A 118,919-nucleotide genomic window follows, 5' to 3' on the forward strand; every position below is an offset into this window, starting at 1 on the left:
ATAACATTATGAGTCCCTTAAAAAATAAATATATTATAAATTCATAATTCAATTGTCCAAATAAATAATCCTTGAATGTTTATATTCCAGATTTTTTTGTCAGAAGATAGATTTCTCTAAAGATATATTTATTCATGTTTGGTTTTAAATTTAGGATCTCATTTGGTATGTACCAATCCATTAAAATGGTGCTAAAGATTGACTTAAATAGTTAAATATTTAATTTTTCCAGGTATTTCTTGTGTTAAGATAAATATGCAGTAATCAAGATTGTTTTTAGATGACTATTTTTGACTACAAGAAAAAAAAACTTAACCACTATTCTAAAATTATTTCCCTTGAAATAGTTTTCTCTATTGTGTGATAATCACAGCTTTTTGCTCTGCAACGTTACCCAAAATATCACATTTACGTTACTCATTTGTAAGCATTAAATTGTAAATATTGTTAGTTTTTTATTTAGTGGATAGTTAATTTTGTTTTTGGTGCAATACATATCGCTTTTTCTCAATATAAAATGTAAGTAAGTGATATTTATTTTTATTTAGAATAATGTAAGCTAGTGGTGTTTTTTATAAAACATTGCGAGTGAATCAAATTTGTTACAAGACTTGAATTTTTAATTGAACTTTAACGCTGGTAGTTTTTTAATCTTTTACTTTTTTACACTGTTTTAATGATACAACGTTTAAGTTTCAAACTTCTAGTGATATAAGCTGCTTTCCTCTGTAAATCTTTGTGCCAATGTAATTGCATTTTAAATTCTGACAACCTTAGAGAATTTTTTATCATGAAAAAGTGAGCTTGTGAGAATCTTTTTCTGTTAAGGCATCGTTAATTAATTACTGAAGTCAATTTTATTGTTTAGAAAAGAATTTTATTAGAACGTTTAGTGTAAATCAAGGTTGTGATAATATAAGCTTAGCCTGTTCATTTTTTAAGTGAAAAATCGTTTAGAATCAGGTTTTAATAGATTATTACTTTTCCATTCTTCTTTATAGCTACTATGATTTTCCAAAAATGTTCATCTTGATTTACTTTAGGACTACTGAACAGACCATTCTATTGTCAGTAAATTAAGTACCCTCTATTTATGGTGCCAAAAGTAGCTTAATGTAGGAAAGCATAAATGTCGAAGTTAATGTCTGGTATCACTTGTTACTCAAGTTCAATAGCAGAATGAAATGTTTGTAAGACAAATATAGTATTTTACAGCCTTTATATGTTTTTTCTTAAACCCATGACATCATTACCGGTACTTAGAATTATATGGAAACTAAATATTGTATTGTTGAGAAACAACTTAGATTGTAAGTGGTGGCTAAACAAGGACGCCAGAAAAAATTTAAATGAAATCTCTATATACACTGTTTGAAATCAGAAAGAAATCATAGGCCTTTTATAACCCGTAAAAGTTTGGTACAAATACTTCGACGATTTTATGACAACTTGAACAAATATTCAACTCGCAAACATGTTGACACACTTTTACGTTGGGTTTACTAAAATTATGATTCATAATTAAAAAATAAAGAGAAAAACAAAGTCTTGCTCATAAAAATTATTAAATATATTAACCTACAGGTAGTTAAAAATTGTATGTAGGCCTACATTGAATTTTCATTATTATTTTATATTTATCTTGCCTTATACACTACTCAATCAATTAATGATTTAGCAACAAAGAGATAATCAAAACTCAATTCACATTCTAACATTTATTGTATAACAAAACTTCCACATAAGTTCTACCTTTAGACTAGAAAGTACATCAAGGGGCTCCTCACTGGAATCATGAGTAAGTGTAGGGAAGGAGGAAGTGAACGATAATGGGAAGGACGTAAAGAGTGGGGAAATGGTAACTACTGAGTGAATGAGTGGGGAGGTTATGAGAAGGGGGAAAGAGGGGATGAGTGACAGGGGAGAAGTGTTAGAGATAGAACTTCTGATTGAGGGGAAAATAAAATGGGGAAATGTACAAGTGGGGAAGGAGTATTTGGTATGTTCAATAATAAGGGGGAATTCCCTCTTTGAGAAAAAAAAAGAGGATAGAGCAACGGAGGGAAAGAAGTTTTTGAGATAGAGATTAATATGAGATATATTTCCATAAAGGAAGAAATCCCAAAAGAATTACTTTAAGAAAAATAATCTACGAGGAAAAGAAGATTAAAGGTGGGATAGAGTGACAGAGAATAAGGAGTGTGAGATAAAGTTTAAGAAGGGAGGGGATCTCTCTGAGGAAAAGAAAATTAAAGAGAGGATAGAGTGACAGAAAAAAAGGAGTGTTTGATACAGATTAAGGAGAGAGAAATCTCTGAAAAAGAGACAAATAAATGGAGGATAGAGCACCGAAGGAAAGGAGGGTTTGAAACATAGTTTAATGAAGGGAGAAAATCTCTGATAAGAGCAAAATAAAGAAGTAATAGAGCAACAGAGGGTGTTTGAAACAGAACCTCAAAAGCTAAAAACTTATTGGGTGAGGGACAATAAAGAAGGGAAATTTTAGATATAGTGTCTGGGTTGGGAGTGGGGGACACAAAGCGATTGAGTTACAGTAAGGAGGGAGTATCATAGATATAGTTTTGGAAGGGACAGATCTTGCAGAGAGAGGGGGAAGTCATCAACCCTCCGCGGGCTGTTCGGCATACTGCGACTGTTCATATTCCCCCACCATTCCGTCATCTGCAAACACGTTTACAGCCTTTACAAACTAACAATGGATTTATATTTTTAAGTAAAATGATTACCAATTATATCTGTTGTGTTTTTTATTCGGGAAGCAGATAAAACGATTCAACAAGTAAATTTCCTTGGAAATATTTCTCAAACAGTTTTTTTTATATTCTCTTTTCTTGTCTACTTTATAACCATGCACTACAAAGCCCCCCAAAATATGTTTTACAAATTATATGCTCTCAACTCTTCAATATTGCTATAAACCCCAAACTTAAACTGGTAAAATGTTTTACGTTATTAACTAAACAAGTAATTAACTGAGCATTTTCTAAAGAATTTCTTTCTGCATAACTGAATTAAAATCTTAGAAAATAAGAGGGCTGAAATTTAGAATAATGAAAGTTGTTTTGACCAGCACAAATAAGGTCTACGTTCTTCATTGTTGAGAGTCATTTATTTTTTATCAAAAACAGAAGAGCAGAAAGTCTTTGGTCATAACATTGGTCACTAAACCGTACTTCGACAGTTACAACGAGTTCTAATTAACATTAGTACTATTCAATAAGACATAAGTAAACGATGTGGCTACCAAAACATATTGAGTTTGTAAATGGTATTAATAAAATACGCTAAGGCAAGGAACACTGTATGTTTTTTCATGTAAATAGGTTTATGAAAATGCACATTCAAACAGTAAATAAATACAAAAATCGTAGTGAGATATGTGATAAGCAGTGTGAATTAATAACTTTCTATCAAATATGTGATACATTTTTTCTTTAATTTTGAAGCTTTAATAAAATAGAAATGAATTGGTGCACAGAAAGGGTATTTTTTTATGTATAATTTGGTTTGTATAAGGTTTTGCCTAAAAAAATGTTTAAATTCTAATAGTTTTGACCCAATATTGTATTTTTTTTTTAGGATCATGCAGCTAAAAAACACTACATGTGTAAACATTTTTTAAAATATCAGTGGGTTCAATGTTCACATAGAAAATAAAAAATGAGCGTTAGATTTTTTCTCTGGCTTTTGTGAATACACTGGATTATTACCTTATACCTAGCTGTATAAGTATTGTACCTAAAATGCAACAACTATTTTTTCTCTATGTAAGCAAACGATAACCAAAAGATGGAGAAAATAGTCATACTACCACTACACTGTTTTTGGGTGTGGTAGCATCTCTAAAATGCAAAGCAAAATGCATATAATTTTATTCAGTAACCTGTTTTAAATCAGTACAGTAAACCTTAGTCTGGGCTGGTTGGTGTATGTTTTAGGAGATTATTAAAGAAGCAATACAGACCACTCTACACACGTTCAATTCCGCTATTAAATTTGATGTGAACAAGCCAAAATGAATGTGTGTTTGCAAAAGTATGTTCAGACAATGTAAGTTCAATCATGAACTTTGATAAAAATGAGTGTGAGAGTTTTCAAATCAGGTGTTCTGGCAATGTTAACTGTCAGGCCAGAATGAATGAGAAATTCATTCTGGCCTGACAGTTAACATTGCCAGAACACCTGAGTCATTGTCATTGATAATACCCAACACCATAGACAAATCACCAACCACAAGTATACTTCTCATCCCATTGTGAATTTTGAAGCTCGTTTTTCGTGTCTAGTTCATGTCCGGTGACACTGAGCGTAAGTGTCTACAAAATGTTGTTTATATTAGTTTAGGGTTAATTTCATAATTTGTGCTTTACTGGTTAGTTAACTAGGGTACGAGTTATTGTTTATGATTTTATTATAGTTTTATTTGGCTAAACGAGGTTTTAAATGACTGAATAACAAGAAACAAATTGTAAACAAAACACAACCTCTCCAGTGCACCGGACAGAACTAATAATAAAATTGCCTTCAGCTGTTCCATAAGGATGAGAAATCTACTAAGGGAGTTTGATTTATCTATGCCAACTACCAAGGCTTACTGTACGTCAAGCAGCTGTTATCTATTTATTATTTCACAAAGAAACAAAAGAGGCAAAGCAGTTGTCTGCTAAATACCTCTCCACTCTTGCTGATCATAGTTTGGTACTTGCAGTTTACTATTTAGATAGTCTATATTACTTTGTAGGCTCGCCATCTCTTGCCTGTAATCACAATTTTCAATCAACAAGGAAATAACAATAACTGTCAATTTGGCTCAAGACTGTTCAAACTGGCTTCTATAACAAGTGAAAAGATTATTTTAAAAAGTGTCAACGATTTAATTGTGATGAGAGTTATTTGTAGATGGAGTAAATATGAGTTTTTTTTTTTTTTTTTTTTATAATCACCCAACGGTTCAAAGGTTAAGGCTACTATAGCTCAACTGAGCAGTGACACGGGAAAATGTTAACAAACAGAGAAATCCTGTGAGAACTGCCAAGACTAGTGCTTTGCAACATTGTTTCTATAAACCGTGAGAAAAAAACCTTTAGAATTTTAATATTGGCTTCCTGGAAGTGGCCGGATAAACCGAGGACCGGTAAAACCCATGCCGGATATCAGGGGCTCTACTGTACCACTTTACAGTTTCTTCAGGTCAACAGTTTCGTTAAAGACTATGAACGTGCAACATAATTAGGAGTTTCCTATAAGGAAGTTTTTCCCTGCTAGACACTGAAATTTCCTTGCTGAATTTGGCCACTTAAAAAACGCCTGTAATAGATCCTTGTGTGTGTCATAAAATTAGGGGTTTAAATTATTTCATAACCAACACCACAGTTAGTTTTCTTTAATTTTTATCGTCCAAGTTGGTAATCGAGTAAAAAAAGCATATGGATCTTATTTATATTAAAAAAGATAACAAGGACATGTAGAAAAGGAAAACAAGCCCCGTTACATTTACGAGGGTAGAGATATCAGAGGGGAAAATACGGAGCCGAAAAGCTGCATAGATTTTACCTCCATGATATAAATTTAATATTTATAGCCACTGGAAAGAAGCGGAATGAAAGTATAAATAACTCTCATCACAAGACAATGTCAGTAACATGAAACATTACTGGATTACTGATCGTCTCCGAGCCAGCCAGTACGCACAGTGTTGTCGCGGTGGTATACCTGCAGTTCAGGCTCGTAGCCCAGCGACGGCACAGCCAGTCCGTACTGTGTACACAGCAGGTGGAGCTCCTTACAGCTCTCCCACACCGACGCCAGACGACCTAGTAGCTTCTCGTTCTCCTCTCTCAAACTGTTGCGAGTCTCTCTGAAACCAATCTCGTTGCGAAACATTCGCGGATTTGTTAACCTAGCTTAATAGGCTGCAATCTTTTAGTTTTTTTCAATAATGCTTCAAATGTATTAAACCGTAAAAATAATTTTAATGTGAAAGAAAATAAATATTTATAAGTATAAACTCTTATCTTTTGAAATGTGCACAATAATTTGACAAATTCGGATGAAGGGCTTTGTGGCTTCAAACCTTCAACCGTTGAAACTGTACTTTAAGAAGCGTAATGGGATATCAAGACAAAACCTTTAAAATATATTCCAAAGTTAATAGATTTTACAATATAAAAATAAAACAATTGACGGTCAACAGTAATCTAAATTCAAAGAAATATTTTCCAAATACATAACTTACTAAGTATATTTTAAAACAAACTTCTTGATTAAAAAAAAATAATTAATGTAACTCAAATCACTTGAAAAGAGTTGAGACGGCTTACTTAAACCACAGACAATAGACCATTATTATTTCTTTTGTCTATGCTTAAACCCAATTTCCTGTTTTCTCTCATTTTCTCTTTAATATTCTTTTCTGGATTGACATTATAAGACACTAAATTGCAGTATTTTCATACCACTAGATTTTCAGATTTGTATACAATACACTATATTATGAGGTTTATGCTATGAAGGTCCCTTTAAAGAAAATATGTATTTGAGAATTTTAAACTTCTGTTTTTGTGCAAAGGGTTTCTTTTTCGTTATCGATTTTCTTATGACATCACAATATATCCTCAAAATACTACAGTATATTGTAGCTCTTAGCCTGCAGCTTTGCTATGTGATTTCTTCAATCTTATATATAAAACAAGTCTTGGTATAAAAAAGTATTTTTATGTATTAAAACAATAATCACATAAACACTTGTAAATTGATCTGCAAAATAGTGTTATATTAAATACTACACTATATTACTGCTGTTTTCCAGAGCTATAAAATTCTATTAGGTACTACTTTATTAAATACTAATTTTGAAAAAAGTCCAAGCAATAATAAGATTCTGTTCTTATTAATTTAATATCCATAAAAATGTCATTAAAACTTTGTTGAACCTCGGGTATCTTTGGAAATTTTAAAAATCCTGTCTTTTTGCAAATCTAGGCAATAAAAACAGAAAAATTGTAACTAAACTATACATCTAATCTGTGATTTTTTTACTCTATGTCGTAACACTTCAAGCCTAAAAAATTTTGTAACTATGTTTGAAGCTATGGACGCAGACAAATAAAAAACTACAGCTTTAATTTTATAATAAACTCTAGAAGTGCCACTGACCTTCCGAGACTTCTCCTTCTCGTTTGGTGATATTTTAACCGAAAGGTCAAGTTTTACTTGACGCCGCTTACGACTTTTCTCCTTCCCCTCATCGGCCCCTGATAAGAATGCTAAGTTCTTATCATGCACTTATATTAATGGCTGTCCTTTCTACCTTTTCATTTTTGTATTTCAAATGTTTAAAGTTGAGGTAGATCTATCTTGTTTAGACAAATGTAAATTAAATTATTAGATTGTGTCAAAGCTTTGATAATCTTTCAAACAATTTCTAAACTCTACACTTAAAACTTTGTTTTTATTTACAGTTTAAAATTTAATCAAAATTTGACTCAAGCAGACATTAAGCCCCAACAATGTGCTAGATATGACTCAAAATACCAACACATTTTTTGGCCGAACGATATGTTATTTTTATGCAAAATATCTAACTTTAAAATTCAAGAGATTTTCATCTGTAGATAAAGGGACCTCCCTACTCCCTAGTTAGTAGTTAGTAGTGAGGTCACCTCTTTAGTCCTGTATGTTATCATACTGGGTTCATTTACACTAGTATTTTACTTGTCATTTTTTATGTGAGAAATTGATGCCTGTTTTGATTTTCTATCCTTAAATGCCAATGAAATTAGAAAAAAAAACACTAATTGGTTTAAATCTTGAAATTATATGTCGAAAGATTTATACAATAGCTTCCAGTAGTAATTAAAAGTTTGTTATTGTAACTCCCCAAGTATTTCAAGCAAAGTATTTTAAAAGCCCCCCAAAATTAAATGCAATAAAAGCTACCTCCCAAATAGAAACTCACATCTGAAAAATTCACTGCAGATAGGACAGCCATAAAACAATCAAATTTTGATGATTCAGCAGATTAAATTATCTAAAAAGTATCCTAACACTATTCTAAGCATGCAAGACCTTACTTGTGCCTCATCGATGTGTCCTCTAGTTTCTCAGTCAAGGAATGACACTCGTCCTTTAGTTTGTCCACTAGTTGTGCCTGCGACTGAATCATACCCTCAAGCTCTGCGATATTTTGGACTGAAACGCACCACACACTGTGAGAGCCGCAGACGCTGGACAAGTTCGGACCAGTCTTCGCTACTTTGCTCCGACAAATGGTCTCATTGTGTCCAAGTACAAATATTTACTTATTGGCAAGTAAAGAATCGATAGATCGTGGATTTTACAATCTGCATCAAACATCTTAGATCTTACATCATTTTGCCTGTTGTTGAGTGATAAGGGTGTTCCCTTTGTTCCCATGTTAAGGTCGTTAAGTAGTCATACAAATGTGATTGTGATATGAAAACACCGATATTCCTGAGACTTTTTAAAATACTTTGTTTTCATTGTTGGTGCAATTTTACTTAATTTCTGCATAATAAAAAAAAATTGGTAATTCAAAGTGGATCCAGTTTGGATAGCGGAACTCTGATGTATTGATTTTAGAGATGGGTTGTTTTAGTGTTACTTGGACACAACTCGACATGTCTGCTCCTATAAAAACCACTAAAGCAGATAAAATGTAAAAATGCAACCACACTCCCTGGAAATACAATTTTTACTATTACAGTTTCAAATGTATATCTTTTATATATACTATTTGCGGTAACATTAAGTTAAAGGTTAAGAAGGCGAAGTAGGGGAAAAAGGGGATTTTGGATCACAGGTAACATGGCAAACCTGGAAAATAAAAACACATATACCAAAGTCGACTCAAGTCCTCAAACCCTCAAATGTAGATACTTCAATATTTCTTTGAATTTATTAATTTCCTGTTATAGTTTTGAATGTATTGCAAAAATAAAATGTTGTGTTTTGGATAGGACACAAAACTATTGGACAACCAAAATGCCAATAGGTGTTTTGGTTATGTAAAAAGGATTTTTTTTTTTTTTTTTTTTGAAGGGAGAGGAGGGAAAATGCTTTTACGCACACAGGTAGCCAGCCTGTAGTGTGAGACTCCTGAATCTATCGCAGACTACTCACTAAAAAACCCCCTCTACTCTGTTGGACACAGACCTGGAATTGTTTGTCACATTACTTCAAGTCAGGCCAACATGTTACCTAAGCCCTCAGGGCTCTCACCGTTTATGGCATTTGGATACTTTATGACCTACACCGCATCCCGGTCAAGGTCGAGCTTCTTGGCGCGGAGAATACCCTGGATGTAATGTGACACACAGGTCCAATTGTCCTCACCCTCCATCATCATCGGTATGACCGTGTCCACCGACAGCAGTCCTACTAACTGTTGAGCATCCAGGCGGGGCCTTTCCCAACGCTGGCAGTGGAAAAAGGTATGTTCCACATCATCGGGAATGCCTGGGCAGTATATGCAATCGGGTGACACGGCTTTGCCCATCCTGAACAGGTACGACCGGAAAAAGCCGTGACCCGTTAGAAATTGGGTGAGGTAGAAGTCCACCTCTCCGCACCGCCGATTAACCCAAGGTTGGACTTGCTTTATCAGTAGCCTGGTCCAGCGTCCCCGAGTCTCCTGTTCCCAGCTCTCTTGCCACAGCTGGTAGGTGCAGGTGCGTTCCTCTGTTCGTGCCTGGTCCTCCCCACGGCGCTGATAAATTGCTTTTCTCTCCGCCGCCAAAAGTTTGACAGGGATGACTCCAGCAACCACCAGGACGGCGGGTTCGGACACTGTTCGGTAGGCGGATGCAACTCTTAGTGCTGCCTGACGCTGCACTCGGGCAAGCCGCATCCTATATACCTCCTTATTTAGAGCGTCTGCCCACACCTCAGCACTGTACAAGAGTACGGACTGGACAGAAGACATTAACAGCCTTCTACGACTGGACCGAGGCCCTCCGACATTGGCCATCAACCGGCTAAGAGAGGAGACCACCCTAGCGGCCTTGTCCGCCGTACGGAAAATCTGATCCCGCCAGCTAAGCTTGCCGTCCACCATAATCCCAAGGTACTTGGCAGAACGACTGGTCTGGACTTCAACGGTGTCAATCCGTTTTTTTGTTAATATCACGATCTCATTTTTGCTCAAAGCAAGCGAGAGACCGTGGTCTGTCATCCATGCGTTTATAGTACGCATAACTCGGTTCAGCTTTAGCTGAGCCAGCTCAACGCTACGTGCAGCTATCAAAACTGCAAGGTCGTCCGCGTACCCAACCAAAACAGTTTCCTCAGGCATTTCAGACCTCAGGAGGCTGTCATACGCGACATTCCAGAGGTCCGGGCCGAGTATGGAACCTTGGGCAGCACCGGAAGTGACACTCATCGTCCGTGGGCCCTCTGTAGTGTCATACAAGAGGAGGCGGAACCGGAGATAATCCTCTATGATACGCATGAGGTATGCCGGGACGTGGAAGGTGTTCTCCAGAGCATCCAGCATATCGCACCACCTCGCCGAATTAAATGCGTTTCGCACATCGAGAGTGACGAGCAGCACAACCCTTCGAGAGTAGTGGTTAAAATCCTCAGCTCTCATCACGGCTTGCTTCACCTCTTCAACAGCGTCAACCGTAGATCGCCCCATCCTGAATACATACTGCCGAGGGGACAAGTCCCCCGCAGCGACCACGGCTGAATTCAGTCGGGAACGTATCAACTTCTCGAGGACTTTTCCAGCAGTATCCAACATACACAGAGGTCTGTAAGAGGATGGCAGGTCTGGGTCTCCCTTCCCCTTCCCAACAAGCACAAGCCTAGCTGTTTTCCAGCACGAAGGGAAAACTCCTTCGACTAGGCAGGCATTGTACATGCGCAAAAGGATCAAAGGGGTTAATAGTCAAAACCTTTTTGAGAACTTCGCCGGGTACCCCATCGGGTCCAGGAGCCTTATTGTTCTTCAGGGATAGGACGGCCGCCTCCACCTCTCCAAGACTGAAAAGTGGTACGTCATCCACCCTTCCGAAATCCCGCAGTGGGCGCAACGTGTGAGCCGGGAAAAGGGACTCGACTATCCTCTCCATAGTGGCCCCATCCATGACGGAAGGTGGAGAGCGGGTGCCAAGTTTCTTGGTTACCAGTTTGTAACCCAAGCCCCACGGATTGGAATCGATATCGTCCCTTAATGTCTCCCAGCAACTACGTTTACTCCGGTTGATGGCTCGACGAAGAGACCTCCTAGCCACTCTGTAAGCATCCGACTTACGACGTCTGTCTACAGGTTCTCTGGCCCTGGTAGCAAGTCTTCTGGCTCTCAATGCTGACCGACGCAATTCCGCAATCTCGGCAGTCCACCAGTACACAGGTCGCTTATTGAACCGGGATCTTCCGCGAGGCATAGACTCATCGCAAGCGGAGACGATTAGTCCCATCATGGATGTAACTAACACCTCTGCATGAGCCACGCTAGTTGCGGGGGGAACCACCGGTGTTCCTCGTAAGATGGCTTCATTGAATTTTGCCACGTCCAATTTTTTAATATTCCATCAAACGGGCACTTGACGAAACGGGGCTACTTGTCTCTGATGACCATCCAGGACATCAAAAATAATGTACTGGTGGTCACTGCCCGTGTAATCCTCCAGAACTCTCCAGGCTCTGATCCTTGGCAAAAGGGACTCAGATGCAAGGGTTATGTCTGGGATCGTTCCCCGCATCCCAGGGCGCCGGAAAGTTGGCGTGTTTCCTTCGTTGACGACAACGAGTCCGGCTCTGGCAGCAAAGTCCAGAATGTACTTGCCCCGGGAATTGGTGAGGGTCATTCCCCGCTCGACAGCCCTAGCATTAAAATCCCCACCCACGACGACGTGTCCTGTGGTATTGCGCACGCTCTCTTCCAGGCGGTCTATCTTCTCACAAAATTCACGGATGGCCTCGTTGGGAGTGAGGTAGACACTAAAGTAAGTGACATCCCGGCACCGAACCCAAACGAAACCTCGGCCCTTCGCGTGACCCCGTACTTGTACTTTCGCTGCATTACGCGCCCAGAATGCAGCAGTACCAAGACTATCAGGGAACCAAAAAGATGGGTCCCTATCACGGTACTGGTACTGTTAGCTGACTAAGAGCGCGTCGACATCGTGTTCTAGGGCAAGCTGACATAGAAGTGCGTCAGCCGACCTGGATCGCTCAAGATTGCACTGAAGGATTCTTGTGATTCTGATGGATGAAGAAGAGTCGCAAACATACAGGGTGAATTAATTAAGTTTCAAGACTGATTATTTCCCGTGTAGAGGAGCGCTTCCAGACCAGTCATATGGCTCTGGCTGGTCAGATAGGGATGTAAGTTAGTGACCGAACCCTCTCCGGTTGCTGGCGGGACGTTATAGAGTGAAAGCATCAAGCGCAAAGTTAACGTTTATTTTATGATCACGTCAAAACATCGTGAGAATGAAAATTCAGCATGTGAAGGAGCGTCGTTATTCCATCATATACCATGTCAAAACAGCATGGAAACACTTCAGTTGCTTCAACGGACCTTCAAAGAGGGTTTTCAATGTTTTCATGTGGCACAAGCGGTTTAGAAATTGCCGCTAAGACGTAGAAGACGATACTGGAAGGCCTGCAATGTCACGCAACCAAGAAAATCTGGTAAAATTGCAGAAGTATTGAACACTGACAGACACTTGAGCATTAGACTTATTGTGTATAGAATGAATTTCAACTACAGTATAGTGTTTAAAATGGTTTCTGAAGATTTCATGATGAAGGTGTGTCTTGTACCGAAAGTGCTCACAGACGATCAATAGCAGCGACTTGCGCATCCACCCAGATTTTGGCCCAAGACTACACGGCCACCCTAGGTAAATCAAAATGTGAAAGTATTTCGGTCCTGGGTCTTACCGTGAAACCTACGGTAATAGCTACTCCCCTAGAGTGAAATTCACTTAAAGGGTCTATAATGCTGAGCTGTGAAAACATCCACATAAAAAAGGGAAGGAGTTTTATGTGTAGATGAAGTTGAAAGAGGCTTTTTAGCAACAGAGACTGATGCTACTAAAATCAACAATTATGGTTATGTTGACAATGCATCATCACAGAAAAATATGTTTAAAACAAAATATGCCTAAACTGCATCGTCAAGATTAAGATTGAACTTTATTACGGTACTTACTTAAACCACAGACAAAAATAATTAAAAATTGACTGTCAGCCGTGCTGCAGTTACCATAGGTTCTGGCACACACCACTGGGAGCGCTATGTATTTGTTGCCATGTATAAAATATAGTCAGCCATGGTAACCGCAGCATGGCTGACAGTCTATATTTAATTCTTTTTGTCTATGCTTAAACTTAGGCTCATATTGATTGGCCAATTGAGAATGTGGTTGCATCTCAGAATTAAAATATTAATAAACAAAAACTAAGAAAACAAAACCTTTATGGAAAAAACATAGGCTACTAACAACTATGCAACATAGAAAATCAAGGAAATAACAACAAACACACAACACTCAATAGAAAATCTCAATTTTTATAGTACTGTAATTGTAATCTTACTGAGTAAAGTATTAAATCAACATATTATAATTTGAACTAAGGATATGGCGCTCAAAAAGATAATGTCAAAACTTTATGTTCCGGATGGGTGTGGTACACTAAATACAAGTTTCTTTAATAAAATATTAATTTAAAATTAAAATATTGATTGATTTTATACAATCATTGAAATTGTGAATGAACATAGTTTACAAACACATATCCCACAATTTTTTTTTAATTGTAGCACTAACCGTACTTTCATACATAGTTCAAAATCTAAAATGCTTTACATTTATCAGTTACCCATTTTTAATTTGGTAAAAAAAATCAAATTTAATAATTTACAATAGTAAAGAAATGAGCTCTTCATTATCTACTAAAATTCTCAAGTCATACTGCATTGCAAAATATGATATTTATTCAAGTGAATTGATCAAAACACTTATTGATAGTAATTTTATGATCATTTGGTGAATTTTCATGCAGCAGCTTTTTGTGTGTATTTATAACAAATTTACACTTACAGAGCACTTCAAAGCAAATTTACACGAAGCTTGTAATCTTTTTAAATTTATGGATGCAGTGCTCATTTGTCAGAATGAATTGTGAAACAATTACAGTATTTACAATGTTGTGCGAGTGATCTTCCAGTTATGAAAAAGGTGTGAATATAGCAACTATATGGGTGTTTATTCGGTTTTTACTTTTACAAATGAAATAATTCACAAACTAATGTTTAAATTAGAAATTGAAATGAGATTTAAATGTTTTTTTTTAGGTAATACATTAAACAAATAACTTTATTTCATGTAATTATGTAAGAAATTACTGGTTTATGATGATATTTTTACAGTATGATTTTAAATATTAAACATAGCGCACAACTAATCAGTAATGATATAAATAAATAATAAAGCTAAATAACTATAAGGTTGGTAAAATATATTCAAAGACGTTATAAAACAAGAACACTTACTTGTGCATGTGCACCATAATAAGATTTATTGAAATTTTAAACTCAGTGGCCAGATGTATTGAATTTCATGCAAATTATGTATAACCTTTGAGTATTAATACAACTTCAGTATTATTAGGCCTACTTCAGTATCCAATAGTCATGGTATAACATAGTTATTTTATTGTTTGTCCAAAAAACTACCCCTACCTGTAGTATTATTTGCATTTTTTTATCAGAAAATAAGCACCCATCTTTTAAAACAATTACTCTACCTGGAGATGAGATACCAGTTTAGTCTTCAAGTACTTGTAAAAATAATTTCCTGGCTAGGTTAACAATATACTACTAATCACGAATACTGTAGAATAAAACCAGGTATGGATCATAAACATAAACAAATGACATTGTTGGTCCGAATCCTATACTAACATTAACATGGTTTTGGCAGTTCCATTTAAGCAATGTTAAATAGGCTAATGTTTATTTTCAGGCCAAAAACGTCATCTGTTTATGTTTATGATCCATACCGGTTCTTATCAAGTATTCGTGGTACTAATGTAGTGAATAAATATTTTCATATCGATTGGAAAGTTTCTTAAATTTAAATGTTGGAAGGTTGTTAAAGAAGCCACAAATACAGTTGATGCTTTCAAACTTATTTAGCAGAACCATAAGTATCTGTTGTTTTATAATTTGTCAGTAACAAGCCAAACGTACATTTCGATCATTCAAACTACAGTATTTGATCCAAAATTAACCTACAAAATTTTAGGAGTAACTGATAAATGTAAAATCTGATTGCTTGTTAAACAAACTGAGGATTTCCTACTAAATAAGTTTTGACGTAAAAAAAAATAAATTAGAAAACAAAATCAAAATAAAGTAAAATGGTAATATTAACCAAACATAACAAGCAGGCTAATCTATTCTACAGGTATATGTACAAGAATCAAAAGGGTTTACCTCAAAGATAGTTCTGCAGAAGGATTGGCTCTTGAAGTCATGCACACAGAATGCTTCATCATGCATGATCTGATCATGCATGCACTTACCATGCTTGGCGTCCATGTCAAGAATCATTGATGTTAGCTCTTTCTCTCTCTTAGAATCCTTCAATATCTCATTTTCTCCACCATCATGAGTGAGTTTGGTCAAGTGTAGCTGCAAGCATAAAAATATATTTCGTATTTTGATACCTATAAGGTTTGTAACAAATTATCATAAAAAATTTGAATTTTCCAAATAAACTAGTAACATATATCCCTTGAGTTAATTTTAAATACTCACTTGACTGTTTTTTTTTGTTTTTGTTTTTTTTTTATCACTGCAAATAATTAATACAAGTACAGTACCTTCAAATATGTCTTAAAACCTAAATTGATAAAAATGCTGTAGTTACTAAAGAGCCTTACAGCATTGTCTTGGAGAATATATCGGCGGTTACAATACATTTGGATTTTTTTTTTTTTTTTTCTTAGAAGTCAATCAGCAAAAAGTCTACACAGATTTTACTAAGTTTTTTAGAAGTATGGTTTCTTCATCAAAAGAGCAACAGATTTCAGCCATCCTGCACACCATACAACGCAGCTCAGTAAGACACCATCCTATATCATCCGCAAGATCGTCAATGCACTGCCCCAAGACCTCAAATTTTTAGAAGGAATCAACATATTAATTGAACCTCGGCATATGAAAACTAAATCTTATATTTTTTCCTATAAATGACTCAGCTGCCAATGACAAAAATGGAGGTTCACATTGGAGCCTTTTATTATTGCTTGAAACAACAAATAACAACTGGTTCTACCTTGATTCAGCAGGTGAGTAGAACCTATATCATACAGAGCAGGTCATCAAGAAAATTGCACACACTTAAGTTTAAATGAACACTCAACCTTGAACAAAGTTACTGTCCCTCAACAAAGTAACCTCAAAACTATGAGAGGAAACACACTATAATGGGGACTGCAAGACTAACTGATGGAACTACCTGTTTACTCAACCAAAGAATTGTTTAATATCTTACAAAGATAGAAGACCAGAAAATACCTGTAAAGAAAGAGATCCAAACAAACATGACAATACCTATTGTATTTCTTGAAGAAAGTCATAATAAAGAAATGTTTCTTTTCTCAGGGGCCCTCTTCTACAGGGTCCCTCTTCTACAGGGTCCTTCCCTAAGAATGTTTCTCAGGGGCTACAAACACTGTTTCTTAACCGAGAGTAAAAATGTTTCATTGTCCTTTTACTCAATGAAGAAACTCAAAGAAAAACATTTGTGATATTTTGGTATGGATTGACCCAAACTTGTAAAAGGGTTAAAATGCAAAATTTAAAATATGCTAGAGTTTACCCTTAGGTTTATAGTTGTCCCTTAAGATTTACTTTGTTAAATTACATTTACAACAATGCACTATGTTATATAGTAAACTATTTTTATGACAAATGATATTGACGCAAAACTATTCGATCTAACCTCCTTCTCGAGAGAGGCGATCTGCTCGGTGAGCCGCAGGTTTTCCTTTCGCGCATGCAGCAAGTCAGCGTCCGCCCGGTCCAGTCGCTGCCGTAGACTGGTGACCTCCGCTTGCAGCCGCGCAGTCTCTTGTCGTGACGTCCGCTCAGCCCTCTCCACCGCCAGCCGCAGACTAGCTGCCTCCTGCGCGAGGCTGTCTCGGTCCGCGGACGACGCCAGCAGTTCACTCTGCAGTGCGCCTTGTGAAACAGTCGACACTCTTACTCTGCAAGCTATGTCGGAGTAACAAGACACAGTCGATTGGAGATGAACAAAAAATTTTAAATATAAACTAAATTGAAAGGGTAATCATAAAATTATAAAACAATTGTGATTGCAACATAATAGTTTGTGGGTGTATAATTTAGGTCTCTTAAAAAGTTTGGACAACACAAATTAAGATGGGAAACTATTTAAGAATAATTTGTTTGCTGAGATTGTCTGGACATGTAAGGTAATAAGAAGGGAAGATCAATATATGATAGAAATATGAAGGAAACCCCAGATAGAAGGCCAAAGGCGTGAGAGCCAATAAGCAAAGAAGATAAACAGGTTCAGAAGAAATGGAGACAGTTAAATAATAAACACACGTGACAGTAAACACCTCCATGAATAGAAAATGATAACGGCAGTAAAAGTTAGAACACAAAAAAAATTATAATAACGTGAAAAACATAGAGTTCTACTATAAAATAGTAGGCCTTCTCCTAAAGAGCATGAGATTAATCATTGTATGCGGTTCCAACTTGCACCTTTTACATATTTCTTCAATATTATTCAGACTATTTTTTTATGTAAAATATATGACAATTCTCATCAGGTACCTACTTCATCTTATAATTTTGTTTGTGAAAATAAATATTTGACTTTAACTCTTATCCATTGATTGCTTTAGAAAAATCATTTCCAAAAGATATTCATACAACTGTGATCTTTAAAAGTTGATTAAGGAGAAAAAAAACAACATCAACTTAAAAACAATTGTAAATTCAAAACTAATTTCGGTTAAAAAAAAATAAGTGTGTAAATCATAAGTTTAGTACTTCGGCAATAGTCTAAGACGTTTGAATTTTACACAAACCTCCTATTATTTCTCAATATGTAGGAGTCATATTTGATTGAAAAAAATGTGCATAAAATTAACAATTACTCACTGGTCTTTGTATTCAATTCTTTCTTGAGTTCATCAATTGTAGCGTTCCGTTGGACAAGCTCTCTTCTAAGTTCTGACTCTGTTCTTCTTTGTTTCTCCAAGTCAAGACTCAACTTTGTAGAGTTCTCCCATTGGGCAGACAAGTCCGCGCTCAGCTGTTCAGTTTGGTTCGTATATCGTCTTTCCACCTACAAACATTACTTTAATACATTGTTTGATGTTTGTATTTATTAAAGTATGTTCAGTTTAAAAACTATTGTACAGAAAGGAACATCTAAATTTTGGAATACATCATCCAATAGTTTGTATTCGAAACTGTACTAAAATTGTGAAACAAAATTCAACAATTTAAAGACTAGCTTATGTAGTTTTGCTAAAATCAGAAAAGATTGAGTTACCTCAGCCAATCGTCTATTGTGCTCTCCCAGACTTTCTCGCTGTTTCTCGTTCATTCGTTCTAATTCATTTTTCAGCCGGCGCATTTCCATTTCACACTAGAACAAAACTTGAATACATAGCATTTAGGTAACTTAAACTCATTACTATCTTTGTCATCTAAAAATGTTCAATTTTGAATTGCAAAGAATAAGTTTATTTTATTTTACATTTTGTATCTTAACTACAACATAGCTAAGATATTTATAGAGCTTACAGTAAAAGCATAATGATGGACAGTTAAAGCCAAGTTAAATAACATTTCAAAACAATTTCAATACTGTACTAACTGTGAGTTGTACAACTTACTGGTGGCAGCAATGTGTTAATATTTTAAACTACAAAGCTAACTTGACACTTCTACTTAATTGTTCTCAATCTTTGCACAAATATGTATTTAAATCAATAAACAATCCCAGGCAAACAAAGAGTTAAACCGCATTAAATATCTCTTGAACCAACTTGTATCTAACTATTATTTTTCATAGTAAATCTACAATATTTATTGGCACTCTGGTTTTCCTACCTGATTCTTCTCAAACTGCGCTTGGTCCACAGCGTCGAGACTTCTCTTGAGCTTCTGTGAAGTGTTTGCTTCCTTCTCTCGTAGTTGAGCCACGGTTCCGTGAAGTTTGTTGATCATATCATTCAACTCCTCCCTTTCCCTAAAAGTGTTGCAAATTGTTCATGAATAATATCTTCTTTAAAAACACTAAAAATGTTTAGTGTGTTTTAGTAAAATGCAGCTGTTCAATCCCCTGAGGGCTGAAACTGCAGTAATGTAATACTACACCAAGGATCACCTGACAGTTAGGTATTTAAACCATTTATTAATTAACTAAAGTGATTCGAAGGCTAACATCATAAAACCAAAAATGTGTTAACCTTAAATCTAAGCGACACAAATTAAACTCAACCAAACCGTTTTCATCCAAAATAAAACGGTATTGTACTTGCCAAAATATTTTATAACTTTTTAGTTTCCGAGATTTAATTGCATTACACCTTGAACAATATTTACTTTGTATAACTCCTATACAATGTTCATAAAACTTTTAAAAAACCCTTTTTTCAAAACTGTTTACTCTTGCCTGGAGCATAAAAATTCTTATCCTGAGAACATAAAAACCCTAAATAGTTTAATCTTACCAGCTGGAGTCATACTGTTTGAACAACTCACATTCTCAAACTTCTTCCATTTGCTAACTATCAAGCAATCAAACTAACCTCTGCAACGCTTCAATCTGTTTATACAGCTCTGATTCAGACGCCTGGGCTTGGGGAAGATAGGACATCAATGAAAGTCCTTGTTCTGACATCTTCTTCCGTAGAGTTTCTGCTTCTTCCACCGCCTTCTTGAGATCCATCTTTGTCTGTGTCAGTTGTGCCTCCAACTCACTAATACGAGACTCAAAAATAATACTTGGTCCCACCAACGGCTTCTTTCTACTTCGAGATTCCACCTGAAAGGAAAATTATACATTTGTCAAATTTTATTACATTCATTTATTCAAATGGTGGTTGTCGAGTATGAGGTTTGTCTTCATTGACTGGAAAGATATTTGAAAACTACTTTTATACCGGTAATCTCATTCCAGTTCATCCTATAATGTAATATTTTTAATATTGAAACAACATTAGATAGACATTTAACAGACATTTAGTAGGCCTACAACTTGTCCCCGTTAAAAAGCTACACGAGAACAAAATAGCACAATAACGAAATTGCTATTTGTGTATGTGAGCGCAAAGTATGTCATTTACACTAGAGAACTGTAGCGGCAATGTCTGTTTGTGCTCGTAATACACACAAGATTCCTATCACAGTTCCTACCACAGTTAACACACAGCTTAACATTTTAGTTGAGTACCTATAAAATGTCATTTTGGTTATGTTTGTTTTTTCTGTTGGAATGAATGGGACCTAGATCGTCACTATTACACCAAGTGTGAAATCAGCTGATTTAATGAGTGAGAATGAATAAATCAGAAATGAGCTATTTTGCTTACTGTTTACAAGTGTGGTAATGTGTTCATTTGTATGCAGTGGTAGGAAAAAATCATTGCAGACAAACAGTACAAGCCAGATCAGAGACAAGGTCAGCATTGAAGTGGCTACTAGGATATTTTTGCTAGATGTATTGGCAGAACATACTAGTTCAGTACTAGTACAATGGCTACTATTCAAGTTACTTTTAGGTAGGGTACTTCTTTCAATATCAGAGATGGTTTTAGGGCTTACAAGAATAAATCAACAATGGGAAGTTCTTAAATATTAAAATACCTTGTCCTCTGAACTAGCATCATCATCATCATCGTCGTCATCTTCAAAGCTGTCCAAAAAATATTGCAACATTCCGGCCTTTCGTTTCTCATGTAAACCCTCGTTTTCAGTTATTACTTCCTTCACTTTGCCCATTAAATTTGATAGCTCTTCCTACAAAATAGGTAATATTTACTATTTAAACTTTCAAAAGATTAATCAGCCTAGATGTGCGCTTCTAGAGCAATGTTGTTTGAAAATAAAATACCTAATTGAAATTATTAGGCCTATTTAGAAAAAAACTAACTTGTAAATTTAGTTTGATTATAGTCTAAGGACACATGAATGAAGAGTGAGTACCAATGAAATTGATTTTAAAGTTTGTTATCAAATTTTCATGTCATAAATAACCAGCAATTTCTGTAAACTTCTAAAAGACCTAGAAGGCAATAATAACAAAACGTTATCAAATTACAAAACTGCATGCTGAGATATTTGAGATATTTGTACTTTTTTTTATCAAACCTAATAAAATAGTAAAACCGCTTACCCGACAATATTGCGATTCTTTCTCCAATTGCTCTATATACTCCTCTTGGCGCTGGACAAAAGACATTAGCTCTGGAGTAGGCTGGGAATCTGCATCGGGTTTCTTGAGGACGATTGCAGGTCGTGGCGTTGACGGAATTATACTCCCATCTCCTGGCAGGAACGGGTGGTAGTGACCCTGTAGCATACAAATACGTTAAGCAATATATAAATCACAAGACATATCATAAACTATTTACACGAGCTTCCTATAAACATTAGTTAACTCATAATTACAGCCTGTTAATTAATCACATCATTTGAAATTTAGGCTAAATAGGTCTATGTCTATTAAGGTTAAGTAATTACTTACCAAAGAGTATTTTGAGAACCCTGTGGAAGGAGTATATGACTCAGCCAGAAGATATCTTAGCTTAGACACTGCCTCTCGATAGGCAAAATCTGTGTATCCTGCCCCCTTCTTGTGGAGTCCCTCCATTTTGCTTTTCCTGAAATAATATGTCTACGTTAAATAGCTTATGAAAATTAACTACAGCACAGAAGTGATGTGTAGTACAGTCTTGATGTCCAAATATATTTTCTATGATTTCACTTAGAATACAATATAGTGTATCAAGTTATTTCTTGAAAAGTTAGGGATCTGTATTTTTGAACACCATACTGACTTCAACTCGAGAAGAAACAGATTACTTGAGCTAAATGATATAGGTAATGATTTAATCTTTTCATTAAGTGTAATGAACAATTAGGTACTCCAATTCTTTGTAATGATAAATATCTAACATTGTGTAATAAATGTCACACGCAGACTATTCCAATAGATGAACTAACTAACTTGATATAGTATTATATATTACTCATTATGCTACCGCTAATGGTTAAATACCACTATGATAAAATACCTTTCGAAATTATTGTAAACTTTGATTAATTAATCTTAATCATCATCTCTAAGTTTTTCGGCTCACCATCGTTGAATGAAATTTTGGTATTGGTAGGTTTGGTTGGTTTATTTTAGAGGTTAGATCATTAGATTACACGTTACCATGGAAACAGGTTGGGTGGAGTGGAGACTTGGGAGACTGGAGTGGAGATGCCGTCGCGTCGTTTTGGGGAAAAAATTAAAATAACACACTCCTCTTTTTGTGAAGAAAAAACTTCAACTTCACAACGGTGGTTGAGTGAAAATCAAAAATACAGTATGGGTTAAAGTTAAAATCACTGAGCTATAATTCTATAATTCTAGAATTATAGCTCAGTGGTTAAAATAGTCTAAATCAAATGATAATCATTAAATTAAACATTTTGTCTTGTCTCATATTTGGGATACATTCCGAAAAGTTTATCTGGATTGGAGTGAAATAGATTCAATCTGCTCTACAACCATTTTGTCCGGCTTTGATTTTTCTTATCAGCTGTCTGCAAAATTCTGTTCAGCTGTTCACTGCGCTGCTTCCACTGAGCTAAGGCTGCTTCGCTTCAGTGTTTCTGCTAGCTTGTGAAATTGAAACGTGTGTTTTTGTTTGTTTTTGTTTATGTGATGGTAAACTAAATTCGTCCGTCACCGTCTCTAGCCGTCTACTGTTTGTTTATGTTAAAGAGTACAGACTTTATACCCGGTTGAGACATAATTTCGTAGTTGGTTTTATAATCTAACTAAGGCCTAAAAATTATGATCTGGTTTTATGCTCAGTTGAGTTTGTATTAATTTTTGAAAAGGTTGATATAAGTTTTGTACTGTTAACTGAGGTCTAACCTGTAACCCACAAGTTATTTTAAGGTTACCCCAATAACTGTAGTACTACAATGAAAATAAAAGGATTTAGTGACTTAAATATATCCATACCTTATGAGGAGTTTACACCCAATCATGCCCAGGAACTAATTGATCGTAAGTTTATATTCTCAAATTGTTGTAAAAGATTGTTCATGTCAGTTGCACTAGATAACCTGCAACTAGTCCGTCTATTCATATGCACCTTAACTAATATAATAATTCATCTTAACCATAGGAGTATCTATATCAAATTTTACCTGTATAACTTAAATTTGTCAAATTAGAAGTGAAATACACAGCGCATAGACCTAGTTAACTTTTATATTTTCCGTTAAGACACAGAAAACATACTACTATAACCCAGAATGCCAACCGCATGGTAAAAAGCATTAAGTGTTTTGAGAGAGCTTTGCCTGTCAATCGTAGGCAGCGCCACCAGCGTTGCTATGCTGAGTGCATGGCAACGCTGGTGGCGCTGCCTACGATTGATAGGCAAAGCTCTCTCAAAACACTTAATGCTTTTTACCACGCGGTTGGCATTCTGGGTTATAGTAATATGGTTTCTGTGGTTAAGATAAAGTAGTTCTTGTTGATCCTCATGGATATTGCGCTTACATAGTCGTAGTGCTTAAAGAAATAGAATACTCTGAACTGGACATACAGTAGATAGCCTACACGGATCATTACACTTCATTCTGCATTCATATTCACTCTAGTGATGTGCGATTGCGAGATGTTACAATCAAAACGTTTCGATTGTTTGAACCTCTCGAGACGTTTCGATTGTATTTTTGCTTAGTGAGAGGTTCTTACCGAGAGGTTTTATCGAGATGTTCGTGACAATTGTTTCGTTTCAGCACGGCTTCTCGTATCTCGCATTCGTCTTAGAGAACCGAGAGGCGAGAGGTTCTTACCGAGATGTTCCTGACGATTGTTTCGTTAAGTGCGGCATCGGCCGCATCGTCATTTATTATCATCTAATTTCTATTGTATGTGCCGGGGATTGACTCCCCAATAAGAGGTATATCTTACTTCAAACCAACAAAGGTTTATGGCTATATTACTTAATTACTTTTTCTACGGAATAGTGACTTAATACCACTCAATAAAAACTATTGACAAAACGATATAGCCTATTTTACAAAAAAATGTTTGTATTTAAATCAAAATGTTTATAATGAGACAGAAGGTTCTCATAGGCCTAAATGTTTTGTTAACAGTATTATTTACCATATTACCCATTACTTAAAAAAAATTTTTATTTCTGTTGCCATGACCGAGTGACATAAGTGCTTATTCATATGTCAGCAGTATATATGTTGTGCATAATAGTCTAGTATTCTATAAGAATCTAGAAAATCTAGAAAGAGAAACATCTCGATTGTACAAACCTCTCGCTAAGCAATCGAAACAATCTATAAGCGAAACATCTCGAGAAGGAACATTTCGATTGTTCAAACATCTCGCAATCGCGCATCACTAATTCACTCATAGGCCTATTTTGTTGTTAAAATTCACACCTAGGTGGCATCCCCAAACAATTGGTAATGGTGAAAGTGTATGGTACCCTAGAAGAGATCAACAAAAATGGTGATTAACAAGCTCCCTACATTAGGTACGGTACCTTTTTTGGCAGAACGTTGATATTCAACTCCTTCATTTGTTAGTATCGATCCAAAACTAGGTAACTTATTCGTAGTTCCAATTCTATCAATTTATAACAACTCTCTATAATCAGCAAAAATTTGATGCCTGACTCCATCATATTATCGATTGCTAACTTAAGTTAGGCTACGTAATTTTTTTTACCGGTACAATTATTTGAAAGTTTGGGGTTTGGTTATCGATCGAATCAATAGGCCTAGGCCTACTTAACAATTGTATTGTTCCATAGGCCTAACTTAATCCGATGGAGTCGGATATCAAAGTTTCACCATCATATAACATAATAAATCCTTATATATAATACATGAAGGCTGTAGTATATTATTAAAGTAAAGTAGCAAGAGGAATTTAAGTTTATGAATTGGCTACACTGACCACCGATGACGACAACAGCTGACGTCACAGCCCGACGTCGGAGACAAGCAGTCTAGTAAATGCATAACAGGTTAGTGGACGTAATTACGATACGTGTAGTTGTAATAATGGCGCAGTCGCCGGATTAAATATTGGTTTTGTCGCAGTAAAACTAGTGAAAGTTTTGTAAAGTGCGTTCTTTAAAACCGCAAAAGTGCGAAATGTGGAGTATCGGTAGAGTCTCGGAATTTAATCCCCACGAAGAGGACATCAGTTCGTATTTATTACGACTCAAGCATTACTTCAAGGCCAACGATGTCAAGTCGACGAATCATGTCTCCATCTTGATAACAGTGATTGGGCCTAAGATTTTGGCTGTGTTAATGGACTTAATATCCCCTAAGAAGATTGACGATGAAACATACGAAAGCCTAAGTAAAACATTGGAAGAACATTTTGCTCCTAAAAGGCTCGTTGTTGCGGAACGATATACGTTTTATAGTCGTTGTCAAAAACCGGCAGAGTCAATAGCGGAATTTATGGTCGCTATCAAACATTTAGCCAGTACTTGTAATTTCGGTACATTCTTAAATGATGCTTTGAGGGACAAACTAATATCAGGCATTAGTAATGATGGAATAAGGCAAAAGTTGCTTTCCGAAGAATTAGATTTGAGTAAAACTTTTGCTCAAGCGCTCATGCTAGAACAGGCTGAAAGGCAAACAGGCTTATTCGGGAATCATCCTGTGCAAGATATTTCCAAATTTAGTGTGAAAAAGTGTGCACGTGGTCCAGTGAAAAGTGGGAATCCTGTTGGGTACAAGTTAAAATCTTTTGAAGAGAAAAATAATGATAGCAAGATAAAGTGTTATCGTTGCACAAGTTGGGATCATAAGGCTCATATGTGTCCTTATAGTAATTATAGGTGTAATTTGTGTAGAAGAGTAGGCCATCTTAGCAAGGCGTGCAAATCTAAAGGCGAAACTGCCGCAAAAAGCCAGCTAAAAGGAAGGTATAAGGTGCATCAACTGGAAGATAAAGGGAAGCCTAGCCTAGACATAAATGAGGAAGTGGAAAATTTGTCTCTATATAATATTGGCTCATGCTCAAGTAACTCTGATTACAAGGTAAGGCTAGCTATAGAGAATGTGCCTGTAGTTATGGAAATTGACACTGGTTTGGCACTGTCAGTGTGTCCTCAGGAAATATTTGAGAAATATTTTTCTCACGTTCCATTGAGATCTGTAAATATTAAGTTGTTAACCTATTCTGGCAACGAAGTCATAGTAACTGGGCAAGCTCAAGTCAATGTTGACTACAAGGACCATTCTTATTGTTTGCCTATGATTGTGGTTAAAATAAATCGTACTAACCAACCAATACTCTTAGGAAGGAACTGGATTAAGCACATTGATTTAGATTGGAAATCAATTTTCTCATGTAATTTTGCTAGCGCAACCGCTACTGGTAGTCATAAACCCAAGCCTAATGAGGCAGCCAAAGATGGGGTTTCACCTACGGTAACCCAACCGGAAAGGTTTCTATAGAACCTAATGAGGTTAAGGCATTAAAACAAAAATATGTCTCTGTATTTAGAGGTGGTCCGGGGGAGATCAAAGATGTTGAGGCTAGGATAATCTTAAAAGAAAACTCTATCCCTAAGTTTTGTAAATATAGACCTGTTCCGTATGCTTTGCGTACTTCTGTTGAACAAGAGATTGATCGGATGATATCCGAAGGTATTGCCTACCCTGTTACAAGCTCACAGTGGGCTACCCCAATAGTAGTTATACAAAAGAAACAAGGCGTCCGCTTGTGCGGGGACTTTAAAGTTACTCTGAACCAGGTTATACAGTCAGAACATTATCCGTTGCCGCAGCCCGAAGATATATTTGCCTCGTTAGCAGGCTGTAAATGTTTTTCTGTGTTGGATTTGGAGGCGGCGTACCTCCAGCTTGCTGTTGCAGAGTCGCTTACCATATGGCTTGTCGTCAGCCCCGGCCCTCTTCCAGGCGGCGATGGACAAGATAATTGGAGGACTCCCAGGTACAGTGGCGTACCTAGATGATGTGTTGGTTGGTGGATCGTCTCGAGAGGAGGCTCTAACCAGATTGGAACATGTTCTGCAGCGACTTCAAAGCTATGGAGTTAAGGTAAACCAAAGCAAATGTAAATTTTTACAGCCTTCGGTTCAATATCCGGGATACTGTTTGACTTCAGAGGGAATTAGTCCCCAGGAAGGTATTTTGGAAGCGATCCGTGACGCTCCAGAACCAACGTGTAAGGAAGAGCTCAAGGCCTATGTAGGCCTAATCAACTATTATGGTAAATTCATTTGTAACCTGTCAGATAAAATAAGCTGTTTCTATGACCTACTTAGAAAGGACGAACCTTGGGTATGGTCTAAAAGGTGTTCAGAGGTTTTTCAGCAGAGTAAACAATGGGTGTTGTCTACTGATGTATTGGTTCACTATGACGTGCATAAACCTTTGATTTTGACATGTGATGCGAGCCCACGGGGTGTTGGAGCAGTACTTTCTCATCTCATTGACGGTGTGGAAAAACCAATTGCGTTTGCCTCAAAATCTTTGAGTGCAAGTGAAAAGAATTACTCTCAACTTCACAAAGAAGCGTTGGCGCTTGTGTTTGGAGTCAAAAAGTTCCATAAGTACATTTATGGTCGTTCAAACGTTGTGTTGCAGACAGATCATGCGCCTTTGGTTGCCATTTTTGGAAGTAAGCGAGGAGTGCCGTGTGTAGCTGCGGCTCGTCTTCAACGCTGGGCGTTGATTTTGTCAGCCTATAACTTCGAGGTGAAGTACAGGCGTGGGGTGGATCTCCCTCATGCTGATGCCCTTTCAAGATTGCCGCTGCCCAATGATGAGACTATGGAATTGGAGGCCAATCACCTCTCTCACGTGGAAAAGGTGGTGGAAGTATTTAGCTGCTACAAATTGGTGAGTGACGACACACCTATTACGGCTAAAGATATTGCTAGATTGACTGATAGGGATCCTGTGTTATCAAAAGTAAGGGACTTTATTTGGCACGGTTGGCGTTCGGCCGATGAACCTGAGTTAATTGCATATTTCAGAAGGAAGGATGAACTGTCGGTTGACAACAATTGTGTCGTTTGGGGAGCACGAGTAGTCGTGCCCGAAAAGCTTCGAAGTGCTGTAATCCGATTACTACATGACCAGCATCCAGGAATATCGCGTATGAAAATGTTAGCCAGGAGCTACGTCTGGTGGCCTGGTCTTGAGAAAAACATAGAGGAAACAGTGTCTACCTGCACTGTTTGTCAGTGCACTAGAAATGCTGCCGTTAAGGTGCCATTGTATCAATGGCCTAGAACTACCAACAGGTGGCAGAGAATTCATATTGACTATGCGGAAGATCCGCAAACTAGACAACAACTGTTAGTTATAGTTGACAGTTTTTCAAAATGGCTTGAAGTATTTCTTATGAAATCAACTACATCATTCAAAACCATTGAAAGATTACGAACCTTGTTTGCTGCTTATGGGTTGCCGGAAGAACTGGTAAGTGACAATGCACCTAATTTTACGAGTGCCGAGTTCAGGGAGTTCCTGAGTAGGAATGGTATAAAATTCACCTTGTCACCCCCCTATCACCCTGCGTCCAATGGCGCAGCCGAAAGATGTGTGCAAGAGGTAAAGAAAAATCTGCAGAGGCAAGTGATAGAAAGTCAATTGGAAGGTGTTACCTTACAGCATAAATTAGACAACTTCCTGTTTGTGTACCGGAACACACCCAGCACAGTAACTGGACTCTCACCAGCCGAGTTGTTTCTCCAATGGAAACCCAGAACAAAATTAACCCTACTTAAGCCTAATTTGTTCTCAGTGATTGATAAAAAGAAGGAACAGCAACGTTCAGCTGCAAACAGCATCCGAGGTGGTGCTAGACATTTTGGCAAAGGAGGTAAGGTGTGGGTGAAGACGGTCAGAGGGGAGCATGTGTCCTGGGTTCCGGGAAAAGTGATGGAGCAAAGAAGCCCTGCGACTTATGTTGTAAGTGTGTTAGGCAAGGTCCGGTTCTGTCATGCGGACCTGCGTTCCAGTCTTCTGGGAGACGAAGAGGAGATTTTTGTGGATAGGCGAATTCCACAGCCATCACCAGTCAAGGTGTCACCTCCGGTTAGGCCTATTTCACCAGTGAAGATACCTAGCCCTCAGCCAGCGGCTATAACGCCCTCACATCAGAGGCGAAGCCTGCCAGAAGCATCTAGCCCTCTACCAAGACTTGAAGAAAGACATGAAGTGCAGTCAAGCCCGCAACTTCTTAGACGGTCTCAACGGGCCGTTCGTAAGCCGAGGAGGCTTGATCTTTAAGTAAACAGTCGACTGTGTAACTGAAGAAGTAATTTTTATTTTGAGTTATTTGAAGAAAAGTTTTAAGTTAAATGCAATGAACTATGGACTTTGAAATTTGTTAAGGATTTTTGGTATTAGGCCTAGGACTATTATTTAGGCCTATTAAAGGAAGAGCTTGATTTTAAGTTGGGGCGAGTGTAGTATATTATTAAAGTAAAGTAGCAAGAGGAATTTAAGTTTATGAATTGGCTACACTGACCACCGATGACGACAACAGCTGACGTCACAGCCCGACGTCGGAGACAAGCAGTCTAGTAAATGCATAACAGGTTAGTGGACGTAATTACGATACGTGTAGTTGTATCGTACTACTACTAGTTGGGATTTCTACGAAACACTACTCCTCCGTTAATAATAGACGGATTTTTACATTCAAGGTGTCAAAATTAAGTATTTTTTGAGTAGACGCCCCCTTTCACAAATTCCTGTAATAAAAGTCTTCGGGCTTTTCCGTCACAAGCCATCAAAATCCAATGTATTTCTTATGAAGAAAAGATTTTGTTTACTTAAACCACAGAAAACGTACTAGTATAACGTTTTCTGTGCTTAAACAGACGAATAATTTGTATTAATTACAGCTGTTCATAGTAAACACATGGTACACACAAGTGTTCGTTTTCAGAGTGCGTTCGTTTCCAGTTTCGATAACTGGAGTGGAGTGATTAATTACATTATCTTTGAGTTGACTCTATTAAGTCAACGGAAATTGTGACCATTATTCGTATAAAAAAAAACACCTTTAATATTTTGCAATTGCTCAAATTCGAGCAACAGGTGCACTAGTATCATATAGGCTAATATAATGATGGCATTATATAATACCATCATATCATATAATGTTTTCATTTAAAAAGTAACTTATTTAATGTGAAAAAAAATTTAAAGAAACTATCCTAACCAAACCCAACCGTAATAAATTATACAACTTGTCATCATTTATTATAGAACTAAATCCAATCCCTAAAACTCATAACTTAAATATCACACAGATTGATTAACTTATAGCCTAACAATCGATTTAATCGACAGAGTGGTAACTTACAAGGGTGTTTTTTTAAGTAGGCTAGCTACATAGCTGCAAATGGTGTCATTCCGTTCACAAATGATGCCAGTAAGTAGCGAGGAGCATGGATGTGGAGTCAAGCCAACTTTGGATTGATATGCAAAACCGGTTAACCGCCCTCGATCTGCAATGTATTTCAAAGTTCTGCCAAGTTTTTGTTATGAGTGATAGATTCCCTTTAAAGGATGCAAACATTCATTCATAGATATTCATTGAAGGACAATAATATTGCAATAGGCTTGCTGTGAATGTTTGTGTTTTGGCTTGACATTTTGTTTACATTAGTCATTAACTCCTCCTGTATTATTATTTTTAACAAGTCTATTTTACAGTGGGATATCAGACTGTTGCATTGACTACAACAGTTGAGGAGGAATCAAGTAACACTCCAAAAAAGAAGAAAAATAATCCAAACAAAGAAGTTATTTCAGCTCCAAAACACCTTAATGCTAAGATAAATGAAGTAAGTTGTAGGATTATAGGCATATGCCTGAATTCAGTTCATCTGAATCAAAGTTAACAAAGCTAAAACATTTTTTTTAAACATCAGTTTGAATGATTATTATTTTCATTAATCCATACAATATCTCACTTGGCACGTTTTAGAACGAATATCTATTTTATAAAATATACGGGGTTTATGCTTTTGTATATGTTTATTTGTTCCTGTGAAACTTAAAAACTACTGTTAACAATTTACTGGGCTGAAATTCATATCCTTCGTTATGCACCAGGAATCATCCAAAAGTATGGAGGTCAAACTTTTGGGTATAGGTGTAAGTTTATAGGTATTGATTGGACCCCATTGAAACAAAAAACCACAATACATTTGCATGATTTACACTTGCTTTAATTTAATTTCAACAATATTAACAGTTTCCTACTTACACTTAAACATCGGATTAAACCAAGTAGTTTTATAAAAAAAAGTTGCAAGGTTGAGTTTTGTTTCTTCAATCAGTGGTGGTTGATGTATAACTGTTTCATATAGTAGATATTAAAACCACCTAATTCTCTGTGTCTTAACCCAAAACGCAAAAAAACACATGTCATGTTGTGTATGTTGTAATAAGCAATCTAATCAACTTAACCAAAACATTTATCCTGTTAGCGAATTTCCCTTATAGGGAATAAGATATTACCGTAGGTCTCACAGTAAAACCTGGACCCAGGACCGACTTTTTTCAGGTCTCCAGAAGAAAAAACACCATCCGTTCAAACTCATATATAACTTTTATGTATTTTATTGAGCATTTGTTGAAATAGATCAGTTCAACCTTGGTGCCCATCCATTGATTCAGTCAATCTTGTTTACAGGAATTAACCCGAAAGCTACAAATCTTACATCGGTTGACGGTGTACTTCTCAGACGCTAATCAGTTACAGAAACTGGTAAGAAAACATTTTCTACCTTACTTATTTGCTTAAACAGTCCTTGTAAAAGGTAATATTTCATCATGTTTAAAGAGGCCAACTCTCTCTACCAGTTTCATAGCTTTTCAACGATTTTATACCTTTTAAAACTTTACTTTTAAAATGTTAAATTTCAAATAATACTTCAAAAACCATAGTTAGGTTTCTATTCTAGACTAATGTATGTTTTTTACAGTACGATAAGTGTAATAACTTTTTAATAAAAAAAGGTGTATAATAAAATTGGCCTTAAAATCATCAAGCAAATCTCTTAATTTTGATGGTAGCAGTTCTTGCTTAGTACCTGTAGTTTTCCTAAATAAGGGTATTTATTCCCTAGAATAAACCAACTGTCTTCATGTACCAATAGTTAGAGGCAGTGGTTTTTGGTGTACACCACAGATACTAGAAAAGACCTGGTATGGATCATAAACATAAACAAATGAATTTTTTGGTCCGAAAGTAAACAAAACCATATGTTAATTAATGCTATTAGTATAGGGGTTTTGTTTACTTTCGGGCAAAAAACTTCATTTGTTTATGTTTATGATCCATACCGGTATTTTTTCTAGAATTCGTGGTGCACACTTTATTTTTTATAGACGTTTATTTACTAATGATATTGTACTTAATGAGTGTTGATTATTACCTGTAACCAATTCTAACAAACAAATATTTTCAGTGTAAATCGGAGAATACAAAGAAGTATGACATTGTATCAGTAATACCAACAACTACAAATGCCTTTCAGGTAACTTCATAATCAATTTTGATTTTGGATACAGTACTTAGGTAGTAGGTTACTGTAACCCTAATTTAAAAGCTAAGGCATGACGTTTGTGATGATTTTGTATTTGCTGTCTTGTCGCCGTGTAAGAACAATCATATTGTTGCAGACGATATTTTTATATATTATATCTGAGTAAATTTTAAAGCTTTTGTGTTGTTTTGTAACCCAAAGAAAAGCACTGTTTACAAACAGATTGTTATTTTTGCAATAGTTTTAAAGTTATATAGATAACAATAACAATAAATACATATAAGACTAATACAGTTGCTTATAAATGCTCTTTTCTGAAATTTACACATAGACACTCCTTGCAAAATCTTTTAAAATAAATTTTGTTATTACATGTCGCCTATTTATTTTTCAGCTTGCCTGTGCCTGCAAAGACGTTGACTTGATCTCGTTTGACCCCAATGCTCGATTACCGATGTTAAACCGTAGAATTTACAACCAAGGATTAGCCAATAGTATCTTCTATGAAGTTCCTTACGCACCTGCAATTATTGATGCAGGAAAGCGGAAAACCGTTATTCAAATGGCTCACGCATATCATGCCTACGGGAAATCAAAGGTAATTCTTACATCCTATTTAGTAACTAAATGTAAACATTCCTAAAGCTTTTATTTACTACAATTTTTTTAAATTAATATCCTGAGCCAAAAACAAATAGTTAGTTCTTGCTACAAAAAATAAAACGGATCCTGCCTACGGTCGACCTACAAAAATGTATAAATTTTAAAATATTCTAAATTACTTTTTTTACTCATCACTGCGTAATTTTACATTGTTTATGGTGACTTAATTAAGATTAAAGTAAATGTTTTAGTAATCTAGCTGAAATATTGATATTTTTGCCCTGCCTCACATTGTATGACCGTGTTTGATGTTGCTCTTGCATAATTTAACTTAGCCTACTTGTTTCAGAATGTTTTAATCACAAGTGGAGCATCTGACATAGGAAAAGTGAGAGGACCTTATGACGTCACTAATTTGTATCCTTCTCAATAAACACTTTAATACATTTTGCACACTACAAAATCAATGAAAGTAAACTTCTGGTTTCCACCAAGGCAACACTAAAACAGGCCGTAATGCTAATCTGGCATGACGTCATCATAAGCGAAAGGAATGACGTCATGTTTGCCGTGTGTGATCAGCTGTTTGTTTTAATATTTTCTTGGAAAACAAAAATATGACTAAAAAATAACATTACGTCATTGCCGTTGCCTATGTTGACATCATCCCTGAGGAGCATTACGGCCTGTTTATTTAGTGTTGCCTTGTTTCCACCCTCTTTGTAGACCAGAAATGTTGTTTACAAAAAGGGCTTGGTAAAATCAGCTGGACCATAAAAAAATATGAATTAAGGAACGCGGCAGCGTTCTGCCCCGCCAAGTCCCCCAGCGGTACACAGCTGCTGCAGTGTATATATACATGACGTGACAAAGTGGCTTTTTTACTCGTCTATAGCTCTTAAGAAACAAAAGCTATTAAAATAATTATTCATCTACTGGATAGGGGCACTCATTCTCAACAAAATAAAAAAAAATTTAAAAAAACCGTCGTGTTTGAGCCAAGACCTAGTTTGAAATCTAGTTTGAAAGTTTTGAAATCTAGTTTGAAAATTCGCAAATTTTCCGTGTCCTCCTTCTCCTCCTCCTTCTCCTTGAATGTTGACGGACCTACAGCCCAAACCACTGGCTCAATTTTAATGTTTTTTATGTTGTTTGAAAGCCCTTAATGTGTAGATGTGCCTTTTGAGGGCCTCAAGTCGATGCGTTGACCCATAAACCCTTGGCAAGCCCTCAAAGTACAATTTTGGCCCATTTAAATAACATGGGAATAAAATCAAAACAAAAGAAGGACCAGCTGCGATTAAATCTCAATTAATTTAAACTAGTGTACCTGTTGCTCGAATTCGAGCAATTGCGAAACATTACAGGCGACTCAAAGATTATGGAAATACTCACGATCTACACAACAGTTAGATAGAATCAAAATCTTTTGTAAATATCTTATCTTTTTTCAAAAAGCTGATCTTGTTTTTTTATTGTTTTTAGTGTAAAAAAACACATTATTTCTATTTCTTCTACTTGGTTCTGTTCTATGACTTTTTCTATGTTTCCATTGTTTGCAAATCGGTATTTCAATGATTGCTCAAGAAATGTAGCACAGTGTTAATTCAGTTTTATTTTTAGCCTATATCAAATTGTCCAGGATTTCTCGCTCTTTTCCATTGTAATAATTACATTAACCCAAGTTTTGTCTACATATGCAATATGCCAAAGAATATCACCTACGTACAATCTCCAAGAAGTGGTAAAAAAGGCAGAAACCAACCCATACAATAGATATAAGTTAACTCCATAAGAAATAATTTTAAAAGTTACTGTGATATTAGGATTTTCCACTGATTTGGTAATAGAACATTATGCAAAACATGACACGATGCAGAAGGAAATCAATTTTAAAATCAGAAAAACCCATTGCAAATACTGTACTTCATTTTGACAAATTCAATAAATCACAATTTAAATATAACAGCTGGTTCTTTTGAGGGCTCACCTACAGACCAATAACTTTCTTTAGACACCCCTACCAAGTTTCTACGTCCAGCCGTTCTCTCAAATTAGCTGTGACAAAAACCTCGTTTTCCTCCATAAGAATAACATGGGATGGGAATTTAAAGGCCACTGGGGCAGAGCCCCGAGGGAATTCTCCATGTTTCTCTTTTGATGGCTCATCTACAGACCAGGACCTTTCTTTAGACACCTCTACCGAGTTTCACCGCCCAGCCGTTCTCTCAAAATAGCTGTGACAAAGAAAAACAGTTTCAAATTAATATATAGATGTTAGAGAAATTCAAAGGAACAGCTGAAAAATTATTTAAAAACTTGTATTAAGTATTTTTTTTTTCAGGTATACCGAATGATTTGAACTACTTACTATATAAAATTACGAAATTACTTAGAGCAGTGATATTCCCCGATACTCTCCATTGAAAAATGCAGTGTACCGATGGTACACTGGTACAGCAGCTCGTCATTTTTAACATTTTAATACTACTTATAAAAACATATGGAACCTAGGAACTTGAAACTTAGATATACAGGTTTAATTATCAGAACACTTATGTAACACCAACGCATTTTATGTTGTTCGAGATGACCATTGGTGAAATTTTAAACTGATTTTAAGCCCAGGGGGTTTGTTAAATAGTAATTTTGGCACGTATCAAAGTTAAAAGTTTTTAATCAAAAGCACGATCAAAAAGTTTTTAATCGGTTTGAAGCAGATAAGACCAAAAATGTAGAATTTAGTTCTACACAACCAATATTATTGAAATTAAATGAGATGTAGTTGTGCCCTGGTCTATATATCAGAGAAAAGAGGATTTTTATTTTAACTGTAATTTTCTACAAAAATAAATAAAATCTAACAAAAAACCACCAAGTGGTAACACTTTCCCCGCCAAGTCAGCAATTCAAAAAAGACAATAAATCATTACTTTTTCCGCCAAGTAAAACAATGTAATGTATGTAAGTTTGGCCACTTGGCGGCAGACTTTTGCTCGATCACTTTAAAAAATGCCATAAAACTAGTTTCATTGAGCAAGTATCTCTCCCATTAGTACATTGCTAGGTGAGAGCTTATTTTACAAAATTTGACCTTATTTGTGCCACATTTCATAAAATCATAATAGTGATGGTTTTATATTTACTGATTACCTCGAAATTATTATACTTAGTTGGGCTAATTAATTAGAGAAGTGATTTGTGAAATTATCCACCAACGTAACTTTAATGAAAAAACCCAAGCAAAAGTCTGCCGCCAAGTTGCCAAACTTACATACATTACATTGTTTTACTTGGCGGAAAAAGTAATGATTTATTGTCTTTTTTGGATTGCTGACTTGGCGGGGAAAGTGTTACCACTTAGTGGTTTTTTGTTAGATAACAATTATAGCACTTCCACAATGAATATTGGAACAGTTTAAAATGTTACCATTAAAAAAGATTGAACATTCTGCTCTAATGTTATGTTAGAATAAGGAAATAGTACTTTTATTGTATGTACGGTATAGGTTGTGTTTTACTTAAATTGTGTACATTTGTTGCTGGCCAAAAATATTGTACGCAACTCACCCGGGTAGATGTTCCGGTACCCACATGATATCCTTCTTTCAGCAAATCTTGTGCAGAAACCATCATGCTCACTCTGTAAACTATACTTCCCCCATTGCAGAGTGGTATACTAGTATTTCTTTTAAATCAATGGTTTTATCTTACTTAGTAAGTAGAACTCTTGTTTTAATGTTTGTTATAAAGCTGGCTTATCCACAAAATAAAGTTATCCTAATTTTTATACACTGTTGCAACTTTTTTGTCTGTTAAGCCTTAACTCTACTCAGGGCGTTATTGCTGGGTCTCAGTGAAGAGCAAGCCAAACACTCCATGTCTAACACTTGCAGATCATTAATACTCAGAGCTGGTAAGTGAACATGTTAAAAATATTATTACAGAGATTTTAGGGGAAGCAATTCTCTCATACAAAAATCTTTTTTAGCCGATTTCCCTATAGGAAAATAGCTATTACTGTAGGTGGCACAGTAAGACCTAGGCCCGGGACCGATTTACTTTTTCATTTTGATGTCTCCAGAGGTCAAAAACACTATTCGTTCAAATTTGTATATATATATACAATGCTTTGTATATGTATATATATGTACCTGTGTGTCCGTGAACTTGAGTAATTTTTGTCCGTTTTTGATGGTGTAAAGCAAGATAAACTTGAATGAGTTTGCGAACCAGCATGATCCGACCATGGGAATGGGGTTTTATGGGGTAAAAATTGGTTTTTCTCATTTTTTACCTTTAAAACATAGAATGTCCCAATTTCTCTCTAAACCTTTTTAAAGAGCATAAAAACAAATAATTTAGCATATCAAAGTCTTTTTGTACAGTTGTTGATAATGGAGACAATTCAAAAAAATTGTAAATTTAAAATTCCCATGTTATTCTTATGGAGAATATTGTATAATGTTGTAGATTGCTTGTTTATAGATATATTTTGATCAAAGTTGGAAATTTTATTTTTTTATACTAAACTATTAATATTTTACTAAAAAACACACTTTATAAGTTTCCTTGTAGCAGCAAACCTAGGTACTCGTTAAACCTGTTATTTAAATAGATTTAATTGAAAATCGATTCAGACAGATGGAAACTCACTTAGTTGGCAGGTTTGCTGCGGCGGGGGTATTTGTCTATTGGATATAGGCTAGGCAGATCTACAGCTTCAAATGATTTTATAAATACTCACGTCACAATAACTTAATCTATCATGATCACATACAGTATCTTAAAATCCTTGACAAATTTTGTAAGTTACTGGTCAAGGAGGTCAAGATTTTTCATTTAGAGACATTTCGCATCAGGAATATAAAATCAGTTATAAGTAATTTAATTATATTTTCATCCGCTAGAATTCAAATTATCAAAGGGAAATCAATTATAGTGTATTTTAGAGTATTAATTATAGTGTTTTAGTATATTGTGTATTTAGCCAAAATAAAAAGATAGAGTATAGAGAATTCACGTCAGCGTTTACAAGTTAATAAATTAGTTTTTGGAATTCACAATTTTTTGTAGTTGTACGATAGTACCCATATTACAACGTATTTGTATCGGCAAAAGTCTACTGAAAAGTTACAGATTTCTATTAGAGAACCCTGATTGATGATAGGAAGCATTTTAACCCCAACCTCTAAACATAAGTCTTTAGTTTACTACTAGACCAATCAACAAAGTTCTAAAAGATTTTTTCTGAATTTTAACAGCTATTTACTGACAAGTCTTATTTTGCTCGCAGAAGGTCGAAGGTTCGGAAAAACAGCGATGACAATGATGATCACCGGCCTAGAACTAGAAAGTGAGGAAGCGTCGGATGAAGAACCTGTTGCCAAGAGATACAAAAGTGCTGCGAAATCCGATATTGAGATGGCTTTTTCATGACATTACAACTTGTAATGTTATGAAAAAGCCATCTTACAACATACTTCTAAGTTTATACATTGTAAAGTAAAATATAAATTTTGTATTGTTATTTATATTTACTATCCCACTCATTTATTGGTTCTTTCTATAACTTTTTGAACAGGTGCAATTTAGTTTAAACAGAATGACTGGTTATGTCAACGACACTTTGGAAATATCTGATAAAAACAGGTTGCATTGGGAAACCTGGTTAAAAAAACAACAGATGAAGAGGAAATATTTAATGAAAGTGTGTAAAGTAATACAATTAAAATAAACAGTCAGTAATATGACACAAACTTAGCTATCTGATTAACTTGTCAACAACCTTTATAATACCGCCCATGTGTAAGCGGTGGGAGTAACTTTCATATTTTATCATAAAAATAACAAAAGATGCAATAACTTTTAATTTTATATTTTTTACTTGAAATGGGGGTGGTATAGTTTCATTAAGAATTATAAGGACTATACCATAAACAATTTTAATCACTTTTTTTATCGGATTTATCCGCTATTTAAAATTGATTTTATGGGAAAAACACAAAAGTTGCAATAATTTTTGAACTGTAATTGTTACAGCAATGGGAGTTGTGCTTTTATGTTTAGAGTGAAAAAAAACAATTACATAGGTACCTTACAAAATTTTAATGAAAATCATTCAAGATTTCTATTAAAAATCAGATTTGTCTCGTTATTTTATGTTTTTTTTTATGGGATAATCGCCATTAAAAATATTAAAAAATCAGGTTTTTTTTATTGAATTTGAATGTACCTTTCACCTAATCAAACCCAATAAAGTTTAGTATTAGCCTAATATAAGCCCTGGTACAATTTGCAGGTGGAAATCTGAACTCTAAAAGTGTTAAATGTAGGGGTCAACTGTTATTTTTACTTTCTCCTCCTTTTGAAACATTTACATGAAAACCATAATTTTCCTATATACTGAAAAAAGTATGGTTTTCATCAAAATGTTTGAGTTTTGGGCGGATCCGTTTTAGGTCTATTCCAAAAAATGGTTTTGAAGTGATGTCTGTGTGTACATGTGATCGTTGATATGAACACAACGGGTGGCGTCGTCCTGTAATCCAGCTACTAGGAGGTCACGAATTGTGGATATTTGTAGGGATGCGATGCTCACTGGTGTGGATTAACGTCCGCACTAGTGAGTACTACGACTATCCGCAGTACTATCCTGATAATTAGACCAATTCGTAAATTACAAGGAAAAATGTGGTTCGGATTCCACTATAAACTGTAGGTCCCTTAGTTGCCATTAGCTGTATGGGCTATTAATTAACAGCTGTGTCTAAGGAACATGTCGGCCTTAGTCACTAACAAGACTACAAGATCGCGCCACTCATCCTACACTCATCCTTCACTCATATTTGGGTTAAAATACGCACATAGTGGCGTCCCCATCTTAAATAATTGATAATTGATAATTGACCATACTGGTGGTGTGATTTTCATGAAATTTTGGTATACTTTTGATTTTGGAAATCCATGGTATACTCCAGGGGTTTTTTATTTATTTTAATTTTGATTTATAATAGTATTTTACCATAAATTAACCAAACAATCTTATTAAAAGCTCGATATTTTTTTAAAATTTAGTATATTATAGTTCTTTTAACTCTAAACAAAGGTGTACAACACCCATTTCTGTAGAAATTACTGTGCAAAAGTAATTGCATTTTTTTTAATTTTACTACCCATAAAGTTTCATAGGTTAATTCCACCACTTACCCATGAGGATTTTTGACAAGCTAATGGGAGAACGTGTCAGTTAGGTTAGCTGATAAAGTTATTACTTTATACAGCAGGCCTACTTCCAATTAAATATATCTGCTCAATAAGGCAGACAAAATGATGGTGGTATTGGTTGGGACCAATATAAACGATAAAAACAAGGCAGGCATGTTTGCCTTTGCCAACAAAATGTAATCCGAAAAAATTAATTCTAAAAAAGACTATTGCTACAGAACTGGGAAATTCACGACTATTTTGTTTGGAAAACCACCCGTTTCTAAAAGATCTTATTACATATCATTCAATTCAATTATTGTCTTAATTCAAATGAATTCAAGCGTAACATAACATGTTTTACAACATAACCTACAAAATGACGTCATAATATTGTGCACTAACAAAAGCTGTAAATCCAACCTTAGTTTGGGTTTCTTGGAGCGTAGCATGTCTGATAGTATAGCAGGAGCACGAGGACGAGATTTGATTTGACGCTTCCACCCGAGCATCGCCGCGACTGCCGCCTCTCACCGCCCCCGGGGCTTTATACCACCCCCAGGACCGCCCCCATTCGTGAAAACATCACTAGTAATAGACTTCTCGGGACTGATCTTCATGTTAACAATCATTGTTTCCGACAAAACTCCAAACTACGTTGAATCCACATGTCCTCGCGATCAAACGTCCTGCTACAGTAACTTTCTCATTTTGATTTGCCCAACTCAAATTTTAATGTCCATGGGCATGAACAGGGCCTGATTACCCATTAGGCTAATTAGGCTGGAGCCTAGGGCGCCAGTCAGCCAAGTGTTTTAGGGGGGCGCCAGACAGCTAAGACTTAAAGTTGGGACCGGGGGCGTAAAAGATGTTTTATTCCAAAAAAGGATTCGCGCAGATAGGGAAGGAGGTGGGGAAGGGTGCGTTCGGCAGATTTTCATAATCATTATATCCCTATATAAAGCCCAAAGTACCGATGAACTTTTGAGAAAACTACAAGTCATACCCCCATTATAGTATATATTTAAAATATTCGTAATGACGAGAAACCTTGCACAAAACTATCCATTATTTCATAAATTGCCCTTTAAGGTCGTAATTCCTTTCTAAAGGTAACTTTCCATATACCTAATGTTAAAAAATACCTCAGCTGTACTTATTTGTTTATTTCAGCTTAACTTAACCAATCAATAGTTTTATTAATACTTATGAAGTCAAACGGGGTGAAATCCGTGGGTTACAGCTAGTTTATAGTAATAATTGATTTGTAAAAACATTTAACGATACTTTTTGTTGCAGATAAATACAGATAAATGCTGTAAACTAAGTAATTCCATCTTAAGGTCCTAATAAAATTGGTTTAGTCCTAGGTGGTTAACAGAGTTGATTTAGAAAGTACGCATATTATTGTTTGTTTTTTTGATATTTTAGGTTAGGTCTACTTTTGATTTAATACAATCAAATGTTTAATAAAATCATAAAATGTAAAATAAATACATTATTTTAAATAAAAAAGTTTTACATTCCTTGAACAACCGATTTGTTACTATTTTAAAAGTTCCTAATCAAACCATGCATTAATTATTAATTTATGATCAGTTTTCTTTTGTTTTTAAATAAACTGAATGCCTTTGACCATTTTAAATTTTGAATTCAGTATTAGTATTCATTCTTTGAAATTTTGAAAGTGGTAGCGGAGAGGAGGGGTAGTGGAAAGGAGGAGGGGGCGCGAAAAACGTCAGCCTACTGGCGACTAGACCCTTAATCAGGCCCTGGGCATGAATGTAGTGTGTAGTTATTTTAAAAGGCTACAAACAGTAACCATGCCACCTAAACGCTTTTCTCAACAATGAGGAGAAAAATAAGGAAATGTGATAAAAAACCATGTTGACTCGTATGTGTGCTTTCTCAAATTTGAGAGTAACAAGTAGGTTACAAACAATACAAGTATTTTTTTAATTCTTTTAAGCATTTTACCAACGTTTATTTATAATTTTGTGGTCTAAGTACGTTTGGTGTAGAGAAGAAGAAAGCTCCACCTCGTTTTCCGTTGTAGTTGGAGTTCAATCTCAATATATATTATCTGTTTGGAATAATTAATAATTAATTACTGATTACTTTCGGCATTCTCAGTTTTATAATTTGGTTCGACGCAGTGTCGGATTTAGGGTGGAAATGGAAATTGCCTACTCGCGGCCCTAGGCTAAATTAACCCTTGTGGTCCCCACGATCCGATCACAGAGAAATGGTGAACATCTCCCGCGATCACGGGGACTGGGACATCATCATCGTTAACTCGCGTCTCACGAAAACTGAGAAATCGTGAACATCTCCCATGATGGTCACTTTGTACACTGTACAGCATCATCGTCAGTCGCGATCTTGGCAAGTTATTGAAAAGTACGGTATTTTTTTCGTACAATACCACTGCGGTCCCCATATTGACTAGCGGCCGTAGGCTGGCGGGCCTTGTCGGCCTTGTGGTAAATCCAGCCTGTCTACGTGAATGAGCGCTAACCTTGTTTTAGCCTCCGTCTGCACGTAGCAAAAAAAATTAATGTTGTGAAATAAATGTTGTAAATGGATACATTTTCTGCGGTCTAATTGTGTTAAGATTGTAGTTCGAATGTGCAGTGTGGGGAGAATCTTAGGTTATAAGCCAATCAGGACACCACGAAAATAACGACTCTCGTCGACAACGCACTGCTTGTAAGTTATCATTCCAACATCACATCCTTATTCATCAAACTTCTTATTGTTGTAGAGAGAATAATTTATGCGGTCACGATAGATGAAAATGGGACTTTTAAGATCGGAGTGCTTTTACACAAACGCCCTTGCACTGTAATAAGCATGAATTTTTTGCTTAGAGCTTATTTAATGCATTTTCTAATTTTTTCACGATTTTGGCTTGTATTGATTTTAATTTAAAAGTTAACTGCCAGTAGTTATAGTTGGTTATCACTAATACGTTGTACCACTGATGATGAATAATCGACCATATGTCATTTTTCACAGGGTTGAGCGGTTGAGCCATGGAAGTTTTTAAACAGCTCACTAATCACGTCACCATTTTTAGACTACGCATACGTCATAATAAGTTGCATAACCCACTACAGTACAACTTAATGGCAATCTGGATATTAGATTACAAAATATTCTCCTGATAAAATTTCATAAGCTGTAAGAAAGACAGCAGTGCCACTTTAGCCGCCTATAAACCTACGTAAATTCATATCTGCATGGCAACACAATCCCACCAAAAGATTACAGAATCTTACTCTAACCTCAAAATTTACATTACAATATTCTCCCGCCAAAATTACAGCTGCATTACTCCGACTCCACCGAAATTTATTTCCCACTCCGGCGCTGGCGAGGTTCGATCGTAGTTCTCGGAGGTAAATATGGCAGGCTGGAAATAGGTCACTATGATGCGTCTCCATAACTCTGATGGGGCGAGACACGCAAGGGTACTGCCTGGTGCTGCCATCTCACGAGGGACCATCGATCCTTCAAGCCTACAGCCGACCAACCGCTCAACACTCAACGGCCGACACCTGTTAAACGACCCATTAAACTTTTGAAGTTAAAATAGCTTTTGAAACTTTTTAACTCTCGAGGTCACAGTGGATTGTTTTGGGCACGATTTTTGATCGTTGACCTTGGTTGTTAAAGACCGTACGTGTATGGGTACAACATGTCATAATGATATTTTTACCACTAAAAAACATGTTTCTTCTACAAAATATTGAAATATTCTTCTTTCACGAGTAACACACAATAATAAATTGCTGTTGGGTTGGAAACTAATGATAAGATTATGATTATTTAAATTTGTAAAGTTAAACGTCTTATTTGTCTATTGTCAGTAATGGCTTTAAAAGCATCAAAGTATTGGTAAAACTATAATCATTGAACATTTAATTGAGTACCGGTAACTATTTTAAATATTTTAATCATATCATTTATCTTTAACTTGCAATTTGGTTTATTGCAAATAGTGTAGCCCCTTCCATACCAAGTTGGTTGAGTGGCAGAGGAAATTTAATTTTTATGTAAATAATAGTCTTGTCTTATCTCATTTGCGTATCCAGCCCTATATGGATGATTGCTAATTTAACAAAACATTGCATTAAAATTGATTTATTTGTATGAAGCTTCCATTTTCATTTTCTAAGAAAATTGCTTGGATTAGGCCTGTTCTCATTTCCAATATTCATCACAGATCATTACAGTATATACTGTACTGTACTGCTCTTCCCTTAATTTCTTACTGTATTTCTTGGAAGCATTCAGGACATTTTTATTCGTTGATTTGTGTTTACATTATTTACCATTTACCATGAAAAGATATTTTGCAATGGTAAGAAATGAACACAGGGAAGTAAGGAACCCCATGGTACACGTAAGTGGTGTCTATTACTTGCTGGTGTCTACACGGAAAAAGTCCAACTCCGCCCCCCTTGCCTGCATGTTGATTTTAATAGTGTTCTGATAAAATACTGTTCAATGAAATGGCGACCATACATAGTAGGTATTTTAAGCCAAGTATGAATGGAGATGAATGTAGGATGAGTGGCGCGATCTTGTAGTCTTGTTAGTGACTAAGGCCGACATTCCTTAGACACAGCTGTTAATTAATAGCCCATACAGCTAATGGTAATTAAGGGACCTACATTTTATAGTGGAATCCGAACCACATTTTTCCTTGGTACATACGAATTAGTCTAATTATCAGGATACCCCCGCCGCAGCAAACCTGCAGACTTAGCGAATTTCCATTTGCCTGATTGGATTTAAACTAAAATGCCTCCTTACAAATATCACATTTATTCCCTATTTAAACATAATTAGTTTAATGAGTACTTAGGTTTGCTGCAACAGGGAGGGTAAAAAAGTTTTTTTAATGTTAAATGTTAAAAGTTACTGTGGTTTAGTAAGAAATCAATGTATTTTCCAAATTTGATCAAAATATGTTCATCAACTAGCAAACTAAAACAGTTGACTTATTCTCCATAAGAATAACATGGGAATTTTAAAATTACAATTTTTTTTTGAATTTTCTCCGTAACAATTAGGCGCATAATAACGCTTCAATATACTAAATTATTTGTTTTTTTAAGCTCTACAAAATGGTTAAAAAGAATTTGTGAAATTTTGTGTTTTTAGGGTCAAAAATGGGAAAAACCTATTTTTACCCCATAAGCCCCCGTTCCCATAGTCCGATCATGCTGGTTCGCGAACTCATTCAAGTTTATCCCGCCTTACACCTTCAAACCAAATTTCATCAAAACCGGACAAAAATTACTCAAGTTATCGTGCGGATGGACACATATGTATAATGACACACATATATATATATATATATATATATAGATATATAACAATTTGAACGAATGGTGTTTTTGGCCTCTGGGGACATCAAAATGAAAAAGGAAATCGGTCCCGGGCCTAGGTCTTACCATGAGACCTACGGTAATAGCTACTTCCCTATAGGGAAATTCGCTAATAGTACTGCGGATAGTCATAGTACTCACTCGTGCGGACGTTAATCCATACCAGGGAGTATCGCATCCACAGTGCATGCCTATAAATATCCACAATTCTACAATGCTCGTGGTGGATGAAGACCCTGTGGCCTAGGTGATAGGAATTTCCGCACAGTGCTCGCTGTTTGGGTTTGGTGATGACATTCCACCATATAATATCAATATTAATATCAATTACACTTGAGGTGATAAATTTTATTCTTTGAAAATTAATTCATCCCTCTGGAGGTATCATGAATAAAATTGATAACTACCAAAGATTTTTGGACACTTAACTAGGCCCCCTTCAGTCAGGAGAAGAGTAAATAGTTCCAGTAAATAGTGAGAGACTGTTCTTTTAGCGACAGTATTGTTAATATAAGTAAGGGTATAAGGAAAATTCTAGAAGAGAATACAACTGGCAGTTCAAAGGCTAGGGTTAAAATGGTTGTTGGCCGTTGTAGTACCATTGACTATTAAAATTCTAAGGTAGTACATTAAAACTCCTTTACAAGAAAATCGTCGAAACACATGTATATAATGGCACTTCCTCAAAAATAAAGCACATAAGTCTTAGTCACAAAAAGTTTGCAGCAATTAGTCCCAAACACCAGAGATGGTAAAAGAAAACACATTAGTTAGTAACCAGCTAATAACTTTACTTCTTCAAAAGCAACACATATACATAAAAACAGATCAACAAATATGAATGAGTAAAATGGTCCTAGGTTTACTATTAAAAGACTCAAAACACAGTAGATGAATGACAGAAGTTTGAATGAATGATAAACAAATTAATTATGAATGAAGCGATAGAATAAATCAAGTGTAGATGTGGTAACATACATACGGTCTCTTTTGTTTTAATCAAAAGTAAATAATGATACACAATGCATTAAAATGTGGAGGCTAATCTGATTTTTTTAAATAATTCAATACAGAGTTGTTAAGTATCAGAATGTACTTAATCTTATACTCATATCTTCAATACGTGTCCATTCATGTCTGTACAACTTCCAATAGTTCAAATATTTTTTTAGATGGGACAAGGATCGTGTTCCAAGAAGTTTGATCAAAAAGGAGTCCACAGTCATAACAATGTAAAGATTGAAACTACGGCATTTGAATATTATTAATTGTAGTAATCAATAACTTCAACATAAACCACCATCTATATTTGTTTTATTCTATTGCCAAATTTATTTTACATTGCAATATTATACTATTTACAGTAATTGTACAAAAACTATTTATTTATAGATGTTGAGATGTTCTTTATTAGAATATATTTCCATAAACAATATTAAATCTGTAACAATTCAGTTCTGTAACTTTGTCTTAATCTTACTGTTCTATAGCTCATTTGTTCAACACCGACAAGATTGTAATTCAAGATTCAAGATTGTAGCGGAACAAATTAAATGTTTCATTGATTATCAAAGCAAATTTTTAAGAAACATGAATGAAAATTGAATCTGTCAACAGGCCTATTCTATAAATTTCTAACAATTCTCTAAATCAAAAGTATCTTGAAATAGTTTCTAAATGCTCTACAAATCCAGATAATTTAAACTACATACATATTCTTAACACATTTCCAAAAAACAGCCACTCGTACATTCAGACTTAATGGAACCTACATTAATATTAATTACAATTAGAAGGACAAGGGATAATTTACTAAGGTTCTAAATGTAACTAGAGCAAAAATCACTTATCCTATCGTTAACACTTAGTATCACAAATTCTAAGCTACTACTGTATTGCTCTTCTCTAGTTTAGCAAGGTCGGTTGTCTGATTCCTGGGCGTTAGGCCTATTGCTACTTATTTCATATTAAAAAAGTTATTTTTTGTGGAATACAGGGTTTTATATTTTTTTCTATTTCTGGCATTTGCAGCAAAATTCTCATTTCTAACAGTACAATAAGCAGTGAGAACTACACTTGTTTAAATGGGAATAGATTGTTATTACGTGTATACAAAAACACACTACATTTACTGTTAAAATAGTGTCTATAGTTTTTTTATTGCTCAGTATATTTTAGGGGGAATTTTTTGAATATGAAAATGTGGGTATCCCATCCAAAAATTTATTTTGTTTTGTGTTATTCCAGTTTTAAGAACTTGTTTTATAATAATAACCTTATTTTGTTGCCTTATTAAAAGAAACCAAACAAGCTGGTGAAATTTACATAGGGTAAATATAAGCCTTAACCTCAAGAACAAAGTAAAAAAATAAGGTAGCCTAATTAATAAAATTTAATTATTTTGTTCTAGCTCCATGTTAAAAGTCCATTTTATGGCATATTATAACAAAAGTTTTTAGCAGAAAACCAGGCATGTCAATCTTATGACAAATTTATTTAAGAAAAAGCAGGTTTTTGGCATTAAGGCTGTATTGAAGACATAAAAATTAAGCCAAAATCAACTAACATGATTAACATTTTTAATAGTGTAAGTAGACATTTAATTTGGTTTGTGAATAGAATAATGAGTCAATATATTTCTTATAAGTCAATAAATAGATTACTGGAAGATGCCTTAGGTGGTTTCTGCAAACCCTTTTTTAAACTTGCTTTCCAAGATCTAGAAGGAACATCCATAATAGTTGTTTTAAATGTACCCAAATACATCAAACTTCTGACTAAATTAAAACATACATACTTAAATACTTTAAGGAATACAACTTTTGTGAAATCGATGTAATTGAACTAACAATAAATTAAAGTCTAAGAGTGTAACAAATTAGAAGAAAAAATACTTTTGATAGATTTCTATCCTAAGTGGTATTTTAAGTAGAGCCAATTTTACTGCCAAGGTAAGGAAAATATTAACAGTCTTGTTCCATCTGCCATGATACAAAATTCATCACAGCAAAAATCAACAGGAATTCAGGATGCTACGGAACAATTTAACGGCAGGATGAAAACAACAAAAACTCAAGAAATCATGATAACATTAATACAGATAGCTTATGGCTAGATGTAAATTAAAATAAAAACATTTTTTACTTTGGGCAATTGAGAATTGGAATGTAATGCAATTTTCAATGTAATGGGAAATAAGCTCAAGTCACATAAATTGTATACAGGAAAAACTAAAAAAAATTAACTCAAATTGAACAAAAAAATTACTGTAATTTAAGTGTTTAAACCCTTGAAGTGAAAACTTACACCCTAATGTAACTGACACAGAGTAACATAAAACACAACAAACTAAAGAAATACATAACATTATCTTACAAAAGCACCAGTGAGCAATAACTTTTTACACTCAAGGGTATATACATAGGACATAGATTATATTCTATTTTTAATGGAAGAAAGTAAATCTTTAAAAAACTTAAGTTAGGTAAGGTTTAGGTTAGTGTAATTTAGTCAGATGTTACAAAAAAGTTTGATTTTAAAAACTTGTAAAACTATTTTGTTAAACCGTAGGAAACAGAAAAACAAATATTCTTGGGTAAGTCATTGGAGAAAATTGATTTATATAATTTACTTTAGCAAAAAAATGTTAATGCTGTTTGTAAATCCCCTTTGCACAGAGCGAAATTTACCTCAGCTGCTGTGAAAAAGATCACAACTTATACAGGTGACCACAAACCTCATTAAAATAACCTAAAAAATTCATTTTCGGATCGCAAACTGTTAAACAAACTAAAATATATCTTGTAATAAAAAAGGAATGTTTTTTTATCCCTAAAAAAAAGAAAATTTATAAAAAACAGTGCTATTACAATCACACTACATATAACCAGCTAATGGTTTGTGCAACATTGCAAAAGCGTACTCTTTTGTTAATTTAATTTCAATTCAGTCCAAGTTGGATGTCATAACTTTTCACAGACTATCGTTTGAGTTTAATGTTAGACAATCCGGTGTTTAGAAAAGTATTCAGCATAAAATATTTAAAATTATCACCTATAAATTTATTTTATTGTTGATATTGCATTCTCTATATAAAAAGAAGCACAATAAAATCTTTAAAATCAGTTTTGTGATAAGAACTACTAATTTTGAGTTGTGATGTAAATATGGGCATATCAGAAGAAAATGAAAAATCTAAAAGGATAATGTATATCTAAAAGGAAAATGTGGTTAAAAATTAAAATGTAATAAAATAGATTTAAGAAATTCTTATGAGCAAAATTGTTTTTAAATATTTAATACAAACTATGTGTTTTGGATTTCTGAATACACTAAACGATATGTGCCACACTGTTCTTATTGAAGACTATCACAGAAAACACTTCTAATCTCACAGCTCTGTTTGTTTAACTGAGACAAGCATTAGACGAAGAAAATCTTTACAATCTACTAACTCACTTACACGTTATAGCTTGAAACAATAAAACAAAAATAAATATATTTACAAGGAAGAGACAGTGACTAGTAAAGAGGAGAAATGCGAGATTGCAGAACATCTGAAAAAAGAAAAGTTTTGATCAATTATTTTGTCGAAACATAAAACATTTCATTGTGTCGTAGCCTCTGAATCACTATGATTATCACAATTGTAGGTTATGTTACTTTATATATCACCAAGTGATCCTGTTAACACGTTCGCTGCGGCCTACTGCTATAGCAGTAGCGCGACACTAGCACTGCCTACTGCTATATCAGTAGTGTGCTCCTCTGCCAAATATTGTGTCTGTCTGAGCCCAGCACTCGGCCGGGGACGCTGTTATTGTTGCCAGGCTGTAGCTTAGAATGCGAGCTTTATTTTTGGTGTAGGTTGGTACTAAAAATTTCCTTAAAATCCCGTCTGACAATGCTTTTGTCCTGGTTTCAAGGATTTTCTCTACTCAAGCCATATTACAACGACACTGGTTCTTGATCCAGGCAGTGCTGCTACCTTTGTGTGTTTTAGTGAACTACGTCCAATTTCGGGGGAACGCAGAACAATCACCCCTGCTCTTTTGTGATTTGTCTTACTGAGATATTTGAATGCCAATTGCGATCGCTGATTCATTAGCGCGCCAGCAGTGAACGTGTTAAAATATATTGGTTTTAAAGACCTTGATGGCTTCAACAAACAAACAAAAACATTTAAAAGACATGTTAAAAAATTAAATAGCTTCAAGATCAGCATCGTACGTGTTATTAAATTACCTGATTGTACAAAAAATACATCTGATTACACTTATACTGTTGATTCACAAGACGGTAAATACATATACAGGATGGTAAGGAGTGATCGATTTCAATTTGACAGTCCAATCATCATCAGACCCAATAAACCTACTGAAAAACTGCTATCCAGACTGGTTTTGTTCCCAAGCAGTCCGGATAAGAGAGACTCTCCTGTAGTAGTTTAGTTCAGTTTTAAAACACTATGTGCAGTGAAAAGTTTAATTTATCGTATTTAACTATTACTATAGAGTAATATAGTTTACTCACAGTAGTTGCACTTATGCTTGAGTGCTGTTGGTGTCATAATTCTGGTACCGAGAGTTGGAATCTGAATCAGGATCTGCGGCTCTATGTTGATCGGTTCCGTAGTTGCGCTGAAACAACAAACATATATTAATACCGGCATCTATTTTTTACTTTACGATAGGCAAGCATTAAAGAAAATTGCCTAACTATTGAAAGCGAGCAAATGACTTTGTTTCTCTGATTTTTTTCTAAAAAGGCTGTTTACTTTAAGTTCTCTAAAAGTTAAATTTTTTATTAACGAACACATAGAGGAACATAGTATAAATTTTCAATATAGATTGCTCGCCCACATGAAACATTTTTTAGGTTAATTAAGAATGAGTGAATGTCTACCGAAAATGAATTGACTTAACTTAATTAATCGTGGCAAAACTGAATATTTTTGCAGGCTTATAGGTTTTATTTTTTAAACCTCTTGAACAAATCAAACACCTTGAGCAGTGCTCGGTCCCCTGGTACTATAAACTTATTTAATTACATTATTTGATATCACTGACCTGGCTGGTACTGCAACTCTCCCCAGGACTGTACACAGTGACCAGGTCAGGCTGGCGCGGCGCCGAACTGTCCCCTGCGCCGGTGGTACCTCGCAGCAACACGTCAGGCACAAACTGGTGTCTGGCCGCGCTGCCGTGTCGGGGACTACTCAGGCTGGGACTGGCCGACGGTGCCGGCTTTGCCTACACCAGTTACACAATTATATGACTGTCTTAAGATTTATAGTGTTTAAACTTTTTGTACAAACATAAAATTGTGTTTGTGTAGATAGAGCAAAGTAGTATAAACCATAACAAACTTTTGCTATTTATTCCTAAAAAACTATGCAGTGAGTGTATCTAAAGCTGCAAAATGAAATAGGCCTATTATTGTTTAGAAGAATTTATAGTTTATATTTGAAAGAGTGTACATAAATGTTACAACAACATGAAATAAGGGTGTATTATTAATGCAATATTGTACATCTAAAGGTGTAAAATTAAAATTAAAAATTAAAATATTCTTTTTTAGAGTAATTCATTGTTTACGTTTGAAAGATATCTCAGTTTACATAAATGTTACATTACAACAACAAAAAAGGGTGTTAACGCAAGATCAATGTAAGTTTTAAAATCAAGATTTCATACAAAGATTTAAAGTTTAACGATAGCACTGTAGAATCATAGCTAATATTTCTAATCAAAACATCATCTTTAGTGTATGCTACAAGTAAAGAGTATCAAATAATTATTTATCTATGTATTCATGCTAGAAACAATAGTGTGTTTTCTACTGAATGATTGTTTTAACTATTGATAGATTGAGCAATACCACTAAAAGCCAAAAAGTATAATGTCTAACTAGCGATTATTTCCTTATGAAGTGTAATTCATCCAGTGTTTCATAAAAAATGGGAAAATAATTACAAAATGGCAAATTGTAGCTATTGTAGCAAACCCTGCACCAATCATTGGGCTTACAATGGGACGAGAAGACTTGACTACTTAGGTATATTTTTACATTCCTTTTAGGTTATTTTACATTCTGATAACTAACTCATTGAATTTCATCAAAACTCAACTATTCAGTTTGTTTAAAATACATAATAACAAATCATTTTCATAAAAGCTCACCTATTTTGAAATTTGTTATTCAATTCTGATGATGATTTTGGCTATATTGCTTGATGTATCAGTATTTTTGTTATTCAACTATAACTAACAAATTGTATATTCACATGTTGTCATAAGTGTACTAGATTACAATTTGGCAGAACTTTTTTCTCTTTTAAAATTAACCTGTTTAATGGAAATGCAATGTAGCAAAATATCCAATTAACGACTTTTTTCATTTTTCTTTAAAACCTAATTTTGTTCGTATTTAGTTTCAACAGTTTACATAACAACTATGAAGTCAATATAGAGTAACAGTTGAGTAAATAGAATAATTTGTTATATACAAGATTAACTTGTGGAATTAGCAAATAATTTTTGTTAACTAAACCATCTACAAATAAAGAAACACATTAGCAGAATACGCCATCTCAAGCCTCTTACTTTCATAATTGGGATAAAGGTAGAATTTGGTTTTGTAACAACAACTCTGGCTATATTTTAGATTTTTTAAACTTAGAATAACTTCGCCAGTGCACACCTAAGTTTAATTAAAATGAGGTGGATATCTAATAGTGCTTTGAAAGGCAATCTCATCAAACAAAATCTATAGATTACCTTTTTTCACCTTAGACAGTGCATAACACACTGAAAATAAAAATAAATTATTGAAACCCTGGGATTGAGAGAGTAGTAAATTAATTTTTGTAATGACAGTAACAAAAAAAAAAATACTTCAATAATTCAAATTATTCTATTGGAGAAAAAGTAATGAATTCAAACATTGGAAGATAGTTATACTTTTAACTGAAAAATGTCAATATTTTTTTAATGAACAGTGAATAGATTTTCATCTAGGTTTTATGCAACAACATAACAAAATATCTCTGTTTCAGCAAAACCTACGGACTAAACCAGTTTTCAGTTGTTTTATTGATGTTTATTAAAACACAATCCTTGCATAAAATGCCATGTATGCATGAATAAAAACATAATATTGGCTCAATTAGTATATAGGTTTTCTTCAACAAAGAACATAAAACGTTGTTGTTTGTATTACATAAGTCCACAATGCTAAATCTATGAGGATAAATAGCAATATTGGTTCCTAAAATTGAACCTGAAAATATGTACAACAGATCTATGTACACCATATTTTTACAAATTAAATTACATAGTTTTCTATGATAGATAGGAATGAAGGCAAGAGAGTAAAGTAAAACAAGACAAACTGTTAATGATTCATCTTGTAATGGATCCCTTACATATCCACGTGGGTAAAAGAATTCCATATGGCTGGAGAAAAAATTTAAGGTCCAATTGTGTGGTTGTGTACAGTATATTTTGATGTTTACTATTAAATTATTACTATTCAACCAACATAAATGTTAACCAAATAGATTTTTTGAAATTAATTTATTGTTGTCAGGTATTACAGGCAACAAAGGAGACTGTTTGGAAAATTTATACCAAAAATAAGTTTAAAAAATTTGGGTAGTAAGCAATAGCACACTCAAACTTAACCTAACATGAAAATGAAATATACATCAAAACTGGGTTCAGATTTACAATAGGATGAGAAGTCTACTCGTACTATTTAAAGTCAGCAACAAATATTATAGTTAAATCCTAGAGTTCAGGATGAAACTACGGATGAAAATGTATTATAATACAACTGGACAACATTACTACTGATTCAGGTCATGCCTTTATTTACTAAGAGGTTCTTTTTTAATGAGGAGATGTCTTATTTTACCTTTATTACTCTTCTCTGCATCAAGAAAAAACAAAACAATGCTAAGAAACATTGATAAAATAAAATACATTTAAATGTAAAATGTCATTAATCATTTTGTAGGAGACTAAGGTAAGTGTTATTTTATTCTGTTTTAATGAGGATGTAGAACTTTTATAAATCAGGCTAACTATAATCAAAAATTGATGTTTTTATCCTTCATTAAAATAGTGTAACAAAAATTTTAGGGAAGGCAAGCAGAATATCATGAATCATTATCAGTATAGGTTTTAAGGACCAAAAAATTGTAACTTGCTTATAAGAGTCCTTCAGAGATTTTTTTACCGCGTTAGGGGGTCAATGGAGCCCTGGGCAAACTCAGAAGCAGCGCCCCCCTTTTTTCTTAGTGCGGGCGGTAGATGGACGTGCAGTGCCTGCCAGGCACCCCTCAACCACCGGCGCCCCTGGCATATGCCCAGTCTGCCCGTTATAAAAGTGGGCCTGATCATTAATAAACGTTTTGAAGACGCCCTTAGCTAGGAAAAATATATGTTTTGTTATGTGCCTTTTTCGGTATCTCTACTCTATAATGTTGCATCCATAAACAGCCACTCGACTTCCCATCAAAATAATCTGTGTTGGTTGAAAAAAAACACTAGTGCCCCAATTTGGGATTTTATTGATTTATTTCTATATTTGTTACTTAAGTTAATTACCTGCTTTTATAACACAAGAAAATGAGGTAGAGAAAGTAAACAGAAATTAAGGCCTAATCTTGGGAGTTTTCATTGGATCTGAAATAAAAAAAAAGTACCTTAGGTAGATATTTTTACTCTGATAAAACTTGATGATACTTGGATACAAAATCTACCATAGTTAATAGTTTTGTATTTGTTACTACTAACCACTATCTGTATGACTTTATTCACTAAACTGTTGCCATTTTAGTAATTCCAATCTAATCCAAATCTGCACTCTTCCGTAGCTTCCTTTTACTTCTGTATGGAAACCCTCTTTGATAATTTTTAGTATAGTAAAACTTACGAGAAAGACTAACATGACAACAAATATTTATCTTCCATAAGTAGACAAATTTAAAATTTAATTCTTACCTGGTGATAGATAGGGCTGAGACCACTGCAGAACCTTAGGTTACTGTGTAGAATAAAAATGATGATAGTGACCACAAAACCAGTCAGGGCGTAAATTGATATGGTGTTAAAACCTGAAAAAAAACAATTTTTTTATCTGGCTATTTTTGTATCTCATTATAAAAGTTGTATTGATACCAGAAACATTTTAAGTTAAAGTAGTTGTGACTCATTTGTCGTTGGTGAATCACCGAAGAAACAACACAAGACCCCATTTGAAAATAATGGACTCCACTTAAAAACACACAAACCGAAACCATGGGCCTGTGAGACCCCGCTTTAAAATACACTAACGCTGGGCTTCTGAAACGGGCATGTTATGAACAGACAAACTGTCAAGATCATGGCACTCACGCAAAATGTACAAAAAATATATCAACAGGTAAGGGAGGATAAGTTGGGAAGGTATTGGGGAATGGAATCCCCAAAGTAAACAGTTTTGCCAACATGTGTTTTTGAAAATTCCCGTGGGCCTGTAAGACCGTGGTTTCGGTATAGGCCTAAGTGTTAAATTTATCAATTATTCTTTTCAAGTTCAATTACTAATTATGCCCGATTTAATTTACAGTGTCAGCATTTCCACAGCAATATTTCCTTAATTAAGGCTTCACGTTGTGTCCAGTCACCTTTGTCTATAACTTATTAAATTCATTGAAAGATAATATTTCCATATTATAAATTATTTTATTAGTGTTAGCATTAGCAATCATCAAGGCTGGCTCCTTGAGCCTGTGATTCCCGGTAAACTGTGTCCTGTAGTTAAATTTAAGGGTTCAATGCTCGTTTCCAACATGAATGATAATGTCGTAACACCCAATCAATCGGAATCGACCAAATCATTTCAAGTCGTAGCTAACTGCTACAAATGCCCCTAAATTCATCATTGTGGTGAACTCAAAGTTACGGTATAAATTACGAGGTTAAGTCCAGTGATACAATAGAGTGTGCAATTGGACTTGAAAGTGCAATGAAAAAACTGCTCTACTGAGTTACCGTGTTCAGTAGAGTCTCAAACAACCTCTCTTTGGAGATTTCCCTATACTAAAACCTATAAAATTATTCTAACAGAATTACATGACGACATACCTTGTCGCATCACTGAGAGCAGCATGAAGCTGAACTGCAGCAGCACTATAGACAACACCACGTACTTGATAGCAGTTGCGTGTATGCGCGTGCTGATCTTAGACGGGCCGTAGGCAAAGTACAGGTTGTACCTGTCTACGCAGTGCTTCAAGCACATGTACAGCAGCCCTGGAAAAGATAGTTTTTTAAATTTTGATCAATTTAATTCTCAATAGACATTTGACGCAATATGTTAAGTCAAAGATAAGTTGATGTGGAGAAATCCTATATGAATAACAAATTCGACTGAAATGTCCCCAACGTCATGTGAATTGAGAGGAAGATAATAATTCAAAACTGAAACTTGAATTAGATCAACTGATATTTAGTTATTACCGAGTTATTAACAGAAGTTTCCTATGAATAACCTCTAAAATTGAGGTAAAACAAGCTCCCATCACAATGGAGTAAGCTATTTAAAATCTAATGCAATCTCCTTATAAGAATACAGAGCTAGTGTTTGAAGAAGGATAGGTTCTTCCCCAATACTATTTAAGCCAACTTAGGTCTAGAAGTGCTAGTTCTAGACAGAATTTCAGGATTGTTGAATTTCTCCACCATTATTAATGACTACTACAATGATACTGAGAGTCCCATTGAGTTGGGGATTGGATAGTACATTACAGTAGTGGGGGAAATAAAGAACATAGCGCTAGTGTTAGGTTTTAACTACCCCACTGTGACAGGAGCTTGTTTAAACTTTAATTTTCAGATAACTTTTGTATAAAAGTGTTTCTTAATTATTGTCAATGTTAGAGAGTGGAATACATAGAGACTTCACACATAATAACAAAATAATAAAGATAACTTACATAAATAAATAAACATTTTCATCAAAATGGTAAATAATTTTGGGTAAAGGTCATTTTATTACTTCATACAGAATCACAATATTTAAATCACTTATCATGTACCTTATTATTTTGTAAACAACATGAATAATTACCAAACGGAGTAATCAGTGGACATGAGAGGCTGAAGACAGTTGTCATAGCAAAGATGAGCAACATCCACGCGTACTGCAGTCCAAACGGGAACTCCCACATGATAGTGTTCCTCAGGGATACGGACTCTGCTTTGGATCTGAACAGAAATAAGCTTTCAGGACTCGTCCATTATTAGCAGGGAATTTATTTGTGAAGGGTCAAAAACCAATCACACAGCAGACTTTTAACTTTGAAGAAAAGCTTGTCCATTGTAGGGGTTACTAAACATTTATATATTAACTAGCTGTACCCGCGGGCTTTGCCCCGTTTTACTTCACAAGTGAGCTCGTTCGCATGGCTCAATCACGTCCTGGTTGAAGTTCGTTCGCTACGCTCACTCACCTTTAGGTTGGAGCTCGTTCGCTGCGCTCACTTGCCTTCAAGTTAGCTCGTTCGCTATGCTAACTCGCCTCCAGGTTGAAGTTCCTTCGCTACGCTCACTCACCTTTTGGTTGCAAATTAGCTGTTGTCATAAATTAAAAAAAAAAAATAGTGCTGCACCCTGTTGGTAATCCTTGTAACTTTAATGCTATTGCACATCATAGAACAGAACCAACTTGTTTAATTGAAACAGCTGTTAAGATTCATTAATTCCATTTAAATATGAGTACTCATAAGGTTAACATGGGAAACTCCAGAGCCACTGGGGCGGAGCCCGATAGTCCGATCAGAATAAAAACAACTTAGTTTACCTATTTAATGCCTAAAGAATCAGTGTACCAAATTTCAGCCTCCTAGGTAAATGGGAAGTGGGAGAATTAGTGATGAGTGAGTGAGTCAGTCAGTCAGTGAGGGCTTTGCCTTTTATATATATAGATTAATTCAAAGCCAATTTTGTTGGACTGGTTTCTATACAATATTAAAACTAGTTTTATGTTGAGTTACTTTTAAACTTATAACTATTAATAAATAAAACTAAAAATAAAAATATCAAAATATATAGTTTAGTTTAAAAAATAAGAATAAAAGGCTTAGCTGAAAGAAAAACAGTCCACACTAGCATAAGACACACAACATTTTATAGAAAGTAAATAAAAATATGTCCACACGTCTAATAACACTTATGAAACATATATTTACAATTATACTATTAGACCTAACTCACAAGATGGTAGAATCATATATAAAAGATGGTAAGTGAAGATCGATTTCGACTGGACACTATAATCAATAATCATCAGACCCAATAGGCGAACGTTCGCCTATTTAATCTTCCTTGCTTAAAATGCTCTCCAACTCAGTCCTTGCAATATTTCATTGTGCATGTGATTAAAACCTTGCATGTTGAGATTATGTAAGCCCGTAATCTCCACAAAAATTAATTTGGTAGTCTAACGCTAACATACAGTAGTATGTTTATTTATGAAATATCAAATTCAAATTACATTTTAACTCTTTAAAAACATAATGTACACTTCTTCTCGATTCCACAAGACAATACAGTACAAACACTTACCTTGCTAGGCACAGCCGCAGCGTGTAAACAAACAGCTCGGGAAACCTAATCAGCTCAAGACTTGTTCCGATGAACGCTGATGTGATGACGTAATTGACGAAGAAAGCACCTTTGTCGGGCATGAACAAACATTCCCACCGATATGTCTCGTTGTGTGAGTCAAGCGCAAACAGCACAAAAGCTTGAGCACTGTAAAACAAATTATATTTGTTAGGAAAGTTGATGTTGACGTTGGTTATATTCGTAGTGTGAAAAATTTACATCATTTGTGCTTTCCAGTTGTTTTTCATTAACTAAACACACAAACTAGCTGGTTTTCCCCCACTCAGTTCACAATGTCAACCACTATGTACTATCAGACCTCTTGCTTTGATATAATTTTCCATGAAGGCAGACCTTGGCCCTTCTTCTTCAGGAATGTCTTGAGTCAAGACATCTAGGGCTTTATACTGTTCCAATACCAACAGCATTTGGCTTAGGATTACATGAGGAGTGTCTACTTCTTCCTTCTGATTCCCTTGAACCTTTGCCAATAGTCAATGCTTGAACAGTCAAAATGTCGAGTTGATGTGTTGTGAATTTTTTCTGTCCAATCAAATGCTTGAGCCTCTTTTCTCAAGTTAGTTGTTACATGAATTTCAAGGAATAACTTTAACGGTACAATAAAGAGTGTCTTTCTCCTAAAAAAAATAAGTTAAATGGTTAATGTTACCTGGCTTTTGTAAATTTAGTGATCCAGAGGCTACTCACCATCACAAAAATAGTTTAGGCGAATTACTGAACCAATAATCTGATCTAAAGATGTTCACCTCAATAACAACAATCAACAATTAATTAAAACCCTACTGTCCTAACCTTGTCAGTCCTAGCGCAGGCAATATGAGCACCATGAAGAGTAGGAAGATGAAGGTCTTGCGCATGATGGAGTGATTGCGTTGTGACCGAGTCCAGTGATTCAGCCACTCATCACTGTGAGACACAATCACCGGCAGAAGCGCTGCAACGGTCCACAGTAGCAGGGTGGGGAGGAACTCTGACACTACCGGACCCTAGTGATAACAGAACACACAACTAACACAACGATCGAAAAACCTGTTCCGGTAACATTTTTTTTATTCTGAGCATAAAATATGTCACTATCAGACCCTTATATCAATAATATACAAAATTGCAGGGTACTTTCCTGTTAAAGGGGACATTCATTATTATCGATGATTTTCAATCGATATATCAATATTAACGAATTGAAACTTATCAGCTGACAACTACAATAAATAAATATTGTTTAGTATAAAGAAAAAATTTAAATGAAATTGTTCCAAACCAACCTTACAAAACTAACCAAACTTGCTGTAACATTTAAAAATTCCGTTTAATATCCCCCACATGCCCTTTCTGTAATCAAACGGAATTTTTAAAATGGTACAGCACGTTTGGTTGGTTATGTTAGGTTAGCTTAGAACAGTTTTAATCCATAATAGACTAGATTTTAGCCTGAACAAGATCAGTTGTCAATTTGTAATGGATCGTAAAGGGAAACAAAAATATCGATATATCGATTAAAAATCACCGATAATAATGAATATTCCCTTTAACAGGAAAGTACCAATTACAGCAGTACCTGGAATTTTGTGAATTTATCACATGTTAGTCAACAAAGATCACAAAAACATATACGCCTATAAATGAAAGATAAAGTCAATTGATTTTTGATAGTTTGATGCTGGAACCAGCTGTCCTTAACATTTTTGAAGATTAGGTTAGGAATTAAGATCAAACCTACACAACGTATATTACTCGATTTTACACCCATACTTTACTCATACAGTATTCAAATTTAAATTTGCAGCGTTATGTTCCTATCCTTCTTACAACTTGACTACATACAGAATATGGTAGTTCAAATGTATCTCACCATTTTCTCCACCTGGTTGAAGACCAAAGTGTCCATAACACTAACAATGATAGGGGGAGTCGTGAGGAAGAAGAAAACCACAGAAAGGAACCCATTGAGCAACCAAGCTTTTATCTGGAAGTTCTTCCGAGAAACAGACAGATTCTCCCTGCAAGAAAAATAAGTGATTAGAAAAAGTCCAAGCAGAAAACTGGAAATCAAATAAATATTTTGCGTAGCTACAACTAGGAGCAAATGAAAAACAATTAACTGTCAGCCAAGGATATTTCACTGTGTTAGAAATAACTTTGTGTTGTTGAACCGAATAAATGCTGTAATCCTGCTGGTCCAAACTAATAGGAAGCAGAAAATATTTGAAAATAGTAATTTGTGTATTAAGAACGGAAAGTATGTCATTGCCGCTCGAGAACTGTAGATAACCGCAAAAGCTTTAGCTGAGTGAATGCATACAAAATTTTTCCTACCACCATAATTAACTTATTCAAACAGGACAACTAACGACCTCGAGTCATTGTTAAGGTACTCACAGATTGACCTTTTAGTTGCAATATAAAATGTCATTCAGGTCATGTTTGCATTTTTTAGGTTATGTTATTTGCTTACCAGATGTTAGTACTTTATAGAAAACCCAACAGTGAAATCAGCTGATTTAGCGAGCAAGAATGAATAAAGCGCAAATGAGCTATTTTGCATACTGTTTACAGGTGTGGCAATGTGATAATTTCTATGCAGTGGTAGGAAAAGGAGATTTTTCAGCATACCTTAATAAACTGCCAGATAACAGATAAGAAACAGGATAACAGGTATGATAAAAATACCAGATTACTAGGTCCTTATACTCTGTACAAAAAGGTCTAGTGACAATAAACAATATTAAGAGATAAATTTAAGGTATTTAAATTTACAAATTCTAATAATCTTGAAATGAGTGTTTTGATATTTTATTTCTATGAATGTCGCTAACAATTCAGAAACAAAACATTTTGTTAATCATGAATGAATTTCTGATTCTGATGCTTACTGTCTTTAAACCACACTCTACAATTAAAAACCAAAACTCTCCCGTACCAGCATATATCCCTAGGTGACGGCGCAAACTGCACTTTCCACCTGTGATGTTTCAGTCTCCGACTAACAGAGGACTCAGGTAGGTTGTTGAGGCAGGCGTAGCGACGTTGGTGGTCCGAGTAGATCTTCTTCGCCGCTGCTATAGACACTAGCGTAACAAACACAATGCCCAGCGGACGCTTCAGAGCTGTTGTGCGTTCCAGATCCACCTGCGCGAAAAAAGAGTTAGTGAAATAAATTGGTTACAATTACTTCAGTTTTTATGTAGCTACTATCTTTGATTACCTTCGATTTTTTGTCAAGCTTTTTCAGCTTCATTTTGTAGATCTAATGTTTAAAACATATCAGCGCTGTTGTTACTTACACAAAAACATTAAATAGTAGTAACAGGTCACATTAGCATAGATCGAATCAAGACATCATTTCTTTCCATTCGGAGAAGGCTACAAAGTCCCAAGAGTCCTACACATTTTATTTTTTATTTCTAGATAGTTTGACCCTGTGTTTTATTAGTTGTGTTGGACAAGATTTATGTACCAGAACCTCTACCGTCCCCCTTAAACTCTTTCCTCATTTGAGGACTCTTTTATAGAACAACAAAAAGCATTAGAACAATATTCAACACCTTTTTTGTTTAGAAATATCTCTTAGAAAACGTTAGAATTCAAACAAATGTTCCCTAAATAGAGAGGTTCCACTGTGCTTCCCCTCAAATCAAGCCCAAGTTAGACCTACCACTTTTTTGGGCTATACCTGAGTTATTTATGTGATTGTGATAAAAATGCACACAAAAGGTAATTAGTAGTTTTTCAACATAGACATTTACAACAAAAGTCTCACTACATTCCAATTTTAGACTAGCCAAACCCCTAGTAAACATTAGGCTACTTGAAATTTGTTGCACAATGAAAATATGCCTAGGCCTACTTATTTTTGTTTTGGGTTTTGACTCAATATTGTCTACCAATTCTGTTAACGTAAATCAGGAATATATGAGGATAATTTAACTATTGTTTGTTCAAGGGGATTAAGGAATAGGACTGAACCTACCTGAGCCTGTAGTCTACTCTCCTCGTCAGTGTAGTAGTCTATAGCGTCCACCGTAGGACACCCGTACATGTCACAACATGAACATATGTTTCCACACAGGTACGGCCTCATCTGCAGCCTAATGCCCGTGTCCTTCAAGTAGTTATCACAGTAGATTCTAGCTTGATATGCCGTCTCTCTAAAACAGCAGGATGGTATTGTTTAAGTTATTGTCTTATTTATTTTTTAGTTATACTGGTAGCTTTGATTATGCGTAACACAACCATACATATTTTAGTTTATTTTTACTTTTAAGAATAAGGATTTTCTAAGGGTTTACTGTTTAGTTCCCAAAATTTACACTTACCTTGCTTTATCTAATCGACTAACTTTGGTGATGTTGTAGGCTAACTGAATCCCTTGAACTTCAAACTCTGGGTAGGCTTCTCTGTAAAGTAAAAAAAACATGATACTTTCATCAAACATAAGTAGACAAAATTTATTAGTTTAAAATATTTCAATAAAAAAAGACTTGGTTTAAATTGGCCTGTGTGTTAAGTTTATAACTTTATTCTTATGATATGATAAAGTTTAGTGGTCTACCAAAATTTCACTATGTCATTAACGTCAATAAGTTCAAAGAAGGTTAATTTAGGTGCCATTTATTAATAATAATACAAACCATAATTCAGGGAAATGATATAGGTTCATCCGTACTTGAATCTTCCAATCCTAAACTAGGGTGCCCAAATTTTAAAATTCTTAGTTTTGATCATAACATGTCTTTTGATTAACTATTTATTAGTTAGTTTGTGTTCTGGCATTTACAACTACTAACATATTGTAAACGTTTCACATATTCAAATCTAAATTTATGTTACATAACAACAGCATTGCAAAGTTATTATGAACATACATGAGAATTCAAACAATATTGTACTATTTTTGCAATTTGCAAGGTCAAAATTAAAGGCTCAAAATATGTACATATGCCAATCGTTCATCGTGATCTTAACTCTGTACAATCTTTACAAAAAACAGTAAAGCAGTTTTGTGCTAAGAAACGGTTAGAAATTAAATTTTTTCTGGGAAGCCGAGTGGTTTTATTGCTCCCCTTTAAATCTGAAGATTGCCAATTCATAAGCAAGATCGGTTTTGAACCTACTTGACACTAAACGATTAATTATTGATGCTACTTAACAAAAATTTGACGTTATTTAACAAAAACAGAGTTTGGCCCGTTCCCTAAAAAAAGTTTCAAAAATGCCAATGACGTGGAACAAAACACAAAATTAAAACTAAAGCATATTTGATACTCCCCCACTACATAGTGGATATTTAATGCTTTAATCTCACCTGAAGTGTCTGTGAAGATCGTCAGCGTCACAGGAGCGTCGTGGGATGTCTGAAATCATCAAAGTACGAGATACTGTGTCTCTGTCTTCCACCTTCAGGTTTACAGAGAATCTGCAAACAACGAACCATCCTGAACAATAGTTTCCAACAAAATAACATATTTTCCAATATAGAATGTATTGTACAGGGTGACACAAAGGAACCGGACGTTTATTAAACAGCTGTTCCATTGTTGTCGCACGTGGTAGGAAGATTGAGGTTATGTCATACCCTTCAGTGAGGCTTGCCATTTTTGTTGAAATGGCTCAGTGGACCTTAGACCATCGCGTTTTCGCATACAATACTTTGGTCCAAAATAGTGAATCCGTCGTCAAATCCAACGGGAATTCAGTGGACATTTTAATATTGAACGCCACGGAACGGTTCCAAGCCGAAATATGCTATTAAGATGGGTGTCAGGGTTCCGAACAACTGGGAATATAACAAGAAAGAAACCACCAGGCCTTGTTAGAATTTCGAGAACACCCGAAAACATCGCCAGAGTGAGAGCAGTATTGAATGAATGTTTCCTAACAAGGTGATTTCTCACTTTGGTGACATACCGTGGCCACCAAGGTCACCTGACTTGTACACCAGTGATTACTTCCTGTTTAAGGAGCGTGTTTATGCTCACAAACCACGCACTCTAGGGGATTTGAAGTTGGCAATCACAGAAGATATCAACGGTAATGAATATGACCTCCTGACCTGAGTTTCAGATGATTTTCAGACCAGAATGAACATTTGTAGAGAAGTACATGACGGCCATTTGCATGTCGTCATTTTCCAAAAATGACTGTTTTGTAACAAATGGCAAATGTTTACCTCACTATATACAGTATTAAAACCATGTTATTCCATTTAACTACTGTGTACTACTTATTAAAAAAAACGTCCGGTTCCTTTGTGTCATCCTGTATTAGAAATCAGTCTTTTACAAGCACAAACTTCAGATTTACAAATAGGGTATCGTTTGGTCAAATCTACGTTGTGGATCCAATTTGCCTTGCTCGACAAGAGGTAGGTTTTGAAATACTGTACGTCTAAGGTGGAAGAGCTGTGAGGAAGCATTACATTTGTTAAAGTATTATATAACTTATTTTGGAAAATCTTATTCTGGAAGACTTGGGAACAAGCCCTACCAAACAGTAAACATTTTAACTGCGTGATAATACCATGGCCAATTGATTTGTAATTAAGTTATCCCAAATATCTAGGAAAAACAAAAGGATATGCGTTTCAGATGACAAATTTTCCTGTACTAAAGAACTCATCTATCAAAACCCTTTTGATAATAAACCCTACCCTTTGAAGGGGAGCAAGCTCATTTAGTGGTAGAGCGGGGGACTTCGGTCCCTGAGGTCCTGGGTTCAAATACCACCAGCTACCAATGGATTTGATGTAAAATATAATGCCGCAACTCCTAGATCTAGCCTGAAGTAATGTGAACCTAGCGTACTAGGATTTTAAAAACCCCTAGGTTCAGCCTGAAGTAATGTGAGCCTAGTGTCCTACAATAAATAAACTATATTTAAGAGATGAGCAATTGGTTGAGATATCAGTCTACGTTATAACAAGGTGTAAGCGTATCAGATGTAACTAAACTGAAGTCAGGTTGACTTATGTTAGATCAGCTATTTTCCTACCTTTTTCAATTCAGTTCAATTTATAATTCAATAAGTAGTTATAGGCTACTAGCTTTGACACTAAGTTACCATTTTTATGATCACTTCAATGGTAGACATAAAGTGTATTGCTTTTATCATTGTAATAGAAATACAGTACGTGATGTTACCTTCGCATTATGTAGATACCCAATGGGAGATACAGCAGGGACAGCGTGACATGCACCCATAGCCAGTTAGAACTGAAAAAAACATCGCTGTATATAGGTTTTTAAAAAACTAAAAAGATAATTCACGTTTTCTTTTAATAACAACATGAAAGACGTAATAACAATTTATGTTTGTAGTAATGTAAAGGTAGTAAACTCAATGTGGTTTTTTAACCTTGTCAACCATTTGAGGAGAATTTTATGTTAAGATTGTCAAAGGCATAATAATGTTGTTACAGCCATGAAATATATTTTTACAACAAATAATCCACAACTTTAAAATGCATTGTCTTAATAACTACAGACAGTATTATCAGTTTGAGTTGATTAAAAACATTACCTTATACAAATGGAAACACTACAAACAAATGTGATAACGGCTTATCATTGTTATCAAATTGGCGTTGTGATTTTACCAGCTCGCTGTACAATATTTCAAACACCTTATTCAATAAGCATCTATAGTTATTAGAATAAAGGTTTATTAGTATGTCAATGGTTATGAGATTGACATTGGTAAACCAGTTTGCTTTAACCCCTGGACTGGATTTGAACAAAGAACAATAGTTTATATGTACCATTTCTTTACAATCCTTTAGTTTAAATAAAGCAAATGAAAAAACATTAAACCAACAGCAGATTCATCTATTGACCTATTGATGTTGGTGCAGCAATATAATCAAAATTGTCGCTAATGATGGCCTAAGGACCAAAAGGACACTCAAAGTAGCTGCAAAATAAACCTTTCTTAAATTTATTTTTTACTTGAAGGCTTAGTCAATAAATATTAATGAGTTCATTTACCCGGGCTCCAGATTGCTAACAGTAGTGTGTCCGAAAGACCGCTCTTCCGCTTGTAAATAGCCTTGAAAGTTGATAGGCAGAACTACAGACAGGGAAATGACACATATGATCGCCACCAGGACGATTATGTGCCGTTGGAAAGACAAGTATTGGACGGCATCATACCCACTCTTGGCAAGGATGTTTTCATCCCTGAAAAACACACATTATAATTACAAAACTAAACTCATAAATAAATCATTCAATACTAAATCAATCCTGCTACGTTGAATAAAGTAGCGGAAACAAGACTAAACTTTGATGAGAAAGAAAGAATCATTACGTTTCGTAGACCAAATTGAATTATGACAATCTGGAATTTCTAGACAAACACATTTCTTTGACCAGAGCTTTAGGATCAATTTGCATGTAACTAATTTTTCAGTAAGCTTTAACATCATTTTGATAACTAAAGTGCTTGATTTGCAGTGGGACGGCGTACAATTCCGGCACCTCATTGTTCACAAATCGAGCACTGACTAAAGTAATTTAAAAAATACTTTCACAATAGTTTACACCTAGTAGTTACACGATGGACAAAATAGTCCAACATTTAGGCCTATCAAAATATTTTAAGCACCACATACTGTACTTTCATAACATACAAATAGCAGCATTTTAAAGGTAATTTTCTCTTCATGGATTCAATTCAGCAACTTACTTGATCTTAAATATAGCAATTATCCAGGAACAAAAGCCCCGGTCAATGTGTACTGTTGAGTCAAGAGATGTGACAGAGTTCACCTCCGTGGCTCCGACTACGTCATCCAGCGTACCGTAGAACAGCTGGGTCCACCTGAGAACCAACCAGAACATGAGTAAACTCTACAGGAAGCTGAAAATATCAAGAGCCTGATTGTATTCTTTTGATCTACTCTTTACCTCTGGGGCTACCATACAAAAACAGGTCTATTGTCACCACCGATTGTAGAACATACAGGCTACGGTACGGTAGTTTTGATAACCAATGGACAAAAAAGACGATAGTTATACGTACTTGGTTTAAACAGTAAAAATATATTTTTCTGTTTGAATCAGCTTTATCAAAGTATAATATTAGTATAATTTAACAAACTTAAAAAAAAAAAACTCTGCCAAAGCCCCGCCATTAAGAACTTTAACAAGTCTAAAGCAAAGCCATAAACACAAACATCGGAAGGACAATAGTCCATGACTAAACAATATTCCCACGACTTGACAATTTTGTCCATGACTTGATAATAATATCAATTTGAACATTATTGCCACCAGGACTGATGAACGAATGATATGATAGGCGTCAAGGGGTGTTACCTACCTTTTTATTCCGTCTCCAGTCCTTTGTGGGACTGGAGACAATAATAAGGATTGGAGATAGAATAAAAAAAGTACGTAGCCTATCATATCAATATTATCAAGACAATATGTCTATGACTTGATAATATGTCTATGAAGTGACAATATGTCAATGACTACACAATATGTCTATGACTCGACAATATGTCAATGACTTAACCATGTCTTGTCAATATGTCCACGGTTTTTGTAAGATGGGTAGATGAACAGAATCCTAATTTTATCTTACAATATTGGTACATAATGAGTTTAAATCATGAATAATGTAATCTTTGACGGAGAAAATAGGTATCATATTTTCTAGACAATCTTTAGAGAAGCTATGACTATATTAAAATAAAAAAATCATACCTGCCACTAGGGTTGTTTTCAAGATAGTGGAGTACCCTCGTAATAGGGACAGTAAGGTGAGTAAGAGGGAGGGAGGAACGAGGTCTGGAGTTACTCAGGTTAGGGTCCAGGAGAGGTCGGATCTCTGGACCAGAGGGTGGCGGAGGACTGACAAGCAAACAGAGCATTTAGTAGCCTCAGGGTCAATGACTAAATAACCCCGCCACAGCAAACCTGCAGACTAAGCGAATTTCAACTTGCCTGATTACATTTTTACTAAAATATTTCCATAAATAAGACATATTTATTCCCAATTTAAATAACATTAGATTTAATGAGTGAGCGCTTAGGTTTGCTGCTGCGGGGAAGGTAAAATGTGTTTTTTGACCATACGTCAATAGTATAGGATGAAATAAATAAATTTGTCAAATTTTATCAATATATATCCATAAACAAATAAACTACAACAGTTTTAATTTTCTCCATAAGAATAACATGGGAACTTTTAATTACACTATTTTTGAATTTTCCCCGTGACCGTTAGGCATACAACAGTGCTTCAATATACTAAATTATTTATTTTTTTAAGCTCTACAAAACGGTTTAAAAAGAAATTAAAAATTTTTTTGTTTTTAGGGTCAAAAATGGGAAAAAACCCAATTTTACCCCATAAAACTCCCCATAAACCCCCGTTACCATGGTCCGATTATGCTGGTTCGCTAACTCGTTTTAATAAACGTAGGTTTACACGTTTGTACCAAATTTGATCTATATAGGATCATTTTTGCTTGAGTTATCGCGATAATGGACATATATATTTGAACGGATGGTGTTTTTGGCCTCTAGGGACCTCAAAACAAAAAATTAAATCGGTCCCGGGTCCAAGTCTTACCATGAGTACTACGGTAATAGATTGTTCCCTATATGGGAAATTCACTAAAAAGTCACTTAAGTTTTTGAAAAGTCATTAAAAACAAAAAAGTATTAGAAATGTTCTACAATGTCAAAGAGTACCAAAGAGTTGACAATTCATTCCAGAGTTAAAATGAGGAGTCTTTTAATAAAACCAAATTAGATAAGTGCCAATTAGGCACTTTGTTCGAACCTCTTATATTTGTAATTGTTATTTGATAAATGGGGGGTTTCTGATAATCCAACATACTTGCTTCCTCGTTTTCCCAATACCACCCCATATAATTTAATGGTGGCCAATACATGGGTAGATCACATATTTTGAAAAGTAGCATGGCTTGAGTGTGAAATTAATGTAGGTACATATCTTTTTTGGACACCCTGTAATTTAAATTTAGCTACCTTTCTCAGATATTTTACTGTTTTTGTTGAGTAATGTTATGTTAGGTTGATTGGAACGGGTTTTGTATTGTTTATTTTCATACGGGGAAAATGGTTCTTCAAAAAAGATCTACTTAAATTAGGGTATCAAAGTTATTTGATAACTAACTGAAAATTATCCTTAGTCAAAATGTTTTCAACTTAACGGTAATATATTGGGGGATATTTAATCCATGGCAAGACAAAGATCTGTATACTGGGATCTTGCCAAAACTCTTTACCAAGGTCAAGTTTACCAATACATATTGACACACACACATTTGTGAACGGATTGCGTCGTTGACAAATATAAGACTATCGCCAATGCTGTGGAACTCAAAAATGTTTGAGAACCAAAAAACTAAATCTTTATTCTTTTGGGCACATTGTGTGATTAATGGTTATTTAATAAAAAAAAAGTTTTGGCACAGTTGAAACACTAAAAAGTACCAAAATAAAAAAATATACCATCAAAAAGTGTTTATGATAGATTTCAAACCAAAGATTGATATGCATAGGCTCCTCTGTTTTACTGTTCCAACAGAACTAATACAAGAATCTATGTTTTATTACAACTACGATTACCACGAGACATAATCCAACTAGGTTATCAACGAGGGTTAGGTTCAATTGTACAATGATATTTAAAAGCTTATGTAGAAGATAAGCAAGCATGTGAATGACTATAAAGTTTTAAGAGTTCAAAATCCTTTATTGTTTTTCAGATAAACCCTATTTTTTATCTTACATAATGCCAGCGAGTACCAAAGAAATGTGACTAACTAGTGAACGTGCTATGAATCTGCTAGACTAGGGTCATTATCTAACTGTTAAAAATACTCAGAAGTAAACTGACTCAGCTATCAGTCAGATATCATTTCCAAGGCCAAACACAAAATAAAGAAGAAAGCCACAAAGTTTTGCAATATTTATCTACGATTCACTCTCCTACTTTATCTAACTAGGCCAAAAGAAAGTTTTGTAAAATTTGGACAAAAATTAGTAAACTCACAAAGAATAACAGTTGTTTATTTTTCAAACATGCTTTTACACATGTTGTATAGGTCAATTTTTTAAATAAAAAAATTTGGTTCTTCAACGTTTAACATTATAGACTGATATTAGACCTTCTAATATTATGAAATTGTTGTAAAACAAATTTGTATTTAGCCTATTAATTTTAACATTTTAAGTAGAATATGTAACAATAGAAAAAACTACCCAATCAAATTACCTCATCCACTAACAATTTGAAATGTTCCAAAGAAAATTTTTCACAAACATGGATTAATTAACTGTATAATGATTTAATTATTTCTGGACATCTACATAATTAAATCTACAATCACATAACATTTACTTTTACATAATATTTCCAAATCGTTTTCTTTTTATTAAACATAAAAAACTATTTTTCATATTAAGTGTGTATTTAGATATTATTTATATAGTTATTTTAATGACTCAAGTTTTAAACAAACGCTTTTGTATGCATACTGTTTAAATGCTAATGAAAAATAACCAGACTTAGGCCTACATATTATGTTTAACAAAAATATGACTAGAATAACCAGGACAACCATTATAAACTTTACCCAAGGCACCTTCAAGCTCCATTACCTTATTTACCCACAATTCAACTTACACTGTACAACCATGCACTTAAGTTACAAGAAAACATTGAGAGAATACCTTTCTTCGTTTTTTTGGACTAATGCGAGCCTCCCATAATTCCACGCTCGTTTTCTCAAGCATGCGAACAGGGTAACCAGCATCTACCGAACCAGACCAATGTTAGTATGTTAGAACAAACACCACAACACTACTTAAGCACTCAAAAATAAATAATTGCTTATGATTATATCTCACAAAAAATTGTACGCCCCATTGCTTTAAAAATATTTAGGTTTGTTTTGTGTTTAAATAAGGTTATTACACTCAAATTTTATAAAAATTTAATTAAAATCATCATTGCCTACAAAAAAAAAAAAAAAAAAAAAAAAAAACTCTAAACACACAAATGGACTAACAGTTATGCATGGATGGAATTTTGGTTGCGGTAACCATTAAAATAACACAAACATAGGCAACCATTAGTGTGTAAAGCCATAAATAATAAACTTAATACAGGTTAAAAAACCCAATACGTGACAGTTTATCACCAGTGTATATTTTGCTATATAATCTTTTCCCAATAAATAAAAGTTACCTTTGAAGGATTAAAGTCAAAATGATATTTAGAGCAATAGAGCAATCACCAAAAATGGGCCTATTACAATATTAACATTTATTAGCGTTCACAAGAACACTGGCAGTTTATTTAACTGTGAACCATCTGAGACAATAGCCAATAAATTTAACTTTAAATTAACTATTGCATACAGAAACGGAATATTTCCATTTTTCTTTGTTGGACATCGACCTAAACTACTTAATTTTGTAAAACATAATCAAATAGTATAAAACTCAGAGAAAAAAATAAATTAAATTGAGACCCAACAATCAACCACTAATTGCTTGGGTAGATTTGATATGGAAACCAGCAAATGATATGAAATTTATCATTTTGTTTGCAAAACGTGTACCGTAGTGCAGTAGGAGCAGTCACAGTTTGAAGAACCCGAGCTTTTCTAGTGATTAGTGAAGCCTATTTCAGTGATATTTAGTATTTAGAAAACAAAGTGACACATAACCTTATCACTGGAGGCTTATCAAGTAACACCCACAAGACAAGATAATTTAGATGCTATCATGACAACAAGGGAGTGTCAATAAATATAGAACTTCTCTGCTTTGAATAGGGGAATAATTGTTTATTTTAAAGCTATGATTCAATTTTATAACAATTAACTCAAAAAATCTTTGGTGAGATATTATTTCCCTTGAAACAACATTATTCATATTTAGCATCACTGGTTTATTTAGTATTTCAGTGGCGATGAAAAAAATGAAAGGATGCGATGCACTGTCTTTTATGAGTTTGCAACAATGACTTATCTGTAATAACTTTTAGCCAGCATTAGGGATTATTATTGTAATATTTAAGCATAATATATATTGCTAAAACTTTGGAACAAAGACGATGCCCCAACAAACCAAGCTACACCCCAGTCAATTTTAACTAAGATTCAATTAAACTAGTTAAATTTTAACTAAATTTTAAACTAGTTTGAATTAACGAGAGAATAAAATGACAAAAAATAGTACATTCGTCAAATTTTTGTTTTTAATTTGATTTCTACACTTTTACTGGCAAACAATGTAGTTAATTAGAACAGTCTGTTGCCAATCATTTAGTTCAAAATTATGAGTTGGTAATATTATTTAATTACCAAAAGTCCATATTTAATTTATTAATTGCTGAATAGATAAACATGAACTTGCTCTCGCTAGAGTTGAACGATAAAATTACTACTTCAACAACACAAACACAACAGACAATAATAACACTTGAAAGATAAAGCTGTTTGCAAATGACATGAGTGTAATTGACAGCTAGAACTAAAATAAAGAAGTGCTGAATAGAGTTATTAAACCTGTAAATTCAATTAAATACATAAATAATTCCCTGTGTGTCTTCAATACAATGCAGCGCCTGGGAATCAATCAATACATATTATCTTCGTAACCCAGTTGCCCAACCAGCGTGTGAACACTTTCCTGCCGAACCGGCTAACTGGCCAGTTGAGAGTTTGGTTGAAATAATAAAAAAAGGTATCAGCAAGCACATACTTTCTCCAATCAGCTTGTCAACAACATAAATAATGGGTAAACGGTAGGAGTAACGATGATATTTTATAGGTAAAGTCACAAAAGTTGCATAAATTTTGAACCAACTTTTATGGAATAGGGTTGTTCAATTTGTTTGGAGTTAAAAAGGACCACAACATACTCAATTTTTAATCAATACGATTATTCTTGCCAGTTTTTGTGATAATCCGATTTGTTGTTATATGGTTTTCCCGTTGTTATATGGGTTTTAAAGGGAAAACTATCATTGCAATCAACATTTTCAAAAAGTGAAAAAAAACCTGGAGATACCAGGAGTAGGTCTCCAATAGGCCTACCAAATTTTATCAAAATCGGATCACAGGTGTAGATTGTACCCATCCACACATACACATAGACATCACTTCGAAATCCACTTTTTTGGTTCAGGGTGACCCACAACGGATATTTCCACCAAATACTCATACTGTAAAATTTATACAAAAAATATTTTTAATAAAGGCATAGCCTACAATGTAAAGGGCGATGAAAGTAAAAAGTGCAATCAGAGCTTAAAAGTTGATTTTTTGTAAGAATGCGATAAAAAAAGTAAAAAATGTTTAAGCCTTTAAAATAAACCAATTTCAAACCTTTTATTTGAATACCATAAGGTCTTTTGAATAATTTGTATTTAAATTAATTGTAAACAAGAATATGCAGCAGCTTTCAAGTTTTTGTTGACTTAAACTTTACATTCAAAAGTTATATATTTTATCTCTTGAAATTAAATTCAAGTTTTGTTATAGTAGTTGTTAAAACGTTTTTAAACACATAATGTTGAAACTAGTATTCTATTTGTAGTGTTCTGTAAAAATAAATTGCCACACTAAAGCACCATAATTTGCTTAGCTTGTGTAAGAATACATTTGCCATCACACTAAATTACCTATGTCAAACTAAAAATTATAAAATGAAAAAAAAAACATTGGTTCTTCCAAATTATATTCCCCCTATTTTAAGCATGGATTAAATGTGGTTATTGTAACGTTCAACACAAGACTCAAACACAAAGCTTAGCAAACAATGTCAGCAAGTAATTGAGCAATCTAATAACTGAGTCATCAAGTCTATTATAGACTCGGGTTAAATCATATGGTAATTAAATCACGGCATTATCAGATGTGTCAGAAGCATCTTAAACAGATGATGTTCCATCATCGACATATTGACATATTAATCATGTTCAAAATATCATAACATTTATCTTGGGATCTCATTTATATATAAATTATGAATATTGTATAATCTTGCAATGAAAACATGCCTGGGCCTGCAAATTGCATGTAAATATACTCATAATGACACAATGAGCCTATTGACAAATTTTTCTTGATTCCCCTACCTTTGCTTAATGTATATTGCACATAAATAATGGTTGCAATAACTTTTTGTTTATAGTTATGTTTTTATGTTTATTTACAAAAATGGAGAAACCGTTGGGATAAATACATTTAAAAAAATATATAAGCACTTTGCAGTTTAAGACAGTTTTCAAACACCCAAAACACTAAAGCGGGGTAATTCTGACCCCCCAGGGGTAACATTGTCCCCGGGGTATTAGGTATTTTTTTTAATAAAATAAATGTGGGGGGTCAATGTCACCCCAAGACACAGCGTAATATTGACCCCTTTTGTTATTTTTTAATGATTAACCTATGACCATAAAAAAACAAATTAATTCTTGGAAGGTATTCACACAGTACCTATGTATCATTATAAACATCAAACAATCCATATAAAAAAATTCATCAATAAAAACATCAACAAAGGTTGTCAATTTATCTTTGGTTGACATATGTACGCTCACTCTCCGTGTGAAGTGTTCCAAGAATCAAGGCAGCCACGAGCACTTCAATAAGGAAGAAAATGTAGAGGATTCTGATTAATTACCCTCATCTCAGAAAAAGAAAGAATACAAACAGTGGATCAGAGTTTACCAAAGGAATCTCTTGAACATGTGACTAAGGAAGATTCGTTTGGTTTTGGGAAACACAGTAACAAAAATCCAAAACAAATTGGTTAAAAAGTATTTAATTTTGTAAGGGGCAATGTTCTATATTAAGTCTAGCAATTACAGACACAATCATCTTTTTAGCAGTTTATTAGCTCTGTGAAAGTTATTTACTGTGAGTATACTCTATGTATAGGTACCGATAATTAACATTAACAACTGTTCTTAATCACTGTTCTTAACTAAGGAACTTGACCGTTTTCTTAAGGAGCCGTACAATGATATTTGAAGGAATTTGCTAAAACTATGCACAGCACGACCAATCAAGGTTCACTGATCGCCTGGATTAATGACGATCTACAAACCTATTTGTCTGCAGACAGTTTAAATGCCAACGAATGCACTACTCTTTAGTTGGTAAATTGAAGCAGCAGCTTATTATTTCAGACGAAGCCCGGAGCATTCGGAATTTGGCAGCTGTTTGGTATTTGGTCTGTTTACATTATAATGGGTTCTTAAAATTAATTTGTTACTTTATTCTTAACCATTCAATTATAGTAATAAAGAGGTACTTACAATCCATCCAAGAAAGTTAAGCAGTAGGTTTTCTGGTATTCCTTCATACGCTGGAGTAATAATTCGTCCAGTTGTGCGGTTGTAATATATACACTTTTCTTTTGTTACAACAGAATTGTTCGCTGACAGGTACTGCTCTTCATTATAGTTGACCAAGCCAAATACAGACATGATGAGGTCTGTAAATAAAATGAAAACAAAAATCCAAGCACACTACTAAAATTAGCCTATCAGTTATACTTAACTGGCTGTCGATAAATTAAGGTCTCAACGAGCTTCCATCAAAACAGAGCCAACTAGTGCAAATCTAACACTATCCTCGTCCTTCACTTCTTTCACAAGCTACTATTTTAATTTTGAAGTGACCTAAGTGTTGCCAGTAAACGTTCCTGGTCGTGGAAAGCAATGGGATATAGTTTTTTTTTCAATGATAGACCTACCGGTACCAGAACAAAAGTATTTATTTTTATGTTGTTTAAGTTAGGATATGTTGTGTGTTGAATGTAAGTTAAGTTAAACATCTTGTAGGCTAGCCTATATTTACATCCAAAGCCATCATCAATAAAGCTATTCCAAAGCGTACCGGTACCTATTTAGTGTAATTCTTGGATCAAGGTGTTTGATCATGTCACTACTGATCAAACGAACTGTGTGTTTGCTAACCTAAACATCGATAAAATATCCCCCTGGGAGATCCTTCCGAAAAATCAAAACTAGGCCTACATTAGTAGAAAAAATCATTAAGTTACATAGGCTGTCAGTTTCAAAACCTATGAAATGAAAGTTAAGATTATCTATATATTAGGCCTAATATAGGCAAGCTAAGAAAATTTTTTTTAAAGAAACATCTTTAAAACATTTTTTCTTAGCTCGTGTGCATTGCAGGGAAAATATATGCTTACTGTTGGAAAGATGTTTGCCTGTAGATGTGCAGAATGCCTTTATAAATTAAAATAGGCTCAAAAATAAGCACAAAAAATCAATTTAAAAAATTAACATGGGCCTTACGGGTTGCCAAGCTGGTGACGAAATATGAACAGAAAATCAAAACAAATAAAAGGAATTCCAATCACATGCTTTCTTTACAGCGTGGGGTGAAAATAGAGAAGTCCGTACATTCAGACAAAAGAATTTAATATAGACCGCCAGCTGTGCTGCGGTTACCACAGGTTCTGGCACACACCGCTAGGAGTGCCATGTAGTTACGGCTTACACACGTAACTACACGGCGCTCCCAGCGGTGTGCGTCAGAACCTATGGTAACCACTTCACGGGCCTGACAGTCTATATTTAGGCCTAACTCTTTTTGTCTGTGGTACATTACATATTTTGTTCGGATTTTTTACCACTGGACGACCTCTAACTTAGTGTTTATAAAAACATGACAACATAATTTTCATGTAGGCTAGGTAAGATTGAAAACTGTAGGTACATAGGCCTAGATTGGCTGGAATAACTTTTTACTCAAACTAAAATTAAAATAATTAACTTATTTTATTGCATCTATATTTATTTAAGTCAAGACAAAGACAATGTCTGCAATAGTGTTCTAACAGTAGAGGCTACATTTCTCATAAATTAACAGCGAAGTTTCTTACAATACAAAACATTTTAAACATAGCCTAGCCTATTGAGATAAAGGCATTGATGCTTGCTTAATACTATTAAATGATTACTTTTTGTAATCCAGATCCAAAACAAATCAAAAAACTTAAAGTAACCTACTAGTTCTTAGTTCTATAACTTCTCTGCATTGCAAGAGAATGAATGAACAACTTGCATTATGTGTAGCCTACACAAAACTAAATGCAGATCCTACGATAATCCTTAAATAATTAATTTCATGGATCTACTTACTTACGTTATGATGAGATAAGTCATCAAGGGAATACAGACTCAAATAATATAAGTCTGGTATACAAACATTTCCAAATTTGGGTGTAGAATGTTAGTAACTTAGTAAAAATATAGTTTAATCACAATATTGTAGTACTAAAATACATGGTTTCTAGTCAGTTCCTGTCGACGTTTGTCGTCTGTCACCAATACTACTATTGACAAGCTCGATATCATCAAGATATATCTATAAACATCACCTGGATTGTTGCCTTTTTTTTAAGTGTTCTATATTTTTCATCAGGTTGACAGACAACCTATATGCACAGGCTATTGGATTTCAGATAGTTCTCTTCGATCACATACATATTTGTGTTACAACAGATGCAGCAACGGATTTACAAAATAGGAGTTTAATCCTATTAATATTCCTAGGCCCCGTCCTAACAGGAACGGCGTGACCGAAAATAGTGACAGATTCAGATACATGGTAAGTAATGGGAGTATCCTAGCCTCCTAGCTAAGCAGCAAAAGCGACGTCGCGCTTCAAGATAAAAGAATGTTTGTTGTTGTTCTGTATTTGGTAGCGCTACACCAACACCGGTGACAAGTTGGAGTGGCATCCACTCAAGGCCGCCTTTAACTCCAGGCCGTGGCCTTCGAACTGGCAACGTCGCAAGTGGTGTTGTAACAGCTGATTTTTTTGGAAGCAACTAATGGTATCTGTGTATTTACGAAAGATTGATTACTGGACTATGACAATATTGACTCCGCTTAAAAATGTACACACAGATATAGATTTTAATTCATATTGTTTCAATTTTCAATTATGCATGTTTTATTTTCAATATTTTAATAAATTTATGTTCATAAATTAAAAATTAAATCAATAAAGTGCGAATTAATGAGCTGATGTCACCTGTCTACCATGTTATCTTATGGGACATCTGTCACTGAACAACACCACTTGCGATGTTGCCAATTCTACCAGGCCGCGGCCTGTAGTTAAAGGCGGCCGTGCATCCACTACACCCGGCACACCCACTACCACCAACATATTATATTACTCCAGGCCGCGGCCTGGTATAATTGGCAAAGTCGCAAGTAATGTTGTTTAGCGCCAGACGTCCTATAATATAACATGGCAGACAGGTGACACCAACTCATTAATTGGTATATATTAGACATTTAAATGTAAATTTATGAATATAAATTTATCAAAAGATTGGAAATAAAAGATATAGAATTGAAAACACAAACAAATATAAATTGAAAATCTATTTCTGTGTTCTGTACATTAGAAATGGAGTCAATATTATCATAGCCCCAGTAACCAAGGTTTCGTATACTACTTTGTTTAAAGTATTTTAAAGTTATCTAAGACCTATCTGATAACCTTATACCATGCCTTATTTCATAGCCATTTGATGTACGGAATAGTGCTCTGGGGACACTCCCCTGCATGCCATGAAATACTTCTGTTACAAAAAAAAACTGTGAGGGTGATAACATCTAAAGGCCCTAGAGAACATTGCCGACATCTTCAAAGAATTGGGAATCCTCACAGTGGTGAGCCAATATGTACTCAATAGTCTGGTCTTGCTAAAGGAGAACCTTAGTGATTTTGTGACCCATGGTGATTCGCTGCCGCTTGAGCCATACCTTTGGAGATACCCCCGCTCGGCTATTAAAATCTACAACTCCCTTCCAAACCACCTAAGGAACCTCGACTGTACAGCGTTTAAGACCGAGCTGAAGAACTTGCTCACAAATAGACCCCTGTATAGTCTTGACGAGTTGTCAAATGATCCTTTAATGCCAGGTCGAGAAACAGACATGCTTACCACAGCCGAAGTTTTAAGTTTTTGGAATTTTGTTAAGCAAGTTTTGTAAATAATAATTTTGTAAATATTAGTATAACGACGCAATCTATCCGATATACTTCGGTCAAAGATTAAGACAACAAGTATACACGTAAGTCTTATTTTATTTTCTTACCCTAAATGCAGTACATAATGGAAACCTTTAGGTGCCCTTTACTCTTTTGGCGTCCTTTTTTATTGAAATTGATTAGAAAGTAATGAAAATCAATGGTCTGAACCTGGTCAATCAATTAAGCTACACGTATAAAAAGTTCAACCTTTCTCTGAAATAGCTTTTTATTGTTCAGAAAAAGATCAATCGAAAGAAGAGAAGAAGTTTGTGAAAGTATTCGTTCTTCGTTGCAGGTTGCTGCAGAAGCATCAACCTATTTCGTTTATTTTTTTTGTTTATGTGGAAATATTTTGTTTATTTAAATTAAATCCTGCATTTTTAATCATGGAGTTTATCGTAGCAAGTGTTGAAAATATGAAATTTAATATTGAAATAGCGTTAGAAGAACAACATGGATGCTTACCATTACCATTTTCTGGAATGGATAGTATGTAACTTAGGCTAAACCTATAAGCATACTTTTAAGGTCTCGTTTTAACTTAAGCTAGCTAACATTACATTTAATGGTTAGCTTTAACTGCATTTATATTATGAATTTCCAAATTCTTTCAGTGAATAACTTAGGCCTAGGGTATTTCTATCTAATTTTATTTTAACAAGCTTACAACAGAAGCCTTAAACCTAATATAAAATAAGTAGCCTAAGTTATTACCTTGCGTATAGCCTAGTAACATTGGCGTTTTATGTAGTGATGGGAGCAACTGATTGAAAACAACCAATTCAATTGATTAGTCGGTTGTTCTCCCGGATATGCTTGAAACTAGTCACTTCATACTCTCGGTCCTACGGCGACTAAGTTAGATCCAGTCAACCAATCGTTGGAATAACTGGAAACAGTCAAACGTCGGTGATTGTAACTAATATAGTCGCAAGAACCACTTAAAAGTTACTGTTGTTGAGGTTGAGACTGACTTGTAAATGAAAACTGTTATAGATAAACTCGTACTGTACCTACACAAATTGTGAACAGTGTTAAGGTAGGCCTATAATTAAAATAATGTAATTTGGTAACTAGGCTACTCCGTATAAGTTAGGTGCCTCCAAACAAATTTTTAATTTTGATAAGCTATCTTACTTTGTAGTTTTTTTCCTCCTGAATCCAAAAATACAATTTTTTATCACCGCTGATGAATAGGTTCTCAAGATATCGCCGTAATAATATACAACATTACAATAAACAAGGTAGGATGGATGACATTTACAAGTGGAATTAACTATGGGTTCATGCAAGCATTTTTGAAATACTGTAGGCCTAATTTAAAGTGTTTTTCTCAGGATTTCAATTTTACAAAAACAGTCTGCATAAACTAACAACTCGATACATTAACTTATAACCTAAACTTTGCCTTCCTAATCTAACCTAACATCAAAACACTTAATGCAGTCACCAATCCGTATAAAGCACGACCTACCACCCTGACATGCCTAAATAAGAACTAGGCCTAGGCCTACATGTAATTAGTCCACCAGTCCATCTATACATCCACAATGTGACGAAATTCCTATTATAGAAAACAATTTCATAGAAAACAAAGGAATATTGTTTTACTGAGTTTAGTTTGAGATAGTAGGACCACTGAATAATTTATAACTTGTCCTGTATAAACTAAATGTTATTAAGTACCTAATAATAAGTAGTCCTACAAAATGTAAACACAAAAAACAACAAACAATAAATCAACTACAAAGTCTCAACAGTTTCCAGTAATATATGATCTTCCTTGCATGATTTTCATAATATTTGCATGATTATGATTTTCCTTGCAGTGACTGAATCCATTGCGCCGAATGAACATCACCAGTTGTAGTGGAATTCACTCGGTTTTTCATTTAAATGAAAAAACCGACTGGTTTTAAATACAACCGATTGACTAGTCGATTGTTTTTTCCAGTACCTAGGTTGTCCCATCACTAGTTTTATGTGGGTATTAACTAAGTAGGCCTACCTATGTTAAAATTAACATACTAAGTAACTCATGTAAAATTAAAAGTAATAGGCTACTAAGTAGGTAACAAAAATTGTAAATTCAAAATTCCCATGTTATTTTTATGCAGAATAATTGTAAAATGTTGTAGTTTGCATGTTCGGGTAGACTTCCATATCTGTTGGCACAAACAACCGAATGAAAATATTGATCATTCGATTGTTTCATTCGATACCTTACCTTACTAACCAAACGATATATTGAATTATCGATATATCAATCGATATTTTCATTTGGTTGTTTGTGCCAACAGATAGAAGTCTACCCGCTTGTTCATGGATATATAACTTATTTTGATCAAACTTGGCATTCATTTATTTCAATACTAAGCTAGGCTATTAATATTTTACTAAAAAAACACACTTTATTAGTTTCCTTGTAGCAGCAAACCTAGGTAACTTACTTGTTAAACCTAATGTTATCTAAATAGATTTAATTGAAAATCAATTCAGACAAATGGAAATTTGTTTATTCGGCAGGTTTGCTGCGGTGGGGGTATTCCTGAGGATTAATACTTTAAGGGATCAAGATCATCCATGTACAAACTTTTATAAACATATTTCCTTTTCTTTTTAAAAATTTTGAAAATTGTTTACGTACGGTACCTAACTTATTGCATTCTTCTAGAACGTTGCAAATGTTGAGCTGTTGGATTGGAGCTTCCCAGTTATTACTTATTAATACCAGTAAGGAATCCCCTTCATCTCACCTAGAGACAAGGTGGGATTCGGAGTTTTAGGGTGGGGAACCTTTACATAGGCCTAACTTAATTATTTAAAGGAAAAAGGGTAATTAGCCTGGGCAAGGGGTAATTTATTGAGCGGAGCGAGCGAAGCGAGCGTAGCTCTTTGGGATCAACTTCAATGCAACAAATAAAGCAACATCACTCAATAACGGCAGAACACATTTCAGCCAAACTTAACAAGATTACTTAGACTAATAGTGAGATGGTTAATAAACAAACAAATTTCAATTAGATAATGCTAATGCAATTTAAAACGAACTTAAAATTTCCAAATTTTAACATTAGGCTTATGGGACTAAAGTAGCCATATGACAGTTTTTTGTTTACAAGAAAAATGTAAACAAGAGAATCATAAGGTATTTCTGAACTTTCTAGACTTTTCTTTTAAACGTTTTTTAACCATTCCTATGATTTCAATAAACAAGAAAATGCCGTTAAAACATTTTTTTAAGGCGCGGAATTCACTGAAAATCGAGAAAATATACGGAACTACTTTCTCAATGCGCGGAGCATAAACAAGGAGCGGAGGGGTACGGACCAGTGACTACTTTCTTGGGAACCTATTTGTGTTGCCAGCTGATTAGAAACAGCCAATGTTAGAAATCAGGATTTAATAAGCAATATATCAAACCGCATCGAAATCGATATTTAATCCGATAATACATCACAGGTTATATTAGGCCTATGTTGAATTACATCGATGGTGCAGTAAGTTATTACACTTAGGGTGACCCGGGGCAATTCTGGCACGGGGCAATTATAGCAATGGCCTATATTTTTTTTAAATTTCAGCTTTACAGATCAGTGAAGCAATATTTGTTATTTCAGCATATACCTCCTATATATAGGAAAGCATTTTTGTAAAAATAAAATGTTTGCAGTAATTTTTATTAGCGATTAAAAAAGTACTTTCTTCCACAGCCCGAGGATATCGAAACATCGCACACGGCTAATTTTTTTCCCCTATGAATTTTATATTTTATTTTTTTTTATACTCAAAGATAATTGTTCAGACTTAAAACTTCATGAACAAAAATAGTAATAGCAGTATCCCTTTAAGATATTTAAATTTAAATGGGTGCTATAATTGCCCCATTTTCATATGCTATGGGGCAATTGTGGCAAAGAACCCGGGGCAATTATGGCAGCTATATATCTTTATACAAATAATGTATAAATTAAAGAATAAATTGTATAACAACGTGTGGTGTAATATGTTTCATTTCAGTTCATTTGGATGGCTTTGTAAACACCTTTTGCTTAGATTACTCTATGGCAGCCTGATTGTTTTTATTGTTTATTGTTGCTAGAAGTTTTGAGGTTAAGGCCCTTGTACGCTTGTACTGTCTTACCGGTTTATTCACAACTTCCTTATAAATAGAGATAGAACAAAAATTAAAACACCATCTTAAACAGCTAAATTAGGCCTATGCCATGATTGCCCCAATGTCAGAGCAATTTAAACAATAAGGAAAATATAAGGTATTGCTATAATTGCCCCAAGGTTGGGGCAATTCTGGCATCTGACACTCCAAAAAAAAAAAACCTCAAACCCCCTTAAGGGGAGTTTGAGATTGTTGTCTAAATATATGAAAACACTAGAGTAATAACATAGAATTACTATGGTAATTGTCAAAATAAAATGAAAAATATGTTCACCGCGGTACAAGCAGTTAAAGTTAAGGTTCACGTCTGGCTGCCAGAATTGCCCCGGGTCACCCTATTAATAAAACGCAGATTGAACACTCATCTAATTTAGGCATGTGGGGAAGGTAGGTCAGGGTTTATGAGTATTCGTGACTACATTAAGTGTTTTGAAGTAAGGTTAGATTAGGGAGGTAAAGTGTAGGTTATAAGTAGGTGATCGGGTTGTTTATTTGTGTTGCACCAAATAAACTGATAATATTTTCCTGGTCAAAACTACCATAATGCACTTTTGGAAGAGGTATCTGAATAACAAGATGTAGTAAAAACAAATCTGAATTATTATAATTTTAATCAATAAAACAAGCATTAGTACATCTATTGACTTTTTTACATTTAGTTACTTATACAAATATCAAATCACGTTTGTTCCGCTCAACTGGCTTTCACCTCTCTGAAAGCAACCCTAGTATGAATACGGGATTGGCCTTGATTATTTCTGAAAATTGAAATTTTCTGTAAGTCTTTAGTCCATACCCACTTAACTTAAATTCTAATGGGTCTTTATGAGATATTTAGGATTTTCCAAACAAAACACAATCAAAGGCTAAACTTTGATCTCCCACTCGCATCATATTTAAAACAATGTTGAAACAAAAGCTATTGTTGTAACTATTGTCAAAAACTATTTTAAATTTATCAGTCAGATTGTGGAAAATTTCTGTGAACAATTGGCCAAGTCACTCAATAATAAACAAGATTATGCTAGTCTTCATGACTCTCAAGACCTCAAGATCAAGCATTGCAATAACAAAATTTAAACAGCACACCATAAAGAACGTGATATCTTAAATCTAATTATCCATTTTTGTAAATAATAAAATTATTTACTACGACTACTATATTTTCCAAAATCAATAACTTAGAGGAAATTCAACTTAATCAGTGAACAAATAAACTTTTTTGTTGATGCCTATCATCATAAATAGGCTCTAAAACTTTCTTAGAATCATACACATATTCAACAACTACGAATCTTATTGCAGACAGTCATAAGTAGGTAGAACTTGGATATTTAACTCCTCCAGTCAAATTGTTTGTCATACTTTATACTTTACTTTTATACTTTTATACTTTCTTATGAAATGGCGACCATACTATGTAGGTATTTTAAGCCAAGTATGAATGGAGATGAGTGTAACCCCTTTTCCCATTAATCAATCTTAGCATATATTACGAGTGGATTACTATAGATTGTGTTAATTTAATAATTAGGTAACATGAACCCACCTGTTAATTCTGTCAATTAAATTATGTGTTATTAATTTAATATCCTGAATCCACTTGTTAATTCCAGAATCAATAGCTGGTGTTTGTGAATTCTTCCCGAAAGGATCATGTGCGAAAGGAACATCATGTCCACTCAGACATGTCAAGGGAGACAGAACTATCGTCTGCAAACATTGGCTCCGAGGGCTTTGCAAAAAAGGAGATCTTTGCGAGTTCCTTCACGAGTACGACATGACAAAAATGCCAGAGTGCTACTTTTATTCCAGATTTAGTAAGTATGTAATATGAAATGGAAAACCTACAATGGCTATGCCAAATGAGACCATATTTATTTTCTCATTTTATTTGGTAATTTTCTTTCTTTTGGTATTTTTATGTATTTTGTAGTTTGTTAACCATCCATGCTGGAATCTGCTAGTACACTGGGTTGGGACAAGTTATCTCGATTTTGAGGGGATTATGACTAAGAATGTAATATTTAGAAAACATGTTTTAGTATTTGGTCAAGTGTATGGTTCTAAAAAGGATCCAAACAAGAGGGAGTTCACTGAAAATTCTACCACACAGAAAAAATAGCTTAATTGTTTTCAGTTCAATGTAGCAATGTAGCAGTGATTTTCTTTAATAATTTTCATATAGGCTTAAATGTTTCATAGCAATCAATTCTAAGTTCAACATCAAGCAGGGTCTATTATTCCATATTCACCGCAAGAGACTTAAGATCGACAACTGTCTCTGATGTGCCTGAGGAATATTAATTTGATAAAATGTTTAAATACCTGCTATTAGGCAATCGATTCAATTGCAGTTGCAACTAGTTTCGGATCCTATTTGGGTCCATCATCAGGAGGTATAAGGACGTTTCCTTTCTTCATATGAAGAGTGTCACATTTAACACATACAGTAGAACCCCTCATATCCGGCCACTACGGGACCAAGCCCCTGACCGGATAACGATTTGGCCGGATAAACCAACCTACTATGAAAATGACAATTCATACCTAATAATAATAGGTAATCAATATATGCAATCAAAAGTATCATTTAATTCTGTTCTGGGATTATTTTTAGAAAAATAAACATATGTTTGTAATAAAGGAAAAAAAATATTTGTAAGTTAAAGTCATTAAGTAATGAATGTACAAATATTATGATTTCAGGTAACAAAACATTTTAAATGGAGGTAAAAATGACAATAAATTGTACTTAAAGATCATTAGGACTTAAATGGTACTTGTATTTCTACTCAACATTCTTAACCATTTTATGAAATACAAAAATTAATGTACTCATACTGTACTGTACTAAACCCACTTTGGAAATAATCAACCAACAGATCAGAGGTTAAGCCTACTTACTAGCTCAACTGAGTATAGTGACTCAGCAAATAAATGTATAAACAAACGGATAAATAGTGAGAACAATTTATTTGATGACTTGAGCAGTCACAAAAAATAGTGCTTGCATCTAAACGTCTGTAAGCTGTGAGAAAAACATTTTGATATTGGCTTCCTGGAAGGGGCCGGATAAACAGAGGACCGGTAAAACCAAGGCCGGATATGAGGGGTTCTACTGTAAATAAATAAATATTTATGTAGGACACAAACACGGAAAAACATTTATGGTTTTAAATTCATCAAAACTAATTTGCTCTTGAAAGGTTATCCAGCTATTAGTGTTGTATCTTATAGACGCCTGCCACAACAAGGAGTGTCCGTTTCTTCACATAGACCCGGAGAGTAAGATAAAAGACTGCCCTTGGTACGACAGAGGGTTCTGCCGGCATGGACCTAACTGCCGTCATCGCCATGTACGCAGAGTCTTGTGTATCAACTACTTAGCCGGGTTCTGTTCTGACGGACCAGAGTGCAAATTCATGCAGTAAGTCAGGCTCATTAATTTTTAGAGTTCAGCATGTGAAGACTTGCGTTCAATAATTCATGACGTTTTATGAGGCTGGTTTTGGAAGTGAAAATCTTGCTAGTTAGGCCTACCAAGACAGTGATTTCATGAAGGCTTTTTTTCACATGCAATTTTTTTCTTGGAAGGACCGGCTGTCAGTCTCATTGGATAGAGTTTAAAATTTACTCCGCTAAGTTTGGAATAAATCAATTAGAGAAGCCCAATTCGATCTCAACTATACATCTTTGCTTTTATGAAAACTAAAACATTCTTTCCATCATGTTTAAAAACTAGCTACTGGAGTTACTATGAAAAGCTTAATTTTTACCCATACTATTGATGTTGAGTTTTGTATCAGAGCTTAACCTGAAGCCTTCAACATTTCAAGCCCCAAACAACATTATTCAACATAGCCTAGTTCAACATTTCTGGTAGTAAACATTGATTAGTTTCAGAAGCAACAGAAATAATAATGACAATGTTTACATTTACTTTATTTATATTTATTCTGTTTATACTGTTTATTTATTCAAACCAGTAGAATAATTTAGACTAGAGGCCATCCAGTGGTCAAAAACTCGGACCAAAAATAAAAAATATCTAATATACCGAATTCCCTATTTTCACCCCACGCTGTAAACTGAATGTGACTGAAAATGTGATTGAAATTTCTTATATTTGTTTGGATTTTCTCTTTATATTTTGTTGTTATTTCGTCACCAGCATGGCAACCCATAAAGCCCATGTTAATTTTATTTTTATTTTAAATTAATTTTTAATGCTTATCTTTGAGCCTATTTTAATTTATAAAGGGATTCTGCACACCTACAGGAAAATATCTTTCTAACAGTATGCGTAGATTTTCCCTGCGATGCACACAAGCTAAGAAAAAAGGTTTTAAAGAAGCATGCTTGCCTATTAATATATAGATAAACTAGCTGTAACCCGCGGGCTTTGCCCCGTTTAACTTCTTAATTTTCAAGATTATCTCGTTCGCATGGCTCAATCACGTCCTGGTTGAAGTTTGTTCGCTAGCTCACTCACCTTTAGGTTGGAGCTCGTTCGCTGCGCTCACTTGCCTTCAGGTTAGCTCGTTCGCTACGCTCACTCGCCTCCAAGTTGAAGTTCGTTCGCTACGCTCACTCACCTTTTGGTTGCAAATTAGCTGTTGTCATAAATGTAAAAGAAATAATAGTGCTGCACCCTGTTGGTAATCCTTGTAACTTTAATGCTATTGAACATCATAGAACAGAACCAACTTGTTTAATTGAAACAGCTGTTAAGATTCAATAATTCTATTTCTCATAAGGTTAACATGGGAAACTCCAGAGCCACTGGGGCGGAGCCCGAAAGGATTTTTGGAATAAGAATATGCCTATATGTTAATCGGGAATGTGAGCTATCATCATGCCAAATTTCAGCACAATCCGACCAGTATTTTTCGCGTTCACTTGTCACAAACATCCAAACTTTCTCATTTATAATATAAGTAGGAAGTAGGATGAGATATTATGATTAATTTTGATATAATCACTTTGGAACATAGGCAGAATCTTTTCTAGTGTGTAGAGGTATCAAACTGATGTGTAGTACGCATTTGAATGAGCTATGCTTGAATTCATCAATGCTATGTTTGGTTCAAGCTACAGCATTCCTTCTATATGTGTTCAAAATGTGCGACTCGCTGACACAAGCTTTTTGCAGTCCGAGGTTCGAGCTGCCGGCAGCCGATGTTAATCAGAAGGAAGGCAAGAAAGTGGTGATTGTTTGTCACTTCTGCGGTGAGTCTGGACACAAAGCCCTCTACTGCCACAAGATGCCTGCGGATATGAAGGAGGCGGAAGCGAAACAATTGGTAAGCTTAGTTTACATCCATGAGATGTTCTTAAAGATTCCTACTACGTAGATTGTTAAAGAAAGGTATCCAGCCGACAGAGCAAACTTGGAATTTAGGAAAATTTGTATGATTGGGTAGAAGTGAGTGAACTCTACCATAATTTTCTATAGGACTGGGAAATTTGCCGATTGTTTATTCTAGGGATGGACGAGATTGGATTTTTAGTTCGAGACGAGACGAGACGAGATTTTTTACTTCTCATAAAATTTCGAGACGAGATCGAGACGGGATTTCCCTTCTCATACACAACAGGAAATGCACGTTCAAAATTTTTACCTGATTTTGTAACATTGTTAGATGACTGTTTAAATACAAAAATAATGATAATAGGCACGAATATTTACAATCTTTTATTAAAAAACATCAGCATAACATTTTTTTATTATACACGCCTAACTTGCCTACGATTAGGAAACATAGTGATATCAGTTAGGATAGAGTTAAACTTATCCTAAAATAAAATAAATCATAAAATAAAAGCAATATTAATTTTTATAAAATAGTTACTTGTTTTGACTTTTTATAGTAATAAAACATTCCTCACACTGCTTACACTTAACAAAACTTCTCAAATGTTATTAAAGTAATATTATTAAAATAATTAAAGTAATATTTACATTTAAAGAATTAATTAAATAAGAACGCCTTCGCAAAGGAAACGCAACTTCAACACGCTCCTGTATTGCGGGTATTGCATTGACTTTCTGCAGGCGTTTTTAATTTTTTTTTTTTTTTTTTTTAATTCTCGTCTCGATAAAAATCTCGGTCAAAAATAAATCTCGTCTCGTGTAATGAGATAAGTAGGCCTAAGTTTTAACATCTAAATTGTTGTCTTTTGGGAAACCTGGAGTTGTTATTGAATTTCATTTTCATTGTTTGCTGGGCAAAGCATAGGAGAGTGCTAGCTGCAAAATATGACTTATTGTAATTTTTTTTCATCATCTGTAATATTTTTCCACTCTGTGATCATACCCCTGGTGCTTTTATAGGCAAAGCTCGATTCATTTCAATTCACCTTTTTAATACACTTTTCCATTTCAGGTTTTTAAATGAACAAAGAAGGGAAAAATTACTTAACTTGTTTACATTTAGGTCAAGTACATTTTTGAAAAAAACAGGTTTATTATCAAAGGCGTAGTTGTGGAACAAATTAATTTTTCTTTAGAAATACAATTTTTTTCAAATGTCCTGATCAAAGTTTTATGTTTAAAGGGAGTCAAGGTGCCACAGTTTATTACCAAGACGGACGAAAGTGGTAAAGAAATCATTATTGGTACCAAACCTGCACTCAAACCACTGGAGGAAGTCACCTGTTTCAAGGTAAAGTTCTCTTTAGTTTTTGCTTTTACTGTATTATTTGTATTTGTCTTTGTTTCTTGCTTAGAATAGCCTATCTGTAATTTACAGTGGAATACCTCTTTCATTTCTCATCAACGCAAAGTTTTTATAAACCTACTGAATTAGCTTTTAGTTCATGTTGATTTAATTGCAAGGCATGGATGGATCCCACCTGTAGAAAAGGGGGAGGGACCTTGCTGTTTTCAAATATAACTTCATAGGCGGCTAAGAGTATTGATCCTTAAGCGAAAATTTTGTTTGATCATAATTATAAACGTGCATTTTAGGGCAAAATTATGAGGCTTAATATAAAGTTCAAACCTAGCCATGAATGCGTTTTAGTTTTGATTTTTTCACATATATTCCCGAAGGAACGACAACAGCACCTATAGCCATCCCCTAGATACGCTCATGCTGTACAGTTTTTTCCATTTGCGGGATTATTATCCCGAAAACGGGATTTTTAGACCTTGAGCGGGATTAAAACGGGATGCGAGATAAAACGGGATTTTCAGCTGTGACGATTATTTTTATTTTTTATACTTAATCTTAGAGAAAAACTAACTCAAATTGATTAAATACTGTAGCTAAATATAATAGTGATGTTTAAACAACTTTATAAACATGATACGTAAAGTATAATACTAGGTACGGTATTGTACAAAAAAAAATAATGTGGGATAAAACAGGATTTTTCAAAATTTTAAAGCGGGATAAAACGGGATTTCTCGACCCAGTAAGCGGGATTACTTTTTTGGTCATGTGGAAACACTGATTTTGCTGTAAGGTATTTATTATATTCATTGGGTAAAGCAAAATGTATACAGAAAGATTATAATATTTTGTTTTAGGAATTAAAATGTTTTTAATATTTTGAATTAATATTTAATACAACTAGAATTAGGCCTACATAATTAAAAAAAATTCTATCAATGCCGTTTTGATTTCAGTGTGGATGCAAGGGCCACTATGCCAACAAATGTCCCAAGGGTCACCTGGCGTTTCTCGCTCTCAGTCAAAACCAAAATCAACCTAATCCTCAATACATCAAAAGATTATTATCATAAGTTTGCTCTTATAATTATTTATAATTTAATTTTAAGGTCAAATGAAGTGTATTTCTATCATAACTTTTTACTTCTTACCCTTTCCTGAATGTTGATAACATAAAACCAAAGTTTAGCTTTGACTATGAGATGCATAGTACAAGAATGTATATTCATCAGAGAAAAATATGATGGTTTTTACTGATTTACTATATATTATATGAAATACAAAACAAAAGAGTGTTGTTGAATAATATAAACAAATTGTTGTTTTATTTTATTGTAACAACGATAATCACATGGACAGCTGTGCTAATAAGAGGTGCTCGGGTTGCTTGGTGTATTAGCAAACCCCTCCAGATATACCTTCACAGTAGTAACTGTATCAATGTTATTTAAAAGCAAACAAACATAAATAAATTTTGTTGCTTACAAATGAACCTCAAATGCCAGCCAATGGATCGATGAGCCGATCAGGTATGTCCTCTTTTGTGTCCCATGTAGCCAATTGGTTGATTGGTCAATTAGGTTTATAGTTCTTCAACTCCCTCCAGTTTACAAATGAAAGCCAATTATCATCCAATAGGTTGATTGGTTCATTGGGTATGTAGTTCAATCAGCCAATGGATTGATGGGCCAATCAGGTATGTTGTTCTTCAATTCCCTCCAGATTACCATACCTCAAATATCAGCCAATGGGCCAATCAGGTATGTTGTTATTCAATTCCCTCCTGATTACCAAATCTCAAATATCAGCCGATGGGCCGATCAGGTATGTTGTTCTTCAATTCCCTCCAGATTACCATACCTCAAATATCAGCCGATGGGCCAGTCAGGTATGATGTTCTTCAATTCCCTCCAGATTACCAAACTTCAAATATCAGCCAATGGGCCGATCAGGTATATTGTTCTTCAATTCCCTCCAGATTACCATACCTCAAATATCGGTCAATGGGCCAATCAGGTATGTTGTTCTTCAATTCCCTCCAGATTACCAAACCTCAAATATCAGCCAATGGATCGATGGGCCGATCAGGTATGTAGTTCTTCAATTCCCTCCAGGTTTCCAAACCTCAAATATCAGCCAATGGATTGATGGGCCGATCAGGTATGTAGTTCTTCAATTCCCTCCAGGTTTCCAAACCTCAAATATCAGCCAATGGATTGATGGGCCGATCAGGTATGTAGTTCTTCAATTCCCTCCAGGTTTCCAAACCTCAAATATCAGCCAATGGATTGATGGGCCGATCAGGTATGTTGTTCTTCAATTCCCTCCAGGTTTCCAAACCTCAAATATCAGCCAATATGGACCGATGGGCCAATCAGGTATGTAGTTCTTCAATTCCCTCCAGTTTTCCAAACCTCAAATATCAGCCAATGGATCGATGGGCCGATCAGGTATGTAGTTCTTCAATTCTCTTCGTAGTGCTTCATTAGGTATTTTGAATGTCTGTAAATTAGCCTTAAGTGGCGCAAGATATCCTAAATGATAAACAAGAGTTAGGAACATTTTTGTTGCGTACTTATCCGGATCAACAATATGATATTTAAGGCATAAATTTAGCAGGAAAATTTCTGTCCTATGGAAGTAAGGTTTGTGAATATCTACATGGGTGTTTTTTACTTCCTTTTCTAGTATTAAATTTTGCAACCACTCCGTCAGTCCGTAAACACTGCATATTTTTCTATAATTAAGCAAATACTCTGATCTACATAAATAGTCAGTAGCGTGAGTGTTGGTTTCGAAGAAGTGAATGATAGCCCAAGTATTATATATTGTGGTTTTTCCTCTAGAAAAGAGCAAATAACCACTGTAATACTTGTTTATTTTATTTGTCATCTCTGTTAGTTTCTCCTCATCTGTTATATGATTTTTTAACAAATCGTCAAGCTCTTGTTGGGTTATACCGAAGAATCTTCCGAATTTTTCACTCCCGAGGAAGGGATGGTGAGAAATGATCGGATCACAGACTCCCCTAAAAACTCTTATGACTCCCACCAAAACTGCTCTAACTTCATTATTAGACTGTAACAAATTATTTTCAGTTTCTCGTAAAAGTTTAGTGATCTCGAATATATCGTTGTTTTCTACAAAAATTAGACTTTCGATTACAGCATCACTTTCATCCATCAAAACAAAAACGGTTCTTCCAAAATGTTTCCGCATTAACTCGCTTAACCATTTAAAACTGTGCGGTATTTGATCTTTTTTCACATCATCTGTAATTAGATTTTCAAAAAAACTGATTTCACTATTGTTCGACCACAGAGTTTTATTATTCAAGAGGTATTCGTGTTGTGAGAACGTTTCGCTTATCACTTTTGTATATTTTCCCACAAAATCCTCCATATTCCCTATATGCAACAGGGGTCCATAGTCTATATAAATAACAGGGTAGACCCCTAAGTTAGTCTTACAAAACTCTTCATCTTGAATGATATTTAAATTGTTATTCTTGAACAGTTTATGATTAGAACGACTCGCTAATGGAAGTGGATTTCCTTTCTCGTCTACTTCAATTTCCAAAAACTTCCTTATCATGTCCAAGTTTGTTGATTTCCCAAATTTTCTGGGAGCCGTGATTGATATCAGGGGTTCTCCGTTTATTATTTCTTTCAGAAGTAGAGACTTGTCAATAAACATGTTTGATTTTAAAACTGATTGAAAAAGTGATAAGTCAGCTTGTGCCTGCAAAAAATTGTAACAATATTAAATACAGTCAGAAGCGATAAATATTGTTGATAGGGTAGTTATAAGAATTTAACAACAGCTTCACAAAATACATTATGGAAGGATGAAACATTGGTAAGGTAAATTGTCTGCTGAAGATAGAACTTGTATTACTATGTTTCAGAGTTGTATTTTATGTAAAAGTCAGGCAGGTGGCATGCAATTTTAAATTAATGAATTCAATTAACTTATTAAGTATAACAATTAGAAAAATTTACTAAGTACCTATAAAATTAGTAAAAGTATAAAAATTAGAAAAATACAGTTCCACCAAGAATGACAAAATCTGTTGAACAAGATCCACTCCAAATCTATAAGAGTTTTTTGCTTGATTTTTACTTTAATTTCACCAAATATAATATATCTTAGGTGGCTGTGAATTAATTACCTTTTCTTTTATGCAAAGACACACTCCGAAAATAACACATACGACAAATAACATCTGATTTTTATTCGTTCCTCGGAAACTGAAGAAATCACTGTACCTAACATAAAAATCACATTTCAAGACACAAATTTACATTAAATGAGTATTCAACTTCAATAGACAATGTTTCAAAATCTGATAATGTGTTATTAAGAGTTCAATATTTAAGTCCATCTCTGCATGATGTAAGAGCTGATAATAGTATTATGTTATAGTTGTACTGTTCCACAGTCAAATATTGAAATCTTTATCTAGAGTAGTAAACTACACAGCGAGTTGGGGTATAGCAAAAATTAACTATTACCTACAGTTAAGACTTAGGTAAAGCCACTACAGTACCTATTACTTATTGCCTTTTAAATGCAGTCATTAACCTGCCAGCCAATTGGCTTTGTGTAAACTCAGCTTAAGGAAATCCATTGCATAGTTGATCTATTGATAATTAATATCAAAAGGCTAAAAAAACAACCTTGCCTCCAAACAGTAGTTTTTATGATTTATGAAAGAGAACACCCAAGTACAATTATTTCACGCAACACTAATTTTTTTCGCTTTTATTATGAGTTTCATGGATACTTACGTGTCAGTAAAGTAAAACTGTTATCCAATTGTACATTTTAATGACAAAACCTTCATGTACATTTTGGAGTTGGTTGTTTAATGAACATTCAGAAAGGTAAGTGTTCCTCCATGAACCATTTTGCAATTTTCCGTTTAATTTCATTGGTACTGCTGATATTTATCTTCTCCCCTATGCATTTTGACTTCAAAACGTTGAGGAAATTACCCATAAAATACGTTGGTTTACTCTCTGATCCAGCGAGATTGACAGTGGATTTAGTATAGTTAGCTACCCTCGTATTTTCTACTTCAACAATTTTTTGTACATCATACAACGCATCTGAACATCCATCTAAAATTGTTTTTAATTCATCCCGTGCAGATTTGTTAGGAATTTTAAACCAACGTAGTTTTTCATCAACTGGCGTTAAGTATCCGAAGTAGTATAGAAGAGTTAGGAAAAGAACTGACGTTATTGTTGTCTTTTCAGTTTTCCCATGGTTCATTACCATCCTTAGTGTTAGAATATTATCTTTGTGAAAAATAGGCTGGGAAAGCTCTACGTGAGTATGAAGAACTTTTTTCCCAGAAAGTAAAATCTGCAGCCACTCGACGAGTCCTTTAACTCGACTTAGTTTCTGCAATCCATTTAGATACTCAGGCCTCATCATCCTGCTTACGTTTAACGACTCTGTCAACAGATACTGTATAACTGACTCAGTTCTGTATATTTTCACTTTTTTATTTTCAGCATTGTATATGTAGCCTCCAAAGAAAAGGTCAGTAAAATTGTTTAACTTAATCTTTTCTTTTGAATTATTGCCTTTTAGAAGATGTTCTAATTCTTTCTCAGCTATTCCATAAAACTCGCTAAGCCGGTCCCTCAGGTTTACAAAACAAGACACATTTTCTCCTCTATACAATCTTAGTTCACCAGTGAGTACAGTTCCGAAACTGTTGTTAAATTTGAGTAAATGTTGCTCTGATTCTCCTAACAGTTTAGTAATTTTTGTCATGTCTTTATTTCCCTTGAACAAAAAGCTTTTCACAAGAGCATCGTAATCGTCAATTAAAACCAAAGTCTTTTCATTAAAATGTCTGTAAAGCAGCTCACACAACCATGTTAAACCAATCACTATTTTGTCTTCTCTCACATTCTTATTAATGAAACTTTGAAATAGAACCATTTCACTTTCATCACGCCACAAAGTGATATTTTTCAAAATATATCTATGCTTTGAAAATAAATTACTAATTATCTGTAAATAATTTTTCAAAAAATGTTCATAGTTTTCTATCGATGAAAGTGCAGAGTAGTCAATACTTATTGTTGGATACTTGCCAAAATAATCTTCAAAAAATTGTTTATCATTTAAGATTTTTAATGTGTTGTCCTCAAACAGTTTATAATTGGAATTCAAATACTTCTCAAGACGCTTGCCATTTTTGTTAACTTCAACTTCAAAAAAATGTTTTATCATGGCTAAATTTGTTGACTTTCCGAATCCTTTTGGAGCAATTATTATTTTTGTGGGATTCCCTTCAACGATTTCTTTCATTAGCAAAGTTTTATCAACATAACATTTACTTCTAATGCTCCTGAGAAAAAGTGATTCTTTTTCAGTGAATACCTACAAAATATTGTCTATATAACAATCAATAGAACCTTTTGACTTAAAATTACCTGTATACTGGCATTGATTAAGATTAAAATAAGATAATATACTAAGATAATAAGATTAAAATAAATGTCCTTTTCTACAATACATGCATAAAATAATCTTCTCTTAAAAGTTGGTCATACTTATATCTAGGAACACTATCAAATTATTATGAAGAATTATACCTATGAATCATTATGATTATCATCAATAATCAACGGTTGTACTAATAATGTGGTAAATACTGTATACTTTCAATCATGACAGCATCATTTTGGACTCAGTTGTGATTTATAATAAGCTTGTTTCTTGCTCTCTATAGACCAGCGTTTGGACTATTTTCCTCTCCCAACCAAAAAGTAATGACCCAGATTTAAAAAAAATATATCATAAAAAAGTATTTTGTACCTTTTTAGTGCAAATGAGAAATATCAGGGACAGAATGACATTTCCGAAAGCATAAACACTCATTTTGTAAAGATTATTAAGCATTACACAAATCTGTTTAAATTACATTTATGTTAACATTAACTAATCAACTTCCCACTTTGAGATATGAGATTTTAATCTGAGTGTCATAGATTCATCAAACACTACCATACTATATTTGGCTGTTTATGGAGTAAAGGAACTCACTGTAGGAACAGAATGGAAAAAACCGATCCTTTTTACTTTCCCCCCTATACTTATTTGATAAAAATAGTTATTGTTGTCTTAGCCACCTAATCCATCCATTTGGGGCCCCTCTGAACCCAAAGAAGTGGTTTTTGAAGCTATATCTGCAGTGTATATTGTGTGTGTGTTGGGGGGATGTGTTCAGATCAATTAGACCACACCTGTGGTACGATTTTGAAATTTTGTACCATATGTGGGTACAAATCTATATGGTATCTCCAGTAATTTTTAAATTTTGATTTTTAATGGTGTTTTGCCAATAAAATATGGGGAAAATTGATTTTTCTGAAAAAGGACCAGACGATTTTGATTTTAAAAAATTCGTGTGTTATGATCCTTTTATATATATAAAAAAAAAAACAGTATAACCCCCATTTTGCCGTAAAAATGACTGTCAAAAAGTTAATGCTACTTTTGTGATTTTCTTATAAAAACCCATAAAATAAGGATTAAAAATAAAGGGCTTAGCTGATTTAAAATTTAGTGTAGTCATAGTCCTTTCTTAAAAAAAGGCAATCCCCAATTTCTGTAAAAATTAACGTTTAAAAGTATGCAACTTTTGTGATTTCCTCATAAAATATCACACTGGTTATACTCCCACTCTGCTTACCATGATAAGGATTGTTCATAAACTACTAATCGAAGAAAGAATAATGTCAGATTGCCGATACCATTTTATTTACTTTCTTGTTCAAACCAGTTTAATTATAATAGAATATGCTAAAGTTTTGTTTGCTGCTATGGGAAAGGTAAAAGACGTAAAAGTATGTAAGTAAATTTTAACAAATGTTAATAGCCTGGGATGAAATAAATAAATTTGCAAAATTTTATCATCATGACATGTTGATATACTATATGCATAAACAAGCAAACCACAACAGTTTTCTTTTCCTCTATTAGAATAACATAGGAATCTCATAAATGTAAAGTTTTTTTTTTTTTATTTTTCCGTGATTTACAGTAACATCAATATACAAAATTATTTACTTTTTAAGCTATACACGATGGTTGTATTGAAAATAAGGGTATTTCCATGTTTTAAGGGTAAAAAACCCATAATACCCCGTTTCCATGACCAGATCTCGATCTCGCTAGTCCGCGAACTCATTAAAGATTCCCGCCATACACCTTAAAGCCAGATTATTTAATCAAAATCGGTCCAATATTAGTTGAGTTTTAGCGTTCAGGGACACACGTCTATGTAAATGTATACATACATATGTAAAAATATTAACGAATAGTATTTTTAGGCTCTCTGGTGATAGGCTTATAATTTAAATAATAAAGTAAATCGGTCACGGTCCCAGGTCTTACCGTGCCACCTACTGTAATTATATTATAGCTAGGTACTTCCATATAGGGAATTTTGCTAAAAGTTAGTGACTTGTAACTTGTTCTTATACGAACAACACTGTAGCGGCTATTGTACGTTTGTACAGTGTATGGATGTAGCAGTTACTACCATTGAATAAGTGCCGTGGTACTTCCGTGTGTACATTTTTAGAGCAATTACTACCTAAACTCAAATGATAGAGAATGGCCAGAATGGTTGCTCTTTTTGTATGTGATGTTACTATGGTGATATATGGCACTCTCTACGCACTGGCATAGATTAAAATTCCAGGAGAATATTCCTGGTGCTATATTTAATATAGTATATATATATATATATATAGATATTAACTTATACTGTTAATATCTGGTATATGTGTTGTTTCACTGCTAAAATTTATTTACTCAAATAGTCTTTAATTGATATAAAATTAAGTAAAATAAATTGTCAATTCTGGTATTCATCAGGAATGAAATGCTGGAGTAAAAATTGATTGAGAGACATTTTCCATTGCAGTTAATGGCCTAAATTGAATTGGCCCTTATATAATCGTAGATTAAATAAACTCCCTTATAATTCATCTCAATTATGATTATTACCAATTATGATAGTATGAATCCTGTTTAGCTATAATCAATGGTTGTTATCAATTCAATTTTTGGTCTGGTTTGCATGCAATTGGAGATAAATATCAATGAAAAAGAAGAAGAGCTTTTTTTTGTGTGTTTTGTTTTGTTTTTGTTTGTGTTGTTTGTTAGGTTAGGTCGTACGTACTTATGTATGTCAGTTGACTGAGTATTAAACTCATAAACAAATCATAATCATTATTATTTGTGAAAACATGTATTAAGTTTTCACTATTTTTTATTAATTTATCAACATAAAATCATGAGGTAAGCTCAAAATAAGATATCCTCTCACTACTCATATTAAATCATGTAAAATAAAATCTACCATCCCTCATAAGACCCAGTGTGAGCTCCTTCCTATGGCTTGTTAAACATAGGCTATCTGATGAAAACTAATTTAATTTCAAATCTATACTTAAAAAAATAAGATGTGGGGTGGTACGCTAAAAATAAGTCGCCCTATGTTAAATTTAGGGTACAGTTTCTTAACTGGGCTCTATGCTAATATTGATTGAAACTATCGAATTGAAAATATTGATTAATAATCGATATTTGTAAATATATCTATTATAAAATAAGACTATCATAACCTAACCTAACCAACCAAACTCGCTGATGGTGAAAAAATCGCATGAAGGTTTACAAATCAAATCGATAGTTTCAATGGGGGATGATAGGAATAAGTAAATGGAAGATGTAGGTACAATAAGAACCATAGCTCTCAGTAAGTTAATTATTTTTATTTTGTGTTGTGTTACAGCACCAGTTCCCAATTTTAAGTTACTTCATAGAATGTTCAAGTAAGAGTAAACTTAGCTAAGAACATCCTTGCATAGGTGCATTTGTGTTCAGATATAATTTAAGCTATGTCCTTTCTCATATTGTGGTGGATTTGTTACAGACTAAGTGTAGACGGGTTGCTTGTGTATTTCCCTTACGACTACATATACCCAGAACAGTATGCCTACATGCAGGAACTCAAAAGGGCTTTGGATGCCAAAGTAAGTACCTAGCCTACTTCCACTTAATATTTTGGTTAAATTACACATCTAGGGGCGGCCTCATTATAACTGCCAATGGTAAAGGTGAAGGTAAGTACGTATATATTCATTAGATCGTGATTGAGAAGATTTTTAAATTTTAGGGCCTTAGATCAAATGGTAGGCTATTTCAAAAATAAAACTAGCCATGGAGGGAGATTGTTATAGTTAATGTAATGTGGTTGAGGGCCAAAGCGCCAAAAGGCAAGTGCTCCCTTCTCTGTGAAATTGGCATGGTACCTGAATTACATTGTTAGCCGCTAGCTGGGCTAACAGATAGGCTAGTTATGTGCTTAAATCGGACACCAGTCATATAACCAACTAATTACACAATAAAAATTTGGTTAGTCTAACTTAACCCTCTGAGTGTCCATAGTTTAGGCCTTAATGTCCGCCTATTTTTGGCGCATTTGCAAGGTTGTATTAAAACGGATCTGAGAAGCTTAAAACAATGTTAATTCTACTGTTCTATATACCATTTTGTTTGGAAAATCATGGGCTTCAATATTATATATAAAACATAAGGAACATTTGTTAAAAAAAAGTTTTTAGGTAAAAAAAAAATTATTTTGGAAAAATTTCAAAAAAAAAAAGTTTGCGCTCAATGAAATTGTATAAATTATAGGCCCATGAATATTTGAAAATAGCCACTTTGTTCTAAATTTTATGAGGATTACAAATATATAATCATATAGGTAGTGAGGTAAGTTATCAAATAAATAAGTTATGAGTGAAAAACAGATTTCAGTACATAGCGTTTAGCTAAGAATGCATAGCCTAACCATAGCTAGGAATCTGGCTGATAATTTACATCAATATCACTACCTACTTCTTCAGGATCATCAACCAGCCCTTCAAAATCACTTAAATCTTCTTATAATGCACCACGTATATCACTACTTTTGATTTTTAACACTAAAACAATGATAAACGTAATAAAACACATCGGTCATCGGTCCGAGGTTAACCAAGCTGTCTACAAATACGCTCGTCAGCTGTCTGCTACAATATTTTCGGAACTAAAATGAAAAGCGCTTAGAAACAGACCTCCGGAGAAAGCTTAGAATCTAACTAAAAGAACGATACCTAACTCGATCCAGTTCAATCCGATTCAGTCAGTCATAGAGCCTTCGCCGTAAACGATGTTCGTATGTCGAAAAATCGACAAGTGACACTACCTACACAAAGTGTGTCGTGAGTCGATTTTTCGACAAGTGACGCTCGGAAGGTTAATGAATTATCTTTTTTTTAAATAATTTATTTTCTTGATTATTTTTGTATAGTAACGCTACAACTAATAATAATTTGTAACAAAAACTGTTCTAACTAGCTAATAATATTCTCTTAGGTTTATAAAACTAAAGCTTTGGGTATTTTTTTGTAGTTGGAATGGTGGAGGGCCATTTTTATCGTCCTAGCTACCTATAACTTTTGTGAATGTAAATCTATGTACAGTACGGTAGTCTATTTAAAAAATAGGTATCCCCTAGAAGATTAGCGTAGATATTGCATTTAAAAGTAAACTATACTAAAACCACTTTAGAACTATTGAATCATTAACACTCCCGTTTATATAATAAACATGTTATAGTTGTTACATATTGACTTTAAAAATTGTAAATTTAATATTGTATACCAACAATAAAGTGCACCAACTACCATTTAATTTCAATAAAATGGTTTATATTACCTGTCCGTCAGTGATCCTATTGTTGTCGTCTTATGCGACCGGTTTCAGGATTAAAATCTCATCATCAGGCTGTTAAAAATGTCATGTCACTCAAATTGAGGTCATCGGTAAACACAAAAACTGAAACCGGTCGCATAAGACGACAACAATCATGGGTAATGAGGCCCTGACGGACAGGTAATAGGCTATAAACCATTTTATTCAATAAGTGATCCTGGGCCACTAAGCATAATAAATTAATTTCAATGGTTATCAAGCTGGTAAAAAATTCATTTATAACCTTCACCATACCATAGGCCCTACAACACTTTTTTTTATTATTGTCTGCGCCGTTAGCATTTATAGGGGAGATGAATCGAGTGGTAGCATACTCAAAACCTTTTTGGAATAGCGGTCCAAATACCCATATGCTTTGTTGGCAAGTCAGGAATAAATTGAACCTGTCCCTCCCGCACCGAAATCCGAGATGCTACTCACGAGGCTAGCAACACACTTTTGGATTTATTTCAGTAAATATTTACTGAAACTCTTATCGCCCAAAATTAAATAAATGCCAGCAACGGCATTTTAATTTTTTCCCTTTTAAAACTAGCGGAGCTAACTAACAAATGATTTGGTAATAAAAAAGTCAATATCAAAACATTATATTGATTTTCAGGGCCATTGTCTGCTGGAAATGCCTTCAGGAACTGGGAAAACCATTTCTTTGCTGTCCTTGATCGTCGCTTACATGGTCGCAAATCCATATGATGTGACCAAACTCATATACTGCTCTCGGACTGTTCCGGAAATTGAGAAAGTAGTTGAAGAGTTGCGCAAACTGTTCGGCTACTATGAACAAAATGGCGACAAGTTAAATATGGTCGGCTTGGTGCTTAGCTCCAGGAAGAACATGTGTATTCATCCTCAAGTAAGTTAAATAATTTAGTAGCCTACTCTTTATTGTTTGCTATAAAATAATTGTTATTATTGTGAAGGATTTGGTAGCCTAGTATAGGTTCTACAACAACTACCATATATTTTAGGTTTTTCAATGTTAAAGATGTACAACAGTGCAACTGATCATTCTGTGACTTAGGTAAAGTTCCTGGGAATTGATTTTAAAAACATTAAGAATATTCTCAAACAAGAGTAAATACCCATCATAATTATTTCCTTTATTAGTGGCAAAATTAATCGTAGATAATATTTAAAAAAAAATATATATATATACCTATATATATACACAGTATATATAGGCCTACCTTTATTGAAGATTTTCTAATTGTAAATGGTTGTTTACTCAAGGGGTTAGGCCGCATTTTACTAGGTCTGGGGAACAAGCTAGCTTAGTTTGAAAGCATGTGGCTTTGTTCCCCAATGTTTATGGGTTCAAATCCCACCAATCACCAATGGTTTTAGCTATGTAATCTAATGTAACGAAAGCATTATTTGATATCCGTGTCGTAGACACCGATGCTCCCTCATATGCTTCCAAACCTCATGACAATGTCATGAAAAATGCAGAAGAAGAAAAGAAAAGAAAGTATATTTCAGCCTGTGGGAGCCGGAATGCCTCTTTCACTCCTTTGATAACACCAGTCTGTGGAATCCTAGGCAATGATTTTCAAACACTAATAAGAGCACTAGCTGAGAGATTGTCAGAAAAATGGGTTAAGCCTTACAGCCTGGTAGTAAATTGGATCAGAACGAGGCTGACTTGTTCAATTTTAAGGGCAAAAAGTATGTGCCTGAGAAGATCTCGAAAAAAATGGTGATCTGCTCGAGAATTCGAAGATAGAGCAGGCATCCAACATATTTATTGATAGAATCAAAATTTTTAGTAATATCTGTAAATTTAGATTTATTTGTCTTGTAATTATCTATATTAAACAGCATTTATTCACAGCTATGTAATGATGCTGCAATCCTCTAGGTCTAGCGTGAAGTTATGTATCATACGATTCCGTGCTTAGAGCCTAGCATCCTAGGATGTGAAGGACATAAAAAGTGTGTAAGCTAAATCCTGAAGGCCTGTGTAAAGTAAAGCCTTAAATGAGATATATACAACTATAATAGATAAAAAGTATTAAATATAGACTGTCAGCCGTGCTGTGGTTACCATAGTTACCATAGCTTCCAGCGCACACCGCTGGGAGCACCGAGTAGTTACGTTGCGCCGTAACTACATGGCGCTCCCAGTGGTGTGCGCCAGAACCTATGGTAACCGCAGCACAGCTGACGTCTATATTTAATTCTTTTTGCCTATGCTACTATCTTGATTGATTGACAGGTCAGTAAGGAGAGAGAAGGCAAGGTAGTGGACGGGCGATGTCACAGTCTCACCGCGTCCTATGTGAGACAGCAGCACGAGGCAGACTCCAGTGTGCCAGTGTGCCAGTTCTACGAGGGCTTCGATAGGTCCGGTCGTGAAGTGCCGCTTGCCCCGGGTGTCTACAGCCTGGATGATCTCAAGGAATACGGCCGGGACATGAACTACTGCCCTTACTTTGTGTCCCGATTCGCTGTGAGTGTTAGTTTGGATTGTATATTTTTAAGCTGTGTTGGTTGTGACTTGTCATTCTCAAGAGTTTAGAATGAAGAGGCGGTATCAAACTTGGTTTTGAAGACAGGCAATTAAGAATAATGTTGTTGGTTTTTTAAATATTTTCTTTTCGTGGCCACGGACTGCACAATTCTACATATTACTTATTAGTTCAAGACAATCTATCCAACAACTGCTGGTCAAAGGTGGAGACAAGAAGTATGAAGTAAGTAAACTAAATCTGTACATATCCGCGATCTCCCTAACACTGAAGCCACACAAGCTTGAGTGTATCCTCTTTGTCTTACTTTCTATCGAAAGTATTACAGGACGAGGCATACAATATTTAATTGCAATGACATTCTTTGAATATCAATGCATAATTATTGGTGTCCTAAAAAAACAAAGAATGAAAGAATAATACAAAGTTTTGTCATGTGATGTGAATAAATATTTCCTTTAAAGTTACCTCTGTGTATGTGTATAAATTATATTAAGTAATTTATTTTATTGATTAAAATACTCTTTCAAGGAGTTAATTAGGCCTACACTTTTCTCTCTTTGAGTCTTGTAACGTCCCTATTTTTTTATTTTTCTAAACTAACATTTTAAAACCTTGGTTTAGCATTTATAAAAAAATGCTAGCCCCTTAAACATGTTAACATGTATTCTATTTAGATTCTAGTCTAAAGTAAAGAGTAGGCTATCTATTACTTTGATCTTTTTTCATTTTTTCTTCTATGGATTTTCTGTTCTTGACAGATTATGAGCGCCAGCATTGTGGTGTACAGCTACCACTACTTGTTAGACCCAAAGATTGCAGATGTCGTATCTAAGGAACTAACTAGATCTGCTGTAGTGGTGTTTGACGAAGCACATAACATAGGTAAGTGTCTTTCATTAATTTCTGATGCTTGTCATTCAGAACTGTTTTGTAATATTATAACACAAATATCATTGGAAATGCATTTTCATATAAAAGACCATCAATGATTTACACAAATGGCAATAATTTATTATTTGCTATTTAATTCTGGTGTAATGTATGTAGAAGGCATTTAGTTATTCTTCTTGACATTTTAGTATTTGTAAATTAACTTCTTGACTTCTGTTAATACTTAAGTAATTTGTAAAAACTCAAGTATTTGCCGAACTGTAACAACTCAGAAGTTTAAATAGACTCATTAGATAACAGTATTTTCTTCTTTGACACTCTTGTGTTTGTAACTGCCCATTATTTCAAGCTCAGTTTTGGGAGTTTACAAATATTATTTATTATGTACAATGTAAAAATCCATACTGTAAGCTCCGTCATAACTAACAATGTGTTATCTTTGCAGACAACGTATGCATTGACTCAATGAGTGTCAAGATCAATAGACGAGTTATGGAGAAGGCCAGTTCGAACATTCAAGTGCTGGAGAAGACGATTACTGAGTAAGCATTTGGGAAATAACACCTTTTCACAACAAGACTGAAATGTTGGTACCTCTTAATAATCTGTGCTCTGCAGAATTTCTATTTTACCGATTTGTTAATAGGCCTAGTAGTGTTTAGAGTGGCAAATCGGGATTCATTAGCCTGAACAAATTCAATATGTTCAAATAAATACTGAATACATTCCATATACAAAGTATTTAGATCAGATAGATTTTAACTGAAAAATAAATTGCTACAATGATAAAAAAATAACGGCAGTTAGGATTCTTTTACAGACAGTTAGTTGTATATTTACTTGAAAATTTACTTTTTGTAGTTATTATTTTTAATGTGAATTTTAATTTAATGCAGAATGAAAGTAGTCGATGAACAGAAGCTGAAAGACGAGTACGCCAGGTTAGTGGAGGGGTTGAGAGACGCAAGTGTAGCAAGAGAAACTGACGTTGTCCTGGCTAACCCTGTACTTCCCGACCAAATACTCAAAGGTAACCATGTAAAGGTTTTCATTGCAGTTCAATGATTTTATGTTGTATTCTTTATTCATATAATTTGTCATGTATCATAAACTTTAATTGAATTTGAGGTTAAAAAATGTAAATTGATGACCAGAAGAGTTGTTCATGGTGAGGGAGGGAAAGAAAAAACCATATGGATATAAAATCCCTCTATTTATTTTTTTTCATCCCACCTTCACATCCTTGGACGCTAAGCCCTAGCTCTAAACTGTTATACACATTACTACAGACGAGACCAGAGGGTCGCTGCATTATCACTTAGATAAAATCCATTGGTGAAAAGCATGGGGGAGCGAGCTGGCGTAGTGGTTAGAGTGCGGGATTTCAGTCCCTGGGGTCCCGGGCTCGATTCCCGCCAAGTCACCAATGGATTTTATCCACGTGATAATGCCGCAACTTCTAGGTCTAGCCTGAAGTAATGTGAAAAACAATCCCAGGCTCGTGCCTAGCGTCCTAGGACAAAAAAAAAGATTGGTGAAAAGCAGGATTTGAACCCTGAACCTCAAGGACCAAAGTCCGGCGCTCTACCACTAGACCAGCTCGCTCCCTTCCCTCCATCTGTTGTAGTAAAGCTATTAACCACAAAAGTAAATTTGCCACCAACCTCCAAGTGTTAGTCATATTTTCCACTCTCTGTGGTTTATGGAGCTAACCCTTATTAAAATCCGTCACTAGTCCATGTGCATGAAGTGGTGTAGGAAGTGCAGAGTAGGTTGTACTCATTTGCGCAACAGGATCAGCTGAATTTGTTTATCGTTTTCAGATGAGACCATGAAGAAAAATAATTGTAGTGAAGGAACATTTTTACTTTCTGATCAGAGTTTGTTATTACAGCACTGAAGGTTGTGAGAACCTATTTTATGAAAGGACATTGCAATCCTGAATATTCAGTTGAATACTTTTGTTACAGAGGTAGTCCCGGGCAATATCCGCACTGCTGAACACTTTGTGGCCTTCCTCAAGCGCTTCACAGAATACCTCAAGACGAGACTGAGAGTGCAACATGTTGTGCAAGAGTCGCCAGCGGGGTTCCTCAAGGTTCGGCAGTTAGATAGTTGCTTTTGTGTCTGTTATAATATAACTGACATCTAATAAAAATGATATATCAATCTAACTAATAAAAATAAGGTTTATCAACTTTTCATGTATCTAAAATATTTTATGAGTTCTTTAGGATACCACCGATTCTCTTGTGGGGCTCCTCAAGACCTTGAGACTATACTATTAAAATTAGTTTTTTGTCTATTATCATGTATCTGACGTCTAATACAATTATTTAAATATTTTATTATCTAAGTTATTTTGATTCCCGCAGAATTCTTGTTTTGTTTTGTCTTTTATTTATGAATCATTGAAAATTTAATCCATCCAAAAAAATTTGGTGTTCAGATTAGCTTATGTTAGTGAAACTACATTAACCAGTCAAACCTATAATAAAAACCCTTGCAAACGACTACAACAATTTGACCAGCTGATTAACAGCTGTTTTCAATTTAATTATATTCTAGATTAATAGCTGTTTATCCTCACATATCTCTATAGTATCCTTTCATTCTTTTAACTGTTATTCTAGGATGTCGCTGCACGAGTCTGCATTGAACGAAAACCGCTGCGTTTTTGTGCTGAACGGTTGTCATCCCTGCTTCGCACTCTGCAGATCGCTGATCAGACTGATTTCTCACCTCTCTCCACTGTTGCCAACCTTGCTACTCTAGTCGCCACGTATACTCGGGGTTTCACGATCATCGTGGAACCATTTGACGATAAAACACCCACTGTGTCTAATCCCATCATGCATTTCAGGTGGGTTTTCTGTTTCACTAATTAGAAATCATTATGAATATTATAGTATATCAACCACATGTTTTGTAATTATTCAATATCCTATATTGGTAATAAGAATAAGGGAATATCTATCATATATGTTAATTATTAATAATATATTGTAAAAAAAATATTTTCATATGAAGCAACCTTTTTCAGTTATCAACTCAACAACGTGTGCAAACCCAAGGCCACGACAAATATTTTGGTCTTTTATCTGTATAAATTATATCCAAGAACTATTTTATATTCCTAGTTGCTTTGATGTGAGCCATGTCATGCAATATTTGAGGCTTTCGATGGGAAACTGTTTAATTGCCTGCTCAAGGCTAAAAAAAATAAATACTGTTAATAATCAAATGCTCACAATGCAATCAAAACTAACAATCAAACCTGAAAGAAATTGAAGCTAACAGCACGCACCAGTGTTAATTAGCATGATCTTAGGACTTTCATGCTCTAAACTTAGGTTATCAACTTAGCTCACTTAGGCTACATTCATGCTTACTGTGTCAACATTCATGGTAGCTTTTACCTCACCCTTAGTAACACGTATGTTTCCCAACGAATAAAAGCATTCTGTACTTGAGAGGTCAAATTTGATTTTTCTCAATGAACCTTACATGTTTTGTTACAGTTGTCTAGACTCAAGTATTGCCATCAAGCCCGTGTTTGATAGGTTCCAGTCAGTTGTGATCACCTCTGGTACCCTCTCACCACTGGAGATGTACCCCAAGATCCTAGACTTCCACCCTGTCATCATGAGTTCCTTCACCATGACTCTGGCCCGGCCCTGCATACTGCCCATGGTAAAAATACCCCCTAAATATGTGTTTATGTGCTGAAACTTCTGTCGGAGGATTTGTGAGCAATTAAAACACTTGTAGTGTGGCCTATTGTTTATCGCTGAAATTCATGTGAGTGTTTTGTTGACAGATAGTGTCGAAAGGCAACGACCAAGTGGCTATTTCCAGCAGGTTCGAGACGAGGGAGGATGTCTCTGTCGTCCGTAACTACGGTCAGCTGTTAGTGGAGATCAGTACCATTGTACCTGACGGTGTCGTCTGCTTCTTTACTTCCTACTTGTACTTGGAGAGTGTTGTCGCCAGTTGGTATGACCAAGGAGTCATAGATCAGGTTAGTAAAATACTTACTTACTAATAAATACTTACTTTTCTAGATATTTTATAGTTCTTGTATGTAAGAAAAATGTAATTTCAAAATATTTAAAAGTTAGTCACTTAAACTTAAAATTCTGTACTTGATATAAAAATGTGTACTTAAACTCTTTGATTTCATGTTTCAGCTCCAACGACGAAAACTTTTGTTCATAGAAACTCAGGATTCAGCTGAGACCAGTTTAGCTCTTCTGAACTACATAAAGGTACTAATTCCTTCAAGTTTCACAGTAGAATGCAGTATAGAATAAGGACAAGGACTGTTTAAAAATTTTAAATAGAGAGTGTAACAAATTTGACAATGTCTTATTAATGTCAAACACATATGTTTTAATGCAACAGGGGAGACCATCTTACTAAGTTACCTCTAAATTTCTAGATCAATTGTTTAATACATTATCAACAATTAAGTAATAGTTGCCCAAATACCTCAGGGAATGCAGTCAAGAGCCCTGAAAGTCTTAAAATAATCTTGGGGCCATATCCTCCCTAAGTAGAATATAAAACCAAGGGTTTAACAACTTTTAACACTACCGTAGTACATTTTCAAAGAAGAATTTGTCTTGAGAGAATTATCAGTTAGATGGATAAAACTTGTAATACCATGTTATAACAAGTTACCCAGTTATATTACAAGTTATTACAATAGTTATAGTTTATAGTTATATTACAAGTTATGTTATTGTTTGGATCAATCGTTAAGCATTGACACATTCTGACCGAGACATTCCTTCATATAGGAGTGGGGTCTTAACATTCAAGTTATGTCTTGCACAACTTTACAGGCCTGTGAGAGTGGCAGAGGCGCCGTGTTGCTGTCGGTTGCTCGAGGCAAGGTGTCTGAAGGTGTGGACTTTGACCACCATCTTGGCCGAGCTGTACTCATGTTGGGCATCCCATATGTATACACACAGTCAAGGATACTGCGGGCGCGTCTGGAGTACCTCAGGGATCAGTTCCAGGTAGCCTATGATAGTTGATAGTTGTTCTAGTTTTGTTCAGCAAACCCTTTATAACCCAATGTACTTTTCTAAGTGATAATATAGAATAAAAACTTAGTATTTACATTCATGGCTGTGAGCTAAATTAATAATTTACAACTTTTTATTCTATAGATATTGTCACTTTAATATTTCAAAAGACTATAATGCAAAGTAAATAAAAGAAACGTCTTATAACACTTAAAACATATATTTACGCTTATACTATTACTCACAAGACGGTAAATATACAAAAAAGATGGTAAGTGGTGATCAATTTCGATTGGACGCTCCAATCATCATCAGACCCAATAGGCGAATGACTTGGGCAACTTCATGTGGTGCTTGAAACAGACCCCTTGGTCTCTTTCTTTGTTTCATTCTTCATTTTCATTTGTCAGTCCAAAAACTGTCATGGGTACTTTTATTTATAAATATTATTTTCATCTTTCTCTTAAGAGTCGGCAGGAGTTCAATAGTTATTTTGCATTGTTGTTGACTGTCAGATGCCAGGCTAAACAATGGTTGTCCGAGTGCCGATCAGCAAAAACATGCGTTCATGTAGAAGCATATTAATCATGCACCGTAAGCTTGATTATCGAGCAGAAAATTGTATGCGATTCTTAAATATATTTTCCTTGTGAATTGTTTTTTGGGATTTTTAAAACTTTTGTTTTAGAGGTTGAAAAAAATCACTGTTTAAGTCAATATATTTATGTAGTTTACAAAACAATAACAATTAAAATTAAAAAGTGGGTAGCAAATCACATCCATGGTTTCAATAGCTTTAAAATGAGATATTTTTCAACTTTTTACCTTAATTAACAATGCCGTAATATGCTTCCACCATAACATTGCCGTTACAGGCAGAAAATCCAAGATGGTTGGCGGTCCTGCCGACTCTTAAGTCAATGTTTCAAATGTACATACGTGAGAATATATCGTAGCCTATTACAATAAGTTTTAATTTTTATGTGGAGAAAAAAAAATTTTTGATAAAAGTGAATATGACTGAATTTACTCTGATTTCTATTTGGATACGTGACAACATGTATACAAGGATATAAATGGTTAAAAAAGTATTCATATTCAAACATCTTTATTCGTAAATCATGTACAGTGAATAGTGTCAGAATACTTAAAATAAAAATACTATTTCTATTTATGGGAGGTGGAAAATTCATCAAAAGAATATAATGCTAGATTTATCATATGCTCCTTTAGAATTTTCTTGAATTTAGATAGGTTCGTTTCTTTTTTGAATTTTCAGGGTCATTTTTTTGTGTAAAGGAATTATTTTTGCCTGCTTTAATATGTTAGAAAAAATGCCTGAAACAAACGAAGAATTAATCAGATGACTAACAATTTTGCTGATGTAGGTTTTGGCAGCCTTTATTATTGTTACAGGAATTTTGTCATGCCCACTGGAGTGTTTATTTTTTAAAGATTGAATGATTTTTTCCACCTCCCTTTCAGTGATCGGTTTAAGTTCAAATTTTGGCTTTACAAACAAGTCATCGATAAAATCAGCTTTCACATCAGCCGTCACATTTTGATTGTTACAATTTAAATTTAAATCTAAATCTGTAACCATGTTGCTAAAATAACCATTTATTAAACATATTTGCAATTTTACCAGGGTCTAAAATTGTTTCAAAATTTATTTTAAAATTATATTTTCTAATGGTTTCTTGGAAGAGCAAACAGCCGATTTTCATGGCGTCCGTTCCGACAAATGGATAAGTTACATTTAGATATAGTTAAGTAGATATATAAGTTCCAATTATGGTGGGCTAAGTCAGGCAACAAGCGGGGAGCCTTTCTGGCTCACCCGACCATTGAAATGTAGGAAATCACAACTCAGTCGGTTGGTTGTCTTCTGCAACCAACCTTTTCAAACATGAAAAACTAAACCACATGTTCCCAGAATGTAGCTTAGCAATTATCAATCAAATTCATACATATTAACCATTCAGTATTCAATTTACATATTATTTCCCTCACTCATCCATATTAGTAAGTACAAGTCAAGTCAAATAAATCTTTATTCAGACACACAACAATGTGTACATGAATGCGTCTTAATCTTAAACTATAACTAATTCTAAAACCATTTTCCTGATCCATTTTATTTTTTTTTACATATTTACATGTTTATTTACATATTTGAACATAGTGCAGTAAATTCTTCAAAATTATAAAACTCTCCATTAATTAGAAAATTCTTAAGCTTTTTTTTGATCTTATTTCTGTTTTTCTCATGTCTGATGCTACAAGGGAGAGAATGAAAAAATTTAACCCCAATATAGTCAGGACTTTCTTTAAATTTTTCTTTTTTATGCTTTTTAATTATAAAATTTTGTTTGTGCCTAGTATTGTAAGTATGTACATCCTGCTGTCTTTGCAGTTGTGACTCCCGGCTTTTAACATATAAAATAGTCTTATATATGTAGAGGCTGTAAACTGTAAAGAATTCTAATTCTTTGAAACGATTTTTACATGATTCATTTTCATTTAAATTAAGGATGCACCTTATGGCCTCTTTTTGTAAATGTAAAATTTCATTTAAGTTAGATTTATTTGTTCCACCCTAATTGACCAGTAATTATCCAAGTTCAGTTCATAGTTGGAAGGATAGGTTAATACTTAAATAGTTAGTTCAATTAGTGCAAATCAAAGCTAGCTAGGCAAGTGTTCTGATCTGGGTAAAAGGTCTCCGCCCCTCTGGTCCCCAGCAATCTTCCTAATTTTATTGGTAGCAGATTCAGCACGCTCAAATTAAGTTTGGTCCAGACACACCTATTCCTAACCTATTATCATTATCCTGTTTATTCCCTCCTGATTACCCGAATTCCCACCGATCTCCCTCCCCCGGTACGATACCATAACCCCCGTATTACCCTTCCAAACGGCCCCCCGGCTACATATGGTAGCCTTATAAGGATCTTTTATAAGTAGTCTTTTCCTGATGTAAAAAATCTTTTAAACTATTACTTTTATTACTACGATATTCCTTAGTCAGTTGAATAATATGCTGTTGTTTCATCTTTAGTTCTTTAGTTATCCATGTACAGGGTGAATAAAAAGTCAAGACCCCCCCATCTAATATTTTTCCAAGTAAATATACAGAGATATCCTTTTGGGGGTCGTGCAATCTTATCAGGAAGTTTCTTTTTATGATTTTGAAATTTTTGAGTGTCCCCCCAAAAGGGGGGATTTGGGGGGTAACTCAAATATTTTAAATGTAAACCCCCTTCAAGTGACACCTCATTTTAAAGTGTTTACAAAAACTTAAAGAATGGCGAAAACTAGAGGTCGCTATCTCTTCCCTGTCCAAAATGGTAGCCCGTCAAATGTTGTGGAAAATCAATGGTAAAATTGGTTCGTAATTGTAATATTGGCTACCATTTTGGATAGAGAAGAGATAGCGAACTCTGGTTTTCACCATTCTTTAAGTTTTTGTAAACACTTCAAAATGAGGTGTCACTAAATGGGGGTTTACGTTTAAAATGTTTGAGTGTCCCCCCGAAAGGGGGGATTGGGGGGCAACTAAAAACCTTTCAATGTAAAACCCCATCAGGTGACACCTCATTTTGAAGTGTTTAGAAAAACTTAAAGAATGGTGAAAACCAGAGTTCGCTATCTCTTTTCTATCCAAAATGGTAGCCAATATTACCATTACGAACAAATACATTCATTGATTTTCCACAACATTTGACGGGCTACCATTTTGGTCAGAGAAGAGATAGCTACCTCTAGTTTTCACCATTCTTTAATTTTTTGTAAACACTTTAAAATGAGGTGTCACTTGAAGGGGGTTTACATTTAAAATATTTGAGTTACCCCCCAAATCCCCCCTTTTGGGGGGACACTCAAAAATTTCAAAATCATAAATTGAAACTTCCTGCTAAGATTGCACGACCCCCAAAAGGATATCTCTGTATATTTACTTGGAAAAATATTAGATGGGGGGGTCTTGACTTTTTATTCACCCTGTATAACTAGACCAATCATTACCACATTACTTTGTCTTGATTTTCAATAACTGTTCCATACAGATAAGAGAGAATGACTTCTTGACATTTGACGCCATGAGACATGCGGCCCAGTGCGTTGGGAGAGCTTTGAGAGGCAAGACTGACTACGGTATCATGATATTTGCTGATAAGGTGGGTCTAGCAAGTAGAATTATTCTATTAGGTTCTTTTGAAAAAGATGGGGAAACATCTACTTGAATTTTTGTGGACTGTTATTTTGCCATTAATTGCCTCAAAATTTTTTTTGTTGGTTTAATCGTGTCTCCATTCTTTCTTCTGTTGCAAAATCCACCAAAACTTACCTTGCTTTACTTGTATCCAAAGTTATTTTATTAATTCTACAGTTATCATCACACAAATAATGAAGTACTCACTGTAATGGGCAGTAGAAGTTTCACCTTAAAAATATTCAAACCCGTTTTTAAGAAGTTTTAAAAGTTCTACGGTATTATAGTTTAGTAATTAATGCAACGACATGTATGTTGCAGAGATTCTCAAGGTCAGACAAACGCAGTAAGCTACCTAAGTGGATTCAGGAACATCTGAAAGACTCGTTGTGTAACCTGTCAACTGAAGAGGCTGTGCAGGTGAGAGATACCTATGTTAATTTTTTTCGATGAGTTTCACACTACCATACCTATCTCAAAAAATTGAATAGTCTGTAATGCTATAATCTCTATATAGTAAATAGTCCTATTGCAATTATTTGGAACCTGTATCAATTTGTTTGGTTGTTTTGTACAGTCTGATCTTAATTTTGCCAGTCCAACACGTTTGGTAATTTGACAAGCTCATTATGGTCATAGTTAAGACAACGATGTAAAGAACTACTGGATTGCGCTCTCAGTGGAGTAGCGGGCGCTGTTTTCGGTCTAGCTTCCCCCACTCCCTACTGGCAGAGGCTGCCGCAGCCCATACACTCACCATTATAAATCACACCTTTTTAGTCGCAAGTCTGTTAAAATATATAGAGATAAAATATTGCTAACGCATATTAAACTTTTTTTATTATTCTAAATTTTATGTCTGTTTAGTTTCTTGCAGAAAATAACACATGGGAACTCTTTAAAACCACACTTTTGCTACATTTGATTTTAGATGTTTGTAGTCAACTGATAGTGCTACTACCAAATTATGTATGGTAAATTAATAATCAGTAATAGCAAATAAAGGATATAAAATAAAATATGTGTAATTTCCAACCCATCATTAAACGAAAACGTACTTAGGCCTACACATTAAACATTTATGAATAGAATAAATCTGTTCAGTTTTTGCTGCATATATATTTTTGGCGTAAACGCAAATCTTTTTCTTTCGCTTTTTTGTGATCTATTTTGTAAGATACATTCTCATCACACAGTGAAAAATGTATGTATTTAAGTCAAAAACCCAACGAAATCGTTCTATTCATAAATGTTAAATATGTAATATGTTTCCGTTTAATAAATAGGTTTGAAATTACAAATATTGTACTGCCTGTAATTGCTTTGCAATTAATTATTATTTTACCATGTAAATTTTGGAACTAGCAATGTCAGTAGTTGTTCTATAACTTCCAAAATTCAGTATAGTGAATGTTTTAGTTTTACAGAATTAAAATGGGTTATTTTATGCAAGAAACAAAACAGACATAAAGCATTGAATAGTAAAAAGAGTTTGACATGCGTTAGCAACATAATATCTCTGTATATTTCAACACAACCGGCAACTAAAAAGGTGTGTTTTATAATGGTGAATGTATGGGCTGCATCGGGTTCTGCCAGTAGAGGGTGGGGGAAGCTAGACCGCGTGGCCAACACTGAGCCAGCGATCCATGAGTTGTTTATATCGTTGAGTTTAGATAACGTAGACACCGGACTTGCTGCTAGGAAGAAAAATGTTTAATGTACAGTGCAGTAGTAAAACTTGTGTAGACTATGTTTACATGTGAGTTTATTGTTTATTCATCCAGATGCAGTACCTCACACTGACATTTAGAGGGTGAAAGTAAAAGCAAAATAAGGTAATAAATCACGTTTTAAATAAAAATAATGCTTTGGATTTAAAAATATTAAGTTTCATCAAAACCCAACATTACTTTCCTTTCCATGTCCACAGATTGCCAAACGATGGCTACGTCAAATGGCTCAGCCTTTCAGTAGAGAAGACCAACTTGGCGTGTCGCTGCTTACACTTGAACAGCTTGAGAAGGAAGACTTAGAACGGAAAAACCGAAGAGTCGACACTATCGAGAGAACAACTGTTGAAAGGATGGTCATCGATGATTGAATCAGTTCAATTGACTATTAGCGGATCAGTTTATAAGGAACTTGCTTTACATAATCAAGTTTGACTTTTTTTGTTCGATGAGATCCCAAGTTAATTTGTATGTGAAGGCATAATTAACTCCCTAATAAGGTTTTTTATAAGAAATACTTTGGGAGTTTAATTCTCACCTAAGATTCTAAACCATTTAATGAATTAATTATTAATTGATTAAATACCATTATTTAATTCTAAACCAGTAGAAATATTGGCTGTGGAAAGTATGAGTTTGTAGGTCTACATACTTATTAAATGGACTAAAACTAAAGTTATGCATCACTCAGATAAATAATCTTTTAACTACTTTTATTTTAAAACAATCCAAAAGAGAATTGGTCTAAATCATTGATAGGTATATAAATCATTTTGGATTTAAATTTAAAAAAACAATTATCATTTTTTAACCCATTTTTTATATTTTTTAATCGAAAAAAGAATTGCTTAATTTATAATTAATTATTGATAATGAATAAATGTGTTTTTAAGATGTATATAAGTAGTCTGTTTCTCCAAGTATTGTTTAATAAAAAGGTTTTTTTACTCCGTGTCATAACATTATTTCTCATTCCTCCATTTTTAAGTAAAAAGGCTTGTGATTAACTGTATCATGTTCATGAT

At 34.5% G+C, this 118,919-nt stretch overlaps 6 protein-coding genes across 15 annotated transcripts; 3 read left to right on the plus strand and 3 right to left on the minus strand.

The window, feature by feature from the left end:
- Positions 1–2,465: 2,465 nt before the first annotated feature.
- LOC129000132 (serologically defined colon cancer antigen 8 homolog) lies at positions 2,466–21,929 on the minus strand. Of its 8 annotated transcripts, none has more exons than XM_054427052.1 (12): positions 21,798–21,929; positions 21,447–21,623; positions 20,918–21,070; positions 19,861–20,096; positions 19,160–19,298; positions 18,597–18,692; positions 18,200–18,386; positions 17,007–17,245; positions 15,583–15,691; positions 8,094–8,211; positions 5,734–5,878; positions 2,466–2,682 (listed from the first exon to the last, which is right to left on the minus strand). In XM_054427052.1, the coding sequence occupies exons 1-12, from the start codon at positions 21,921–21,923 to the stop codon at positions 2,569–2,571; spliced, it is 1,839 nt and encodes a 612-aa protein (XP_054283027.1). In that variant the 5' UTR covers positions 21,924–21,929; the 3' UTR covers positions 2,466–2,568. The 8 variants fall into 8 exon arrangements, 6 of the variants coding, with proteins under 6 accessions (XP_054283027.1, XP_054283026.1, XP_054283030.1 ...); XM_054427051.1 differs by having other exon boundaries at positions 17,007–17,278; XM_054427054.1 differs by lacking the exon at positions 5,734–5,878 and adding an exon at positions 4,693–4,778 and having other exon boundaries at positions 2,485–2,682.
- Positions 21,930–23,078: 1,149 nt separating this feature from the next.
- On the plus strand, positions 23,079–38,916 carry LOC129000516 (ribonuclease P protein subunit p30-like). The gene is made up of 8 exons (XM_054427478.1): positions 23,079–23,336; positions 31,034–31,164; positions 32,019–32,093; positions 32,797–32,865; positions 33,269–33,472; positions 33,827–33,894; positions 37,314–37,393; positions 38,774–38,916. The coding sequence occupies exons 1-8, from the start codon at positions 23,252–23,254 to the stop codon at positions 38,914–38,916; spliced, it is 855 nt and encodes a 284-aa protein (XP_054283453.1). The 5' UTR covers positions 23,079–23,251.
- A 10,944-nt stretch (positions 38,917–49,860) lies between these two features.
- LOC129000709 (calcium permeable stress-gated cation channel 1-like) lies at positions 49,861–79,100 on the minus strand. 3 transcript variants are annotated; one of them, XM_054427674.1, is made up of 19 exons: positions 78,933–79,100; positions 77,072–77,250; positions 72,469–72,551; positions 68,441–68,575; positions 67,741–67,932; positions 66,898–66,969; positions 65,064–65,174; positions 64,075–64,155; positions 63,729–63,906; positions 62,679–62,887; positions 61,611–61,758; positions 60,551–60,744; positions 59,696–59,884; positions 58,200–58,336; positions 57,215–57,382; positions 56,090–56,202; positions 52,151–52,333; positions 51,615–51,721; positions 49,861–50,638 (listed from the first exon to the last, which is right to left on the minus strand). In XM_054427674.1, the coding sequence occupies exons 2-18, from the start codon at positions 77,240–77,242 to the stop codon at positions 51,626–51,628; spliced, it is 2,460 nt and encodes an 819-aa protein (XP_054283649.1). In that variant the 5' UTR covers positions 77,243–77,250; positions 78,933–79,100; the 3' UTR covers positions 49,861–50,638; positions 51,615–51,625. The 3 variants fall into 3 exon arrangements, with proteins under 3 accessions (XP_054283649.1, XP_054283648.1, XP_054283650.1); XM_054427673.1 differs by having other exon boundaries at positions 78,929–79,100; XM_054427675.1 differs by lacking the exons at positions 72,469–72,551; positions 78,933–79,100 and having other exon boundaries at positions 77,072–77,242.
- A 2,034-nt stretch (positions 79,101–81,134) lies between these two features.
- LOC129000888 (cleavage and polyadenylation specificity factor subunit 4-like) lies at positions 81,135–92,796 on the plus strand. The gene is made up of 6 exons (XM_054427961.1): positions 81,135–81,329; positions 86,634–86,837; positions 88,258–88,447; positions 90,173–90,323; positions 91,578–91,685; positions 92,654–92,796. The coding sequence occupies exons 1-6, from the start codon at positions 81,227–81,229 to the stop codon at positions 92,768–92,770; spliced, it is 873 nt and encodes a 290-aa protein (XP_054283936.1). The 5' UTR covers positions 81,135–81,226; the 3' UTR covers positions 92,771–92,796.
- Positions 92,797–96,575: 3,779 nt separating this feature from the next.
- LOC129000517 (uncharacterized) lies at positions 96,576–97,655 on the minus strand. Its single transcript, XM_054427479.1, has one exon. It carries the CDS (start codon positions 97,653–97,655, stop codon positions 96,576–96,578), a length of 1,080 nt encoding a protein of 359 aa, XP_054283454.1.
- A 3,297-nt stretch (positions 97,656–100,952) lies between these two features.
- On the plus strand, positions 100,953–118,681 carry LOC129000989 (general transcription and DNA repair factor IIH helicase subunit XPD-like). The gene is made up of 16 exons (XM_054428104.1): positions 100,953–101,030; positions 101,668–101,767; positions 104,155–104,406; positions 105,769–106,002; positions 106,783–106,906; positions 107,361–107,457; positions 107,812–107,945; positions 108,886–109,013; positions 109,549–109,778; positions 110,437–110,608; positions 110,736–110,936; positions 111,106–111,183; positions 111,763–111,939; positions 116,016–116,126; positions 116,483–116,581; positions 118,095–118,681. The coding sequence occupies exons 1-16, from the start codon at positions 101,026–101,028 to the stop codon at positions 118,263–118,265; spliced, it is 2,313 nt and encodes a 770-aa protein (XP_054284079.1). The 5' UTR covers positions 100,953–101,025; the 3' UTR covers positions 118,266–118,681.
- The last annotated feature ends 238 nt before the right edge of the window (positions 118,682–118,919 follow it).

The sequence above is a fragment of the Macrosteles quadrilineatus genome, unplaced genomic scaffold (assembly GCF_028750875.1).
Source record: "Macrosteles quadrilineatus isolate MER2022 unplaced genomic scaffold, UCM_ALF_1.0 Scaffold_8__2_contigs__length_117827958, whole genome shotgun sequence".
Taxonomy (NCBI): Eukaryota; Metazoa; Arthropoda; class Insecta; order Hemiptera; family Cicadellidae; genus Macrosteles; species Macrosteles quadrilineatus.

Bases quoted from the DNA above. Each gene is read 5' to 3' on its own strand.
- LOC129000517 (XM_054427479.1), bottom strand. From the start codon at position 97,655: ATGGTTCTATTTCAAAGTTTCATTAATAAGAATGTGAGAGAAGACAAA.
- LOC129000709 (XM_054427674.1), bottom strand. From the start codon at position 77,242: ATGTCTGTATTTGGCTTGGTCAACTATAATGAAGAGCAGTACCTGTCA. The intron at 62,888-63,728 runs GTAGGTTCAGTC...TTTTTCGCGCAG, and splicing joins AGAGTAGACTACAGGCTCAG to GTGGATCTGGAACGCACAAC. The intron at 52,334-56,089 runs GTAAGAATTAAA...TAACTGGTGTAG, and splicing joins TCAGCCCTATCTATCACCAG to GCAAAGCCGGCACCGTCGGC.
- LOC129000989 (XM_054428104.1), top strand. The intron at 107,458-107,811 runs GTAAGCATTTGG...AATTTAATGCAG, and splicing joins CTGGAGAAGACGATTACTGA to AATGAAAGTAGTCGATGAAC. The intron at 110,609-110,735 runs GTAAAAATACCC...TTTTGTTGACAG, and splicing joins GGCCCTGCATACTGCCCATG to ATAGTGTCGAAAGGCAACGA.
- LOC129000132 (XM_054427051.1), bottom strand. From the start codon at position 21,923: ATGGAGGGACTCCACAAGAAGGGGGCAGGATACACAGATTTTGCCTAT. The intron at 18,693-19,159 runs GTAGGAAAACCA...GTTTTGTTCTAG, and splicing joins CGCAGTTTGAGAAGAATCAG to TGTGAAATGGAAATGCGCCG. The intron at 8,212-15,582 runs GTAAGTGCATGC...GGTGCGTTTCAG, and splicing joins TGACATGGACGCCAAGCATG to TCCAAAATATCGCAGAGCTT.
- LOC129000516 (XM_054427478.1), top strand. From the start codon at position 23,252: ATGAAAATAAAAGGATTTAGTGACTTAAATATATCCATACCTTATGAG. The intron at 23,337-31,033 runs GTAAGTTTATAT...TCTATTTTACAG, and splicing joins TGCCCAGGAACTAATTGATC to TGGGATATCAGACTGTTGCA. The intron at 32,094-32,796 runs GTAAGAAAACAT...AAATATTTTCAG, and splicing joins CTAATCAGTTACAGAAACTG to TGTAAATCGGAGAATACAAA.
- LOC129000888 (XM_054427961.1), top strand. From the start codon at position 81,227: ATGGAGTTTATCGTAGCAAGTGTTGAAAATATGAAATTTAATATTGAA. The intron at 81,330-86,633 runs GTATGTAACTTA...TGTTAATTCCAG, and splicing joins ACCATTTTCTGGAATGGATA to AATCAATAGCTGGTGTTTGT. The intron at 90,324-91,577 runs GTAAGCTTAGTT...TTATGTTTAAAG, and splicing joins AGGCGGAAGCGAAACAATTG to GGAGTCAAGGTGCCACAGTT.